The sequence below is a fragment of the Raphanus sativus genome, chromosome 5 (genome assembly GCF_000801105.2).
Source record: "Raphanus sativus cultivar WK10039 chromosome 5, ASM80110v3, whole genome shotgun sequence".
Lineage (NCBI taxonomy): Eukaryota > Viridiplantae > Streptophyta > Magnoliopsida > Brassicales > Brassicaceae > Raphanus > Raphanus sativus.
Window position 1 is genome coordinate 23,024,904 of NC_079515.1, and position 131,981 is coordinate 23,156,884.

Consider the following 131,981-nt stretch of genomic DNA (forward strand, 5'->3'; position numbering starts at 1 on the left):
TATTCTTTTACAGTTTTTAAGATTTTTGAAAAAGAAATTAGTATTACATAGTCTTTTACAATTCTATTTTGTCTAGGATGAAAACAAATAAATAAAATTACTATCAAATAATTAATATTAACTATTTTTAAAAGTTCACATTTTCAAGATTAGGCTTTTTCAATATCAGTAATATTTTTACAAATTTTCTTGTTAATTAAAAATCTTTAGTATCATATTTAACATTAATTTTTCAAAGTAAAAATTATTATTGAGTAAAATTTTACAATTCTCTCTGGTCATGATTTAAAAGAAAAATCTTATTTGGTAAAGTTTTAAAAAGAATTTTTTTTATAAATCTCTTTTATTTAATATTTTAGGAAAAAATATTTTCAAATTTAAAAATTTAACATTTAAGTTTACTATTTATAAAATTGTAATTATAATATATTAGACTTTTGCTTATACATAAATCTTCCAATAAAGTATATAAATGAAAGTTACAAATTATTAAACATGCAACTGATGTTCTCTCAGTAAATCTTATCCGAAATTTATGATCTGAGACTTTGTAAATTTTATTGCAATCTTGCATATTAAAATAGCTGATTTCAATAACGGCTCATTCGTGTAATCCATCTCCAAACTTTTCAATAAGAGAATGAAGCACACAACTTTGAATATTATTTTTCTACTACATCAATAAACTATATATTTAATAAAAAAAACTATTTTAGATTTTTTTAGAAAAATTAAAAAATTATTTACCTTTTCATCGAGTAAGAGAAAATTCATTCCCACTTTCTAGTGAGACGAACTACGGTATGACGATAATCACATTTTTTGTTTAACTAATATAGTATTAAATAACTTGCTGAAATCATCATCTATGTAATTAATGTAGGAAGCATGATAATATGAACACAACAAACCAAAATCAATTCTATGAAGAAAAGAAGATGCGGCAAAGAAGATATAGAACATCACCTTATATTTTTCTTGAATCAATATTTATGTTTGGTGATCAAATATGAGAGATTCTATATATATATGTGTGTGAATAATCATAGTTCCTCTTGGGCTATGTTTTTTTTAAAAAATTAGGACTTAAAAAAGGAAAATTAACATTAAACAATCTTTGACATTTTTTTTGTTTAAGTTGCCTTTTTATTTCAAAAGTTATCTTTCACGATTTTAGAAAAAGAAAATTAGTTTTAAATAAATTAGTTTTACAAAAATAAATTAGTTTTACAAATTTGTTTTGGTATAGGTTTTAGGAAAATTAATTTAAGTAAATTAGTTCAAAAAATAGTTTTACAAATTAGTTTTGGTATAGGTTTTGTTAATAATAAAATTACTATTAACTTTTTAATAAATCGTTTTATCATGTGAATTTTTTTAGGTTTATAAAAAAAATTAACATTAAATAGTCTTTGACATTTTTCCTGGTTTATATTTTTAAACGGATGATTACAATTTTTAATAAGACTAGGTAGATACCCGCGCTACGCTGCGGGTAGGGATGTCAAAATGGATCATGACCCATGGGTTGATCCAACCCAAACTGACCCATTAACCCAAATGAATTGTTTATTTTTGATCCAATGGGTTGATGGATTAACGAGTTAACGGGTTAACAGGTTAATGAGTTAACAAGTTAATGGGTTAACAAGTTAAATAGGTCTATTGGGTTGGGTCAACTCTAACCCATTTAGTTTTTTAATTAAAAATGGTCAAAATCACAAAAACACATTTTCCCACAAAAACCGGAAAAACATAATTTCTCGCCAAAACCGAAAATGTAATTTCCCACCAAAATCGTAAAAAAAAAACAATTTCCCGCTAAAACCGGAAAAACGTAATTTTTCCGTCAAATTCGTAAAACGTAATTTCCCGCCAAAACCGGAAAAACGCAATTTTCCGCCAAAACCGGAAAACGTAATTTTCCGCAAAAATGGAAAACAATATTTTCGCCGAAAACACAATTTCCCGCCAAAACCGGAAAACGCAATTTCCCGTCAAAATCGGAAAAATGCAATTTCCCGTCAAAACCGGAAAACGCAATTTCCCGCCAAAATTGGAAAAACGCAATTTCCGCCAAAACCGGAAAAATTTCCCGCCAAAACCAGAAAACGCAATTTCCCGGCAAAACCGGAAAAACGCAATTTCCCGCCAAAACCGGAAAATGCAATTTCCCATCAAAATCGGAAAAACGCAATTTCCCGCCAAAACCGGAAAAACGCAATTTCCCGCCAAAACCGGAAAAACGCAATTTCCCGCCAAATTGGAAAACGCAATTTCCCGCCAAACCGGAAAAATGCAATTTCCCGTTAAAACGAAAACCTAATTTTTTGCCAAAATTGGAAAAACGTAATTTTCTACCGAAACCGAAAAACGCAATTTTTCGCAAAAACCAGAAAAATAAAATTTTCAATTCGATCAACTTGGTCTTAATTTAATTTATGTCTCAATTCGATCAACTTGGTCTTAATTTAAAAATGGTTCATTATAAAGATGTTGGGTTCATGGATCAACCATTAATCCATCTGACCCATTTAATTTAATGGGTCATGGATCAACCCAACCTATTTAATAAATAGATTGGATTGACCTATGACCCATTAATAGTCAATCCATTTGGGTTATGGGTTGGATTGACCAATTTGACCCATTTTGACACCCCTAACTGCGGGTAATTGTTTTATAGATATATTTTTGTTTTACTGATATAATGTATACAATCATTAGTTTTAATTTAAGGAAATCATTATCTAAATAGATAATGAAATTTTTACTTCCAGTTGTAGGAGTTTTTTTGTGTGTTTTTCTAGTTCTAGGAGTTGTAAACTTGATAATAGGACTATTTTAGATAAAATAAACAAATTTGAAATAATTTAGAACTGCTGTAAACTTGTTCTCTATGTTGTATATTTAACTAATTCACTTTTTATGTGTTATATAACATAATTCTTATATTTTAAATTGTTCTGTTTAATTTATATAAAATTATTTTATAACAGTTTAAAAGACAAAGATTGATAAAAAAGAACACTTATTATTTTCTTCTGTATAGCACAAAACGGTTTTAGAAAGATAATGGATTCTGAATAAACCAAGGGCTGATGAACAAGATGAGATGTCACCTAAGTCTATTAGAGTCGTAAAACAAGCAGTAGTCTTAACCTGAACCTTAAAAAAAATAGAGAGGAATGAAAATCTGAGTATGCCGGTTCCAAGTTTCATTGGTATGCCCATAATCACACATTGTGTGACTTGCTCTATCTTTCCCGCTAATTGCAGCACTAAATAATGATCTGCAGTTCTCTCTCAAAAGAAGCCTGCATCAGCACACTTTTTTCCATCTTCTGTATCCCAAAACTTCAATAATTTCTCCTCAATTGAAATGTGATATCAATGCACAATCAGCTGCAACATACCCTTCCTATGAATTGATCAACAAATTGAATCTTTACAAGTTAAGAGCTTGTGCTTAAAACAGAGAGAATGATCTTTCACTAAACCACTGTTCAGCAGCAATATTTCATTCTTTATGCAAGGATGATAATCCTGAAACCAGGCCAAACCATGAACTAAGTTGTTCGATTGTTCTAATCTACAAGACCTTTGCTGTCACTTCAAGTGATTTATGGTAGGTTTCATTTTCTGGTTTCTGCAAAGATGCAACAAGTATTCAAAAACAAAATGCTAAAAATAAACAGTATTTTAACCATTGATTTCAAATGGAAAAGCAAATGACTTCATCCACAGCAAGTTTAAAGAAGCGAGAAACTAAGTCAAAGCTGTATTTAGATTCAGTCTCTTCAGGAGCCAAAAACGCAAGAGTGGTAATGGCCTATACGATTACGAACACTAAACACACATGTTATAACCAATCCATTAGATCACATCATATTTTTTCAAATCTTAAAAACTAACTCGTCTGAGACCAAAGTTAGAAACAGGTATTGATTAACTCGTCTAAGACCAAAGTTAGAAACATTTATTGATATAATCTTGAAACGCTGATCCTCTCTCTTAGCGGCACCAAGCTGAGCCGTATCTGCATCTTCTGTCTGTTTAGGATTAGACAGGTTGATCGCCATAGCTAACATGGCTTGATACTTCTCCTCCATCGTCAAATTGAAACCAACACCATCCACAGTCACCGCTAGATCACGTCCGTGTTACCAAAATCTGGGCTCTAGCTAGAGCTACGAATAGGGACGAGATCGATCATTGGTCTAGTCGTCTAACCTGTGATGGACTGATGGTCTCGGAATCCGCCACCGACGCCACTACTTCCTCCGATGTAGAGTTTAGAAAGGATGCTTCATCTTCGGAACTGATCTATCTCTCTCTCTCTAACAGTCTCTAGTTTATCTCTTCAGTTCGTGATAGAGAAATCAACGAAGAAGAAAACGTAAAGCATCAAGGCAATGACATGGAGAAACAAAATGTTTTGATTGGTTTGTATGTTTTTTTCAGTTATTGACATGTCTATTTCTAATGCTTTTAAAAATCTGATGTGTCAACACCAAGAAACACACTTGCTTCATTATTGTGTTGATTCAATGGGTGTAAAACAATGCATAGATTCAGTGGGTGTACCAAATCGTGGATTCATTCACTTCGTCTGTAACAATTTGACTGAGTTTAAATAGAGTTGTTTATGTTCGATTATTTTCACACAATCACAATTAAACTCGACAAAAAATAAATCGGCAATGAAAAAAAATAAGCAAGAAATGAGTTTAGTGGATTTACCCGATGATGCGCTAGGTGCTATCCTCGGTAAGGTAGGAGAATCGTCTTTCAAAGATTTCACCGGATGCTTAATCTCATGCAAAACCTTCCAAAGAATCTCCAAATATCCTGAAGTTTTGCAGAGGCTGGATCTCACACAAGTCTTCTCACCTCCTTGGGAAAGAATTCCTGAAAATTCTCAAATTATTTATGATTGTGCTGAGTCTGGAAATGTTCACGCTATATTCTTATGTGGTTTAATAGAATACTATTTTACTAAACCAAGAGTGACAGGAACGAATAATCTGAAGATGGCTGCAGATGTAGGACACTGCGAAGGCATGTATCTCTATGGTATGGCTTTGATCAACGACAATCAGCTCACTGAAGGATCTTACTATATCAAGAAACTGTGGACAGAGCAAGGGTTCGAAGCTATTTGGAAATGTCTACAAAACTGTAGTCGAGTTGTATTAGAGATGAGCATGAGAGATTACCGTGGTTATGAATTGCTGCTCTCTCAAATTGAAGCCGGAGACGAATCCGTTCTTGCACAGATTAACGAAGTATGCGATGGCTATTTCATCTACAAAGAAATATCATGTTTTATTGATCACATACATTTTGTCTAATACTTAAATTAATATACAGATATTTATTAAAAATTGTTTCAGACGAAGTGGATGAATCTGTATATTAATTTATGATATTAATTCATATCAGTAAACAATGGACTTCCAGAGAGGAGGCAAGAAAGGGTTTAGTCTCAGATGAAGGAGGTGTTCTCGCGGTGGTAGAAGTTCTCGAAAACGGGTCGCTACAAGCTAAGGAACACGCGGTTGGTGTGCTCTTAACATTGTGCCAAAGCGATAGGAGTAAATACAGAGAGCCGATTCTTAGAGAAGGTGTGATACCTGGACTCCTTGAGCTCACGGTTCAAGGGACCTCGAAGTCTCGTACCAAAGCTCAGAGACTCCTCTGTTTACTAAGGGACTCGGAAAGCTCAGAGACTCCTCTGTTTACTAAGGGACTCGGAAAGCCCGAGGTCAGAGGTTCAACCTGATACAATAGAGAACATAGTGTCGAGCTTAATCTCTCATATAGACGGTGATGATCAGTCTGGTAAGGCGAAGAAGATCTTAGCTGAGATGGTGCAAGTTAGCATGGAGAACGTGCTTCCACTCTTGTCCGTCCCTAAGACCTCATTTCTATGACATAATAAACCAAAGACTAATCGATAACATTAACCGAAGACTAATCGATAACATTAAACCAAAATCTAACTAACAAAACCAAATCTTAACCTAAACCTAACCCGCCGCTACCAGAGCCTCCGCCTCCGCCTCCGCCTCCAGCCTCCAGAGCATCCGCGTCAAACCTCGGTTCTCTTACTCCAGTCTCCACAACTCCTGTCGCACACCTCCTCTGGTTCTTCTTCACTCGTTCAATTATTCTACCTTCACCAGGATTAAAATCAACAGAAAAGAGGTGATGAGAAAGTAGTTCTTTGTAGATCTAAAAACAGAGAGGATTCATTAGAATCATTACCATTGACATGGAGATGGAGAGAGAGAGAGAAGATGGAGGCAGGAAGAACACGCTATTGTTGTTTAATGAATTGGTTCTCTTTGCTTATGTGTCGATAACAAAATCTACATGTATTAATAAAATGATTTGGTTGGATACTCAAGTTTTTTTCAGTTATTGACATGTCTATCTCTCATGTCTCTAAAAATCTGATGTGTCAACACCAGGAGAGAGTCTAGCTTCATTACTGTGTGGATTATATTTTCTTTATTGAGAGTAGGAAAATAGGAAAATTAGTGTTAAATATTGTATAAATTTAATTTAGTATATAAGATTTGTATAAAACAAAAGTTACTATTTTTAAAAACTCTTTACGAAATTTTCTTTATTATGAAAGTAAAAAAATAGAAAAATCAATGTTAAATATTTCACAAATTTATTTTGGTATATAGGTTTTGTAAAAAATGGATAATTACTAATTACAAAAACTCTTTTTAATTAATTTGGTTTCATATTTTAACACATGTTGCAATCTTAAAGTTATAATTACCATGTGTCGCGATCGTGTTAATTAGTAACTTTGAAGAACCAAGCTTATTATTTAGTATATAAGATTTGTATAAAACAAAAGTTACTATTTTTAAAAACTCTTTACGAAATTTTCTTTATTATGAAAGTAAAAAAATAGAAAAATCAATGTTAAATATTTCACAAATTTATTTTGGTATATAGGTTTTGTAAGAAATGGATAATTACTAATTACAAAAACTCTTTTTAATTAATTTGGTTTCATATTTTAACACATGTTGCAATCTTAAAGTTATAATTGCCATGTGTCGCGATCGTGTTAATTAGTAACTTTGAAGAACCAAGCTTTATATAATAAGATAGTATAGTAATATTTGTATAGTTTTGTATTTATAACTTTTTCCTGAAAACAAACTAAACTTAAATATAATATATATCTTAGAGAAAATATATTAGACGTCAATATCACTGAGCAATTATATAATAACTATTTTCAATCATTTAACTTCATAATATACAAAAAAAATCAAAACACAAGTTTATAGCAAATTCTACTGTGATAATAAAAAAAAACAATCCGCTTTTGCAAAAGAATAAAAAAATACCCGGTCTAAAAAATCAAAACACAAGTTTTATAGTAAAGTTTACGTGACAATAAAAAAAACACAATTCACATTTGTAAAAGAATAAAAACCCGCCGGGTCATGATCTAGTCTTTCACTCATACCAAAACGCCTTCTCTACTCCTCTTTTGAATACTATTACATGTGTTACCAAACACCCCCACTTAATAAAACGATGGCGTTTTCCAACTTGAATGATCACTGTTCATTTCAATCGCTCGCTCACAAAGGGTTTTAAGCCACACCACTGTATTGTCTCTCTCGCCTCGCCTTCGTCTACCTCTAAAGCCCTAAACCTCTTCTCCCATCCGCCATGTCTCTCCGTCACCTCCTTCGCCGCTCCTCCCTCTCGCAACGCCTCTCTTCCACCCGATTCCCTCTCCCGATCTCACACATCCAGCAACGCCTCTACAACATCTCAATCTCCCCGCAAAATGAAGATCCAGAGACGAACAATCAACCTCCTCCGATTCCGTATCCACAGTTCCCTCTCCGAACCACGGCCTTCTCATCCGCCGAGGAAGCCGCCACCGAGCGCCGCCGCCGCAAACGCCGTCTCCGAATCGAGCCCCCTCTCCACGCCCTCCGCCGCGACCCCTCCTCCCTCCCCCGAAACGCGACCCCAACGCTCCCCGCCTCCCGGACTCGACCTCCTCCCTCGTCGGCGCGCGTCTCAACCTCCACAACAGAGTCCAATCCCTAATCAGAGCCTCCGACCTCGACGCCGCGTCAAAACTCGCTCGCCAGTCCGTCTACTCCAGCACACGCCCCACCGTCTTCACCTGCAACGCCATCATCGCCGCCATGTACAGATCCAAGCGCTACGCCGATTCGATCTCCCTCTTCGAGTACTTCTTCAAGCAGTCCAACATCGTCCCCAACGTAGTCTCCTACAACCAGATCATCAACGCCCACTGCGACGAGGGACACGTGGAGGAGGCTCTGGAGGTGTACCGTTACATACTGGCCAACGCTCCTTTCGCTCCTTCGTCGGTTACGTATAGGCATCTCACGAAAGGTTTGGTTGGAGCCGGGAGGATCGGAGAGGCGGTTAGTTTGGTGAGGGAGATGTTGAGCAAAGGACAAGCTGCTGATTCGGTTGTGTACAGTAATATGATAAGAGGTTACTTGGACCTTGGGGATTTAGATAAGGCTAATGAGTTCTTTGATGAGTTGAAGAGTAGGTGTACTGTTTACGATGGGATTGTGCATGCGCCGTTTATGGAGTATTGGTTTGAGAAAGGGAATGATAAGGAAGCTATGGAGTCTTACAGGTCTTTGTTGGATAAGAAGTTTAGAATGCATCCGCATACCGGGAATATGCTTATTGAGGTTTTTCTCAAGTATGGTAAGAAGGATGAAGCTTGGGGGTTGTTTAATGAGATGTTGGATAATCACACTCCTCCTAATATTCTCTCTGTGAACTCGGAGACGATTAGTTTAATGGTTAATGAGTGTTTCAAGATGGGGGAGTTTAGTGAAGCTATTGAGACGTTTAAGAAAGTTGGGAGGAATCCGACCTCGAGGCCGTTTGTGATGGATTATGGAGGTTACAGTAACATAGTGACGAGGTTCTGTGAGCATGGGATGTTACCGGAGGCTGAAAGGTTCTTTGCGGAGAGTGTGAGTAAGGCTTTGCCTCCTGACGCTCCAAGCCACAGGGCTATGATTGATGCGTATCTCAAGGCGGAGAGGATTGATGATGCTGTCAAGATGTTGAACAGGATGGTGGATGTGAATCTTAGGGTGGTTGCTGTGTTTGGTACGAGGGTGTTTGGTGAGCTGATTAGGAATGGTAAGCTCGCGGAGTCTGCAGAGGTTTTGACTAAGATGGGAGAGAGGGAACCTAAACCAGATCCTTCGGTTTACGACGTGGTGGTTAGAGGTCTTTGTGATGGTGATGCACTTGACCAAGCCAAGGATATAATTGGTCAGATGGTTGGACATGGTGTTGGGGTTACTCCTGTGCTGAGGGAATTTATCATAGAGACTTTTGAGAAAGCAGGACGGCGTGAGGAGATTGAGAAAACCTTGAATACGGTTAACCGTCCGGTTAGAAATTCTGGGCAATCTGGTTACACTGCACCTAGGGTGCCGGCAGTGGTAGGAGTCACATCTGCAGCTCCTCAGCAACCTAGAGACAGGGCCCCATGGACGAGCAACGGGACAGGGGTTCCAAATTCAAGTGGGACCAATGGAGCTGCAGGTCAAGGTCAAACAGCAGGAGGAAATTACAAGGCTAATAATGGCGAGAATCCTTCTTGGTCCAACACTTCGGTTAACCAGCAGCAGCAACCATGGTCTAATCAGAGGGCAGTGCAACAGCCACCATCATGGTCGAGTCAAGCACCAGGATATCAACAGCAGCAATCTTGGTCTCAGCAACCGGGGTGGTCAAGCCCTTCAAATCATCAGCAAACATGGGCTAATCAGACGCCTGGCAAGCAGCAACATTGGGATTATCAGAACACTGATCATCAACAATCATGGACTAACCAGGCAACTGGCCAGCAGCAACAGTGGGCTAATCAGAACACTGGTCATCATCAGCAACCGTGGGCTAATCAGACGCCTGGCCAGCAGAAACCGTGGACTAATCAGAACACTGTTCATCAGCAACAGTGGGCTAATCAGACGCCTGGACAGCAGCAACAGTGGACTAATCAGACACCTGGCCAGCATTCAGCGTGGACAGGGCAGCAGCAACAACCGTGGTCTAATCAGACAGCTACCCCTCAGCAGTCCCAGTGGTCAAATCCCTCGGCAGGACAGGTGGCTAATCAAGCACCATGGTCAAACTCTGGAAATAGTCATCTTCCTCAACAACAGGAGACAGTGTCCTCCCACGGGTGGCAAGATGGAGAAGAGAAAAAGGTAGCTGAATCGAGCAACAACTAGTTCGACAACTTGGCTATTTCATTTTGGCCATGTTCCTTGTGACTTACTAGTTATAGTAATTTACCTTATATGCTTTGTGGGTCGCAATTTTTGCAAACTCTGGTATTTATTAAAGTTCAAAAGAATAATCTAATAAGTTTTCCTGATCCTTGACCTCGATCAAACTTGTATAATTTCATTTTTCTAAAAAGGATAGATGTTCAAAACTTGTATAACTGTAGATTAGCTAGCTCTGCAGGTCGGCAGAAGCAAAACTCTTACATACAAAATGCTCGACCTTTACATTTTATCTCTAGAAACAAAGGAAACTGCTAAAAGAAGTCCAATGTGTATACATCTCGTAGAAGAATCTCATCTCATCTAATCAGATGTTTTGTCAAAACCCCATGACCGTGGAGCTCACATTCATAAGAGGAGCTAATGCACTAGGAGCAAACTTCCTAGCAAAAAGGAAGCATAAAGAAGTTGGCTCTTCATTGTAAAGACAATCCGTCTCATTCTTCCCTATTGACTCTAGAAACCCATCAGTGATAATATCTGCAGCATATGTAGCTGGATGCAGACCGCCAACGGACCAATCAACCCACGTCACACTTCTGTTCGCGTTCACGGAACCGTGAAACATGTTCAAGAACGTTGGGATGTAATGCTCGTCAGGGTAACAAGCTGGTCTGCAGTATTGTTTGAACAATGAGTAGTATTTTGAGTCAGAGATGATGTAGATGGAGTTTACGGTTTACTTCCAACCACTGAGAGCCTTTACGCCACTGATGTAGTTTGATATCTGGGAGCATCTTGCGGCACGACCACGACCGTAACGTGTTGGCTCGTCGTAAGAGTCCACGAAACTGTAAGCAGAGTTGATTAGGTACGAGTAGACGGTTGTGAAGTTGTGGACGGGGACACAGCTTTTCTGAGAGAAGAACAGAACGCTCGTTTGAGAAGTCGAGTAATGCGTTGGCTAGTAGACGCTTCTCTGCATCGGTCAGTAGGTTGGGGATCCCCATGCAACTTTCTGTGTAGTCAAAGCATAGAAGACACATCAGAACCAAACATAGAATGACACAGACCATCCATGATCCCTCAAAAGATTGAAGAACCAAACAGTCTCACTGTCGTGAAAAAAAAAAAAGAAAGCCTTTGAGCAGTTACCAGTATAATTGCAACATATACAGAAAGTGAAAGAGATTAAAAAGAGTTTTTAAATCTACAAGAGAAGTTCAATATAGTGCTTTTTGTTTCCTGGTTCACAACTAAACAGTTTGCACTTTTACCCCTATGGATTAATCTGTTCCCATGAATATACTAAAACCAGCTATGTTCCACATTATACTCTAAAAGAATGTGTAACCACTAACCACTATAAGACACATATAGCCAACACAAAATAATGCGCAAGAGTAACCAATCTTCATCTATACACAACCTCAAAAAGTAGATGCAGTAACCAATCTTCTATTGGTTAAGCTTGAGATAACTTAGAGAATAAGTTGTCTATATCCTAACCCAGATATGGTTTAGGAATATATTTGGAGTTATCTAAAACATAAGATAGGAGTTATCTATAGCCTAAAATGTCGTTGTCAGTTTAACTATATAAGGGTTTGCAAGTGTGTTTGCTAAACCTAAGAGTTTGAAGAGGTTGTCTTGTGTTCTTGAGTTTTGAGTCATTTTCTCAAGGTTAATAAAGAGAGTTATTCTTTATACAATTCAATCCTTTTAGACTTTATCTTCATCTATACGCTCCAGCAATCTCGGAACTTGGGTTTCTCCGCCTTGCCGTCTCCTTTGCAGTCACTGTGGATGATCGTGCAGTTGGAGTAATCAGAGGACATCAAAGGAATCGTTTCTGATGTAGAGAATTGAAGTAGCGATCGATGTGGGAGCTAGCGGCGAGGCCGATGATGATTCCGGCCATTAATATGAGCAGAAACGACAGCGTTTGAGCTAGTTTTAGTAAACCATTGTGTTTTCCGGGTCCTTCCTCTTTCTCACCCACTCTTCCTCTCGCAATTGTTTTTCAGAGAAAACTCAAACACTACAGTGACGATCTGATCGTCTCAAATGAAAATCCATTTCCTTCCTCCAAAGCCTCGTTTTTTTGTGTGTAATAATAAATCTACAGGGAAGAGACCAGAGTTAGATTTTCGTGAAAGTTGGTCGGAAAAATAAGAAGAGAGAGAAAATGATCAGAAAATTGAACTAATCTGGTCTGCTTGAAATCCACGTTGGATTCTGATCTTATACTATAAAACGAAAACCGAAAGTTGATTTTATAATCTAGTTAGATTTGGTTCGGGACCTTCGGGTGTTTAAGGACCAGGTCCACGTCCAGAAAACATTAACGAATTCCAAACTCAGCAGACCAGATTATGATTGGGCCACGTGGACTGGCCCATGTTTGATTGTGACGTGGTTTCTCGTCAATTATTTTTGAATAAGCTAATGAGAGAGCTGGGGAATTAAGCTCTTATTATTAAATTGGAAAAGATCATCAGAGTTTTTGACGGGTAATGCAACTTCTAAAACACATAATAGTATCAAACTTGTCATCCAATTCAAAGAGTCTTTGTAATTTAGCTCTTATTATGACATAATAATAATCGTTCATATTAGTCTTTGGTGATTAGTTACCTTCAAACTAATTAATTAGTTCATCAGGATCTAACATGTTTACTATAATATGAGTGGATCTAACAAATAAAGAAAGAGGTAACTACTTCTGTGAATTGATAGAATTTTATATTTGCATCTCTCCCAAAAGAAAACATTTATACTTTTTCAGACATTATTTAACATTTTAGTGGGAATTTTCTAAAAAAAGGAAGGGTAGGACCAAAAAAAAGAAAGAAAGAAGCAACTTGAGTCGGATGAGAAAGAAAAGATAACACAAATCTAATTTGAATTTTGAATCTTTGTCCCCGTGTCTTTTTTGTGATTCTTACGTCCTCCTTCACCACGTCTTTCTTCATCTCTGCCTTCCTCTAACGGAGACGGACGAATCATCATCTTAGCTTAATACCGGGGGAAAAAAACCGCGCCGGTTTCGGTTTCTGTTCAGATCTAATCTAGTGACTCCCTTCTTCAAGATCTCGGGCTTTTGCAAGTTGTGATGGATGCGATCGATGAGTTATCTCAGCTCTCAGATTCGATGAAACAAGCGGCGTCTCTGCTCGCCGACGAAGATCCCGACGAGTCCTCTTCTTCTAAACGCCCCGCCACGTTCCTTAACGTCGTTGCCCTAGGAAATGTGGTGCGTTTCCCTTTGCTCCATTCGATTTCTGCTGTTTTTAATATTTGATTGGATCTCGATTAGGACACGCATTTGTAGTTTAGAGTTTGTTATGGTTCTGTGTTCAGACCTAAGCCATCTTTCTCTCTCTCTCTTTCTTTGCTTTACTTTGAACCAGGGAGCTGGAAAGTCTGCTGTTTTAAACAGTCTTATTGGACATCCTGTTCTGGTAAGCACTACTACATTGAGTGAGTCTGTGTGTGAGTTTCTTATACCTTCCCTCAAAAACAAGACTGAAGGTTTGTTGTGTGTTGCTGGACAGCCCACGGGGGAGAATGGTGCTACACGTGCTCCTATAATCATTGACTTGACCAGGGAGGCTTCTTTGAGTAGCAAGGCAATTCTCTTGCAGATTGACAATAAATCCCAACAAGTTTCAGCTAGTAAGTCTCCCTCCCTCTGTTATGCAACGCTATTTCAGGCTCTTTCTGCATGTATTATTAATATACGGCATTTGATCAAGCTTTCTCATAATGTTGTTTACCATAGGTGCTCTCAGACATTCTCTTCAAGATAGGCTTAGCAAAGGTGCCTCTGGGAAGAATCCTGATGAAATTTATCTAAAACTTCGTACCAGCACAGGTGAGTCCCTTTTTTTTAATTGTAGCATCATTACTGGCTTACCTAAGTTGGGTGAGTGAATGAATATATATATGTCAGTGAACTAGTTAGCTGTAATAAGTTGCTACCTCCCCATCCCATATAGTCTAGTTCACTGTTTAGGAGCCTCAAGCTTGTCAGTGATTGGTATCAAAATACTACATTTAGCTTTCAAATAAATAGTACTCTTTTGAACGTGAGTAAATGATATATATGACCTGCATTGACTTTGTGTTAGATTTTCTTTGTTCATCATAACTTATTACGTTTATCCTTAATATTTCAGCTCCACCACTGAAATTAGTTGACATGCCTGGACTGGACCAGCGAATTGTGGATGATTCAATGGTGAGCCTTGGACTTACTTGGTACCTTTTTTAGTGACAACCATGAAGCATAAGATTTCAACAATATTATTCGGATTTCCTGCTGAAAAGCTATCATAGATTCATTCATGTTTGCCATTAACTCCTTATTGAATCTCTTTGTTTGTTGGATCTCTGTGCAAGATTTCTCAATATACTCAGCACAATGATGCCATACTGCTGGTTATAGTTCCTGCTAGCCAGGCATCTGAAATTTCATCATCCCGAGCCCTGAAGATTGCAAAGGAGTATGATCCAGATAGTGAGTACATCAGTCTTTTCGATCTGGCTTTCTTATATTCATATTTATACTTACTAATAACTGTTGCTTTGCTAGCCAATAATCACTTACTTTACTTAAAATACTCATTAGCCACTATCACTCCTCCTTTCTTATAGGCACTAGGACAGTAGGCATTATTGGCAAGATTGACCAGGCTGCAGAAAACCCGAAGTCCCTTGCAGCTGTTCAGGCTCTTCTTTCAAATCAAGGACCGACAAAAACAACCGACATTCCATGGGTTGCTCTTATTGGCCAATCCGTTGCAATTGCGACAGCACAGTCTGGAAGTGCTGAGAACTCCTTAGAAACTGCATGGCGTGCTGAGAGTGAAAGTCTTAAGTCCATTCTGACTGGGGCTCCTCAGAGCAAGCTTGGCAGAATTGCTTTGGTGGACACTCTTGCTAGCCAAATTCGTAGCAGAATGAAGCTCAGGCTTCCAAATATCTTGTCTGGGTATATATCTTTACTTTCTTCGTTAATGTCATAATGTGAAAGTTAGACCAATCGTTTTACCTATTAATCGGTGAGGATAGTAATGGAGTTGCTTACCTATAGGCGTCAGACAGGCAAAATTGTTATTTCCCAAGCTACTTTCTTGTCTCTTTTATTAAGTTATTCATTGTTCGAATTCTTTGTAGATGGTCAGGTTTTTCATTATTCTATTTCTTTGTACAGGCTCCAGGGTAAGTCTCAAACAGTGCAGAATGAACTAGCGAGGCTTGGTGAACAGCTAGTTGACAGCGCTGAAGGTACAAGGGCTATAGCTTTGGAGCTTTGCCGTGAGTTCGAGGAAAAATTTCTTCTCCACTTGGTTGGTGGTGAAGTAAGTACTTTCCTACATATGTACACTGAACTTAAGCTGAAAAAGAGGAACTGTCTAAATATTAGCAATCAGCCAATTGAAAATTGATGCTAGTGTAGTCGAAAGTATCTTGCTAACATACGTTTAGTAAGATCACATTATACAGTACTGTGGGGAATCTCATCAATGAGATTTATGGTAGTTGAGTTGGATTACATGATTTGCAATTGTCTGTTTTAGTTCGTGCTGAAATCCATCTGGAGCTTGGTGAACGTTTTTGTCTAACCATCTTTTTTTGGCTCAGGGAAGTGGTTGGAAAGTTGTTGCAAGTTTTGAAGGAAATTTCCCCAACCGAATCAAGCAGCTTCCATTGGACAGACATTTTGACTTGAACAATGTTAAACGGGTGGGTGTCTGCTTTTTTTCCTATCAATTTCCCCACGGGACAAGTTTTAAGTTGACTTGGCGGTGAAATCTTTGAATTTATTAGGTTGTTTTGGAGGCAGATGGTTATCAACCTTATCTTATATCGCCAGAGAAAGGGTTGAGATCGTTGATAAAGATTGTTCTTGAGATGGCTAAAGATCCGGCGCGTCTTTGTGTTGATGAGGTGTGCCTATCTAATATTTTTGCTTTTAGCCTGATGCAGTAGTATTGAATTTCAGCAGTTCACTGCACTCGTCTCACTTTGACATTTTAATTCTTCTGACTGTTGCTGAGAGTTTTGTTAAGTTTTCTCTGGTTTTAGTGCTCTTATCTGGTTTCTTAAAGTCTTGATATATATTTCCTATAAAAATCATGCATCCAGATCTCTGTTTTGTCTTAAATTAATTCTCTGTTGAGCTAACATTGTCTTAACTTTTGAGTAGGTTCACCGTGTTCTTGTTGACATAGTTTCAGCCTCCGCAAATGCTACACCTGGACTCGGGAGATATCCTCCTTTCAAAAGAGAGGTACTAATTTTCGGTGATTCTTTATTCAGTAACATTTTATCTATTTCGATGATAGCTGTTCGTTTCTAACTAATGATCAACCAGGTTGTAGCTATAGCAAGTGCAGCACTTGATGGTTTCAAGAACGAAGCCAAGAAAATGGTGGTTGCGCTAGTTGATATGGAACGCGCTTTTGTACCACCTCAACATTTTATCCGCCTTGTGCAAAGGAGGTATAGTGTCTTACTTTCTTTACAATTTTATTTTGTATTCTTAATGGTTGTGTACTCAACTTACTGATCCCTCATTAAATTTTTTTCTTTTAATATTATGAATCGATTGTTGTTGAATCCCATAATTCTGTTTAAAAAAAAATTTCGCCTGTTTGTATCTAAGATTTTCATGCTTTCATTACTATAAAATTTTGTACCTCTCTGTAGAAGTATTTGCGTGGTACAACTTTGACGCTTATAGATTTAATCAACTTCTTATTCTTCTTGACAAGCCATCTTTTGTGATTTATCTTTTTATTTTTTTCCTCTGAGCTAATACCTATAAGCCTTTAACGGCAAAGCTTTCTGATGGTAGATTATATATAGTTGTTAGCCAGAGCCTGGTTGGCTGGGTGTTTCAGGTCACTTCAGTAAACGTCTTTCTTGGCTGCACTTTTGTATCGTGAAGTCTTTATACTTTTGAAGCTGCACATTTGTTGAGCAAGTCCAGATTTTTAAAAAAAAATTATATGCTCATTGTTTTCATGGTTCATGACTGAAAATCATTTCTCTCTTTCTGACATCGCTCTGCTTTGATTTCATCAGGATGGAAAGACAACGTCGCGAGGAAGAGCTGAAAGGACGGTCTTCTAAGAAGGGACAAGATGCAGAGCAGTCCCTTTTAAGCAGGGTGTGTCTTCATTCCAAATCAATTTAGATCCACGTAGTGGAAAATGCTTCTTATGGTTTTACAACTTACATGAAAGTACATGATTAGAAATTCTCGTACCTGCATGTATATCAGGCTTCTAGTCCTCAGCCAGATGGGCCATTAGCTGGTGGCAGCATGAAGTCAATGAAAGACAAACCTAGTCCACAAGATAAAGAGACGCCAGAGGTCTCTGGTCTGAAAACTGCTGGACCTGAGGGAGAGATAACAGCAGGTTGGTATCCTAATCTAAGTTTACCAGTCTAAAAAATTCATTCTTCCCCTATCCGTTTTCCTTCCGTTGCATGATTTAATTGCTGCAAAGCTTCTCTAGTCCAAGTGCACGATTTCTTTGTGTCTTTTTCGTCTTTCTCACTTAAGCGTTGATAAAAAAAACAATTACTCCATGTAGGGTACTTAATGAAGAAAAGTGGAAAAACAAATGGATGGGGAAGACGATGGTTTGTTCTGAATGAGAAAACTGGAAAGGTTAGTTTTTAGAGTTTATATCCTTCTGGCGTTAATCCAAATATCTGCAAAAGAGGAAGCACTGTAATAACTCACTGCATTAACCATTACCTTTGTTCTAGCTGGGCTATACCAAAAAGCAAGAAGAAAGAAACTTCCGCGGCACGGTAACTTTGGAGGTATCATTCTCTTCTAATGCTTTCTTTACTTCTGTCAATGATGAACTAGTTAGAGAAGATTACGTGAAGAAAGAATAAACTAGAGAAGACGAATAGTATGGTTTCATATGCACCTTGTTACTTTCCCCCACACTGGTTCTTTCATGGAGAATGACAATTACTTCTATATTGTGAGGCTCATGCTTCAAATTTTTATACCACTGTTATTATCGATGAGGAAGTGTGGATGCTCTATAAATAACATTTTTCTTTCCATGTCATCCTAATATTACTTTCTCATAAACTTTGTAAATCCTATCAGGAATGCACTATTGAAGAACTTCCCGAGGAAGAAGTAGAAAAGTCAAAGAGTTCGAAGGACAAGAAGGCAAACGGACCTGATTCAAAAGGACCAGGTCTTGTGTTTAAGTTAACCTGTAAGGTTCCCTATAAGACTGTACTTAAAGGTAAGTGCACCAATCATTACCCAAATTTAAACGTGTTAATCCTCTGTGCTCTTTTATGCTTCTTTTGCTCAAAACGATTATGTTGCAGCTCACAATGCCCTTGTGCTCAAGGCTGAGAGTGTAGTCGATAAGAACGAGTGGATTAATAAGTTGCAAAAGGTCATTCAGGCTCGAGGAGGCCAAGTGGTGAATGTTTCTATGAGACACAGTCTTTCAGAAGGTTCACTTGTGAGTTTTCTCGGCCAACTTTTATGCTTAGTCTCTTGTCTTTCGTATTTTCCTTCCTTCGAGTCTACGCTGGATATGTTCACTGGTCTTATACACCTCCAGATATCACTTTGGCGAACAAGGTTTCTGTGTGGCTTGAAAAAACTGAATGGAAGAACGTTAGAAACTTTACGTTGAACAGTTAAAACAAGAATTGTTGGAAGAGTAAAAAAGAATCAATGATGTCTTAGTGAACTTGGAAATGGTTGTCGAGTTGTTAATTGTTAAAACCTTTCGCTATATAAGGGTCAGAAATTTTACACTTGAGAGAATAGAAGTTACGTTTGTGGCATATCAAACATTATGCTTGATTCCCTGTTAGTGGTTACTTATGATTTTATCTTGTCGATATTTCAGGATAAGATGGCAAGGAAACCCGTCGATCCAGAAGAGGAACTCCGGTGGATGTCCCAAGAAGTGCGTGGTTACGTTGAAGCTGTCCTTAACAGTCTCGCAGCCAATGTTCCAAAGGTTAGCTCCAAACTTCCTTGTCCATCTCTTTTGCTTTAAACAAATATTCATCGGTTGTGATACTAAGCAACGTGAATTCAATATAGGCTGTTGTTCTTTGTCAAGTGGAGAAAGCAAAAGAAGACATGCTGAATCAACTATACAGTTCTATCAGGTTCAGTATCGTTTCTCCCTCCCCACCCCCTGTCCAATTTCAGTTGCGGTGTGCTTATCTGCGCTCTCTTGTATTTGATCTGTAGTGCAATAGGCAATGAGAGAATTGAGTCATTGATTCAAGAGGATCAGAACGTTAAAAGACAAAGAGAGCGTCACCAGAAACAATCCTCTCTTCTTTCTAAGCTCACGAGGCAGCTTAGCGTTCATGACAACCGAGCTGCCGCTGCTTCAAGTTGGTCTGACAACGGCGCCCCTGGTAAATTCATCCATCTTTTTCTTTAGAAAAGGTTTGTAGGATTTGTTCGAATATAAATATACTTCCGGTTTCGGACAGTGCAATGCTGGCAACTGTGGACTACGTTTCATGTGGCTACTGTGGGCTACGTTACATGTTTGATGATTCTTACTTAAAATTCGTTGCGGTATCTCTTAACTCGCAGAAAGTAGCCTAAGAACCAGTGCTGGAGGTTCTACAGGGGATGACTGGAGAAATGCCTTCAACAGCGCTGCTAATGGAGGGTCAGGTTCTCTTTCAAGGTATGGATCAGGTGGTCACAGCCGCCGCTTCAGCGATCCTGCTCAGAACGGAGAAGCAGAATCACCAGACTCTGGTAGCAACCGCCGAACCACCCCAAATCGGCTGCCACCAGCACCACCACAGGCTGGTTCATCTTACAGGTATTAGAACCTGAAAGACAAAAATGAACCCGGAGACAGATTCTTTTGCGGGGACTACCTGTTTTGTCTACTTGTAGATAATATTATAACGCATATGTGTTTTGCAGCTAGAGTTTTGAGTCATGAGTCGATTTTTGAATCTTTTGTTTTTATTCTGTTCGCATCTTTTGTTCTTATTATGTTTGCATCTTTTGTTGAGAGGGAAAGTGTGCACTATATTGTAGTTATAGAACGATTTTGTATTGAGACTGAAATACCAACTGTTATCTTCGCCTAAGAAAAAATCATCCCTTCTCACTCTCTCTCCAACTCAATTAAGACAAATAGTTAGAAAAAGAGGCCACGCAATATGTTCATTCATTTACCAATGAGAAACAAATTCATTTACCAACCAGAGACATTGACAAAATCTACAAATCATCTAACAAACCAAATCATTCAATTACCAATAACAAAGAGACAGTTTCATATTCACTTACACAATGAAACATATTCATTCAGTTACCAACACTAGAGAAACAAAGACAAATCTGAAGTGATTTATGAGTTTGGCCTTGTTTCTCAAAATTAATCTTAGTAGTTTCAAATCCTAAAAACATATACCAGTTTCTTTTCTTGATCACTTTTAGAATTGTCTCTTTGAGTATTGCAAAGCCAACAACCACTTTTACAAATAATTAAAAAAATTAGCAAAAATAGTACAAATATAAAAATTGACAAAAACTTGTGGAGGATGAAGACCAGAAGTAATTATTTACATTAGAACATGAAAGACTAAAGTGGACTCGGAGACAAATTCTTTTACTGGGACTGCTTGTTTTGTCTCCTTGTAGATAATATTATCACATATGTGTTTCATGAGTTGATGTCTGTTTGAATCTTTTTGGTTCTTATTCTCTTCTTTTGTTCGCATCTGTTGTTGAAGGGGAAAGTGTGCACTTTACTATAGTTATAGAACGATTTTCTATTGAGATTCGTATAAATCTGAAACACCAACTATTATCTACAAGAGTAATAAGTTGCTGCTTCAACATGAGGAAACTCAATTTCACGCAATCAAACTTGTCAACTCAATACGGCTAAGTAGTTTACAAATCACTCTAGACGTTACTATTCCCTCAGGTTATTAAGTTTCACGGGTCATGAATATATAACACAAAAACAATATTCGTTACACATAAGTAGCAACAAAAACAAACACAGCAGAGACAGTGATAAGGAAACAAAACACAAGAGTATTCAAAGTACCACATAACAAAAGATTTTAACTTTAAAAGAGTTTTAAATCCTAGAATCTACCAGTTTCTATCCTTCACGACCTTTAGCACTGTGTCTATCTATGGGCTAATAATACCAGTTTCTCTCCTTCATGAAATTCAGCAGTATGTCTATGGGTATTGCAAACCCAACACCCACCTCTCCGTCCTCAATTTCGCAGTTAACACCAATAACCTCGCCATCTAGGTTAACAAGCGGACCTCCAGAGTTACCCTACAAATAACAAAAAAAAAATCAGCAAAGTATTGCAAACAGGAACGCTAACATAGAATTTAAAAAACCATATTACCTCATTCAAAGCACAATCAGTTTGGAGATAGGATTGGAAATTGCCTTCTATGCCAATTTCCTTGTTTGTGCGTTTAACACAACTTGGAAAACAAAAGGAACATATATCAGAGAAATGAACAAACCGAGCTTCCAAAATAATGGGAAAAAGATAGTACATGATTATCCCTGCTAAGAAACTGTTTGCAAAACCAAGAGGATTGCCGATGGACATCACCATATCCCCAACAGAAACATCCTTGGAGACTCCAAACTTTGCAGGAGAGAATGAAGCATCCTGGATTTTGATCGGCCGGTTGCGCGGGATTATCTATATAAATAACTAATGTTTTTAAAACTAAAATTTAAGATTTTGTGATATTTGATAAACTTCGGTTCATGTCGAAATTGTATTTTTTCGGTTTGGTTCCGAATTGTTTATGGGTTTTGGTATTCGGTTCATTAAATATAGTAATAATGTAGTTTGGTTATTTATGAATTTGACTTTGGTTTGAGTTTTGTTATTTTGGTTTTGGTTTAGTTCAGATAACAATATTAGCAACCAATACATTTTAGGTTCAATTCAAAGGCATGGGTCTCGATATAGATATGCAATTTTATATCTTTATTCTGATTTAGATAGCTATATTTTTATTACACTTTCTGATTTTTTTTTGTTATTGAATAATTTAATAATTTAAATATGTTTAAAGAAATAGTATATCTCAAGGATTTTTCTTTTATTTAAAATTTAGAAAATAAACTCGCCCAACAAATTGAACCAACGAGATTTACTCAGTTATTTGGGCCATCGCTCAAGGCCCACCGTTCAAATATGAACACTATCATTATTTTACAAACATATTTAATACGAGCCTAATAATTTTATAACTATACAATCTCTAAACTCTTAAATATACAAAACGTAAAGTAGTTTAACATATGATTATACACATAATATAAATCTAACTAGAACAAAAACTAAAACAATTCAAGATATAGTTATATGTAAATATAATATGTTTCCCATTTATGAAGTATTTTTCAAGTTCACAATAGTTTTTTTTTTTGTTTTTACAGCATAGGTCACTCTTTAAGTTTTTATAATACTAAAAGGTCACTTTGTGCTCCTCAGGCAGTTTATAGAGTTAAAATGTCAAACATGTCCTCAGCTAATAATTTAACTGTTTCCAATTTTTTTTCAAGTCTCGTGAGAATAAAATAGTTTTGAAAATTCAGAAAGCATTTTAATTCTTCTAATCACAACCACACAAAGATATGGTTTATCTCAGTTTTTAAAGGTTATCTCTTTACCTTCGGTATTATCAACTCTGATGTTTTAGTTGACGGCCACAATGACTTCAACAAGCAAAAAATCCTTCTCTCATTCATCCTTTCATGCATATTTGAGATTCGACGAACCCACCACAGTTCTGTTCGCAGAATTTTAATCCGAGAGGTACTCAACCAATGTCACTATCACAAGTTTCTTTTTCTTTCTCGTCTCAGTCAACTCCACCTTGTCCTCCCTGAAAATCTCCGGTCGTCTTTTCCCCCTCACTTGCCACTGTTCTCCGACAGTATATGTTTGATTACCACTTTAAACTATATTTAACCCACACGTCCACCACTACTCTTCTTTTATTATCATCTCTGTCTCAGCCGTGTTGTCTCCACCAGTTCGTGTATGTATTAAAACCACTATCCTTATTTTGCTCCATCAATTTTGTCTCTACGGGTCTAACTCAAGTTATTTGCTAATTTTTATTGATTCCCAAGTGATTGAGTTTTTTTTTCAGTTAATGCTCCAGTGAAAGATAAAAATGAAGATTTTGGAGAGAGTTGAATAGAAACCTGTTTGTTAGGACACATGTAAAATAATAACGAAGTAAAAAACATGGGCAGTTCGTAGAAGAACCTCATCAGTGTACACATGGATAGTTCGTTGAAGAATTGAAGAATCGCATCAGTGTACACATGGATATGAGTGTACACATATATGGATATGTCTAGACAGCGTAAATGTGAACATGTTAAGATAGTGTACAACCTGCGTGTAGGTCTGTTGGGATTGGAAAGTCCCGGTGCTGTAGTTAACTCTTTTCTAAGGTTGTGGCTGTTGGGCTTTAGCTGAAGTTCAATATATTTTTAAGTAAACCAAAAAAGTAAAAACTCTCATGAAGTATGTACACCGATTTTTCTACTATCCATATATGTACACTGATTTTTCTGTCTGTATATAAAATTTCACAATATCCACATGGACACCTATGTTCATGTACATACGTGACTAGACAATAAGGAAAGAAGAATGATCCAAATGTACAAGAACTATAGTAAAATTAAAGAATACAGATAACAGGTTCCACCAACTTCATACACAAGTTGCTAATGCTATAATAACTCCAAGAAAATACTCATACATCAAACAAGAATTTAACTTTTTATGTTATTGCTGAATTTCCCAGCATTGCTATTTCAAGTTGCCAATCCACCACGAGCATGAGCTGAGGATCCAACATGTATTTAGTAATCGGAGTAACCTCTAGCTGATGAGCTGAGGCTGTGTCACCGTGTAATGCTTTTGTCACGTACTCTTACTTTACTTCTTTTTTCTCTTCTTTGTGTCTCTATCCTCTGTAATTTGGTGTTGAAGATGGAGAGATATCCAACCAGAGACTGCGAGCCTCGTTGCTTCAATCTTGTGCCAAAACAGAGTGTGAAAATAAGAATTCTGTGGTCGATGGCCGTAGTGCTTTCTCTGGCTCCACATCTCTTCCGTCGCCTATGTCTGTAACTAAATTTGATGTCTGCTTTCATTAAAGAAGAATAATGTCAAAATAAAAATATGTGGATGTAAATAAAAGCTGTGGACCACTAACTTTAGATTAAAATTTAAAACAAACCAACAAACTAAACAACTAGCAACTAAAAAATAGAAGCAGGTAATAAGTGGACAAGCATAATATAGTAATATGCTTCGGGACCAATTTTCTTTAGAAGAAGGAAAAAAAGCTTTGGAAGAAGAGAAACTACCTTAGGAATAGTAATCAACTACCTTAAGTGACCGAAAGTGTGATTATAAACATAGAAAGTGACTCTTAAACTTAATGTAATTTTTTCTTTTATTTAATATTGTTGTGATCTCCAATTATATACTGTGTATATTCCTAACTGTTTTAATAGTTTACGTAATCAGCTAAATCAAAAATACAAAATCAATACTATCATTTAGCTGAATATTTTTAAAATATTGCTTTTTCAAAATTGGTCGACAATCAATATCAATTAACAGAACGGAACATAGATTACTAGATACTCCTAAATATATGGCACTTTATTATTCTTAAATCTATTATTTAATTCTTGAAATTAGTGTTTAGGCAACAATCATCATCATCTAATGTATACAAAGTTGCCATATAAACATATTAAATAGTATTGTTTTCCAAATTATGGTTACCGAATATCTCCATTTTCACAAAATCTATCAAGTTTCAAATTTAGAATATTTCAGAATATGCCACCCAGTTATTTTCTACATGTTGAACTTAACATCAACACCTAAAATTCTTATTATTATATATATGGAGAATTGGAAAAAAGAGACACTTTAAATTTTTCTTTGTCGTTTTAGGACTTTTCATACTTTTGGCAATTTTGGACATGTTTTACCTTTCGTTCATGAGAAAAATAGTAAACTTAAATATAAAAATATACAAAAATATGAAAACTATTGGAAACATAAGTATGACAATTTTTATGTTTATTTAAAAAAAAAATTAGAATCATATTTTATTTTGTTTTCTAACCGAAGTTAGAATACACATTCTGGTAATCTACTTTATCTAGAAACCGAATTATAAGTTTTATACATCGGTATACCCAGAGTATATAACGTTATATAGACTTCCTTGCATATATATCTTAGGTAGATTTTGTAACCTTACAATCTATCAATATGTCTTCACTCTACCTAAGGATATATAACGACATATAGCCACAACTCTAAAATGTACCTTACGTACTTATTGTGAAATTAAGCTCATGTACATTTTACCTTATATGACGCCTTAGGAAGAATATGATTCCCACGTATTCTACTGTGCTCTGAGTTAGGTAGGATACGTTTTCTAGGCAAATCCAAAGAATATGGAAACTTCCATATTCGGTTATAGATGTTTCCTAAATCTATCCTAAACATCTTAGAGAATATTTTCTCCACGATTTTCTCTTCCTCCCATGATCCTTTCATCGACATATCTTCTCTTCTTCTTCATCGTCCAATTCTCTTCTCTTTTTTTTCATCAATACAACATAGTTCTAATCTATGTTAAATCTGGTGAATGTATGTCTAATTGCAGTGACGAGTGGAGTTTCATGGGAGACAAAAAAAGTGTGGTCGAATGATTACATTAGAAACTACTACTCTGTTGGAGGACCTCAAAATCATGGTGTATGAGGATTATGGCGTGGAACCTAATCGGTTAAAAATATTTTCCAAATCTATACTAAATCTACCCTAAATCTCTCATGATCATGTTCAAACTGATAATTCCTTCATGATATTCTTCCAAGCAACAATGTCTGCAGTTCAATACTTGCTACTGGGAATGAAAAACACAGAATCAGCTTATTTGTTTTCTTTGATTATAAAATAATGGAATCATATTTTATTGTTTCAATATTATTGATGCAGTTCCAATACAGTTGCAATAAAAACGGTTTCATCTGTTTTACTAGGCTAAGCAGCTGCATTTAGATGTCCATACTCTTAGCCTCGCTTTTTTGGTAGCTATAGTAGCTGCTTCACTTGCTCTTAATGTGCCTTGTGAAATGAGATCAGCTGCAAATTTACGAGTAATCTCTTCCTGAATCTTGGTCCTAGCATCACCAAGTGGGTCCTCTTTTATCTTCTCTTTACTAGCTGAAGGTTGAACAACCAGTAACACGTTTTTCAATATGAACTGAGGTTTTTGCATCTCTAGATTTGGAAGCTTTCTCAGTTTTAGAGTTATTCTCGTTGGGGTTGTTAAATGATTTTGGACTTTCCTCTTTCTCTTTGCTAAAAGCTCCAAAATCTTGTGGTTGAGGATTAAACTGTGGAGCGTTAGGAACGACACCGACTCTTAGAGTTGCTTCTAGGTTTTGAATCATATGCACTACAAATAAGGAGATAAAATTATAAGCCAAGTAAAAAAAACGTCAGGAGGTTGCTAAGTTATGAGATACTTACTTAGAAGATCACCCTAGGCCATGGGGCTGTTCATGATCTCCTCCAAGTATATCTCAACCAGAACTTTAGAATATATGATTCACCCGAATCTACGGTTTGTAATGGTGGAGTACAGTCAAGCTAGCTTGCCAAGCCTCTGCTTAGGTTTCAGATACAAATCAAATCCTAAAAATGAATCTATAGGATAAAACACATACCATGCGTGAAGAATCGAGTATTTTGATGAAATTGATGGTGGAGTACATAACTCAGCTGATGCAACGAAACTGACAAAGAACAAGTACGAGAAAAAAAGAGAACAAAAAATAAAAAACAGAGAACAGATGACATGATTTTAATATTGTGAGAAGAAGAATTGCCATGGAAGAGAATAGGAAGCTTTAGCGGAGAAGAGGAGAGTAGAAGCTATAAGTTAGGTTAAATGTGTTTTCCCTTTTTTATTTTACGTTCTTTTTAACTTATAAAATTTTATTAACAAATATTATATATTTTAATTAAATTTAAATTTGATTAACTGAAGGGTATAATTGTATTAACAATAATTTAAATCCTAATAGGACAAAAATATCACAAAAAATCCTATTGTAACAAACTAAAGTTTTAAATGTCCTTATTTTCCAATTATCTCTTATATATATGACACCTTCGCCACTCTTCTCAAACAAATACTTTATCAACCTTTTGACCTTAGGCTTCTTACTTTGTGGCTTCTACTATATAAATCGGAATGGTTTGTTCATGTAAAAGTGCTATATTCTTGGAAACAAAATACTATCTTATCAGGCTAAACCATGGAATGTAAGTGTTTTTACTGACAACATATATATATCTCAAAACGATCTTTATCAACTCATATATTATATGCCGGATTCATCTTGACAATCATAGCATGACTTTCGTATTGATATATCTAACATGTTTAGATCAAATAAATAAATATATGTAACATGTAAAAGGGTCACAAAATTCATGCCTCATGCAAAAAGATATAGGTGGTTTAACTATATCTTTTATATATTTAAATTCAGATTCAATGATAAGGAAAGAGCGATTAGATTGTTTGAAAGTAATGAAGAAAATCTTGAAAAAGATTGCAGTAAGCTTGAGCAATCATAGAATAGAAGTGAATTAAGAGTGATAAATGGTTACTCTTCCCCAGCAAGAACATTCAAGAAATGATTCAAACAACTCAGTTTTTTATAGTAAAAAAAATATTTGCAACATCTATATTATTAAAGTTGAAGTACAAAATGGAGATGTTTGGAAACAAGGATAGTAGAATAAATGAGATATGTTTAGTAATATGGATAGTAGAATAAATGAGATATGTTTGGCAACACGGATAGTAGAGATGTGTACTTTCTTTTATTTACATATTTAGCCATTGTATTTTCAGTAAATTAATAACAAATGAGAATTGATTGGAAACATGAATAACATAATTAATATTTCTTTTTATTTAAACATTTAACTATTGTTTTTATAATAAATTAAACAACCTTCTTTCTATATTTTTTTTATTTAAAATTATGTCACTATATTTACAATTCTTTATGGTGAAAATAAAAAACACAGACTGAAATATAAATAGTTTATTATGTAAAACAATTTTTAAAAACAGTATTATTACCTTATTTAGTTTTGTCAAATATAAAATTTCAAGAGTTCAATTTTCAAAAAAATATCATAAAATTAATAATAACTCATAGAAAACTAATGCAAAAAAATTTAAAACTTTGAAACATGGATAAAAGTATGTCAAGAAGAAAAAATAAGAAGAAAAAATAATGGCTTATGTTATTAATAAAAATTGGAAATCCATTATATCAGTTTTAAAAAATATACAAAATAGACTAATCTAATTACCTAAAAACATTGTTTTGACTAAAATAATCATAAAATAAAATTTAAATTTTATATACATATTTCAAATCAAAATAATAATTTAAAGTTGATTTATATAAAAAATTGTTTTAAAATATTCATATATTCAAAAATTATTTTACTAAAATATTATCCAATAACCATTATTAAAAAAATGTTTTCATTATATATAAGCAAATACAACAAAAAGATTAATTTTATATACCAACTTAAATTATGGTTTTTATATTTCACATTAAACTTTAAGAATATAATATATATGATTATTTATAAGATGATACATATAAAATATTATTACTTATATAATTATTTATATGATGGACCAATTTTTTTTTTTGACGTCGAAAGACTATTCTATTATTTATATGATGGACCAATGCAATTAATTGCATTTATATGCTGACATATACATGATACATAATAGTGACTAGGGCTGGACGTTAAGGTATCCATTCCGGTTTGTTTCGGATCTGTTTGAGTTTCAGATTTCTAGGGTCAAAGATTTCAGCCCCATTCATATATTTCTAAATTTCAGTTCGAATTATGACTAGGGCTGGGCGTTCAGGTATCCATTCGGGTTCGTTTCAGATCTGCTTGGGTTTTGGGTTTCGGAGGTCAAAGATTTCAGCTCCATTCAGATATTTCTAAATTTTATTTTGAATTATATTCGGATATTTGCGGGTTCACTTCGGGTTTGGATAACTCATTTAAATTAATTTTTAAAATTCATTATATATTTTGAATTTCTTAAAATCTATAAATAAAATAATATATTGTATATAAATCTGAATAACATATGTTAGAATACCTAAACTTAACATATAAATCGGTTTGAAATATACATCCGCATGGGCGTGCGGGTCAAAATTTAGTTTAAATTACAATGTAAATATTTAATTAATATAAAAATATGTCACATTGTTTAAACAAAATATCAATGTAAAAATATTGTATATTTACGTCCTAAAATCATTTATTTTTAACAACAAGTCAAATAAATATGTTGATTGGAGAGAGAATAAAACAAAGCCAGAGAAGCATATAGTTTACCAGAGACACTCTATGTGTCGAATTTATTATAAAGAAAATTTCACTATGATAAATACATTCAATAACTACAAACAAATAATATATTTCATAAAACTGAAAAATAATACCCGCGCTTTCGAAGCGCGGGTCAAAATCTAGTTTCATTTAATTGTATAGATATCCAATTTACTGATTATATTCTTTTCAATATTTCATTTAGTTCCGAAGATAGAATGATTGTTTTAAATTGATTTACAGATTTTCGTATTTGTCTAATATTTATGACAGAATAGAAAACTTTTCCATTCGTTTCATACTATATAATTTGCTTTCAGACACCATTCCTATCAATTATCGGTTCTATTACAAAGTATAACTAGATCTTGACCCGCGCTTTGGAAGCGCGGAATATTTTACGATAAAAAATTTCACTAACAACTTAACAAATATTTTGTAATTTTTAAAGAGTGTGTATTTAAAATATTTTTGCATTTAAATCAGTATTTTAAAATTCAACCCGATTGTTATTATACCGGTTAATCCGGAGATCTAACAATTCAATTTAGGTTTTTAAAATATTCATATTAAAAATTACTAAAACCCGAGACTAAACGATTGAACTGATAGATGACCGATATGTAATCAAATTTGATTTAAATTGTAATAGTTTCATAATTTGTAATCTTATAATCCAAATTTTAAAGTTTATTATTTTGCAATTTATGAAATTATGATGTTTCTACAAAATTTTAAAGAGAAAATGATGGATATAAAATAACTAAGATTGATTATTGTATTGTTTGGAAACATTGATAGTAGTATAAAGAAATAAGTATATTGTTTGGAAACATGGATATTAGTATAAAGAAAGGAATATTAATGATTTAATGTAGGTTTAACTATAAAGTATAAAGGTATATTTAATTTAAAAACTTACAAAATAAATGTTAGGTACAACATAATGTTTCTGTTTTAATAAGATAGATACTATTATAGTTCTGCTGTGAATGGTGCGTTACCTTTTGTTTTTCTTTTTTTCTTTTTGGAGAAATTTCATCAGTTTGCTTTTTTTCACATTTGGAAGCGGTGCAATACGGAGATGGGTCCTGTTAATGCCAAATAATATATCAGATTAAAGTCTAATACACTGAAAGTTTTTAACAGTTGTATCAACGAAATATCTTTTATATGGTGGTCGTATTGTTTCACTTTTAATTATTTTCTACCTTGCAGGCGAAGAATACAACCAACGTTCCTTATTCCTTCAATCACCTAAAACATGTAAATAAAAAAGTTACAGAATATTGTGCTCCTTGATCGCAAATACAAAAGCATCTTAACAAATGATAATTGGAGGTTTATAAGAATCATCAGGAGTACTAACCAATCTTGACTAAGAAAAAGTGTAATGTCGTACTTCTTATAATATTCTCTGTTCATCAATTTGTACCACCAATGACCTGAGTACACTTTTGTACTTATGGTTAAGTGACTTATAGAAAGATCAAAATTTAGTTATGAGAAGTGATTGAGAAGCTTTATTAACGGTCACTTTTGTTTGTTTCTTCAGATGTCTTAAAGTCTCTGATCTATGATACGGATGATGTTCGTCCGTTTCGGTCCCTTTCATAATATTTTAGATTTAAGAAACTCTTCATCCGCATGTTAGGATCTGTGGAAGAGAATCCTTTTTGTTAGGATCTGGGATTTCTTTTGTTGTCACTTTGGGAATTTTTTTTTATTTTTTATAACTAATCGAGCCAAAACAATTTAAAGGTGAGCAAACGATTTATACCTTACAATTCCTTCATTTTGCAGTCGTCTTTTTCGGATATACGTGGTAGACCTTTGATTTTCATCATCGATTTTCGATTTTGCAATTAAAAAATGTTCGTCGGTCAAGAGCTGTATGGTCTCTTTCTTTTCCTTCTGTTTTCTGTTTTTTTTTTTACTTAGATAAAGTACAGGGTCACTTATGACCGAAGGAGGTGAATTGTTGGACCGAGTCATCTAGGTGTTTTGCCCGCACCTGCGGACATAAATATCTTATAAATACTAATTAGTTTATGTCTTATTAATCTAAAACCAACATAATAAATTATTATTTATGTTTTTACATAGTTAAATCAAACATAAAAATATTTATATGTCAAATATTGTTTTTATCAAAATATATATTTATTATTGAGTTAAGTTTTCTTAAAACACTTATATCTTAGAAATAGTTTAGAAAAATATATTTATACTTTTTGGTTGACTAATATTTAATTATAAATTGTTTTGTATCTTAATTATTTTAAAAAATTTATAATAAAAATATTGTTTTCAGATAGGCACACAATACATATATATATATATATATTATCTTCTTCTTTTTTTTGATAATTCTATAATATTATTTTATAATCAATTATTTAATATAGCATATAACAGATAAACTTTATATCATTAAAACAAAATTCGTTTTTATTTATATATAAATTCAGCAAGAGTATTATTTAAATTAATAAATTAGTGAATAGTTAGAAACTAATAATAAATCAATAACCTATTAAAAGTCTAAAACCTAATAAAAATATGAAAAAATTAGAAAAGCTAATATAACATATAAATTTAATATTAATAAAATTTGTTTTTATTTATACACAAGATTCATCAAGGCTATTTTTAAAATTAATAAATTAGTGACTCAGGTAAAAACAAATAATAAATCAATGATAATTTAGCTTAAACTTAATAAAAACATGACAAATAAGCAAAATTAGTTAAAATCATGGAGAACATGATTTTGTTTTTGATAATTCTATAATATTATTTTGTAATCAATTATTTAATATAGCATATACCATATAAACTTTATATCATTAAAATAAAATTTGTTTATATATATATATATATTCAGTAAGGATATTTATTTAAATTAATAAATTAGTGAATAGTTAGTAACTAATAATAAATCAATAACCTATTTAAAAGTCTAAACCCTAATAAAAATATGACAAATAAGAAAAGCTAATATACCATATAAATTTAATATTGATAAAATAAAATTCGTTTTTATTATATAAAAGATTTATCAAGGCTCTTTTTAAATGCTTAAACTTAACAAATTAATAAAAACATGACAAACAAGCAAAGTTAGCTAAAATCATGGAGAATATGACAAGTAAGCAAAATCACTTCATAAATAGTAGTATAGACATGAATTTATAAATAAAATCACTTTATTTCCTTTACACTAAAAATAAACTGAATTTATTTGAAAAATATATACTAAACAATCAATGGCTTTTATTGATATTTAATGTAGAAAATTATTTTATAATTCATAAAAATTACATCTAATAGAGTTATTGTGTTAGATTTTTTTATTAATTTTGTTAACTAAATTTGTCTAATTGTATCTAAAAATGAAACCAAAAATTTATAAAACAAGATTTTTAATTGTCACAAAATAATAATATTTCATTGCTCTCAAAACTTCTTATTCTTAATATAATATCTTACTAACGACAATCCAAATTATAGAACAATTACTACACATATACACAAAAATACACATTGTCTATTTCATATAAAATATATATTATACTAAACCAAACTCAGTCTGATAAAGTAGTATCGAATCCGAACAGAAATTGATTAGATATCCGAATGAGTTCAAAATTTTGTTATTTAAAGAACCAAAACCGAATATGATCTGTACTGAAGTATTTCGGGTACCCGAATATATCCGAAGTAGATTTATATACCTAAATATATCAACTATTTTTAGATTTGATGTATATTAAAAACATTGAAAGTATATAAAATGCTTTTAATTTATCCAAAATATTTGAAAATATATCCAAATTGTTTAAGTAAATGTCTAAAATAACTAAAGTATACTCAAATTATCAAAAATACTTAAAATATCTATTGATTATCTATCCAAATATTCAAACCAAATCAATTTAAATGTTAAGTTTAGGTATTTTGACATATTTTATTCAAATTTTATGCAATTTATTATTATCCTTATAGATTTTGAGAAATTTGAAGTATATAATGAATTTTTAAAAATTTAAAATAACTTAAATGGTTTATTCCCAATCGCAAAGATCTGAAACAAACTCGAATTGAGATTTAAAAATACTTGAATGGATTGAAATCTTTGACCTCAAAAACCCGAATAGACCCGAACTGAGTCTGAATGGGTAGCCGAGCGTCCATTCCTAACTTTTAAATTGGAAAATTTAACCAAAATGTTATTCCGCACTATCAAAGCGCAGATCAAAATCTAGTATATCTTAAAACAAAACATAAAATGATAATATAAAAATATATTATTTACATATGTATAGTTTTAATAGTGAAGTAAAGAAATTAAAATGAAGACGTAAATTGCTTTTTTGAAATTTGTTTCCACCACTGTCGATTGAACTTTGTTTTACTATTAGTCAATCAATTGTAAACATAATCACAGAAAACAAACATGTACAAAAAAAATGCCTGTATCACTAGAAATATAATACAATTTAATTCATTAATGTAATTCTGTTTAAATATTAATATTTTTGAATTTATAAACTAAAGTGACACGACTGATAAGGATAAGAGTGCTCTAAGAGAATTTCCAAGAAGACACTGTATTTTAAATTTTGCAAAACTTTATATTTAAAGTTTTAAGCTAGTTTTCTCTGAAAAAAACCAAACTTCAAACCTAACCTCAAAAAAAATTATATTTTATGTTATGGTGTTTATATTTATGATACTTAATTTAAATTCATAAAAAAATTATAAATAAATAGCACATATATATAAATATTATAGATATATTAATTAACAAAATGATACAATAAAATATATATTTTACATAGAAATACATAAGTAAATATTAAATTAGAAGTAAATTACTACATTATTCTATAAAACTATTTTTCGTAATACTTTCATGTATGATCAATTAGTATATTTGTTAAGTTTCTTTTCTATTATTGTTGGTATCTAAATCTAGTTTTGAAAAAAAGAGCTTATTTTAATGTTTTTATTTAACTTTATTTGTAGAAATTAACATTATAAAAGTAAATTTGAAATATTTATGCTTTATAAAATTTTGAAGGATTAAAAAGATTAAAGGACAAAATATTTAAAAATTATAAATATAATATGTAAATGTAAGGACCAAAATACAATAAAAATGAAACTTCAAATTTGAAGTTTTGAATAGTGACACTATATATTGAAATTTTATATTTGAAATTATAGAATGTTTTTTGGAGATGCTCTAAGACAGTATCAATCGTAATGGCAAATCCAATCCCTGGAACTTCTCCGGCTACATTAATACCAACGACCTCACCATTTAAATTAACCAGAGGACCACCAGAATTTCCCTATAACGAGTAAAAGTCAAACTAAAGCCAATATATATGAATCACCTTAGCAGTCCCACAATCAGTGAAGGTAAATGTTGCCATGGGAACTTCTATCCATCAGTGCCTTGTGCTTGCGGTTATGGGAACTTGTAAGACAATAAAAAACAAATTAAGATATATTACACATACACAATTTAAAGCAACAGAAACCAAGAATATGCTAAATTACCTTATGATTCCCTTTGAGAAGCTAAAACGCCAACCTTTTGGAGAACCAGCAGACATAACCAAATCACCAGGATGAACTTCACTGGCATCACCAGCCTTAGCAGCAAACCAAATTGGGTTTGGGCTTTATTCTGATCAAGGCAATGTTATTATCAGTGTCGTATGAGAAAGTTACTCCGTTGTAGTTAGTGCCAACACTTAACGTTACTAGCATCTGATAACAAGATAAGATTGTTGAAAACTTAATTAACCAATATACCCTTGTCAATACAATTAGATTGTTGAAAACCTATGTAACACAATACTCTATGTACACATGTTTAAAAAAGTTGTTGAACATACATGTGTTTCCTAGTCAAAGCTAATCTTAGTAGTTTCAAATCCTAAAACATCTACCAGTTTATTTCCTTCATCACTTTTAGAAATGTGTCTTTGGGCACTGCAAAGCCAACAACCACTTTTACAAATAATAAAATTCAGCAAAAATAGTGCAACTATAGAAACAAACAAAATTGACAAAAACTTATGGAGGTTGACGACGATATGACCACAAGTGATTATTTTGCCTTCTTCCCCAAACAAAATCCCAGAGCCATAGTAAGCACAAACTAACCATTAGGTCCATCGAGATTGAGGACAGAAGGAGCGATGGTTTTAGCAGCCCTTCTGAAAGTGCTTTTTCCAACAAATGCAGAAGATTGATTTCCAGGACGGAGAACATACTTACTCATCATAAGACAACATTTTCAATCCATAAAGGAAAGGATCTACAAACCAAAACGAGCATTTAGTTAACAGTAAATTATCAGGTGGAAAAAAAAACTGACCTCTAAAGCCTTTTCTTCTCGACCTTGCTTTTCCAGCAGATTTGCCGAGCGAGTTAGATTGGCTGGATTTATCTGAAATCCTTGCTTCTCCATATCTCTCAGAACGTCGTCACATGGTTTTTCGGATGATTTGAGATTGGAAAAAAGTTTTTGTTTTAGAGCAGGAGATGGTTTTGATCATCCCCACAGAGGAGGAGATCTGAGGAGTTTTCAAGAAGTGTCGGAGAAACATTGAAGAGAATTCTGCACTAACCAAAACTCTAATTTTTCGACTAAGACAACTCACAGATCATTCATCAGTAATCAATAATCATACTATCTTTTACTTAATAGATGACTGCGCTTTTCCGCAGGGTAAATAGTTTAAAAATTTTATGTTATCAAAATTAAAATTTTGGTTTTAAAGATTGCTTGACCGAAACTGAAGTTCTAAATGAATTAGCAGCATTTGAAAAATTACCAACTTCTTAAGTTACCAAATTCCGAGGAATATGTATCAATTTATGCCTAATTTATCCGCATATATATAGTTTTCTATAGATAGGTTACTAGACCTTAAAATAATTAAAGAAAATTGTTCTTTTAGATAAAAAAATGATAACTATGTCCTATTAGGCTAATCTCTTTTTGTACCATTTTCTTCTAATATTCTTTAGTATTTTCTAAAATAAATCAAATTAATAGTTTTACAAACAAAAAAAACAAAAACAAAAATAGTAAATACTGATGAAATACCTATATCTACGTATTGATATTTTTCAGTTTTAAAAATGTTTAAATCATAATTTCATATTTTCTAGAAAAGTAGAATTGACATTCTACATAGTTAGAAAACGTAATCCACTTTTTCCATTGAATCTACAAATACGTGTTCTACGTAAATAATAGTAATCTAAAAATATTTGGAAAACATATTCTGCGTTTAACCTATCATTCTAAAATATGTAGAAATCTGAATCTACACATTGTAATAAATCTAAAACTTGTAGAAATCTGAATCTACACATTACTGTAAATTTAAAACTAGTAGAATTCGATCTCAAACATGTTTACTACATTCTACTCTCTACGGATAAGAATAATCGGTTTCAAAATATGGGAAGTGAATATTTGGAAATATTATGTTTCCTTAAATTTATTAATTAAATCAATTTTTTTTAAAAAAATGTTTTTAATAGAAAATCGATTTATCAGAAAATAGAAATCATTTTAAAAAAAATAGAAAATCGTTTCTTAATAAAAATGATTTATATAAAAAAGGAAAAATCCATTTATAAGTTCGTGATTTATAAAATCAATTTTTAAATTAATGAAATAAAATTATAAAATCAACTTTTAAGTTAAAATAAAAAAAAAATAAAGTTTAAAATTTTTGGGATTTTGATATTCTTTTAATTACTTCAGTTAAAAAGTATATTTTAATATTTAACAATATTTTTTAATTGTAATTTCAAAATTTTGATTGAAATTAGGGGCAGTATTGCCATTTTGAAACAAAATAGCCTAATACGACACAAAATATATGAGATTAGTCTATTAGAACATAGTTATCATTTTTGGTATAAAAAATAAATTCCCAAATAATTATTCAAAACCTACAATGGAACTTGATATCATTTTTTTTTTGGGAACTTGATATCATGGTACTTAGACTATAAAAGAATGCTAATATACTTCATGGAGCTCAACTTTGTGTGCACTTCATATTAGGTTGACTGATGAATTATGAATATTGATTAATTTATGAACGAACCATTACATTTGTTCATCGTAGATGTAAAATACTATGACAACGTTGAAGCTGTTTAAAATCGGACAACTGTTAATACTGAAAAAGGCGTATGGTGCTCATGAGGTTTCTGTCACCTTTTAATTTAGTCTCCAACGATCGTAAACTTGTTTTTGATGTTTTTCCAGCTGTTCGAGCACCATACTCCTTTCCTGGTCTTATTGGAACTAATCAAATCCTTGGCTCCTTTTCCCAAAGGCTTTCTGACACTTAATTAAATGAGGTAACATAACTGGCAATTTTAGGTCTGAGCATGTCAAAGTCTAAAACATGATTCAGTGGAAACTTAGGCTATCGACCGGGCATGGGTTATTCAGTCTATAAACATAACCATGCAAAAAGTCTGTTGTGGCCACGTGAGAATTATGTTATGTATATTCATTTACGTGGTTCACACGAAACAGAGCTAGGGTTATTAAGTTTCACCTTTTGGCTTTTGGCTTTTGGCTTTTGGCACTAATACTCTCTATTGAATATTTTATAGAAGAAGAAACCATCAATTCAGAAACCTACAAAACTGGAAACCTTCTCCACATTAGCTACTGTAATAGGTGAGAGCGGTTTCATCTAAATTTCTCAGAGTAGACGCCGAGACATTTGACTTCTTACTTCAGTTGAATTGAAGAAATATTAGATCAGCCGTCTTGGCTCTCAGTTAACGCAGCGTGCATCACTCACACTGCTCTTCATTGGGTTAGCTCTTTCCCCTGTTTTGTTGAATTGAACAGAGTAGTGCTGCTTCAGATGATTGGTCACTCTCTTATACACCAACATGATCACCTCATCTTAAGCTTTCTATAAGCGCTCAACGATGCATAACAGTTAGACAGGGTATCACTAGACTGTGTTTTGCAAGTCTTTTAACTCACATGTCTAGAAGTGTGCACTTTATAGAACGATTGGTATTGAGACTCCTATGAATCCGAAACACCAGTTGTTATCCACAATAGAAACAAGTAGCTTCTATATGAGGAAACTCATGTTCACACAATCAAACTCTGTTGACAGAGATCCCTTCTGCCAAGAAGCTAGTGATTATGTGAACCTAGTCAAGTATGGTGATTCTTTGTACCAGTGCAAGTACTCGAAAGTTTCTGCTCTCAGGTGTCTGTGTACTGTTAAGAAAAGAGTCGGTCATAGTTTGGCTTCCTTTGATCGACCCTAACACTGGAAAGTTTTGGTTTGTGTATGAAAATTCAGAGAAATAAAAGAGACCTTATAGTGAATAATCCATGATGATGTCGTGTAACAATCAATATGGTTTTTCCAGGTCAGACAAATTAGTTGAATTAAAGAGCTACGAATATACATAATATTTTCTTGATATTAGGTCGTCCTGGATACATTGAAATGGAAGATAAATTACATGTTCTAGCAAACCAGTTTCATACTTCCAATAACCGATACATTACATTGCTTTCATCTCCAACAATATATTTAAGAGGAGTTGACTTTGCCATCAAGCTTGCGGTTTGGGAAAGAGTTTCCTCGCGAATTCAGCTAGCTTTGTAGTCTCCGGCATGAGAGGCTTCACAGCAGGGTCATTACAGAACCGCTCTGCCCATTTGAACAGAGAAGGAGTCTTGGTCTCGTCAAGAAGTATATGGTTGGCGTCTAACTCCACGACTCTCCACCAACCCAAGAAGCTCCCTAGGGCAATGTCTAGGTAACCGATATGGTCACCGTTGAAGAATGGCTTCCCATTGCTGCAATCGATGAACGCTTTCTCCAAATGGTCAGTCCTTTCTTCGACTTCAGCTATGGCTGCTTTCTTCTCCTCTTCTCCTCGAGCGGTTAGGATACTTCTCAGAGCAATAAACCACTTCCCATTTATATCGAATTAAGACAGAACATCAAAGATACAAGATTAAGCTTATTTATCATCTGTACTATGAGAAAGGAGTTGGTTGAAACAGAACTGGTCCAACCATATACGGTTTAAACTCAGTTGATCGTATAAGTTACAGATTATTAACCGGATTAAACCAAAACCCGCTAGATCTTGAGGACATGCTATTATATCATTAACATGATTGTAACTGAACAAACACAATATCAGTTGAAGAGCTTAAACTAACCTTATCATCGACGTAGGCGGCCCAGAACCGAGCGATGGCTCTGTCATAGGGCTGAGAAGGGAGGATGGAGGGTCCATATGAGCTCCAAGCCTCGTCGATGTACTGAACGATGATGTTGGACTCACACACCGGTTTGTCAGCGTGAATCAGAACCGGCATCTTCTTGTGAACCGGGTTTGATTTAAGGAGCAATTCGCTCTTAGTGCCGTATGTCTCCTGGAGAAACTCGTAGCTAATAGATTTGAGGTTGAGAGCTATCCTCGCCCTCATGACGAACACACTCGCCCATGAGCCAATCAGCTTTACGTCGCCGGTCACCATTTTATCGCGAAAATTAAGAACCAAGAAGAACTCGATGTGTGTTTTTTTTTTGTGAGAGAATGTTATGGTTTAGAATTTGAGGTTGAGAGCTATCCTCGCCCTCATGACTAAGTGATGGAAACAAACGGAGAGAGTTACATAAAAAGATGGTGAAAATTGACGTGTGACATTATATCCATTGCGTGGCAGCAAATGAACCATTAAATCTTCTTGGAACCTTTTCCATGTGTTTATTGACTTCTAGGAAATAACGAGTTGTTCGTCCAAAAAAAAAAAAGGAAATAACGAGTTGAAAATGCAATAGATAAAAGCAAACAAAACATATCTAAAAGAATATATTAAACCCGAAAAAATGATGTAAATCAATTTTTAGTTTGAATTATAATCATATAAAACTTTAACTCATTTAGAACAAACGCTAACTTAACAAACTGATGTTACATATAAATTTGGTCTATCTAAGATAAAATAAATATAGTTATATACATATGGGATAATTCAAAAATTACTCTATTTATATTTTAAATTTTGAAAATGCACTTCTTTTACTTTTTTTTTGAGAATTCTTTTACTATCTTTTGATAACTACAATTTCTAATTTTTAAAAAAATTACATATTTCATTACGTAAAATACACATTTGAAAACAAAAACAAATCGTTTTCAAGAGAATCCCATCCCCATATAAATCAATTCACGTTCTTCATGCATCTACATTCTTTTTTGTTGTTGAAAAAGTGTAATGATGAGCAATTATATGAACAAAAGAAGAATGTTTTGAGGTTGAAAAAGTGTAATATGGAGCAATTACCTCATTTGAATAAAGTCTCAAAAAGCCTTAGGGAGAAGGAGGTGGTCAGTTATGGTCTTATTATAAGAAAACAACAAAAATTGTAAGAAAAGGAAACATACAACAAATGGAGTAGGGAACTATTTCTTACAGCACAGTTCCAACAGGATTAACACTGAGATGAATCCTTAAACTTGATGTCTTCATCGCCAAATCTTATAGGATCAAACGATATAAGCTCAGCTCCTTGTGCCTTAGCTTTCCGCTTAAGCATCATCCTATAAAATTTACTGAAAGAATTGTTACATTAAGAGTTATAAAAGATCTATAAATGAATTAGGGGGTAGTGAAACTAGGTACAGGAAATTATACCGCATTCTCATGGCTTCTCTTCATTTCTGGAGGAAGGCAGCTGTTCCGTTGTCTTCTGGCTGGAAGATGGCTTGTACAACGGTGGCTGCACCGTTTTCATCTGGCGTTGAGAGCTCTGGTCAGATCAAGGCAGGGAAGATGAAGGTATTTCAGAAGCTGAAGTCACTTACGGTTGAGACAATAGATCTCATCTTAAGGGAGGAAGAGAAGAAGGGCGTTTACGTCACTCAAACGGATCTTGTCAGATGGGCCAAACGTCTTGATAAGAGGAACAACACGCCTGAAAACTCTCTCGAGGTATATATATATGTCTGATGCAACAATTGAATTATTATTATTATGGATTTAAGTTTTTTTTTTTGAAAATGTTTACTTGTTGTGTGTAGATCTTTAGGTGGATGGATAAAAAGAAGATGGTGTTTTCTCCCTAGGAACTTGAGATTTATGTGGATCTTCTTGGCAAGGTTAAAGGAGATGCAGCGGCTTCAGCGTACTTCAACAAAGTAGAGCCAAATTTCGTTGAGATGGACGTTGATGCCAAAAACCGCCCTGCCTACTTGAAGGTCTTGCATTGGTTCCACGTTGCAGACCAGAGTCGGACTAAAGGGCCAAGACCATATGTTCTTAAGCTCCCTAAACTTGATGATCCTGAATGGGCTAAGAATGCTACTCCTATTACTCCTGCTCAAAAAAGAAATCTTTTTTCCAAGCTCAGATCCTCTGAAACCACCTGTGACGACCTTTTGAGAGAGATGGAGGACCAAGGATTCCGCATCACCAAAGCAGATCTAAACCGCTGGATGAAACTCCTCGAAAAACAAGGACAAACAGAGAAAGTTCTAGAGGTTTGTCTCTTTTATTTTTCCCATTGATTTTCTTATGTCCATTTGGTTTATTAGATGATCCTTTTGCTTGTAGATCCGTTGCTTTATGAACTGGAAACGCCTTGGCCTTTACTACTCTAGGATGAGAACGCCTCTTTGATACAGAAAGCTGAGGCACAGCCGCACAAGGAAGGATCTGAGTTTGTGTCGCTTGATCCTGTGAAAGGCGAGTGGAAGTTTCATGTCTATCATTTTAGTTCCTATAAACTTGACAATGAAGGGAAAATGAATTCTAGGGTCTCATCTCAGTGTTGGAATTGCTTTGTGTAGGGAATGTTGGAATTATGCAATAAGAAACAGAACTCTACTCCATTTGTTGTGTGTTTCGATACCTTTCTTACAGACTTTTTGCATGGCTATGTAAAGAACCTATTATTCTACGTACGTCGATTACTAGTGCTAGGATTTAGCAGAGGAAACAGAGGGGATAGTGATCAAGAGTGATATGTAACAGTATATTACATTTCTATGAAATGGATTCGTTAGAAGCAACATGAAAAATTACTAAATAATAATAATTGATGATATGTTGAGAACAAAATAAGTTGTTTGGTGTGTGTCGCACATACGTATGAAAAGTTTAGTTCTTAATCTTATTCATTCCAGCTTGATGTACTAACAAGGGTAATTAGTGGCTTTAAGTTGTTTGGTGTGTGTGCTTTTATTGAATAAAGCATATGTGCTTTTTTTTTTTTTTTTTGCGTATGTGCTTATTTGCCTTCCTATCTTTGCTCTGAAACATCATAGCTCGGGCCATTTGGATGATGATGAAACAGTTGCCGGAAGAAGAGTGATTTGCGGACATAGCTCAACCAGCGATAAAGATGTAACCTTTAAAAACCAATTTTTGGTGGCCACAGAGAGCGCGACGTGACATCACAATCCCCTCTGTTTCATCTGCTAAATCATAGCATCAGAATTTAACAAAGCTAATAATTCAACAATTAATCAACGTTTTTTTTTTATAAATGTCTTTTAAACTAAAATACTAAATGCATGTAAACTACAAAATTCAAGTATGTGGCTTTATGGTCACTGTTATTGTATAGTTCAAAAATATTTTGTAAGTTTGTAACCATGCTTTGTTTAAGGATTGCATTAGTCTTGTCTCAATACTACAACAATGGTGTGATCACACCGGTCAACAACGGATTCTCTTATATGGTGTCATACCATGCTGATGGCATTTTCTCAGTAAAGACCATAAAATTTTATATATTCACTTAAAAATCATCACCCTTTTTGTATTCTTGGAGTGTTCTAAAGGGATGTCATTAATAAGCTAAACAAAGGGGGGAGAAATTTTTTTTGTAAAGTCATAAGAGTTCTTGAGTCAATTGATGATAGTTCATGAAATCAATTCCATTTAGCTTGATGCAACACAGAATCTGCTCTGGTAGCTCCTCTGGTTTGTTCCCCTGTTCATACATACAAATACTCAACATAAGCAAAATTTATACATCCATAACAACTTTTTTTTTGTAAAAAAAAATTACCTGAATTGTGAGTCCAACATCAAGAACACAGATCTTGAGTCTGTCGATGAATGTTTCAAATCCTTTCCGTGATATATAACTGAATCTATGCATATCAATATCAATCTCAAAGTAATTTTCACCCTACAAAGAGTTAGAAAAAAATTCAAGTCCATTAGTTATTAAAGCATATTCCTGATCAAGGGGAATGATTAAAGAGTCTGGTCTCACCGAGTAGAACTCGTGCTGCGGACGCGAAAGAACAGGCTTCTCGTTGTAAGCCTGCATCAGCTTCTTCTCTGGACCACTCAAGTGCAGATCATCCACGTTGGCAACACGTCCCAGTATCTTCAGCCGTTCTCTGAAAGGCGCCGTTGCATCCATAGGGAAGCTTTTAACTTTCTCAACCTCGTCATTTATTAATCTCTGCGCCAAAACAAAGAGCATTACACAGAGCCATAAAGATGAAACTATAGGGATCAAACTTTAAATTTTACCTGAATGTTTTCTTGAAAATGAAGAGGGATTTCCTCTGAATAATTATCCGAAAGTTTGAAGTATAAAACAATATTCATTCCTTCTCCATCAGTTTCACCTTGAAAGATTGTAGTTGGATACAATGGAATCTGCTTACACCAAGAGAAAACAATCACTGGAAGTTCCAGAAACAGAGTAATCAGAAGAACTAGATCGTACCTGAACATTAACAACAAGGATAGATGGGAGTTTCGTGGACGGAGTCGTAACGGGAAGCTTGACATATTGTGCGATATGGTTTATTTTACGTTCTGATAAGTAAACATCAACGCCAAAAGGATTATACGCTGCATGGCTAGCTGCAAACTCTTTCTTCTTGTCCCTTTTAAAAAAAAAAGTCAACGGTTTAGCTTCTTGTTTAAGATTGTTAAACTAGTAATCATAAGTAATGGTTCACCTTAAATAGGTTTTGCCACGAACACGGAAGCTATTTGGCTCGATGGTTGTCCAACAATCTAGCATTTTCTTGTCGATTGGACAGAAAGGAACCTGAGAACCCGCTACTGGTCTCTTCAACTGCATTTTAGAAAGAACTGAAACAAGTTTCGAGACAAAGAAGTAAGTCCATGATTTTGTGATCAAGATGGTGAATCAAGTGGGATTCATATATATACTTACACAAGGCCCCTGAAGCATGACCTTCTCTCCATTTATAAGATAGTTTAAGAGACGCTTTTTTCCTTGAACTAGGAGGGCTAGAGCTAAGTGACCTTCCTTTTTCAACACAAGGAACAACAGTTATTGGATTCAGACAAGGCAAACAGTTACTAGGCAAGGCTCCTCCTCCTTCATCCGCAGATGATGATGAGTCTATGAAATCAGGCTGGTCAGTGTCGTTTATGCCACCGTCTGATTTCGACCGGGGCATGGATGCGTTTGAGTTTGAGTCAGAGTCTCCTGTTGATGATGTGGTTATAGTACTGGAGTCTGATGCACGCTCACCTCCGTTTAAAGACGAGGTATCTGAAAATGAAAAATAGAAGAAAAACTGTAAAACGAAGATCAATAAAAATGAGGAGAAAGAATGTTAAAATATACCATCATCATGGACGCTGTGGAAATCATCATCACAATCAGTTTCAAATGCTACATTGGATTCAAACCATGCTTCTTCCCCACTTGCTGTAGACCAAAACATAAGATCATCATCAGGTAACATGTTACTTGTCTCCAACATCATTCAAATCATAAGATCGCAAGACAGAAATTTTAAAAAAATTAACAAAGATTTCAACCTTTTTAAAAAAAATATTTAAAAAGAACTATTAACAGCCTTATTAATAAAAATCTATAATCAGAATCTAATCCAGCAGATACAGATACTAAATTGTACAATCAATGAAGCATTAGAGAAAACCAAAAAAAAACACAAAATCATGATCAAGATTCAAGACGAAAGAATTGAGGACCTCTGAAACTGGGAGTGGGCAAGTTGTTGGGAGGATGATCGAGATTATTGTCAAATGATCCGGCGGCTCCTCTCTTCCTTTGAAGCTTTCGTCTTTTACGACTCTTCCTTCGCTTAGACCTCAGCTTCGATCCCACACAGCTCTTCGGCGTCGACACGCAACCTCCCATCTCTCTCTCTCTCTCTCTCTCTCTAGATTACAATTAGCTAACAATCTTCCATAGACGTTTGTTTCTCTCTTCTCTCTCCGTATGATCAAATCTCTTTTATTTAGAATCTGTCATCATCGAATCCCACTATAAATGAAAAACACCCAACAAATTTAGAGGGAGAAAGGCACTTGGTTTCAGGTACGATTTGTGAAAGAGACAAATTATTTGGTGAAGAAACAAAACACAAAACCAAACAAAACAAAACAGAGGTCTTTTGTTGGGTTTTTGGAGATTCTAAAAGTCAAAAAATTTGGGGAAAGTATCTTACGTGGCAAGTAGTTTGATTTCTTTCGTAAATTGTCTTATTTTTCTTTTCTTTTCTTTTCTTTTCTTTTCTTTTCTTTTCTTTTCTTTTCATGTCAACCATTGAAGTAAACCGGCTTCTTAAACCGGATTTTATTTTATCGGTATTATGACAGGTCTGGTCTAAACTCTAAACACAACCTTCATCACATGGAATCTGATTATCTATTGCCTATTGGTTTGTTATTAATACTGGCTATAAATGTTGTCATTCCAATTCGGTTTGATTTTTCTTTTGGTCATTGGAGTTAAGAAATATAGTTGAACCTTGCAGAAAATTGTAAAACGTGTCATTTTAAAGCTAAAAATGAATTAATTTACCCATTTTATTTGATTTTTTTTGTTAAATTCTCTTGAGATGATATCAACCATAAGTATCACATAGCATTGAATCGCATTAAAATAATAATAGAATTTAGAAATTAATAAATTGAATAATATTTAATATTATCTATTAATAAGACTAGAATCATACGAGAATTTCTATTCATTAAAAACAACTAAAGTCTTTCTTTGTTGAAAAACACCAGAATCTATAAACACTTATATCCATTATAGTACAATTTCATTAATGCAGATTCATGTTTTCATATATAAAGAGAAACAAAAAGAATTACTGGAATAGAAATGGATGGAATATATAGAAAATTTGAATACATTTCATTCCATTTATTCATGATCAAAATTGTAAGACAATAATTACTTTTAAATGTTGTTTATTTTTTGTGAAACTGATAGAATGAGCATTCCATATCATTCATTATAATTTATAAAAATATTATGGAATGAATAGTGTATAACATTTCACATTATTCTACTCTAAAATTTGACAATCCAGTTATAGTCGTAATGTGAAATTTTCTAATTATTAGGACTTAGGAAAAAGACATAAATAAAAAGAGTAAAATAGTGAAAATGTGAAGTCAATCTTTTCAATGTGTGTTTAATTAGTGCAGTTCTATCTTTTCTTTATAGAAAAAATAGTAAAATGTTGGAGTGACTAAAAAGTATATAAGCATTGAAGTTGAATACAATTGGCATGTCCTTGTATACGCTTTATATGGTGTTTCCATAAATTGGATAATCAAAGTATTTGTTAGATGTGTACTTTTCTGCATTAGCATCAAAATCAATTACCATTAAATTATTTGCATAGCCCCAAAGGATAGTTTGGTAAAAGATATGACCATTACTGCATACTAATTAATTAGCTATTGGAAATGTTGTATGCAAGCATGAACATTTCTCCATTATAAATGTTTTCCGCCTTTAATATCAAACATTAATGGTTTCAAGATATTTCATTTCTGTTTTTTTTATCATGGGTTGTCGTTTTATTGACAAAACTTTAATTTCTGTCTAAGAACTTCTACCATTTTTAACAAAAATGCTCTCTCTTTCAGCTTATTCTTTCATCAATTATTTAATATGTAAATGACTTTGAACATATTTGATTATATAAACTTTGAATTTAAGTATTATTCATTAGTTATGTTTTGATGTTACAATCTTAAACTTAGCCAAACAAATTAGTCATTCAAGAGATGCGGTTTATGTATGAGCTACTTATCATCGTTTTATAAATAGTTGAACTGTTAAGCGACTACATCGAGACAGATGTTTTTAAATCATATATTAAGATACAAAATATTACTTTTACTGTTTTACAATACATGAAGTTTTGATTAGTGCACAAAAATTTTTAAAAATTGCTTTTTAAGAAAAAGTATTTAAAAACTATAATTTAAAAAATCATTTAAACAATCATATACAAGACTATAAAATCTAATTGGTTACCTACATAGTTTCCAGTAAAATTAAAGTTTATACTAAAATATCAAAACATCATCTATTATTATGAAATAGAGAGATTACTTTTTAGTTGGTTTCCTATCTAACAATATGCATTGGTAAAAAGCAGTTTCATGCATAAGGTTGTGTAGGAATAAATTGTCAACATATTAGACTTAAATTACCAAAACTGATTGTAGTGTTGATAAAGAAAATAAAAAAGTAAGTAAGATACATGTGGTTTAGTAAATGAAGAAAAATCATAAAGTTATATGGTTTCATATTGGGTTATATGAAACTTTAAAATTTCAGTATTATAAACGAAGTCTAAATTTCAAAATAGAATATCAAGAAATTTACACAAGAAAAAGAGGGTTGGTTGGTCCACCTATTTCATTTGACCTGACAATCTTACAAAGTTACAATCTCATCTCCATGGACCCTCATGACTCCATCTACATATTATTTTCTTTCCCTTCAGACTTTCTCTAATATATATTATATTATTAAACAAGTGGCAGTATAATTTGATTATAAATATATAGCTTCTAAATTACCAGACTTTCCTGTTTCTCCACCGTATATTTCTTCAATTTATAACAACCATACAAATGATATGTAATCCTGAAACACGGTTTGTCCATTGTTTAATGAAAGAAACATATTCTTGTTTCTTTTTCTTTCTTTTATGCCGACTGAGATATATTCTTTAAACATATACATCTTTTTCACTCAATTTAAAAAATTTATTTAAACAATAATCACAATATAATTGGCTTGTCGTGTTGCTGTAATAAAAACAAAAGGAACAGTAGATATATATGATGAACCAGCACACGTGTGATTGTTCTTTGATGGCAGAATCTCTTTGATCATTTCGATTCGTTCAGAACTGACGCTTTCATGTTCCACACACGCCTTGCAGACATCTAGTCAGTCCTTCAGATTATTTATAAATAAATAAATATATAAACGAATAAATGTCAATAAGTATAATGTTTACATCTTATTATACTTTGAAGTTGGATAACTACTACTAGTGTTAAATTAAATTAGTAGCGTCAAACAATCTTAACCGTGTATGCATAACGTGTAAACAGTTATACACATAAATATTAGGTTAGACCATCTCCAAATAGTTTATTCTATTTTTATTTTAAGATAGAGTAATTCTATAATAAAGTTAGAGTTTATTCCAATGATATATTCTATTTTAGAATATAAAATAGAGTGATGAACAAAAGATAAATAAATTATTTTATATTTGAAGTAAACATATTTTTTACTATAGAATGAGAAATATAGTACAATTGGAACATTTTTACTCTAAAATCTATTTTAAAGTGAAAATAGAGTGAGTTGGAGATGTCTTTAAGATTAAAAATATATTTTGCTATATGAAAAGTCATGAGCAAATAATGATGCACAACGTGTTAGTCTCAAGCATCATAGAGACGAGGGGCCATATTGTGAATTGTGATGAGCTTTCTCTTGCTTATCACAAGTGTATATATACATGCGTCCAACCGGGCCACCATTATCTTGTGCTTATGTACAAACCAATTAATAAATTTTTAATAGTTAAAGCAGATATAAGTATAGAATATCGACAACGAAATTTGCTGCAAATATATTGCAAATGTTGCGGACTGAATGTAGCACGTATCAAAAGTTAAACGTTGCAAAATCACTAACTTCTTTGTAGTGAGAGCTTGTGGTTATCTTTGGTTGTATGTAGCTTCATACCATTTGAAACGTTCTACTGCATTAACGAACGTTTTACCCAGCGCCTCGTCCTTCGTTGAGCAATCACTGCGTTATGACTGTAAATTGATATGACTCCAACGCTCGAAACATACGAACGCAGTGGTTGTATATAACTATTTTTAGTTGTATATAAATATAATTGATTAAAGCAGTTTAACTAGCTTCGAAAATGGGTTTAGTAGTAGCATAGGAGAAGATATGGAGCATTAAATCAAAGAAGTGGAAACATAACAACTTTCCCAACAACAGCCACCAATTTCACCAGCTTCACCCTCTAAACTACTAGACCTAGGTACAAGCTGTTCATTTTTTTTTACTATCGCGTATTCATATAAAAATCAACGCTCAACGTTTTTTGGTTAGTTTTCAATAAAAACGAGGGACAATTTCCAATCTCTATGAAAATGTAAAGAAAAAATACTTTTAGCCTACGCCTAGTTCATTCCGTGTGGGAAAGTATAAAGCTCGTGTTCTCGTCGCTTATATGACCGATCCCCACCAAACTAAATTTCTTCAAGCTTACTTACTGATTGATATATTTACATAGGTGGTCGATATTTTTCTTTGAAAGATGATACGTGGTCAATATTCCACTGCCAAATAGCCGCGGAATCAAAAGCTATATTCATCTGATTCAATCTCTTATAAATATCTTGGGCAAAAGTTGACGTCCGATAAATAAACACTTTTCTTCGTACGTGCAGGTCACACTTGTCTGTTCAGTGACTGAAGCTGGAATTTAACTTTTTGACAACTTGAGCAACTCCATTTTGGTCGTTATTTTCTAGGTATCATTCATTGTATCAACGAGAGAATTAGACCACCGTAATTCTCAAACCAAATAAACGTACTTGTCAGAGAAGTTAGTCTGTTAAATACTTATACATGGGTCTAATCCAAAATGGGCTCTAAAGACTACAATGTTCAGTTTTCCTGATTTCTAAGTTTCTATTTTATATGTTTGACGTAAAGAGGGAGGTCGACTCGACCGGCGAGGATGATTTCCTCTGTTGCTTCAGAAAGTGTTAGTAAATTTGTTTAGCTTTTCACATGCGTTCTATGTTATGCTTTGTTGTAATCCTTCTATGGATGGAAAAATTGGGTTGTCTAAAGCTGCGAGACAGAAGCTGAGAATGAAAAACAAAGGTTAGAGCAACATTATCGATCAGTTTCTTTCAATAAGGTTTTAAAAATCAAAATAATAATTAAATCAAATGATTAAGTCTTAAAAGTCGTCTCGGGGATTAATATGCATTGAAAACATGATATGTGAAGTTAAACGGTTCTTAAAATTTTCATTTTAGAATTTATTGGATCCGAATATAACGCAGAGAAAAAGTAGAACAAAAGTAGGAGGAATGATATACAGTCCAATCTGCACTTAGTACCCATTCATTATTTTAGATGCAAAACAAGAAAAACTAATAAAATAAATATTAATATACAAGAAAAACTAATAAAATAAATATTAATATAAGTCCTGCATATACAAGGGAGAAATAAGCGGTGGTGATGCCGATGACCAATCCCTGCTTTGACTTTTGTTTTTCATTCTTTTTAATTAGTTAAATACTTCTTTTGTCCACTATTACTTAATTACTTTTATATTTTTCTCAAACTAAATATTCTCAAAATATGATTTAGTAATTTATCTTTTCACTTTGTAAATATACATTATATACTATAATATGTTCACATACAATTAATTATATTCTCATTACATATTCACAATTTTTATATAATAACTATTTATGCTGTTATTTTGTATAATAGAAAAATATAAAACTTCACTAAATAACCATATATAATATTTTTAAAAATATAAAATATAAAACATATATTTATATTATATAATTTATTTTTATTTTATTTTTGATGATTAATAAATTAATTAATTAAATTATAAAACTAAATCAGTTAATGAATTCATGCATGTTAATGATAATTCATATACTGATTACATATATTGGAAGATTTGTAACAACCAAAACTAGACTAGAAATTTAATGAATGCATGCACATGAAATAAATCAAACATAGTTTTTGCTCTTACGTATTATTTTTGTTCCATAAAGATATTTCTCTTTAGTATTTTTTTACACATACTTAGAAAACCCATTAATTCAATAAAATAAATCTGATTAAAAAATAATATATATTTATTTTGTATATTAGTAATTTTCTTATAATTTAGTTTCAGCATGTTATACATGTTATTTTGTATCCTTTCAAAATATATGATCAGTAAAAATCATGTATTATATTTTCAAAAAGCATTTAATATTTTCATATTTTATAATTCGTATTATAACTGCATATAATTATAAATGTTAAAGGTTGTTTATAATTACTTAATTTCAATTAAATATCAAACATATTTTTTGTTCTTACATATATATTTATGAAATTTTGAAATTTTAAATAAAGATTTTGTTGATACAATAACATATATAAAATTTGATAATGTTAGTTCTATAGTTGAACCAAATGGTAAATAAAAATCGAAAATCGAATAAAGATACAAAAATAAGAGTAAAAAAATATTATTTATTTTTTTCTAATTGTTATGAATTTTCATATAATTTTACTTTTACTATATTTATTAAAATGATGATATTTATTGTTATTTTTGTCAACATATTATTTATTACTTATATATATATTAAGTAGTATTTTGTTTAAATATTTAATTTTCATTTAAAAATTAACATTTATTTAAATAATATAATTTATTAAACTAACGTGATCTGCATTTATTTTACTTGATCTGCATTTGTTCTTTTTTATCTGCATTTTTTATATGCTTTATCCATTCAAATTCGAAGCCATTGGTTCTCTTTTTTCATTTTCATTTCTTTTTCTCTTTTTCTTTAAATCTTAGATACTTCTTCCAATTCTATGTTGGAGCTGCTTTTAGGGCATTTCCAATGGTACACAAAAATCTACTCTATATTTCACTCTAGAATAATTCTATTATAGAGTTGGATTTGCTCAAATGATTCACTTTATAATAGAGTTACTCTATAAATAGAATGAATTATAAAGTAATGTTGCTTTCTCACTCTATATTTAGTGTGAAAATCAACATTACTCTATAATTCAATATATTTATAGAGTCTCTATTATAAAGTGAACTATTGGAGCAAATCTAACTCTATAATAGAGTTTTTAGAGTAAATTATATAGTAAATTTTTGTGTTCGATTGGAGATTGTCTTAGCTCTTGCGAAATAAATGTTTTTTTGCTAAAAATCCTTTTCAAATACGACTCTTAACATTCTTACCAAAAATAAAAAGATAAAAATCTCTTATACGATTCCACAGGGCCCCACACGTTTGGGTGATTTTGAAAACATCTATTCTATTAATTCTTCAACATGACCAATTGATAGTAAGTTATGTCCATCTTTTAATTTTTATAACTGCACCTAAATAACCATAATCACTTTATAAATATTGTTTAGTGGTGTAATAATTATTTGTTAACTGCATCTAAGTGACCATGTCATGTCCCCGTTCCTGGAAATGATCGTTAGAATCAACCATGGTGCAAGGAGACGCACCAGTCAGGTCATGTGACCTAAACACAAGGGTATCATGGCCTGGAAGTAAGATTAAAGGCATCAGGAAGCTAAGATATAGCTAAACCAAGAAGGAGACAAGTATAAAGGAGCTGTACAAAGTGTATGGCAGCTGGGTGATGCAGTGAGCAAGCTCGACCAGCTAGATGAAGTGTAGTGCAGCTCAGTGTAGCTCACTGAAGTGTGTGTCAGCTCCCTGAGCTGGATGAACTAGCTCACTCAGCTGGGTCAGCTGGGGATCAGCTCAACTCAGCTAGACTGAGTGTTCAAGTCTTGGGCAGTTGGGCCAGGTCCGGAGAGTGGTCGGACCATGTGGACCACCCGGGTGTGCCGGTGAGCTGGTGGGCACTTGTGGTTGAACCAGGGGCTTGGGCAACCAGCCTAGGCTTGTGTGTGACATGTCTAGGAGCAGTTAGGCATGTCATGGACGTCAGGTAACTGCCATGGGCGAACAGGTGCAATCTGTACCATTGATTAAATCAATGGACATAATTAATACCGAAAGGGTGCAACCTTTGGAAAGGTGACCATTCCTTTTCTATAAATACAAGGGCAAGTCCGTGCCTTTGCAGGCACGTCAGGGCTTCATTCTTCTTCCTGAAACACAAAGAAAAACCAGAGAAAACAGAGAGAAAGTCGGATGGCAACATCCAACCCCAAGAGTGGGATGAAGGCAGCAAAGAGGCAGTTTTGATGGCAATCAAGAGGGGAGTTGTGAACGACCCTCTGGTGTGTTTTGATTGATGTTTGCCATGCCATGGGATTCCTCTACATCCATACTACACATTCAAATAGCCAGGAGAGAAGATGGAGGGCCGGAATGCACTTCCAATGGTGGAGACAGCCTTAAGGGCAGTGGTGTGTAGAAAGGCAGTTTCATGGGCACTGAAGTGAGAAGTGATGGACGACCCTTGGGTGGTGTTTGATCATGGATGAACACACCCTAGGCTTCCTCTGTGTCTTAGGGACACACGCCAATGGCCAGAAGAGAATGGAGAAAGCCGGACTCCACTCCCAAAGGCATGTACAGCCTTGAAGGTGGATGCAGTGCAGAAACTGGTTTCATGGAAGTTCCATGAAAGGGATGATGGGTGCGACCCATGGTTGAATCTTATCAATACTGGAAGTATATGATAAGACTTGATAGAGGCGTGCAATGAAGGAGCATGGCCAGACATGATACAGGAAGCACAAGATCTAGTAAGATCAAGTCTAAGGTAACGTGTACAAATGATTACTTTGTGGTTTATGTTGGTGTCTCTTGAGGTGCATATGAGGCCAAGTATGGCACGCCCTTGGAGACCATATATTGTGATGTATTGTAGGGATACAGGACCCTGGAGAAAAGGGCGGATCATAGTTGAACTAATTCATCCATATGGGATGGTAATTAGATGCTATACAGCAACTAGTGATTCATGGTGGTTCATGAGTGAACCTGATCTATGGTTTTGCATTACCAATGGCTTCAGGCCGTGGCAATGAGGTAATGGAATCATATGGTATGATAGGTATCAACCTTGGGTTGGTACAGGATTGGCTGAGAGCCATGAAGAAGAGCAAGACTAACCAGGTTCATTGGGACATGGTTCCATGGCCGGTTAGGTATGTGTGAAGACTCATCAGTTCTGAGTCATGTGGGGTGGTTGGTTGATTGACTCAGGAATTATCATGAATTTTAATTAGTTTTTGGAGCATGTTTGCTTGTGGTTGGTTTTGCAGCTGAAGACTTCCCAAAAGTACTTGGTTTGTGGGGATGGTTGGTTGAATGACTAAGTACCTAAGGGAAGAGTTTATACAGGTATAAGGGAGTTGGACGAGTGGTTGGGGAGCTGGGCAAAGCTACCTCACAGCTCGATCAGCTGGAAGAGAGTTGGGAACCTCAAGTGAAGTGGTTCAGTTCAGCTAGTTGAATGAGCTAGCTAGACAGCTAAGGCAGCTGAGACAAAGAGTTATCAAGCTCCGTGGATGTGGCAAAGGTATGATCTAGCAATATTTCATAGATCTAGATAGAATAGTTAGGGGAATGGAACCTCAGTTATTGTATGACTTGGATTAGGTTCAGGATCAACCTTGGAGCTGGTAGTAGTTGTGTCTACTGATCATGGCTAAGGTGATTCGACCTGACGAGTGTTAAATTGGTTTTAGACCAATGGTTGATAGATAATATTACGCTGTGCATAAGTTGAAAGGATCTAAGCTAGGGAATGACTAAGGTAGTCTTAAGCTAAGGTCCAAGATAGACTTTCGCCTTTAGGCGAAAGTACAGATAAAGATCGAAAAATTGAGTGGTTCGGTTAGGGTATGGACCGAGCGACGTGAGGCATCGACCGCGGCCTAGCCGGCCGGGTTCGGGTCTTACAAGTTGGTATCAGAGCATGCTTGATTCTAGGATCGTTGGGTTGTGGTTGTCCACCCATGCATCCGGACAAGTGGATGCTGATGTGATTAATCCACCAGTTTTATTGTTGACTCAGCTGGAGGAAGTTAACAATGAAGCTGGAGTGACTGTAAGTCAGCTCAACCCTACTGAGGTTCTAGTGGGGGAGAGCTGAGCTGCAGCTGGAAGGGGAAGTTGAATCCTCTTGTGATGTAAACCGGGCTGATCCAAACAATTGTTGCAAACAATGAGAGGACTAACCGGTTGATTGGGCAGCTGTTTTGGCAGCTAATGATCAAGCTGGACCAGTAGCTGAGGTGGTCTAGATTGATCCACCAGCTAGGGCAGCTTGGTTAGTGGACTACCTGAGTGTGCTGGAGCACATAGCTCAGATGAGAACTAAGTATTTCTCAGGTAGTTGGATCCTTTTGAGGCAGATGAGTGGAGGTTCTGATTGGGTTGTAACTTCAGCTCAACTCACTGCTCAAAGGTATTGTGTTCCAAACCGAAATTATTTCTGGAAACTGAGATGACCATGGAACCTTACTAAGTGAGCCAAGAGGGAGTTGAGGCAAGAAAGGGTATCATGCTTGTGAACGGGAAAGTTCCAAGGTGAACCGGCTTGGCCAAGATGCACTCCCCAAGGGCAAGATCCTGAAACAGAAGGTTGGTTGATCTAGTTATCTGGAAATAATAGACGGGTTGGACGGATCGATGCAATGCAAGATCATTGATGGACGACTGGACCAGGGAAGCAACATGAACCTGAGAGTGGCTTAGGTTGAAAGAAACGTGCAGCACTCTTTGGGGGTAAGTGTATCCTTGGTGGCCGTTCAAAAAAAGTGAGCATTTGCAAGGTTCAAGTTGGTTTAAGGGAGACACTACAGGGCTAGTATACGAGTGGCTTGGGATCAGATGGATCAGCTGGGACTCGGTATAAGCCAAGGTAGGATTCCTTAGATCAATTTGAATGGATTGGGAATACGATGTTAAGTGGCTTAGTATGATGGGGATTGAGGTATATTATAAACACTTTTGTGAATGGTATGGGACATTCACAGAAGTGTGACACTTTGGAGAATGGTATGGGACGTTTTCCAAATGTGTGATCAAACCGATATCTTACTCATCTAGGTACTTAATGATCAGGGTGTGGAAACAACATACCTTTCGATACTGGAGCTACACACCGTTTGTGAGTCCAGATATGATCGGAAAGGGGTTGTTTGTATTGGTATAGGGGATGATCCCGGGATAGTGAGTGCGGCCGGAGGCCAAAGGATGCATTCACTAGGCCTTGTTAGGGACATCCCAGTGATGATCCAGGAAAGGGCGATGCCTGTGGATCTGATTGTGGTTAGCCTTAAGAATCATGAAGTGATCTTAGGGATGGATTGGTCTTGGAAAGAATCGGGCCACCTTAGACTGTCACCGGGGAAAAGTGCAGTTTGAGAGTGGGTGTGGACCCCCGATCAGATTCCAAGGATCCGACCAACCTCTGGATGCTTAGTGATCTCAGCGGTCCGGGTGGAAAATATGTTGAGAGGTGGTCATGAGGCCTGGTTGGCGACCATTAACACTAAGGAGGTTGTAGGGGGTGGTAGCCCGGACGAGGATTCGGTTGGTTCAAGAGTTCAAGGATGTGTTTCGGGCGCTGCAGGGTGTGCCTCTTGCAGGGACTGACCCGAGCATGATCGAACTAGAACCGAGAACGGTCCCAATGTCCAAAAGTCCGTATCGTTTGGCACCAGCCGAGATGGCTGAGATGAGGTCGACTAAGTCCAGTGAGGGACGAGGGTCACAACACAACCAAGTTGGAGATTCACCTATGGTTGGATTTAGACGGTGGGGTCCCGGAGTGGACAGGACCAGAATGTGATCGAGTTCTTTAAGACTTGACTGATACATTGAGTAGCTTGGAGATTGGGTAATCTACTAAGACTCGAGTATGCAGTATGTTCTTAAGGACTGAAACTGATCTAGTCATCGACTAGGATCAAAGTATGACTATGTCTGGTGATGGACAGAAGTCAAGTATGAGGCGGTTTAGTCTCGTAGACACTAAGATCGCAATAGGGCCAAGCTGGGATAAGCTGTGGTCAGTTAAGGAATGATTCAGTAAGTTGGGATTGGGGTCATGAACCTTAACGGATGTGCAGGATGCAAAGAGTTCAGTTGGAACCTTTGTCATGATATGGGATGTAAGCCCCACTGGATTCGAGGACGAATCCATTCTAAGTGTGGGAGACTTGTCATGTCCCCGTTCCTGGAAATGATCGTTAGAATCAACCATGGTGCAAGGAGACGCACCAGTCAGGTCATGTGACCTAAACACAAGGGTATCATGGCCTGGAAGTAAGATTAAAGGCATCAGGAAGCTAAGATATAGCTAAACCAAGAAGGAGACAAGTATAAAGGAGCTGTACAAAGTGTATGGCAGCTGGGTGATGCAGTGAGCAAGCTCGACCAGCTAGATGAAGTGTAGTGCAGCTCAGTGTAGCTCACTGAAGTGTGTGTCAGCTCCCTGAGCTGGATGAACTAGCTCACTCAGCTGGGTCAGCTGGGGATCAGCTCAACTCAGCTAGACTGAGTGTTCAAGTCTTGGGCAGTTGGGCCAGGTCCGGAGAGTGGTCGGACCATGTGGACCACCCGGGTGTGCCGGTGAGCCGGTGGGCACTTGTGGTTGAACCAGGGGCTTGGGCAACCAGCCCAGGCTTGTGTGTGACATGTCTAGGAGCAGTTAGGCATGTCATGGACGTCAGGTAACTGCCATGGGCGAACAGGTGCAATCTGTACCATTGATTAAATCAATGGACATAATTAATACCGAAAGGGTGCAACCTTTGGAAAGGTGACCATTCCTTTTCTATAAATACAAGGGCAAGTCCGTGCCTTTGCAGGCACGTCAGGGCTTCATTCTTCTTCCTGAAACACAAAGAAAAACCAGAGAAAACAGAGAGAAAGTCGGATGGCAACATCCAACCCCAAGAGTGGGATGAAGGCAGCAAAGAGGCAGTTTTGATGGCAATCAAGAGGGGAGTTGTGAACGACCCTCTGGTGTGTTTTGATTGATGTTTGCCATGCCATGGGCTTCCTCTACATCCATACTACACATTCAAATAGCCAGGAGAGAAGATGGAGGGCCGGAATGCACTTCCAATGGTGGAGACAGCCTTAAGGGCAGTGGTGTGTAGAAAGGCAGTTTCATGGGCACTGAAGTGAGAAGTGATGGACGACCCTTGGGTGGTGTTTGATCATGGATGAACACACCCTAGGCTTCCTCTGTGTCTTAGGAACACACGCCAATGGCCAGAAGAGAATGGAGAAGGCCGGACTCCACTCCCAAAGGCATGTACAGCCTTGAAAGTGGATGCAGTGCAGAAACTTGTTTCATGGAAGTTCCATGAAAGGGATGATGGGTGCGACCCATGGTTGAATCTTATCAATACTGGAAGTATATGATAAGACTTGATAGAGGCGTGCAATGAAGGAGCATGGCCAGACATGATACATGAAGCACAAGATCTAGTAAGATCAAGTCTAAGGTAACATGTACATATGATTACTTTGTGGTTTATGTTGGTGTCTCTTGAGGTGCATATGAGGCCAAGTATGGCACGCCCTTGGAGACCATATATTGTGATGTATTGTAGGGATACAGGACCCTGGAGAAAGGGGCGGATCATAGTTGAACTAATTCATCCATATGGGATGGTAATTAGATGCTATACAGCAACTAGTGATTCATGGTGGTTCATGAGTGAACCTGATCTATGGTTTTGCATTACCAATGGCTTCAGGCCGTGGCAATGAGGTAATGGAATCATATGGTATGATAGGTATCAACCTTGGGTTGGTACAGGATTGGCTGAGAGCCATGAAGAAGAGCAAGACTGACCAGGTTCATTGGGACATGGTTCCATGGCCGGTTAGGTATGTGTGAAGACTCATCAGTTCTGAGTCATGTGGGGTGGTTGGTTGATTGACTCAGGAACTGGTGGGAATTATTAATCCTATTCTATGTTGATCAGACATGGAGGTACTGAACCATGGAGTGGCCGGTTCAGAGAAATCTCTCTATGGCCTTGGTTGGGCAGGTAAGTGGAGATCTGATAGTTCCTGAAGGAATTGTTAAGATCCGACTTCAAATATCTCTTAATGGGTATTTATCATGAATTATCATTGTGAAAGATTAGTTTTATCTGATTGATTTAGAGGTGGTCAATTATGGCCATATGGGCTGTTCATGGGCGAGATCAGTATGATCGAGGCCAGTTCTGAGAAATCTGACTTGACCATTCTCTTAGTTATGAATTATCATGAATTTTAATTAGTTTTTGGAGCATGTTTGCTTGTGGTTGGTTTTGCAGCTGAAGACTTCCCAAAAGTACTTGGTTTGTGGGGATGGTTGGTTGAATGACTAAGTACCTAAGGGAAGAGTTTATACAGGTATAAGGGAGTTGGACGAGTGGTTGGGGAGCTGGGCAAAGCTACCTCACAGCTCGATCAGCTGGAAGAGAGTTGGGAACCTCAAGTGAAGTGGTTCAGTTCAGCTAGCTGAATAAGCTAGCTAGACAGCTAAGGCAGCTAAGACAAAGAGTTATTAAGCTCCGTGGATGTGGCAAAGGTATGATCTAGCAATATTGCATAGATCTAGATAGAATGGTTAGGGGAATGGAACCTCAGTTATTGTATGACTTGGATTAGGTTCAGGATCAACCTTGGAGCTGGTAGTAGTTGTGTCTACTGATCATGGCTAAGGTGATTCGACCTGACGAGTGTTAGATTGGTTTTAGACCAATGGTTGATAGATAATATTCCGCTGTGCATAAGTTGAAAGGATCTAAGCTAGGGAATGACTAAGGTAGTCTTAAGCTAAGGTCCAAGATAGACTTCGCCTTTAGGCGAAAGTACAGATAAAGATCGAAAAATTGAGTGGTTCGGTTAGGGTATGGACCGAGCGACGTGAGGCATCGACCGCGGCCTAGCCGGCCGGGTTCGGGTCTTACAGACCACCTCTTAAATACTACGTAGAATCATCAAATTGCATTTAAATATAAACGTGATGTATTTCTTTACTCCATAATTGTAGGACCTTCAATGCTTATCCCCAAAAATAATATAACGTATATGTTTTTCTTTATTCAAAAGGGTTAATATATTTTATTTTACTCCTATTTGTTACCTAATAATAAGACTCATATCTAATTTAAATTCTGAGTATTTATATAACAAACAATAACATTTCAGGAATCAAATATATATATATATAAACTCATTTAGTTTAATGGGTCTTATATTATAACAAAATTAATAGAACAAATACTTATGTAAAAAATAATTAATTTATTTATCCAAATTCAGGATAATTAAATTTATCCAAAAATAATTAAAAAAATACATTTCAGGAATCAAATAATTAATTTATCTAAATTCAGTTACTGCTTCTTATCAATATATTGCAACGATCTCTTCCTATTTATTTAACTGCCTCTCTTCCTATTTTAATGATTTTTCAATATATCAATATATTTTTGCTAAAACGCAAAACGCTGACCATATCAAAACGCTGACCATATTATAATTTTTTCTACCAAAATCAGTTATCACGTTTTTTAAGGCGGTATTTATGATTAATACCTTTAAAATAGGATCGTTCCCTCTTGATAATAGTTCCAATTTAAAAAATATATATATATAACTGATAAAAGAGTTTGAGTAATATTATAAAGTAAATGGTTAAGAATGATAACTGCTAAACATAAATTCGAGGGGAAGCTATAACTACACTCGCCCTTATTTAAATCATGTATAATTTTTTTATTATAAATATATTTTTTATAAAAATTAAATTAAATAATGATTTAAAAATATATATAACCCCCGGATAACCTTAAAATTAAGCAGAACGAATGCGGGTACAAAATTATTTGTTTGCAGGTTGTGCGGTTCATATTTTATAGCCAAAACAAAATTAAAAACCCGCGGGTTAGCGGATCAGCGGACGAGTTCAATCCGTAATCCAGCCTTAATCGTGCGATACTGAATCAATTTTTAAATTGGTATTGTTTAATAAAATATATTTTGACTAAAATTTATACAAAAATATTATTACCAAAAAAAATATAATCAGAAAGAAAAAAATATCAAAAATTAAATTAAAACAAAAAATAAGATGTGATGTTTTCTTCTTTCTATTTATTTATTTTTGTTAGAAGCGGACTCGAAATGTTATTGGTCAATGATGAGAGAATAATAACCACAGAAAAGGATAAAATAACAAAGAAAAAAAGGGGGAAAATAAAATAAAAGAAAAAGAAAAAGAAAAAGGGAGAGAGGGAAGGAAATAAGCGAAGAGGCCGAAGCTTCGGATTGAAATCGGGATGGCTAGCTCCGGAGGTGGTGGTGGATTAAGCATTGAGTCGTCGTCGTCGTCACCGTCTCTCCATCGTGCACCCTCTAGAACCGTCACGCTTGGACGTATACAGCCTCAGGCTCCCACTTACCGTACCGTCTTCTGCAATGATCGTGATGCTAATCTCCCCGTCCGTTTCAAGGTTCGTACGACGCCGTTTTCGGATAATGTGTGATCTTCTTTTTGGAATATTGTTTTTTTTTTTTAAATGTTGGGTGAAATGTGGGCAGGGTAATTCAATTTCTACGACAAAGTATAATGTTTTCACCTTTCTCCCCAAAGGTCTCTTTGAACAAGTAAGTTTTTTTTTAGTTCTTGTTAAATAACTTGAGATTGTTCACTTGCCTTGCATCTATTAATACTAAATTAGTGATTTTAATAATAATAAGAATAATAATAAAATGATTACGTTAAGTGGTCCTGGCTTTCAACTGCAGAATCCTTGTAAAAGGTGCCTATTGACTTTCATGTAGCCTCTGATATATTTGGATCATTAAAATCTTTATGGTTCTTTGACGTTTCTTGGCTGATGTGAGAAGTAACTTGCTTTCTGACAGTTTAGACGCATAGCAAACATCTACTTTCTTGGAATCTCATGTCTCTCAATGACACCAATAAGGTATGGTTCAGTTGACTCATTTTTTTTGCCACTGACTTGTGCTTGTTTTGTAAACTGGTAATACTTGGCCATAAAGCAGCCAAAACATGTGTTTGTATTCCCATTGAGGTTTATGTGGATAAAGTCATTTCGCATGCCTGGACAAGTTTACTAGCGTGTTTATCATCATTTTCTCTATTTTGTGCAATCAGTAAAGTACAAATGTAACTAGATAAACTGTTTTTTTTTCCTTTCCTGCAGCCCTGTAAATCCAATTACTAATGTGGCTCCTCTGTCGATGGTGCTTCTTGTCTCTCTCATTAAAGAGGCTTTCGAAGACTGGGTGAGGGCCTGACGTCTAGTTCTTCATGTTTTTAAATGTGATGAAACGGAATTCTTTAGTTGATATCTGCATTAGGTTTTAGTTAGTCCATGCTTAATTGCAGGACTTATCTGCTGTTCAACTTTTAAATCCTTCTGCAAATAACATGTTGCAGAAACGCTTTCAAAATGATATGTCCATAAATAATAGTACAGTGGAGATTCTGCAAGATCAACAATGGGTGTCTATTCCCTGGCGAAAGGTGCAGGTCGGAGATATTATCAAGGTATATTTTCTAACAGAGGTGATGATTTGATTTACTATGTTATTGAACAAGGTTGTACTGAAAACTCAAGAATTTATTGATAACTTGTTTATTTGATTACTTGACCCGAATTATAGAGTTATCACAGTAAATCTCAGTTAACTCGGGTGGCGTTTGTGGAGGGGTCCAGAACTTGTAACTATCTTTAAACTTCAAATCTATAATCTTGGTAAATATTCTTTGTTGATATTTGCAGATACATAAAGATGGATATTTTCCAGCTGATATTCTTTTCCTGTCCAGCACAAATCCTGATGGTATCTGCTATGTCGAGGTGCTTGTCTGCTTTTAGCTATGTATATTCACTTTATCTGTGAATATACATGTTAACTCTAGTCTTGTTGTGCATATTCTTTGTAACTGCAGACTGCAAACTTAGATGGAGAAACAAATTTAAAAATTAGAAAGGCCCTTGAAAGGACATGGGATTACTTGACATCAGAGAAAGCTTCTGAATTTAAAGGTTAGCCTTTGGAGTTGATTATTATCTTGCAGAAATTTACTTAGCTGAATCTGTTTATCCAATGTTCTCTCTTTTACTATGCAGGTGAGATTCAGTGCGAGCAGCCTAATAATTCCCTGTACACTTTCACTGGGAATCTTATAGTAGAAAAGCAGACTCTACCACTCTCTCCGGACCAGCTCTTATTGCGTGTATGATCAACTGTTTCTGCTTTTAGCTGTGTGTTCCTTTTCTGGCTTGTGAATTGTCTACAGGATTTCATTATGCCAGAACTTGGTTATGTAAATCTTCTGCCTTCTTATTTTCAGGGATGCAGTCTTAGGAACACAGAATACATTGTCGGGGCTGTGGTTTTCACTGGTCATGAGACTAAGGTAAGCTGCCGTGAAGCTTGTTTGATAACAAACACTAACTTTGAAAAAATTTATTGGTATGGCAAGCATTCAGGATTATCTCCTTTTACTGACACTCTCATGATTCTCCATCCATATATAGTTTCATATATATAATCTGATTTACATGGTGGTGAATGCAATGCATGCAGGTGATGATGAATGCCATGAACATTCCCTCCAAAAGAAGTACACTGGAAAAGAAACTCGACAAACTCATTATTACTATCTTCTGTGTTCTTTTCATGATGTGCCTGATTGGAGCTACTGGCTGGTATAACTCCGTATCAATCTCTGTGGTTTATCCAAAACTATGTTGATTTGTAATAATCTGTTAAATTTTGCAGTGCAATTGTGACCGATCGTGACCATGAATATTTGGGTCTGCATAAACTAGACTGGGAATACCGTAACCGAATGACGGTAATAACTAATAACCTTGCATAATTGAATTGATTTTATTTATATATAGTTTGCTGGTGCTTATAGTAACTTCGGTGCCACAGATAGCATTTTTCACCTTCTTCACTCTGATCACTCTTTTCTCAACAATTATACCGATCTCCTTATATGTTTCTATCGAGGTATGTCTTTCCAATTTTTTCTTTCTTTTAATTTGAATTGTTTGCGGTACAAGCAATTTTGAATGCTTCCTCTTTTTCCTCACACAGATGATCAAGTTTATTCAGTCAACTCAGTTTATCAACCGAGATCTTCATATGTACCATGTTGAGACAGATACTCCTGCCTCCGCCAGGACTTCGAATTTAAATGAGGAGCTTGGACAAGTAAGATACTAATCAACATCAATTTCCATATGTTTGATATAAACTTTGTATTATTATTGGCATCTTTCAGGTTGAATACATCTTTTCTGATAAAACCGGAACTCTGACAAGAAACTTGATGGAGTTTTTTAAATGTTCAATTGGAGGAATAAGTTATGGATGCGGTATTACTGAGATAGAAAGAGGCATTGCTCAGCGTGATGGCTTAAAAATTCAAGAGGTATGATTTTTCCTTGTGTGAGGATGTTGTGTCACGCATTGTGGAACATTTGATCTTATTGTCTCATGCCATAATTTTCTCAGGAACAAAGGTCGGCTGGTGCTATAAGAGAAAAGGGATTTAACTTCGATGATCCAAGGCTTATGCGAGGAGGTTGGAGAAACGAACCCAATCCCGACCTTTGCAAGGTGTCTTTCATATCCTGTAGATTTTACTAATCGAAATAGCTAGTGAGGCGTGATTTGACTAGTTTAGAAATAATTTTTCCTTTTTCCATGTGTGAAGCTTGAGTACATGGTTTCTGGGAGAACTGAGACATCTACTTTTTATGCTATCATCTAGGTGTTATTTCCATTTCAGATGGTTTATGATTTCACTGACGTCTATGCATACGTTCTGTTAATGCTATGGAAATTATATTTAGTCTTGAGTTCCCTTCTCCTGTGACCAGAGGCCAGGACAATGGATGATATCCCTTTTCTTTCATTGATTAGGAGTTAGTTTATTAAATCTTCTCATAAAACGTTTTTAAGTCGGTATTTTGGCTTTGGCCAAGACCTGAGCTTAGGCCTCTGTTCTGGAAGCCTTGAATACGAAAAAAGCCTACATAAATATCATTAAAACCCTTCCATTTACAGGATTTGGTTGACCTTGGGGTTTCATTTTGCCTTCTCTGTTATTGGACATGTGCATGACTCTTAACTTAAATGTTTTGTATTATAATCTCTGTAGGAATTTTTTAGATGCCTAGCCATATGCCACACAGTCCTTCCTGAAGGTGATGAGTCTCCGGAGAAGATCTTTTACCAAGCTGCATCTCCAGATGAAGCTGCTCTAGTTACAGCCGCTAAGAATTTTGGTTTCTTCTTTTACAGGTTATTCTCACTTAAATTTCATTTTCCAATGGACAAGTTGAAAATGCAAGAATTCTGACAAGAACAAATTTTCAATTACTTAGCTAGACCCGTAATCACGTGTTTTAATGAATTTTATATATTTCTTCCATTGTGGTCTGAGAAAAGGTGCTTTGTTTTCTCAATTCTTGAGTTTCTTTGAGACAACTTTCATTTATTTTCAGGCGTACTCCTACTATGGTGTATGTTCGTGAGTCTCACACGGAGCAGATGGGAAAGATCCAAGATGTGTCATATGAGATTCTTAATGTTCTCGAGTTCAACAGGTGTATAAGACTTCAGAGTGTTATCTTGTTATCTCTTTGCCATGGTTAAGCATACTAATGAAATATCACACCATGCATTAACAGTACAAGGAAGCGCCAGTCTGTTGTGTGTCGTTTTCCAGATGGGAGACTCGTACTCTACTGTAAGGTAAACGGTTTTCTTGGTAGTTGGATGACTCTGTGTACTTTGATATCAAATTTGACCACTGCTTGGTTATAATGTCTACAGGGTGCAGATACTGTAATTTTCGAGAGATTGGCTGACGCTGTGGATGATGTTAGAAAAGTAACAAGGGAGCACTTGGAACACTTTGGATCGTCTGGGTTGCGTACCCTTTGCCTGGCGTATAAAGATTTAAACCCTGAAGCCTATGATAGTTGGAATGAAAAATTCGTCCAGGCTAAGTCTGCTTTACGAGATCGTGAGAAGAAATTAGATGAGGTAGACTGCTATTTCGTAAATTTTTTTTTGCTTACAACGTACATTGCAAAGATAGAAAGTGGCAATAAGAACTTGTTAAACTGGTATTCATCAGGCAATATCCTCTTTTAACTTATAACTAGAAAAATATCATAATCTTGGTCCGTGCAGGTTGCAGAACTCATTGAGAAGGATCTTATCCTGATTGGATCAACTGCAATAGAAGACAAGCTTCAGGAAGGGGTCCCAACCTGCATAGAGACCTTATCAAGAGCTGGGATTAAGATCTGGGTGCTAACAGGTGACAAGATGGAAACTGCAATTAATATCGCATACGGTAAGTGTTTGAAACTTTTTTTCTTTTGCCTCTTCTTTTTCCTTCCTCCATGTTAAACTTTATGCTCATTGATTCTTCTAATGTTTCAGCTTGCAATTTGATCAACAATGATATGAAGCAGTTCATTATCAGCTCTGAAACTGATGCGATCAGAGAAGCTGAAGAAAGGGTAAGTCATACAGATTCCCTTTAATATTTGTTTGTATGATTATCATTTACTACAGTCCTAATGGTTGAAATATATATAAAACTAGGGAAACCAAGTTGAAATTGCTCGTGTTATTAAGGAAGAAGTAAATAAGGAGCTGAAGAAGAGCCTTGAAGAAGCTCAGCAGTATCTGCAAACTGTAGCTGGACCAAAATTGGCTCTCGTTATCGATGGGAAGTGTTTGATGTATGCATTAGACCCGACTTTACGTGTTACACTGCTCAGCTTGAGCTTGAACTGTACTTCAGTCGTGTGCTGTCGTGTTTCTCCTTTACAGAAAGCGCAGGTAAATTTCAGATGACTTGTTTTTGATTAATACTTACATGGTGGTCTGACATGACACGTTAATATGAATTTCAGGTTACAAGGTTGGTGAGAAAAGGGGCGAAAAAGATAACACTTAGCATCGGTGATGGAGCTAACGATGTTAGCATGATTCAAGCAGCTCATGTTGGTGTAGGAATTAGTGGGATGGAAGGAATGCAAGCTGTGATGGCTAGTGATTTTGCCATCGCTCAGTTTAGATTTCTCACGGATTTGCTTCTTGTCCATGGACGGTGGTCATATCTTAGAATCTGCAAGGTTGATTTTTCTCTCTCGCCTCCTACTTTTTTATACAATAGTTTGATGTTACTAATGGTGTTTTGTTTTTGCAGGTGGTCATGTATTTCTTTTACAAAAATCTTACCTTCACTCTGACTCAGTTTTGGTTCACATTTAGAACTGGATTTTCTGGTCAAAGGTTCTATGATGATTGGTTCCAGTCACTGTACAATGTTTTCTTCACAGCTCTTCCTGTGATTGTTCTTGGGCTGTTTGAGAAGGTACAACGTTTTCTTTACAGCTCATCATATTTTGGATTTGATTATTCAGAAATGAATTGTGCTTTTGCCAGGATGTGAGCGCATCCCTTTCAAAGAGATACCCTGAGCTGTACAGAGAGGGCATACGCAATTCCTTTTTCAAATGGAGAGTTGTGGCAGTTTGGGCTTCATCTGCCGTGTATCAATCTTTGGTATGCTATCTCTTCGTAACTGCCTCAGCTTTCGACGGCAAAAATTCATCAGGCAAAATGTTGGGTCTTTGGGACGTGAGCACAATGGTCTTCACCTGTCTGGTCATAGCCGTGAACCTGCGGATTCTTCTGATGAGCAACTCGATTACCAGATGGCATCATATCACAGTTCTTGGAAGCATTTTGGCATGGCTCGTTTTCGCTTTTGTCTACTGCGGGATCATGACGCCACGTGATAGAAATGTAAGCTTCACTTCCTTCCTCCACTGGGTAGTTACATCTTCTGGTATCTCAATTTGTTTTTTTTTAACTCTTTTGTCTGCTTCTGTGTATGCAGGAGAATATCTACTTTGTCATATACGTTCTTATGAGTACATTTTACTTCTACTTCACATTGCTACTTGTTCCTGTTGTTGCTCTTCTTGCAGACTTCATCTACCAAGGGTAAGTAAAAAACTTGGATCTAACACTAGAGCAAATATGCTTTATATCTCAAAAAGATTGCTGATTTGAACATTTGGGGATATGCAGGGTGGAGAGGTGGTTTTACCCATACGATTATCAGATAGTTCAAGAGATTCACAGACACGAGCCGGATAGCAGCAATGCAGATCAACTGGAGATAGCGAACGAGCTGTCACCAGAGGAGGCGAGAAGCTATGCTATATCCCAACTGCCTAGGGAATTATCAAAGCACACTGGTTTTGCCTTTGATTCACCTGGTTATGAGTCGTTCTTCGCGTCTCAGTTCGGTGTATACACGCCGCAGAAGGCTTGGGACGTGGCTAGGAGAGCTAGCATGAGGTCACGACCCAAAGCACCAAAAAAGAAGAAATGAAAACAGGAAGCCAAAAATGGATATATCTAAGAGTTGTGTTGTATATTTAGGCTGACACTACTTTTTACAGTTCACAATATTAGATGGTATAAAAATATAAATAGAAACCTTCGCTTAGGCGTTTTTGTAATGCTTTTAGTTTCCGACATTGCTATTGTAGCCATTAGGGAGCCATTATGACACAAAGATTTATTCGGTTAATAGCAATGCTTATTATAAACGAATCTTAAATGAAAGTTGATGAACTCATTCCACTATGTACTAAAGTAAATGAAAAGACACTACAGTAATAGATAAGGAAAAAGATAGACAGGAATTTTGAAAAATTATAAATGGTTGGAACCAAGCAAGAAAAAAAAAATACAAATAAATCACAAAAAATAATCAGGGGTCTTGCGGGTAGTATCTGGTTCGACTTGACGAGGAGCTGGATCAAACTGAAGGAAGTTCTGGTCCATGTTCTCTCCTATCTCTAGAATAGCTGCCATGTTTCCACATCGGTAGCAATAGTTTGGTGCACTAAACACCGTCACTACATTCTTGTCCTGTTACAGAAGAAGAGACAAGGACCAATCCATGCGTTAGAACCTTACATAATTGAAGATGACCATTGACCACCACATGAACATATACACATACCTGACACCAGTTAAAACCTTCCATGACAAGCTGATGCGCTCTTGATATGAGACTGAGTCCGTTGTTGTGATTGAACTGAGTAGCGATATCTTGTCCAAATGTATAACCAGCACCCCGTGGAGATATTCCCCACCCACATCGATCATCGGGATCAGACCAAAGTAAATCGCACATTGGTCCTTCGTGTGGAACCTACAGATCATCACACCATACATAAGAGTCAAATAGATAACCAGTAAGATCTTTTGCTCTTTCAGAAAACAAAACAATACTAGTTTGAGTTGTATTTTAAGAGAACTTGATCTAAACAGAGAGAAGAATGGTAATATACCTCCTGTATCCGATCCAAGCTTCGGATATTGTCAAGGGTATCCAGAGAAGGTGAAAGCCCTCCATGCAAACAGAAAACCTGTAATTGATATTTAAAAAAAAAAAAGAGTGATTCAAGTCAAAAGGTGTAGTTAAAGAATATGTGCCAAACATCAACGACTGGGAAGAAGAGCTTAAACCTGGCTCTCAATGAGGGCAGTAAGAGGAAGATAATCGAAAAGGTCAGTGAAATGCTTCCAGACATTTGCATTTCCGTACTTCCTCAAACATTCATCATAAAAACCATAGCTGAAGAAACAGAGAAGCAAAAACACATCAAACATGATAATGCTGTTTTGAATAGTCAGAAGTGAGCTTGTTACAAAACAGAAGCTTACACTTGAGTAATCTGCCGACTCTCATGATTCCCTCGCAGGATTGTAATCCTATCCCTGTATCGCACTTTCAGTGCCACCAATAGAGAAACTGTTTCTACTGAATAGTAGCCACGGTCTGCAAACAAAATAGTCATTGTTAATAAACCATATGATAACAGCATAGCAAAATAATAATAACCAAGGCACAGAAAGACTAAAAGGCCATTATGGAAAAAATCTATATCAATGTAACGAAATGAATAGCAGAAACCATAATCTCTTCTTCAACTCCCTCTGACGAGACTAAACTGTTAAAAAAAAAAAGATTTTCTTTCCGATTACAGAACACAAAAACCAACTCACTTTAGACAACTAAAAGCTGCTAACTTTACATAAGATTCACCGATTAGGATCCGTAATCCGTACTTCAACTCCTTTCTAACGACACCAAACTGTTCAAAAGTATTCATTCTCATTACACAACATACATAAAGCAACTTACTTTAGACATTTAAAAGATGCAAACTTTTACATAAGATTCACAAACTAGAATCCGTAATCTGTACTTCAACTCCCTCTAACGTAACCAAACTGTTCAAAAAAAATGTTCTTTCCCATTACATAAACGTAGATCTAAAAAAAAGAAAAAGTAAATAGAGGAGAAAGAGGACAGACCTACATAGTCACCCATGAAGAGGTAATTGGTATCGGGAGGATTCCCACCGATTCGAAAGAGCTCGATAAGGTCATAGAACTGTCCGTGAATATCTCCGCAGACGGTGACGGGACATTTCACGGGCTGAACGTTCCACTCCTCGACGAGGATGGCTCGAGCTTGATCGCAGAGCGTCTTCACATCTGCCTCTGATAACGGTTTACACTCCATCAGCTGGGAGATCTGACGGTCTAGATCTCCGTTCGGCGGCATCGGAAAAGACCACCGATCTTTTTTTTAACTTATACGGCGGATGGTGGATGGATGGAGAGGATTATGAAAGGGCCAGAGATATCAAATCTCTGGTCTTTTAGGCTGAGAGATGGAAAAATGGATTTTTCTTTTTTTGGAGTTTTGAGACGGAAAGAAAATGAAAATGAAAATGAAAGAGGAAACACTTGCTGCGAGCGAGACGGAACTAAACAGATGTAATAACCCGGTTTAGTTTTTAATTTTGATTTTGAGAGTAAAATATAAACGTACAGGTTTGGTTTGGTTTGGTTTGTTCTATTTGTTGGTTTTAGGTTTGGTCTACTAAGTTGGTGAAATGAGAACTTGTCAACAAAAAACACAGATAATTGGTCTCTACTAAGTTGCTACAAGCGAGACAAAAAACAAACAGATGTTATGACCCGGTTAAGTTTCGGGTTAGGTTTTTTATTTTAATTTGGAGAGCAAATATAAACGTACAATTGTTTGGTTTGGTTGCTTCGATTTTTTGGTTTTAGGTTTGGTCTATTATGTTAGTGAAATGAGAACTTGTCAAATAAAAACAAAGAGGATTGGTCTGCAAGGCCGTCAAATATTTTCATGATATGGGTTTTTGTGGATAGTGGAAATGTCATGGGCCTGGAGAAGCTCGAAGGAAGTTGGAGCTAAAACTAAAATCGGAAAAGGGGGCATTCGGAGAATTGAACTCCGGACCTCTCGCACCCTAAGCGAGAATCATACCACTAGACCAAATGCCCATTTGTTATTCACTAAATCGATGAAACTCTAATGAAAGTTAAGATTGCTCCAGGATTTATTCTGTAACCTTTGTTATATTCATTGCTTATGGTCAAAAATTAAGATGATAATCTTTGAATCTACATAAAAAAACTCATTGGTTAGCTTAGGATTCGTATGTATAGCAGTGCAATGATTTCTGAGTCTGTATCTTAACTAAAGCCAAATAGCCATAGACAGAAGTTCAATTATATCCATTCTCTCTGTTTTATATTTCCTGATCATTGGGATGGTTTGGATATACATTGTGTTTGTCTTATTGACTTAAAAAAATTTATAATTCTTGTTACAAGTGTAAGTGTTGACGTTCTTCCTGCCTTCCTGGTAAAGGCTCTCTGGCTCTTATAGAGACTATGCTAAGGCTTGTTGGTAGAGTGGGATCATCTTATGGCTCATGATTAGCTAAGCCACTTTTTGTGTGTTTGCGTTTGGAGCAGCCAGTTTTGGCCCTTGTGTGCATTGTTTTATTAATAATGTATAGGGAAGTTGCCAACCAACATCGAGGAGTTGTAGTTTCTTCCTTCAACAACTTTTCTTTTAATGATTTAAAGATTATTGACTCAAAATCCGTACATCTCCTATGACAAAGCTCAACCCATGCTAAATTAACTTTATTTAGGAGAGATGAACACGCCTAACGGAAATCAAACTTATAGCATTTAGATTCATATTAGGTGATCCAAGAGTTTTAGACATTATGCTAACGAAGTTCAACAAATATATCATCTCATGTTTATTATTCCCCGTATGAAGATTATATTAGTTGTGATTCCACATAAATATATATACATGTAGATTTGGTCATAGTTACACGTAGTTTAGCAATTAGTTAAAAACTTAAACACACTTTTTCTCAACAAGATATAAAATTTATATTGTACCATTGGAGTTTTTAAACGCAATCATCAGCCTCCAAGATGTTTGCGGATGCTAGCAACATCCTTCCTGGTCATTGATATGGTAAAGCCTCTTTAAAACGTCTTGTGGAATCGGAAGCTCTGAAGCGAAAGAGACCAAAGACACAAACTGCGTCCCAGGATTCTGACTAGTCAGCCCAGAGACAGCTAAAGCCGAGCTCACTGTATCTATGTTGTATAGAAAATGTATCAACCCTTTGGGAAACACGAACGTCTCACCCGGATGAAGCTCCTGTGTAAAGACCCGACCCGACGTATCCACGAACCCAACCAGAAGCACACCATCTAGGCAGACCGTTACTTCGGAGGCGCGTGGGTGTACGTGCGGTGAGACGACGCCAGAGGCGCCAAAGTCGATCCTGCCCATCGTTAGGCCCATTGTGTTGAGACCCGGGAGATTGGTGGTTGTAGTGAGAGTGACGTTGATCATAAACGGATTGGCCCGGATGTTTCCGGGTTTGGATAATGCGGACGTTGTGAAGTCGGAGACGGTGACTTTTGTGGGATCTTTGCAAAGATCGCCGTTAAGGAAGATATGTTGGTCAGGTGAATGAGGAGGAGAAACGCAGTAGTCTTGGAGTGAGTCTGGGTCGGTTCTAACCTGACCCATTAGAAGTATGAACGCTAATAGTAATTTTAGAAGCATGGGATTAGTTCCTATTGTTGGGTTTTACATTTGGAGATATGAATTGAAGGGGGGTGAGTAAGTGGGTGTATAAATGATCAACTTGAGAAAATGATGTCTAATAACATGCCGTTGAATTATATTCTTCATTTTTATGTCTGATTTTTAAAATTCTTGACATATGATATTTGTTATGTTTTTTTAATTTTTATTATAGAAGAAGCAAAAAAAAATGTGAGGTCAATTTCATAGTGGTGCAAATTTTTTGTCTAAGCAAAGGCTGTTGGTGAAGTTTTGTTAAGCCGTTAAGCAAAGAAAACGAAAACTTTCCTTCATCCAATGAATCTTATCACCATCAACCTTGTTCAACCAAAATGCTACTGGTGAAGTATTTGCGTAATTATGTATCAGTTCATATACAAACTGAATATTTACAACCTCAAATCATATGACAACTAAACTAGGATTGATAGCACTTATTGTGGAACGCAAATCGATTTTTTTTCTTCCTAAAGCGTAGCACTTTCAACTTAGCTATACTAGATTCGATCTCCGCGCTACGCGCGGATAAATGTTGAAATTGTTAAGTTTTAGATCATTATTTTTGAATTTTGTCTGGGATTGGAATATTCTATTTCACACAATTATTTGAAATTTGGTAGTTATTAAGTGCATGTAACAAAAAAAAAGAGTAAAAGGTTTGCATATAGTAACGTAAATAATGTAAGAAAAAATTAAATATTCTGAAAAATAAAGTCTGTGATGTGATCTATAGTAAAAAAATTATTATACGCCCGAGTTTATTTCATAAATTTTTAATTCATTTTAAAATATTATTTATATTTAAATATGTAATATATATATTGGAAACTCTGGAAAATATAAATTATTAAAAAGAAGTTTCACATCTTAGAATTTAAAACGTAAATAATAATAAAAGTGCATATTACATTATTTGAAATATTATTACAGTAAATTTAGTTAAAACTCCAATAATTTAAAATTTTGATTTCTTAACTATTTTGTTCAACTCTATCTGATTCGTATTGTATAATTAGTGAGTAAGAGTTAAGTTCTTCCCAACAAAATCAATCTCTCTAGAAATACACATGAAAAATAAAATTGTTGAATTTTCTTACAATTTCAAAAGTGTTAGATCTAATAATTTTATCATCTTGATAAAAGGTAAACAATTGATTTATTGAACATTTTCAGAAATTTCATAAATGTTGTTAGAGGTAACTGGTAAGTGCTCTGAGTATTTTTACTGTTCTTTTATTTTTACAAACATTTTGATTTATCAATTACTTTTTTAAGAAAATAATTTTAAACTACAGCCCAAAAGTTAAATTAGGAAATATATTGGTTTTGGAAATCATTTTTAAAATATATATACATATAGTATTTTCAAAATAATTAATATAAATTTACCTCAATCTAATCTAAAGTCACAAAAAAAACTTACAACATACATTCTAAATTAAAACAACTAAAGTCACATCCTCTACCAATCCGACATAGATGTTACTCTACTTAGAAGATTCCGGTAAAACGGAACCGAAATAGAAAAAATGATTTGAATTTGGTAATACCTAATAAACCGAATGAATGTTAATTTAAGAAATAATGGTATCTGAATATGGTTCAGCATAAAACCGATAAAACCTAATAAATCAAAGAAACCAATTAAATAAAATATGTTAGTATACTACTATACTTATATACGAAATTTATAATAAATTAATAATATATACATGCAAACACTGATTTTATCAATTCTTTTATTTGTTCTAAGTTTAAAAATTCTCATTTTCATTAAATTAAATAAAATATATTTTCATTGGTACATATTTATGCTAAAATATAGTTATTTAATACTATTATGATATTAATAGTTTTCTTATTTATATTTTTAATAGTAAAAATGAAAAAAATATAAAAACGAATAAACCAAAAATCGTTAGTATATAAACCAAACTAAACCGAATTAGATATGATATTAATATGGTAGCTTATTTTTATAAACCGAAATGCCAAAAACCAAAAAGAAAACGAACTGACATGTGGATTGAACACCGTTACTCTATCTAAATGAATGTAAGCCGTGTTTGTGAATTTTTCTTTTGTTGTGGTCATTGATTTCGAAGATTTGCATTGTAGAAAGATGACGAACTTTGCTTTAGAAACCAATCACAATTAATAGGAAAAACATCAAAAGATTGACTAATCGCCAAAAGCTAAAGTGAGACAAACGTGGGTGGCCTAAATGGCCAACACCTTAATTACATAGCATAAAGTTAAAGAAATGATATTAACTAAATGAAAGGTTTGAATCTTTCACATAAACATTTGAAAATGGAGTAAGAAACTCTGAACTTTTACCACTGATTTGATTCATAACAAATCAGATAAAGTGAATACAAAATATTCAAAATTTAAGGTTTTTAGTTCTCCGGAATAACCCTTAAAAATGATGATGGAGGTGGTTCCGCTCTGAGCTGGGTATTTTTGACCTTTGAGAAACAACCCACTACTTGTAAGGGACTGATGTCTCCAGCCACACACCTTTGAAGGAAAATTAATTTTGAATGACGTCACACCTGAGTGTTTGCCAAATACAATTATAAATTACCTTAAACCCATTCACAATGACATGTATATGCTGTGTGGATATTATGTTGAAAAGGAAAAAAAAAGTTGTTGATAAGAAGAGATTGACCTTCATTCTAGATAGATGTTTCTTCACTTTGCTTCACAGCCTCTACATGGACAGTGAAGACACGCTAAGAACAACCACCTGTTTTTCCAATACAAACACACAACAAAGTCTACTTCACATTATCTACTTTTCCAGCATTTTAAACATATAATAATTTAAAATTTTAGGTTGTTGACCATCTTCTCTCAATCACAACTTGAGAAAAAAAAAACTCATCAGTTTCATTACTTCTAGCCCTTATCTCTTCCTCTGATAAAAACCCATCACCTCCTCTGTTGCCAGCATTTGACCAATCATTAAAAGGCTGAACCAAGTGTTGGTTTTACAAAAGTCTTATCTAATGTCTCAGTATCTAAGCCAAAGCCAAATGTTTTTCATCTTTCAATCTTTTTGTTCCAGTAAAATTAAATCTTTCAATCTTCTTATCTAATGTCTCAGTATCTAAGCCAAAGAGTAAATGTAACCTACCTCCCTGTACCTCGCAAGGTACAGCTTTAAGGGTTCCAAGTAATTCTCGAAATCTAATGTTGACATTGCCCACAACAAATCCCCACCATTCACAGTTTTCCATTTCTCTTTCTGGCACTTGTCACTGGCTCTGAATTAATCAGAAATTTAAAACTTGAAAATCAGATAAAAAAGTAAAGACTTTCTAAGCTACAAATTAACCTACTAATCTAAATTCAAAAGAAAAAAAAAATATGTGTTACAGAAGCAATTAAAGAGAAGAAACAACATGCTCCCTGGTAATGAAGCTGATGAACTCAGAGACGCATTCCTGGACTGGAACTTAGATTATTAACTATGTTTATAAAAAAAATTGTAACAGATCAAACACGACCACTGAGTAAAAATTCATGCTTTCACAATTTTGTTCTTTAGTTCACAAGCAGAAGAGACCAAACAGTCCAATGAAAGTGTAAACGATTAATACTTTACCTGTGACATCAAAGATTTAGTCGCATGTATGGTATTTGGCGTCTCTGTTTCTCCATCCTCTTGTTGCGGCCTAGATCCGCCATTGTTGATGGTATGCTTCCTACGTCAGCATCACGAGCCTGAGATCAAAGCAAACATGTGAAATAGAGTGGCGGCTGTTGAATATATGACAGAAGAGCCAACGATAAATCAAGGCACGTACTCTGTACTGACAAAAACAAAAGAAACAGTCTTTAGTATCAATCTCACCTTAACTGTCTCTCTCTCTTCAGTTTCTCTCTCCTTTGTCCTTCAGCAGCTTCAAGCGACAGAGAGTGAATGAAATTACAGTCGTTAGCCAACAGGGAAAAAGCGACATGTGTTTACAAAAGGTTTCCATGGCATGCTCTGCCTCTCCAAGCTCTCTGTCTCTTCTCTCTTCTCTCATCCTCTGATTCACTTCATATTCTGGCATACGCGGCGATGCTATGGCATCTATCTTCTCTTCATTTCCTTATCTGGAACGGTATTCACTCACACTCGAGGTTTAGAATGTCTATCTCCTGCTCTGCCTCTCCAAGCTCTTTGTCTCTTCTCTCATCCACCGATTCTCTTTAGATACATGATGAATTTGGTGGGGCACACAAATCTGGAGAAGTCTTCATCTCTCTTTATATAAAAAATGGACAAAAAAAGTTGTGCTAAGAGATAATTAACGTGGCCATCTGAGACAGAACTTTGAATTTAGATTGTAATACAGCCCTGCTGATTACTTAGCACTCTATCTAACACTAAATGAAAAGAGATATGAAAGGTAAATGAGTGAAGAAAATATGTTTAGGCAATGTCTGGCACATGATTGCATAAGTATTATATTATATAATAAGATAGTACGTGAAAACATACCTACTATATCAGCTTCCTTAGTGTCTCATATTCATCCAAAGAGTTATAGTTCGTCAGAAATAAATAGACAGCTAGACATAAGCACTTCTATTGTACATAGCACAATCAGAATTGAGAACAGCCTGTGACAAACACATAATCATCCTTGCACGACAAATGGAAAACTGAGTTGAAAAAATTAGAATTGCTATTCTCTGTTGACACAATGGGTTTTGAATGGAGTTTCTCTTATGGTTTTCCTTTATTCATGGGAAGCTCGTTCCTATTTCCGCAAAGGAGAACCATCATTAGAAGTCTTCCATCCCTCTCATTCAGTAGAGCATCGATCTTGTAACTGCTAAGAAAAAACAACTAAGGTGAAAATTCACAGCAACAAAAAAGATTAAAATCCAAAAAAGAAAAGCTTACTTGTACAATGTGTTTCAGAGACAAAGAAAGCTTTAGATGCCGAATGTGTAAATATCAATCAAAGAATCTGCCAGCTAAGTCATTTCCAATTGAGTGTCTTCAGAACTGAAGCCCTTGTTAGACACAGCGATTTGAGAATCAATAATTGATTTTTATTGTTTATTTTAAATGAAATGCAAGCCATATGAATTATGATACAAACACGAAGATGAACAGATATCACCGACAAACAATTTCCGTGACTTGTGAAAACAGTATAGGGTTATATGTTAATCAGTAAAAGATCATACCTGCTTGTTGCAGAGCAGCAGTTCCAAGCCAACCATGATGCCCCCTGTTTCTTGACTCCCAGAAGTGGATTAAACTGATGCGTAACTCCGTGTCGGAGAGGCCTGGTGTGATGGTGTTGAAAAATAGAGCCGCCGGAGACTTGGCTAGAGATTTTGTATTTCATTTGGAAGATTCATATGTTGAGATTCAGGGGACTTCCCATTTGATCTCATCGCCATGGATTGAGGTTATAGCAGTTCTAGGGTTTTGATTTGTACACAGAAAGAAGATCAATATATAAAGAAGGGAGAAAAGGGAGATGAAACGAAATCATAAAGAAGAAATTGATTGATCAAATTAAAGAGGAGTTTTGATTGTGTAGAAATAGATCGATCAAAACTCAGTCGGAGAAGACGAAAAGGTAGAGGAATAGATCCTCGTGACTTCCGTCGTCGCGTTGCCTTTTTTAGAATTCATAAGAAGCCCACACCTAAGCCTAAATATTGAAATCATCTGATGTGGCAAAACTAAACCCTCTGATTGGATGATTTAAATGTCTTACGTGGACACCTTCGCAAGGCTTGTTATTCTCCTTTTAATAGTGTTTGATTCTATAACACTAAGTGATTATCAAATAAAGGTTCAGTCTCACCTTATATAGAGTTCAATTTTATTATGAGTTAATATTTTTATATATTAAGATACTAATGAGGATGCTTGTAAATGTTTTAAAATAATCAAATGATATGGTTATTTTTGATTAACGTGCATTTTTAAAATCCTGCTATTCAAATTAGTATAAATCAAAATGGAGTTGACTCATTTATAATTCTTTAAACGAGTAGCTTATTAATAGAAATGCCTTTTTAGTCCATACAAAAAAAAAACAAACACACAAGTAAATATCTTTTTGATGGTCTTGTAATATTTATCTTTTTGATGGTCTTGTAATATTTAACACAAAAATAAACTAATCCGAGATAGTAACACAAGTAACGTAATGGTTGGACACCCAAATAATATGAATACTCAAGATCACGAGTTTGAACAACATGGGAACTTTTTTAATAGCACCGTAGAGGAAACTTTATTGAAAGAAAGCAGGGCGGGCTTAAAATATAGAGGACCCTTGGGCAAAACAAATTTTTTAGGCACCTATATTAATTTATTTGAATTTTCTCATCAAAATTTTATTAAAAATATATATAACAACTTATTATTGTATAAAACTGAAAATGCAAAACAAAAAATAGGCCACTGATATCAAAAAAGAAAAAAAAAACAGGACCCTTCATATTACCAATTTTTTTTTCTGACTTTAGGCGAGCTCTGGGCGGATGCACTGCTCCACTTAAGCCGGCACTGAAAGAAAGAAAAAACGCATTAGGAGAAAGGAGACTAGTTAAACGAGATATGATCTCCTGTCCTAATAAAATTTTAAATTAAGGTTCAATTTTTTTTTAGAGAAATTACTTAGAATGACTCTAATTGATTCAATAATTACTAGAATGATTCATATTAAGTTTTAATTACTAGACTAAATTGAGATATAAGCAAATTTACTAAAAGCCCATATCTATTTTGATTAACCACAAGTTTGCCATTGAAAAGAAAAAAAAATAATAGAAAGTTTTGTTTGTCCGGAGTCTCTCTTTTCTCTTACGCCGTCAACAAAATCAGAGTTCTCCTATCGACAGTTGCTGTCGTCCCTACCCCACTCCCACAACAACTCCTCCATCACAGCCACCTTTGATTTTGTCCCCTCCTCGTCAAGTCGCCATCGTCCCCGTCGTTCAAGATGAACCCTAGCTCCGATTTGTGTAGGTTTTTAAATCGATGAAATTGACACTGTAAGAGCTAAATAGATCCAATCCAAGTTGTTATAACACGTTTTCATATATTTTCTTTGATTGAATGCTTTCGAAAACCCTAAATCCCAATTTAGGGTTCCTTGGACTTTGAAATCGAAAGACTTTTTTTTTAAGTTTGGTTATAACACAATTTTATTGATCGTGAAAGTTTGTAGATTTCTTTAGCATCAGCTCAGATTAAACTAGAGTTTCAGTTGAAATTTTGTTCTGTTTTTCTTCATTACTTTAATTTCCATTTTCTTTAGAACCACCATCGTTTAATTCTGTGTCTGTTTTAGGCCAAAATTTTGTTTTTTTTTGCTTTGTAGAGAAGAAAATAATTTGTGAATTGTTTTACTTTCCAGGTATGGCTTTTTACATATTTGGCATTTCAAGCATCAGGTCTTGCTGATTACTTTTTACCAGGTCTTGCCTCGACAGTAATTGTCCTGATGAACAATGAAATAAAGGCCATTAGGCGCTTATCCATGATCTCAAGCTTTCGATGAAGTCTTTACAACGGCTATAGAACATCTGAAGAAGTCACTCGAGTTGCTAACAAATCCATCTGACGGTCACTGAAGTTCATATCTAGGTTTGTGAAACTTGGGGGTTTGATGTGTGTGAATATATGTACGAGCTCACAGTCAGTCACACATACAAATAAGAAACTATTGCAAGAAGTCTTCCGATTGTTTGAACTAATGTTGTTTAATCTGCAATCTCCACTCCCTGCGTGGTTATCTTAATACAGTAATGATTTCAAACAATACAATCAAACTTAATCTCATACAAAACTTAAAACGTAAATTCAGTTAATAGAGCTCCAACTTGACCACATTACGCTTTGGCAAAAGGTACGTTAGCTCCAACTCGTGTTCTGTGAAATCAACTCCGTATGATCTTTACAAAATCTTCATATCTAGTTTCCTAGTTAGCTGCAAGTAATTTACTATCTTAATCACATTATCCACATCAAATAACCACATTTTTATTTTAAATTTCCACTTTTCGCAGACGAGAATGATATGATACATGTCTCTTCAAGCAATAAGAATTGCCACAAGTGATTAAACTACCATAAAAAAGACAATTTGAAAGAAAAAAAAGAGCGACGAAAAGATGATGACAACTTAAATTTTTTTCCTAATTCTGAGTTTAATTAACCTGAAAAATAAACTAGATTCGAAATTATTAGTAAACCGGGTCAAAATTAAAATTAGTTTACATAAACCAAGATTTCCGTCAATAAATCTGTCACAATATAAATTAAAAAGTCTGTCACTACATAAACAAAAAATCTTCTACCATATAAATAAAAAGTCTGTCAACAATTTTAAAACGGATAAATAAATCTGCCGTAAAAAATAAGTCGAACATAAAAAAATAAATCGGTCCAGAAGAAAATAAGTTGATCACATAAATCTACCATTTATAACAAATCTGCTACCTTATTCGATAGACATATTCTTAAAAATCTGTTGTCTAATCAAATCAGACAATTAACTCTGCCGTGTGAATAAATCTGGCATTTTTTAAAAAGTCTGCCACCACTTTAATGGTAGATTTCTTTTTCTACACAGATTTTTTAATAGACTTATTACTCGACAGATTTATTTTTTGAAAACAAATCTGTACTCGATCAAATAATAATGGCATTTTAGTAATATTTTTTTTGTTATAACTATGTATAAGGGTAATTTCGACCAGAAAAATATTATAATAATTTTTTAAAAATATGAGTCATTCTAGTAATTACACAACTAATTTGAGTCAGTTTAGTAAACTTCCCCTTTTTATAACAAAATTTGTATAGAACATTTAAATGTAGCAAACTAGCTTAGCCATCGGACAAAAGGTAAAATCTACATGTCAAGGGTAAAGCATAAAACGTGTAAAGACATATCCGGCTGCGATCGGGACACTACGGTAGCCAAAGATGACAAAAGAGAAAATATAGAGATCCATTCCCCACATGAAGGGACAAAACGCAAAACCAATAAATATTTTTTGTTAATTTATTGCAATTTTTTAAGTATGCCAAACGTGAGGAGTATCCTTTGGGTATGATTTTGTTGTCGACAATAATTGTTTATCTTGTTGGTAAATACATTGCATCCACAAGTTTTAAAATGAGACTTTGTCCTTCCAATGTGGCTGGATGTGTCAGTAACAGTACATTAAGATAAGAGTTTATACTAATATGATCATTTATTTAAAATTTGAAAATAACACTTCTAGTCAGTAATATTCAACTGTGAATTAACGACTAATCACAATAACTTGGGGGGAAAATAAGGAATATGTTTTTGTTCATTGGTTGATTTGAAGAAAAAGAGCTCTCATACACTGTAAATTAAATTAAAAAATACGTCAACCTTAGGGGGTGTTATTGGTTTACATACTTTTATGGATTTGAAAATACAAATCAAATCAAGTGTTATTGGTTTTGTGATTTTATAATCCATATTCAAATTCATTGTTATTGGTTCTATGATTTTAAAATCTATATTAAAATCCATTGTTATTGGTTTTATGATTTCAAAATAGATTTTAAAATCAAGTGTTATTCAATAATAATGATTTGTTTAAGGATTTGATTTAAAATTGGATTAGAATGGATTTGTGAGTGATTTTAAGTTAAAAATACAAAGGAGCAAATATTGCATTGAACCTTGTTATTTTGACAAGTTCGTATATGTATTGCATATGTTAATTATAAAAGGCAGTAACAAAAAGGTACGAGACTTTTGTTAAATGGTAGTCCTTGAAAGTTTTCATTTATAAAAATGTCAAGCACTCGCATTTTTGTCAGTTTTCTAATTTTCCAATCATTCAATTTTTTAACATTTTCCTATAAATAATAGTTTTCTATTTTCTATCGTAATGGTCCATCATCATTATATATAATCTCTATTAGACATTGGAAAATTAACAGAAGAAACAAACACTTTAAAACCCTAAAGAGCATCAATGGAAGAATCACAACAAGAACCACAAGAACGTGGAAAAGGTTCTTATGTTCAATGGAGTCCTCAAGAAAATAAAACTTTGATAAATCTACTTTTAGATTGTGTTGCTGCAGGATTACGTGATAGTAATGGTTTATTCAGCAAATTCACAGTGGAGAGAAGAATCTTACCTACTCTCAATCAAATGCATGGGAGCACCAAAACTTTTCAACACTACTCAAACAGAATGAAGATTTTGAAAACAAAGTATTTAAATGCTGCTGAACTTCTTCGATTTAGTTCTGGGTTTGGATGGGATTCAACCACAAAACGGTTTACGGCTCCAGATGAAGTGTGGGCTGAATATATAAAGGTAAAAAGTTACCCAAGATTATATTGTTATATATTTTTCTTTGTATTAATTTTTTTTTAAAAAAAATTTTAGGCACATCCAAATTACAAAAAATTTCGTGATGAAACCTTCGAAGAATTTGATGATCTCAAAATTATATTCGAAAGGAATTTAGCAACTGGCAGAAACGCGATTGGATTAGGTGATACCACTGATGCTCGAACAACTGGAATTGCGGAAACAGAAAAGGAACGTCCAAATTATGGTGAAGAATTTCCTTTTAATGCTCCAGAAAATTATGAATCACAATCATCTTTTTTTGGCAGTCCTTCAAATGATACTGTGGAAAAACTCCCAGTAAGAAAGAGGCAGAGAACTAATTTTCTCTACAAAGCTGATGATCCATCCATTCAAAAAGAAGGTGTAGAAGAAGCTAGCACAGGAATTAACGCCTTGACAACGATCACTCAGAAACTCTTCAACTTGATAGAAGAAAGAGAATCAAGACAAAAACAAGAAGCTGAACAAAGAGAAGCAGAAAAGAAAAAGAATAATCTATGGGAAGCTATCAAAGAAGTTTCTGATTTGGAAGACCATGTACGTCATGATACGGTTAAAATGATTCATCAACTAGGAATGAAAGATGTATTCATTAGTATGTCCATTGATGAACACTATGGTTGGATTAAACATAATGTCATAGGGTTTTGAATTCGTTATTATTTCATACGTTGGGTTTTATTTATTTTTATCATCTGATGTTGGCTTTAATTATCTCTAGGGTTTTTTGCTATGATTATAGTATGGGCTTTTGCATTGTATTACGATATTTTTATAATGAAATTACTTTTTATCATTTTTTCCCTGTGTTGTAAGTTTTTGAGCATGTCCAAAACATGCATAATGCACGTGGCTCATATGCAATCATATTGTTTAGTGCATACAAACAAAATTCTAATTAATTAAAGAAAGGTGAAAAAAAAGAAACGTAAATGTTGTTCTTATGTCAAATATGAGCTTGACAAGATTTGGTCTATTGCATGTCAATGTGGTTTTTATCCCGTAGATATTTTTTTTACTTTTTGTTTTTTTTGTCAAGATTACTTTTTGTTAATTTAAAAATTTACTTACTTTTATTTCTTTATTTAAATATAAATTTACATACTTTTTTGTTAAATTTACGTAATCTTAGTTTCTTATTTAAATGTAAAATTTACATTCTTTTTTGTCAAAGGTAAATTTAGATATGTATAATTAACATTATTTTATAAGTTAGTTGCTTATTTACTTATAAAGAAAAGAAGCACCATCAAATAAATAAGTAAGATCATCTCGTCAAACACTAGTTCTTAACTTCTTCTTCTTTTTTTTTTTATCATAGCACATTACTAAGCATGAATCCAGAAATTTTTGGGCAACAAGAAACTTCTGATGAAAACGAGAGATACATGTCACATGAAGATGAGGAGTTAGATGTTCATATTGCCTTATTGGTGATCTTAATTTTTCGTCAGATGATATGGTTGAAGAAACGACAACGAGAACTTCAGTTGCAAATTGAACGTCCCATTCGACGTGTAACCACAAGAGCTGGTCAAGATTATATAGAAAATGTGCTGAAAGAAGATCCTCTTCACTTTAGAGAGTTATATCGAATGTATCCAGATATTTTCTTGAAGTTATGCAATCTCATCCGAGAGAAGACAGGGTTAACTGATACAAGATATATTAGCCTTGAAGAAATGGTTGCATCTTTTCTCTTGGTAGTTGGCCAAAATGCAAGGTATTGCTATACACGAGATACTTTTAAAAGATCCAAATTTGCTATAAGTGAGAACTTTCACAAAGTTTTGCAAGCTTTAAACCAAATTTCACCAAGTTTCATGGCTACCGCTGGACCTGGAATACCTCAAAAGATTAGGGAAAATACAAGATTTTATCCTTATTTTAAGGTACTTATATATATATATAATTTTTATCTATGTTCTTATCATTATTATTTTGATCATATATTTGTTATATTTTTAGGATTGTGTAGGAGCTATCGATGGTACACATATATTTGCAATGGTACAAAAAAAAGAAGCATCTGCTTTCCGAAACCGAAAAGGAGATATATCACAAAATGTATTGGCTGCATGTAATTTTGATCTTGAGTTCATATACGTACTCAGTGGATGGGAAGGTTCAGCTCATGATTCAAAAATATTAAATGATGCTTTAACAAGGAACACAAATCGACTACCAGTTCCAGAAGGTACATATAAATATGTATAATATATATTGTAATCCTTGATAATATTTCCATAAATAATTATTTATTTTTAAATATCAGGAAAATTTTATCTGGTTGATTGCGGTTTCGCAAATCGTCGCAACTTTTTGGCTCCATATCGTGGTGTTCGATATCATCTACAAGAGTTTTCTGGTCAAGATTCTACTCCACAAAATGACAAAGAGTTGTTCAATCATCGTCATGCTTCTCTGAGGAATGTTATCGAGAGAATTTTCGGTATATTCAAATCTCGATTTCTAATATTTAAGTCTGCACCTCCTTTTCCTTATAAGACACAAACAGAAATAGTACTTGCGTGTGCTGGTCTACATAACTTTCTTCGAAAGTTCTGTCGAACAGATATTTTTCCTGAAGAAAAAGATTCTGATGACGTGCAAAAACTTCGAGAAGTTAATAACAACGATGAAGAAATTTTTGCAACTCAAGATCAACAAAGAGAACAAGCCAATCAAATGAGAGCGACAATAGCTACAGAAATGTGGACAGATTTTATGTTATCATAATATACAAAATGCTAAACACATATTATAGTTTTTATATTTATTTTATTACAGAACTGAAATTATTTATTATTATTATTTTGATTACTCCTTCATATACGAAGCAGTTATGTTACTACTGTTTTTTTGGTTCTGACGTTCTGTCCTTGTATATTGTACTTTTGACTTTTGTACAAGTAGTTCTCATTATTTAAGTTGTAGTTCTCATGAGGTGACGAGCAAAAGCATTGAAAATAAATTTAGTTCACTTTCAAATGGTATCTTCGTAAGATACAAATTGTATCATGTCAATTCTATACATTATAATTTGACTGATTTAAGATAATCTAGTTATTTTGATTCTGAAATCTATACCATTGATTCTGAAATCTATATATTTGATTTTAAAATCAATGGATTTATCAAAATTTCTAAATCCAAAAAAAATTCCTGAATTCATCAAAATACTACAACCAATAACCCCCACTTAGATGTACGGTGCTGCGGCGGGCTTCGTCACTCACACCTTCTATGTCAACCTTAGTTTGGCATGTAATCCCAATACTCAATAGATCGAGTAGGGGCCATTAGACAGTACATTTAGAGTTACAAATGCACTATACAACATCCACGTCAAGATCTCGGATTTCTATGGTGTTGTAAAAACACATTCTACCGTCAAAAAAGCACTAAAATGAGTGCCAGAGACAACGGATCTATAAAGACTATTTATGGAGATATATGCCCTATGGAAAGGGAACAAGAGTTGCCCATTTCCAGCTTTACAAATCTCTTTTTCTGTATTTTCTAGGAGTATATATCTCTTGCTTGCTCTGTACACGACTACACATGCATGAGACTATCAATGATGCGTCCACCTCTTTCTAGTAAAATTAATACCGTGGATTGTTTTTTGAGTTAAGAATATGACTATGTTAGTAAATCAATACGTGACAATCTATCTTATTAAATCAGAAACATTACAACTTCTTCTAGGTGGATTTTAAAAAGTGGACCTCATATATTTAAATTAAATGTCTCATTCTTTATATATAATACATACCATAATCTAACTTTACATTGATGTATTTCCTTAAATGCAATTCCTCTCTTTGTCCATATTCTATATATGGCTTTCACTTTTATTACATGTCGATTTAAATAAGATAGATACTAAGAATACTAAAAAATTAATCATACTAGAGTTACTCTATAAAATTCATTTTAAATTGATCAGTATACTTTCATTGGCCATATTGATTTTATTTGCACGGATAACATTAGGTAGATAAGTCATAGACACATAAATAAAAATATGACAATTTTTTAACTATATTAGGTCTAATCTACTTTTTAAAACAAATAACACATAGCTTTATATATTGTATAGAATATAATAATATTGTATAGTATTATACTTATACAATAATATTAAAAAAAAACCAAACTGAAATATAATATATATCAAAAATGCTTTGAATCATTACAAACAAAATATATTAGATCTCAGAGATAAAATTCACTTTGAAATTATGTAATAATTATTTTTAAAAACTAAACTTCGTAATGTAAAAAAAAACATAAGTTTTATATCAAATTTTGTGTTACAATAAAAAGACACAATTCGCGCTTGCAAAGTGTTATTTTTACATACGAAAAACAGTTTTGATATTGTTTTTTTAAACACAAAATTGAATTATACAAACTCGATACTACATAAAACTAAACAATATAGAATACATTTTAAAAATAAAACCCGTGCGGGTGCGCATGGTCTTTGCGATAATCGTAGATATGTTTATATAATATATAAATATATTATGTTACAAATATTTTCATATAAATAATACCCCAATGTAAGTTTTATATGATAAATGTTGAAAATACAAAATATATAGCACTATATATTTTAAATAATATATTAAAAATCTACTTTACGTTATCATAAAGTTTAAAAATCAAATTTAATAATTAAACACATTGCTTATTTAAACACATTAGTACACACTGTTATTTATTAAAAGTTTATATTAATACACATTACAATCATGAATCATGTATAACATTTAGTACAAACAAAAATAATAAAAAAATTGATTCCCGCTCGGTCGAGCGGGTCATGATCTAGTTATAGGATTATTTCGAGAAAATACGACCATGTATATATATTTATTCATGTATATATATTAATTCATGTGTATATATATTCATTGTTTTACAAAAAAAAAATATATATATATATTCATTCATGTGTAGGATGCTTACATAATGTACTTTATGTATTTAAAAGAAAAATGTTAGCTCTCTTGAATTTCGTACATATTGAAGGGTTTTTTCTCTCTTTTTTTTTCCGTCAAGTTATTATTATAAAAGTAGACCAAGCTTAAAAACTGGCCGAAACCCAGAACACTACAACAAAGATGAAATTCAAATCGCCCAGCGGGCTACAACCAAACCACAAAATAGCCCATCGACACAAACCAATTCAAATTCAAACTCGACGACTATGAACGATCCACCCGTTAAGGAAGTTGGACACATGGACGAATCTCCACCGTCAGCACGCGAATCTTATCTTTGCTTTAACTTGAACGTCGTCGCCACGATACGGCGCCGGAGCACCAGAACCGACACACCCAAACCGGTAGAGTTCAGAAACCTGTGAGCCTCCACCGACATCCACCTCTACACTTCACCGCATCGTCTTCACGTCGGAGGTATCCAGCAAAACAACGCGATTTCCTCTAACTTTGAACCACATCAAACTCTAGACGAACGGATGAAGAACTAGAACTCTCTTTTTTTGGAAGACACAAGCCTCCACCTCCCGCGACCACCGAAGACGATGAAGCTAGCTTAGCCTCCATCTCCCGGACCAGAGTAACAGCTGAACATGCAAGCTGCTCCCTCTACATCGACGACCTCCCCAAAACCGTATCGTTACTCCAACGGCTAAGCCACTGACAGAAATGGTAGCGATATCAGAAATCAGACAAAACGGTCAAAGGTAGGACAGCGTAGAGGAAACAGAGAGAAATAACAAGGACGGAAGAAGCTGTGCATCCGATGGTGGCACGGACGCACACGCGCCGGCCAACCGTCGAACCCTGATCTAGATCTACTTTTCTCTCTCTACTCTCTCTCTCTCTCCTTAACGGGAAAAATCAGGGACTTTTTCTCTCTTTTCTTTTGTCAAGGTTTTTTTTTCTCTACCATTTCCTTTAAAATCATTATAGGAAAATTCGAAAAGCTTTTAGAAACAGAAAAGCCCACGTGGGGCTAGATTAAAGGAGATCTACAAATTGACGGCGTCAAGTCAACGTGCAACTAAAAGTACCGTCAAAGGTTTAAAAAAGTTAACGGAGATAAATATTACACGATTAAGTAAAAAACAAGCGTTATTAATCTAACAATCCGGGACTTCCCATCTTCTGCCGTCGTACCGGCGATTCCTCCGGCGTCGGCGAAGACTCCGGCGACGATGGCAGCACATCGTCATCTTCATCGTCTATTGGAGATGAGAGTGGCGAGGAAAATATCTCCACGGGAGATAACGGCGGAGAAGAATCCGAAGATTCAGGTGAGTTAGTCAACGGCCGAGAAGAGTCCGACGAATCAGGCGACGATGGAGGAGGAAGCGAGGTTTGAATGGGAACAGAATGTTCCAGAAGCTTCCGTTTGTTTGCGTTGGAAAGTTTAACGTCTCTGGTTAAATAGCTTCTCAGGCGCTTCACGTCGGCGAGTTTCACCGGTTTTAATAAGAAGTCCTCCGCACCTTCCTCAAGACATCTGCCATGATCAGTTTTTGGATCAATCGACAGTTTCTCAAAAACCCAAGAAAAAAAAGTTTTCGGCTTTATTACAAAACCCACCTGTCTATTCTGGTTAAGACATTCTCTGACGACATAATTACAACCGGAACTTGTCGGAAACTGGACGATTCCTGTTTCAGATTACCGGCAATCTCAACATTGGTCCGAAAGGATTCAAAATAAATTGTAAAAATAGTGAGAAAGTTCAGACCTTTATCTTTTTGAGGAGCTCGTAGCCAGTCATTCCAGGCATACAGTAATCAGTGATGATCAAATCAACTTTCAATCTCTGATAATCGGTAATTAAAATAAAAATTAAAATCCAAAAATCAAAATCATGATCACTAATCCTATAAAAATAAATATCTTCAAGTTCCAGGACTTACATCTAGTTCTGCAGATGCTTTCTCGTTGTCTAGTCCTAGAAACTCCAGAGCACGCCATCCGCTATCTACCGCCGTGACTGAAACAGAACCGCCGAATAAATATTTCATTTTTTTTATAAATTAAGAATTAGGAAGACAGACCTTTGCAGGAAGTAATACGAAGCAATCTCTCGATGACAATCCGATCAACGAGGCTGTCATCAACGGCCAGGACATGAACTTCATCTAACTCCAACGGCGGAGATTCCATTTTTCCGATACCGACGCTCATCATCTCTGAACTCCGTAGGCAAGAAACGCCACCGTCTCTGGCCATAGATGAGTAATAGTACTAGTAACTGAGAGGAGAAGATCAAAATAGCACAGAGAGAGAGAGAGAGAGGAACAAGAGCTCTCACGCCTGGGTTTCTTTTCCTCTTCTCCTCATCCAGACAGTTTTTATATTCCCAACTTTTTTTTTCTCTCTCACTCTCAAAAATTATAATCAAACTTTTAGTGTGTCTTTTTATATATTTTTATATGTTTTTTTCTTATCCAGCGATGAAAAATCCAACAAAATCTTTGGTTCACATTCATGTGAAAATATAATGTTTATTTATGTGTGCCGTGCTTATAGGGTTGAAAATCGAACTTTAATTTTGTAAAAATAGTACAATTAAATATCTGAGAATCCGCTGGGGGCCTATGCGAATATCATTGAGAAAAATATTCCTAAGAACATCTCCAACCCATTGCTATATTCACCTCCAAATGCTATAATAGAGTAAAAAATGCTCTAATCTATTGCTATATCTACCTCTATAATAGCTATAATAGAATAATGCTATTTTTCCTCTATAAATAGAGAAAAAATAGCATTCCTCTATTATAGAGACATATTTTTTTATTTTAAAACAGTCCTTTAATTTTTAAATTTTTATAATTATATAAAAAAAATATTTTTATAAGAAAATACAGTTTTTATAAACATAAAATGACACTTTTTATTTACCTAACAATCTTTTTAGTGAAACTTTTGTTTAAACAAAGTTAAAACTGTATGAAAATCTTATATAATTAAAATTGAATAGGGTTGATTTGCAACTTTCAAAAATAAAAGGTAATTATTGTAAAATAAAAATAATTTTTTTTGAGAATATTCCTCTTTAGAGGTAGAAATAGAGCAATACGTTGGAGAGAAGCACATCTCTATTTTAGAAATCCTCTATTTTAGAGATAGAAATAGGGAAATACATTGGAGATGGTCTAAATGGAATAAGTAATAGAGGAGAAATCCGTACAAATAGTCACCCCTTAGGAGAGAGAGAAAGAGAGAGAAAGAGAGAGAAAGAGAGTTTTGCTCCGGCCGGCGGAGAGGCTCCTTTAGCCACCGCCGGTCCGGTTCTTCCAGTCAAGTGCAGTTCAACCGTGGCTCTAGTCAACAAGGAAAAAAGAGAGAGTTGTTATCGTGGTAGTAGCTCTTCCAGGAGGGGGAGGCTTGGGAAGCTCCGCCGCCGCCGGTTATTGTTCCCGGGGGATGGAGGCTCTCTTAGATCCATCTTGCCGTTTATGTGGTCTTTGATGCTGAAGACGTTTGGTGTTTCTTTTGGCTCGGGGGGAGTCGGTTTCTGTCGGTTCGGACTCTCCGTGTGTCGGAGATGGTGGTTCTAGGGTTTTCGTGAGATGGAGGAGTGGTTGGATGAGCTTTCGATGAGTTCGAGGTTGCTATCCGACGGATCGTAGATGATTTTTAAGTGGAGTAGCTTCGGGGCTTCAAAGATGTGGGATTAGATCTCGATCTCCTTAGATCGATCGACGCTATCCCCGAGGAGAAGAAGCTATGGTGGTGAAGTGGTGAATGGCGTAGGTAGACGCGCTTGGTGTGACTGGTGAGACGCGGGCTCTGCAACGTTGTCGTCTTCCTTGGCGGAAGCTTTCCCGGCGGCGGCGTCTCAGACTAGTCTTGGAACAGGGGTCAGCGTAGAGGTCGACTGTCGGTGGTGTTTTTGAAATGGGCCGTGGGCCTTATTTCCTTTTGTTTATTGCCAAAGTTGGTTTTAGGCTTTGGGTTTGTTAAAATATGTTCGGGCTTCGGCCCTGTATTTGTATTTGCCTTTGGGCTTTACTATAATCTCAATTTGTGACAAAAAAAAAAAGAAATCCATACAAATGAATAGAAAAAAATGTCATGAGATATTGACCAATAATATTTGGCCTTCAGTGTATGTGAAAAACTGAAAATGGATTAAGTAGCTGAACATGAGAAGTGGTAACCATTCCAATTCACAGAAGCTGTTTAAGCAAAGGAGTAACCATAAACCATTCCAATTCACAGAAGCGGTTTAACTGTTTAAGTAATCCGGTTCAATCAGCACTCCGGCTCGGTTAAAATTGTTCTTACGAGTTTTTACTTCTTAGAGCATCTCTAACCCTCTCATGTATTTACCTCTATAATAGCACTTATAACGAAAACTACTCTAATTCTATTCTTTTTCTAAAATATAAATTGCTATATTTTCCTCTATTTATAGAAGAAAAAATAGCATTGCTCTGTATTTTGTTTTATATTTGATGATTTCTATTTTGAAAAAATATATTGGAACAAATAACATTTCTATTATAGAATTTTTCTATTACAGAAACAAAAATAGCAAAATACATTGGAGATGATTTATCGAAAACTTCTCTCTCTTCAACACTCCAACTTCTTTCTAGACTAAACAAAAACTGAGTTTGTCTCCGGGGCCGGTGAGAAATACGCCACCGGTCGCCACCCCTTTTGCTTTTTGTTATCTTGTGTTATATTATAGTTACCTTTCTCGATCTATATATCGATAGTATTTTCGCTAGGCGATTTTCCGTTAGCGGATTATCTATTCGCGATGGCGACGTTTGATCTTTTTTTTTCTCTTTCGCTGAGCTAAAGAATATCCCGTCAAAGCTTGGGCTTGAATCTTGTATTCTCTGTTAGTTGAGCACATACTCCTTTTCTATGAGACTTTTTATCTCTTAATTATAAGAGTTTATAAGTCAACAATAGTGGAGTTTCTCAAATGGAAAAGGACGATAGTGATATTGGAAACGTTCGATTGAGTTAAGAGAGATTCAGAAAAATTGGCATCTTCTATGAAGTTGGTCCAATAAAGGGTCTCTTTCTTGATTCAATTAGAGTTTCCCTGTTCTTGAATCACTGGCAATTGTATGGGTTTCAAGCTTCTAGCGATGGTTTTAAGCGAAAGTTTAAATATGAAGAGTACAATATCAAGGTGAATCAAAGTTTGAAGATGGGAACATGAAGTTATCTCATCGGAAGTGATCGAGATTTTGCCGGCGGCGAAAAGAAAAATCTAGATCTGTTTGTCCCACTTGTGCCACGTAGATGTTAGATACCTTGCTAACCTACACGTGTATTTGTCATATTAGTAAATGTGTAGAGTTATGAAAAGGGGAATTGGGCTCTATAGCCATGAAAAAAAGATAATTAGCAGACTAGCGTTTTTACCTAACAGAAGGATATACGCCGTTATAAATATATAATATTACAATGATATCCTCTTAAACTTACCGGCTGACCTGATAGGAAAAATAATAAAAAAGAAAATTAATTTTTATAGCGAAGTAACTCGTGTCCTTCCCCATTCCACACAAACTCTCTCATCTTTCATCCTCTCCCGTTTCTCCCTCTCGATAATCCCCACGCAATTCCCCTTTCGATAATCCCCATTCCGTTCGCCGGTGCATGTAATCAGAGACTACGCTATCTCCATCGTTCTCTCTTCCAAGTGGTGTGGTGGTTCTTTTGGGTTTAGGTCTCGGCAGAGAGAGTAAAACCACCGGTGATTGTCTATTCCGTTCTAATTGCTTCCTGCCGCTTAGCTCTCACATTTCTGTAAGTTATTGCCGTTGTCTCCTTCTCCTCTGTTAAAGTTATTGCTGTTGTCTCCTTATGCTCTGTTTGTTGGATTGCAATTTTCCGATCTGCTCAAAATTAAGGTTTGCCGTTGTCTCAAAATATGACTCCCCAAATAGAATTAGGGTTTGCGTGTTCCCGGGTTGTTTGAGGGCTTTTTGGATTTGATTTGTTTCATGTCGATGCTGTAAAATATGTGGGATAGTAAGTCATACGAAATCTTTGTAGAATTTTTTAACTTTGAAATGGTATGTGACTACACATAGTATGAATTTTAAGTTCTAGTTTCTACTTCAAATGAAATAGTATTCGTAAACCTATCAACCATGTGATATAGTATGGAAACATTTTTACAAGTATGCTTCCTAGAACTGGTGGATGTGTGTCATTTTCTTATTAGGGTTTTAAACAATGGTTACTATTTTAACTACGGTTTGATTTTCTTTTTTTGAAATGATATGTGACTACACATAGTATGAATTTTAAGTTCTGGTTTCTACTTCACATGAAATAGTATTCGTAAACCTATCAACCATGTGATATAGTATGGAAACAATAAAGGGTGCATTGGAGGATGAGGACCTTGCGTTGTTGAGTGCGTCACAGTTTGGCCAAGTACTGAGGATGGGGTCCCATATCTTCTCTGTTATGTTTCTTCATTACATTCTTTCACGCCAGTTGGTAACGGAGAAGGACTTCGAACTTTGGTGGCTTTTCGTTGGGAAGCCAATACGTTATGCTATTCAAGACTTTGCACTTGTGACCGGGCTCAATTGTGGACCAATAGTGGATGTCCACCTTAAGTCGAAGGGTAAAGGACAGCGGGGGAAGGGAAGTTCTAACTCCAAGTCCTCGGCCTCATCACCGTCAATATGGGATGTTTTGTTTGGAAAGGAGGATAAGCCCACCACCAGCTGGATAATTGACCACCTTGTCAAGAGGAAATAATACAAGGATTTGTAACCCATCTGCGATTGTCCTTGTTGGTGCTTGTGGAAGGTATTTTATGGAGAAATATCGGATTATCGTCTTACTATCGTGCACATTATCGTCCAGGTGACCCGAGAATTATGGAGATGTTTTGTATCTACATTTCTATACCATTTAATATATATGAAATGGAAATTGTACTATACTTTATTATGTATGCTTGACTAATTATGTATGCTTTAATATGAGAAGTTTTCGTACGTGTTTGGAATTATATTTAGTACACACAATTTAATAACATACTACCCTTGTTTATCTTTGGATTTGGGTTGATATTTCCAGATTAGGGTATAATATTAAAAATCACCAAAACTAACCATTTGTTATATTGTTGATCTTTGGGATTTGGGTTGACATTTTCTGCTTAGGGTTTAGTTTTGATAATTGAGTTCGGGTATGTCAGATACTATACTTGATTATGCTATGCTTGACTAACATACACTATTTTCATACTATTCTATGTGTAAAATATAGTATGGAAATCATGTTAACTTTAAAAGAGTAAATTTCCTATGAAACCAGGTTTATTAGAATATTCGCACAAGAACTTACCTCCTTTTTGCTTCAAACCAGTGAATCTTTGACTTCTTTCACTTTGTTACTTATGAGTATCTTCACATAGATTACAGTGATTATTATATGGAATACACCATTTATGGTTTGCTTTCACTTCATCATTTAAGATTAGCGGTGTTAATTTCCACCACTCATTTACCCCTCTACAGTAAAAATATCATCAGTAAATCTATTTTTCTACGTGGCTTTTCCCTCCTCTTTAATCTGCAAGAGCTGTAACCTTTAATTACAAATTTATTGCACTAACTACATCATCGCCTCTTCCCAACCGCACATTTCACCATCTATGTTCGTGATTATATTAGTAAATTATAAACAATAAAGCTATTCTATTTTTGTCATGTAAAATGGAATCTATTCTCATATAAAATAGATCCTTCATAACATGCTGTTTCATTCTATATGTTGCTTACAGTTGTCATATACGCTTCGTATAATTAAGTCCCAAAAAAAAAACCACGTCTCTTACTTTTGTAAATGTAACTGGCAACTTGTTAAGTAAAAAGGATAACCGGCTTGATTGAAACCAAAAAACTAAACACTAAATTATGTCAAAATCATGTCTATTTTTTTAATTTCTCTCTAAAATATGGCTATTACGTCAATAAGCCCTTATGACAATTGTATTTTTTTATATTTAATAAAATTCGAAGTTGATAAAAAAAAAAACATCGGAGATGATTTTACGGTAAAAAAAAAAAAAACAAAGCGGAAGGTGGATAAATAATAATGCATTTGACGTCCACACTAAAATTAGGATACGCGGGGTCCACGAAAATCTGAAAAATGGGCCCATCAATATTCGTTCGAACATTTCTTTTTAAGGCATTGGACTTTTCCTCTTTTTCTGTAAACATATTTTGCTGTTTCACTCTTTTAGACACCACAGCGTATCATATCTAGAGATTGCTTTTGCTTTGTCTTTCCCACTCAAAAAATAAATAAATTATTTATAAAATGTTACTGTTTTTCTTTCTCGCAAAATTAAATAGTTTCTTATTAATTTCTTTTGTCAGCTTAAACTTTTCTTTTTTTTGGTAAAATTGTCAACTTAATATTCTTAAAAGGTTTAGTTCAAAGAAATTTTGGTTTAAAAACACTCTTTTACAAGTAGAAAGAAAAATTCCTAATGACGTGTGAAATCAGATTTTACAATGGACATATGCTCATTTTTCTTTTAAAAAACAAACTGCGAATTTCTAAAATTGATTTGTGAATTAGTTTTTCAAACGATATGGGCCAACGAATGATAGATCAAATCTTCATGATGTCAACTAGAAATCGAGGGTTTAACCAAAAGAAATCCATAATAGTAATGATCAATGTCGCATATACATTCAAAGTTAAGATATTTTCTAGGAACTTTGTAGTTTGTACATCAACCGAAAACTGAAGCATTGACATTTATCCTTTAAATTTATTTTGGTACTTGATTACGGTTTTGGAGAAACTTTTAAAGTACTGTTGCAGTCTTATTTAAATCATCTTGCACCAAAGATATTATATGCTAAATAAAATACACTTCTCATAGGTTCTTTTTGTCAACACTCCATATAGTATTCCAAACACTGAAAGTGACTAATTAACACGAAAGTCTCGATTGGTAACACGGATAATAAAGTAAAAATAATAACTTGTGGAGACAATATTGATGCTAGGAGTTTTCAAAGCTCCCTATCAAATGTTGTAGTGTAAGAGATTGTCGAACCAATCCTAAGTGATTCTAATGCAAATGGAATGCAAATTTATGCTTAATTTAAGTATAACCAATTGAGTGAAGTGAAGTGAACTAAAACTAGACTAGAAATGCAATAAAAAGTGAACTTTCTTTCTCAATAGGAAGCAAGTGGACTCATAGAGTGATGTAGATCCAATCTAAAGGTGACAAGTTATCAATCAAGTATTTTCCTTATGCCTAGACATAATACTAAACAAGCTCTATCCCTAGATGAATGTTCATTTGCTAAAGCAACTCAAGCATCAAATTTCTCTTTGGTTGAATGTTACTAAAGCAATCATGGAGAACAAGTCTACTAGCAATCTTAACACCTTTAACAACAGATCTTTTTGGCAAAGTGCATTAAAAGCATTGAAGAGTTGGTTCAGGTATTTCATCATACACCTTTCGGGCAGAAAATGCCTAAGGATCTATTTTAATATGATCAAGACCAAAATAGCATTGAGAACCCTCATCAAGCAAGGAAAGAAGTAGATTTAACACTACACACCCTAGATCTTTACTAATCACCCTTAATCACCAGTCCATGAATCTTAGATAGATCTACTCACTAATAGACATGATTAACCCAAAAACCAAAGATGATTCAAGGTTAAACATGCTTAGTGAACAAGATAATCCAACAAACACAAAGAAAATATGATGAAAAAAGATCAAAGATCCAAGCTTTCTTCAAGGTTTACAAATGTGTTTTTTGAGAGAAAAATAGTTAATCCCCACTTTGGGAACTCAGAAGTATTTATATAATCATTTCCAACCCTAATAGGTGATATTAAAAAGTCTAAAAAGCTCTTAAAAACATTAAAAATCGCCTAAGATGAAAACATGCAGCGACCCTCCGTATCCGGGTCTCCGTACCCGGGTCACAACCCCCCTCCAGCCGTTTTTCCTCCATTTCTGTGTAAACCCGAGTGGGGTATGTGACGCCGCTCTGTCTGTCCACTCTGGATACACAGCGTGGTTGCGACCCCGCTCCGTAACCCCGCTCCAGGCGTACTGTGGTCGGGTATTGATATGCCTCCATTAGATTGATCATAACTCCTCCAATATAACTCCAAATGACTTGAAACCACTTCCATTAGAAAGCTATCTCAATTTCCCATGTCCTCCCAAACTATGAGCATCAAAAGATATCTTCAAGACCTTCATCCATGTTCATCTTTCACTTTTTTGACTCAAAACCCTTCAAATGCCTCCAAACTCACCACCAAGTATTTCCAAGACCTGATATAGACATATGCAATGCAATGCAACCTAAATATGCCTAAATGGAGATATAGATGATCAAAATATACAAAAATGAATGGATAAAATCATGTAAATATGCAAAATATCAAGTATGCTACATAAACTGTATGTATTCATTAATTTTTTTAATAAATTGATTGGTAAAGCAGTAGTAATATAATATTTTAAATTATCATAAAAATTAGAAACATATTTATTTTAAAATAATATATATGAAACTATAATATATATTATACTTGTTATTAAAAATAATTAATTTTATTTAATTATAGAAATTAAACTAAATTTTAAATGTGAAATATTTTGATATTATTAAATAAAATATATTAATTATATATAGCAGTGTTTATTTCTAAATATTATAGGTATATTTATTTTATATTATCAGTATTTATTTATTGATATAGCTGTATATGATTCATATATAATATTATCATAAAAATTGATATATGATATATAATTTATTTATTTCTAAATAATATAGATATGTTTATTTTATAATATATTATATAAATATATTGTTATGTTTAGTATTAAAATTAATGAATGATATGTGTAATTATAAAAACTATATTATATTTTAAATGTGAAATATTATTCTTTTAAAAAGTTAAAATATATAATTTCAACTTTTATTTTTAGAAACAATTTTTTTTATTATAAACGTAATTTTATATTATTAAATAAAAATAAATAAATTATATACTTATTTTAAAAATATATATATTTTAAACGTAAATACTCTACTAAAATCTCCAGCATTGAACATATAACACTTGGAGAACATTCGTTTTCTATTTTTTTTAAATGCTTATGTGATCAATGTTAAACGAGTATAATGTTTATAGTAACGTTCTGCCAATCACGCCCAAAGTAAAAGTAGTATTGCAATTCCAAAACTACAAGTTAAAGCATGCTGACATTTGGGTGTCTTCGTAATTTGTTGTATTTTTGTATTAGCCCACGGAGAGTGGACCTTCTTTGTTTCGCAGGCCGGACTAATATTCTATATAAGCCCCAAAATGAAAATTTTAGTGAAGGCCTAATATTGTCTGTGTCCGACCCATATGTTCTTACTTCTAAATGGTCACCACTGATTTAATTTTCTTTCTTGTTCTTGAAATTGTTCATTTTGAACGTTTGATCTCTAATTTTTATTAATAAACAATTAAGAAATGTTTGTATCCATATTTTGTAACATATGAAAAAATAAATTTAAAATTTAAGTAACAATTGTTTCTTTGAATTTAGTCAATATTAATATCTACACATTGTAGACTAACTACCTCTCAAAAATGGTTTTTGTATTGATGTTAAGTTGCTCGATAGCAATAAAAAGACATATAGTAATTAAGAAGGTCAGGTGGAAATAATTTGTAGATATATATCATATATATTATTTTTATTAGATGTTATTAAAACCAACCCACCCATCTAGTAGCCACCACAATTAAAATTTAGAGAAAAAAACCTAGTAGGTTTAGATTCCACATTTTATTGGAATATATATAGATGATTGTTGGTAGCATACTTATGTGGAATTCTTATTTCACTGAGTTGATAGAGTAGTACACTTTTAATAATTAAAAACAAAATAAAATACATGAGATAAGAAATTGCATGCGACACCAATTGGCACCAATAAAGTCCACCAATCAAGGATTGTAGGTTGTAAGAGTTAACATATTTACAACACCTAATGTTTCAGCTAATTTTCTTGATCTATTTGATCTTTTTTTTTCTGTGGACAGATCTATTTGATCTATCTTTTAAGTTAAAGAGCAGTGGGTCTTCATGGAACAACTGTCCGAACCAAATTGCATTTCATTAGAATTGTTTTTATTAAATATAAGATTATCTCATGACTTGATTCACCTGAGAAATAGAATAAGCTACACCATTTTTAATACTAATTTATTCCTATTTAAAATAATGTCTTCTCATGCTTTATGAAGATTTGCCCAAGATCTTGTTTTGAAGATTAGACTTGGGAATAATTTTTTATTTGTTGTATAGTATACATGCTTGCATCATTGCCCACTTCTTGTATTCCCTGATTTGGAACTAGCAATTCTCCCTGATTGAATTAATAATTTGATTAGCATTCATTAAACATGGTCAACATAGGCTTTTTCTTTCTTTTATCACTAGACAAATAAGAATGGGTATAGGTGGAAGACATTGCGATAACTTACAAAGAAGCTTAAGTCCATCCTCCATTATCAGATCTTAGAGATCTGTATGCGAGCAACTTTCAATTGATGGGAATTTTCTAAACCTTTTTTTTTTGAACGACTGAATTTTCTAAACCTATACATGACTAATATAAGAGTTATTTTTAGGTTCACCCCCTAGGGTGAACCTTTAGGTTCACCAACCAATAAGATTCAAGTATTTCATATTTAATATATTTTTAAAAAGGAAACAAAATATTGTTAAATTATATTATGTTTTCAAATAAATAGCTAAAAATAAATAAAAACATTTGTAGTTGCAAAATATTTTTTTAATAAAAACTCTGAACCCAAAATACTAAACCCTAAACCCTAAATACTAAATCCTAAACCCTTGGGAAATCCGGAACCCTTGAGTAAACTCTAAACCGTTTGGATGAATCATAGTTTTAAAATTTTTTAAAAAAAATTTCAATTACTACTATTTTTATTTATTTTTAGTTATTTATTTTAAAAACATAATATAATTTAACAAGATTTTGTTTTCTTTTTAAAAAATATTAAATAAAAAATACTTAATTTCTATTGGTTGGTGAACCTTTAGGTTCACCCTAAGGAGTGAACCCAAGAATAAGTCCTAATATAATATCTAAGAGTATATTTAATAATTAGTTTTTTTTTGTTGGTTCAGAACATCGGATGACAATTCATTTGTATTTGTTTTTGAGTGAAAGTTTTAATAGAAAAACTGTCATTTAGTCGCTTAGAAATGAGGCTGGATGTAAAATAAATGATGATATGGGTGCCAAGTATCGTACCGAATTTTAATATTACTTTGGGATTCAAGTAGTATAGTATTATCCTTCCCCTTGCAGTTTGGTTATATATTTTGGGTTATACTGATGAGCTTTATTTCTTCCTATCCTTCATTGACTTTGATTTTATTTTTAATGTGATAACAACATTTAAACTTCTCTTTAAGCTTAGGATATAACTTTTGTATTAATTGTCACAAGTGGTGTGATCGCTGCATGCCTTTTCATATACACTTAATTTATCAAATCCCAACTGAATCTAACTATTTTATTCACGCACTAAACAGAAAGTATTTTTCCACACCATTTTAAAGCCAAGTTTATAAATCTTAAGCAAATATTATGCTTTATATGCATACGACAAACGATAAAACAAGTTGACAAGTTAAGTCTTTATATAGTCTAAAAATATATATATATATATATATATTATTTGTCCCGTTCTATGGTATATCGTCCTATAATGTAGGCGCATGGTAATCCATATATTTTCCTCGGTTAGTGTAGTGTATATTAATACATATCAAGATTTATTTTCCAGAGATCATTTCTCGTCACCCCTCAGATTCAAACAACTAATTTTATTATAAACCCTAAAAAATAAAGTCGATGCTGTTCATGGCATATTAAATTCCTCCACGATATATTAAAGTACAGATGCAATGCATCACTAGTTACAAATTATTAAACTAAACATGCTCCATCTCAAACTTTGCTATATAAAGATGATCATTTACGTACACAACTCCTATAAATTAATTAAACCCACCAGAATATATACATTCCGACAATGTCTCGTACAGGCGAAAGCTCCTCAGGCACGTCCTCCGATAAGACTATAAAACTGTTCGGTTTCGAACTCATCAGCGGTAATCGTTCGCCTGAACTCACGACAGCGGATAGCGTAAGCTCTTCAACGAACAACACGGCGCCGTTCAAAGCGAAAAGACTCGAGTGCCAATACTGTGGCAAAGAGTTTGCAAATTCTCAAGCCTTGGGCGGTCACCAGAACGCTCACAAGAAGGAGAGGCTGAAGAAGAAGAGGCTTCAGCTTCAAGCTCGACGAGCTAGCATCGGTTATTATCTAACCACCCACCAACAACCAATAACGAAGTCGTTTGAGAGACAATGTAAAACGCCGTCGTATTGCACGTTCTCTTCCATGCATTTGAATAGTCAGATGGGTGTGTTCAACGAGGAGTGGGCGTCTATGTCGTCGCAAATTAGCTTCGGTAATAAGGATACGTGTCAAGATCTAAATGAGCAAAATGGTGAGATGGTTAAGATGTATGGTGTGAGGCAAAACATGATTCAGTTCCAGAGAGATCTGACTTCTCGTTCTGACTCGAAGAGAAGCATTAAGTCATTGGATCTTCATCTGGGGTTTGCCGGAGATACGGACTAACAAAGAGAGAGATATATGATTAAAGAATGTTTATAGTGATGTATTTTAAGTATGTTGATTGGAAATGATGAAAGAAAACAAGACATAGTATTCTTGATGAAATTTGAGTTTCTTTTTAATTAGGTTATGTATGATTTATTTTTAAATTAATTTCAGCAATCATGTTGTAGAGTCGCAAAACAAACCAAAAATAAACAAATCTCAAACAGATTACTTATATAGAAAATTTCCAAACACTGTCATCCAATAAAGGAAATCAAAGTAGATTGGATCAAGACTTCAAGTATTGATTACAATATCATTTTATTGTTGCTTAGTTTGTTATCCAAATATTAGTTGAGAAAGTTTTTATCATTAGTTATTATTTGTTGTGTTATAAATGGTGCATTGCTTAATTGATGGAAAAAACAAGTTGAAACATTTGTTTTTTTCTAACTAAACTTGAAACATTCATTTTAAGCTAAAATTTACTTTCTTGTTGCTTAGTTAATTTATGGTCATTACGTACTTCTTTATTAGTGTTTAGATAATATTATAATGTACATACATACTTCCAGGCTGTACGTATATATCTCCGTTACAAGTAGTGGACTTAGGTCTGGGCACGGATCGGATATTCGGGGTTTTGAAGATATTTGTGATTTGCTTCGAATATCACGGATATCTAATTTTTCGATTTGATTTGCTTCGGAAAAATACGGATATTCGAAAAAACGGATATCCGAAAAATAGATAGATGCTTACGTATACTTACGGATATCTCATTTGTTCTGATTAATACAAATAATCTTATAATTTCGATACAAATTTGTTTTGTGAAATAATTTTTGTGCATGATATAAAAGATAAAAATTAAAAAAAGTAATGAACCTACATATTTTGTAAATTTTTAAACTCAGTTAACAATTATAATATCACAAATATTAAGAAAGAAATTAGAATTGTCATAAATATTTTATATTCCTTTTATGTAATACTTTTATATAAGTAATAATGTGAATAGAATCTGTCAAATCACATGTTAGAATAATAATTATATATTTTTATACATTTAAAACTTTAAATATAATCAAAATATACACGTATTTATATATTGATGGATCGGATCGGATATTCGCTTCCCAAAATTTTAATATTTGTGATTTGCTTCGATTCTAACGGATATTGAATTTTAGTATTTGCTTTGCCTCGAAAGCTTACGGATATCCGGAATTTCCGGATCGAATAGTAATGGATAACGAATCGAATCAAATTTAACGGATAAAATGCCCAGCCCTGGTAGTGGTTATACGTCAGTGCCGTGCTTAGAACAATCGGGACTTAAGGCAAAAATAATTTCTCTTATTTTCAATATATAATAATAACAATAATAATGTTGTTAAAAGATAATATAGTAATATTAGTATAATAATAAAATTTTAGTTTAAGTTGACAAATAAAAAAACTGGGTTTTTGTTATTTCAAATTTTGAAATTATACTATGAAACATTATAAAAACTTTTAGTGGAAATCATTATATGTTTTGTTATTAATAAAAATAAATTCTACACTGAAAAAGTTATCAACATTATTAATTAAAAACGGAAGTTAAAGCTCATAACAAGAAATGGGAATATTGGAGGTTTGGTTATTAAAACCCTGTTCGTTTCGTCACCGCAGAAAACAGCGGTAGCATCAAAAAACTAAAGCTTTAATGACAACAACACACAACACAGATGAAGCACGGTTGACTGATTTTGCAGTCATTGCGGCAACAAACGGAAGATAAAACGGACTCGGAAAATTATTAACGGCATCGGCTTTTTATTACTTGTGTCTTTGGAAGTCCATCAGCGATTGCCGCTGCGTCTGTTATTTTTGTCTCGTTCACCGTACATTTGTTTGCCGCTGCTGCTGAATGTGGCGTCTATGAAACGAACAAGGTTTAAAAAAACATATTTGTAGATGATTATTATCATTTTGTTTATGTCATTAATCGTAAATTTGGGGCCCCAAAATTAACTGATATGAAAAGGGATCTGAGGCCAATGCCTCAAAATTTAAAGGGTAGGCACGCCTCTCTGTATACGTGCAGCGTTACTGCGTACACGTCTAGTTTAATTTTTTTTTTTTTTTTTGAACAACTGCATATATTTAAACTTAAGAGAAAAAAGCAAAGAGATGTTTGAAGCCCACAGGAGAGCTAGCCCAGAGTCGAAAATGAAGATAGATGGACCTTAAGGGCCATTTTATCTAACGAATCAGCATCCTTGTTCTGAGAACGAGGAATGTAATGGAATGAGATAGAAACAAAGTTAGAAGAGAGACTGTCGATATCCTTGAGGATGCCATAGATCTCTTTGATCTGACTTTTGGTGCTGATGGCTCTGGTGAACGTTTTGCAATCGGAGAGGAAGCTGATCGAGGGGAGGCCTAGATCGATCGCCTTTCTAATCCCGTGATAGAACGCTAGGGCTTCTGCAACAAGAGGGGAGTCAATGTTTTCGATGATTTCCGAACCTGAGAGGTTTTGATGCGCCTCTGTGCTGATGATCTTCCACGCAAAGAAGTACGTCTAGTTTAATTTATTGTTAAATTTCAAACATTTTGGTAGAATTTTACATGTCATATATTTTAAAATCATATGTGTAATATTTAAGAAGCGTGAATTAATACATTACAAGGCTTATGAACTCTAACAGCATTCATATAACTCGTGACAAACTTGAAAATAACTAGCTCTCCCATAATTTCGTTATTTCCTTAAATCTATGAAAGACGTGCTAAAACTACCTTAACATTGTAATATGGATTTCACGTGGGATGGTTAGGTGGAATTTGTAATTACTATTTTGAACTTAAAATATTAACTTATTGCGTATATATAACTTCCAAGTCTTCCAGTATCTAGTTATTGAATTTTTCATATCCGGACCAAAATAATATATATATAAATACTAATTACCTGCTTACTTCAACTGATTAATTGATGCTACTACGATTTAAACATATCCATAAATTAAAACGAGTATTTTGATGAACTGATTTATGTTTTCTGTAAGGGAAAGAAGTCCGTCAACTGTGAATACTTCTACTGAGAAACGAATAAGTGAAATTAGTGGTGACATTTCTCGAGTTAGATTTTATTCTTCCAAATAGATTTGGTCTAAGATCGATTCGAAATTTCCCATTAAGTCTCTGATAAACATGTTCATCAATTCGTAATTTTCTGTTATAATATACTAATAGATCTAGTCGGCAGGTTATATGTTTAATCAATTGCATGCGTATGTAAGCTTAAGATTCAACATCCAATGTTGGAGGGAGGCCCCTTTAATTGGGTAACACATGTCACTTCCGACACCAACGGAACTTATGTGCGTATTAGATGCTTATCCCATTTATTTATACTTTCAGTATATATTTCTTTAAGAATGGTTTTCCTTTATTGTCCATTTCGAATGTTTCCTAGTTTTGGTAATATGTTTTTGTTAACTTCGGAACATGGCTATGTGAGGAAAGGACAAGAATCACTCCCTATCGTGAATCTTTAAATTCACCACACCGTTTATGACCAATAAAAATGACATATAGATAAAAGAAATATTTGGGTTCACCCCTATAGTGAACCTTTAGATTCACTCAACCAATAGGATTTCGTTATTTTATATTCAGTATCTTTTAAAAAAGGAAACAAAATACTATCAAATTTTATTATGTTTTTAAAATAAAAATAAATAGAAAATAATAGTGGTCGCAAAAAAAGATTTTATATTTAAAATACCGCCAGCAAAACACTAAACCCTAAATCATAAACTTTAAATCCATGGTAAACCCTTAGATAAATCTTAAATTTTTGGACTTTTTTAAAAAATATTTTTAACACAATCAGCAAAACACTAAACCCTAAACCTTAAATACTAAACCCTAAACCCTTGGATAAATCATAAATACTAAATCCTAAACCCTTAGATAAACCCTAATCCCTAAACCCTAAATCTTAAATTTTAAACCCTTGGATAAAGCCTAAATCTTTGGGTAAACCGTAAACCCTTTGGTAAATCATAAATACTAAATCCTAAACCCTTGGGTAAATCATAAACCCAAGGGTTGATGAATTACCCAAGGGTTTAGGGTTTACCCAGGGGTTTAGGGTTTACTCACAGATTTAGGGTTTAAGATTTAGGATTTAGAGTTTAGTGTTTGGCTGACGGTATTAAAAATATATTTTTCTAAAACGTATTTTTGTTTGCAATTAATATTAATTTTTATTAGTTTTATTTTTTAGTTTGAAAATATTAATATAATTTGACAATATTTTGTTTCATTTTTTAAAAGATACTGAATATGAAATAACGAAATCCTATTGGTTTGGTGAACCTAAAGGTTCACTCTAGGGGTGAACCCAAGAATTTCTCTGTAGATAATTAACTAAAACATATTAAATTTATTTTAAAATAGTTAAAAAAGAATAATGTCAATTCTAAACCACAAATCTTAATTTTTAAATCCTAAATATTAATTTCTAAATCCAAACTCTATATCCTAAACTAAAATCCTATATCCTAAACCCAAATCTTAGATCCTAAACCCAAACCATAAACCTTAAATCTAAGTCTAATACCCTAAATCCAAATCCTAGACCCTAAACCCAAATCCTATACCCTAGATCCAAACCGTATACCCTAAACCCAAATCCTAAATCTTAAACCCAAACCGTAAACCCTAAATTTAAATTTAAATTTTAGGGTTTACGGTTTGGATTTAAGATCTAGGATTTGGGTTTATGATATACGGTTTGGGTTTAGGATTTACGATTTGGGTTTAGGGTATAGAATTTGGGTTTAGGGTATAAGGTTTGGGTTTAGGATCTACGATTTGGGTTTATGGTATTAGGTTTAGGTTTAAGATTTATGGTTTGGGTTTAGGGTCTAGAATTTGGGTTTAGGGTATAGGGTTTGGATTTAGAAATTAATATTTAGGGTTTAAAATTAAGATTTGTTGTTTACAATTGTCATATTCTTTTTTAACTATTTTAAAATAAATTTAATATGTTTTTTCTAATTATTTACAGGTTATTTTTATTGGTTATAAATGATATGGTTCACCACAGGAAGAGAAACTATATACTCCCTCTGTTTTTAAAAGATGTATGTTCTAGAAAATTTTTTTGTTTCAAAAAGATATATTTTTCATATTTTCAATGTAATTTTTGTCAACTAATTATGAATAATTGTGAATCTCAAAAACATTAATTGCATTTTTTGAAATCTTATTGGTTTAGAAATATAGGAAATATAAAATAACAAAAAACTATGCAGTAATAAGTAAGTTTTAATATGTTTTATTAAAAAGTGTGAAAATCTCAAAACATCTATTATTTAAAAACAGAGGGAGTATGAGTTACGTTAGAGTTGGGATTTAATTACAAGGCTAAAACAGTTATCAGTTACATTATACTATATTTTATTTTATTTTATTTTCTCGAAAACTCTAGCCAGTGTTTGGGATATATGATTTTTCTTTTTCACTTTTGATCTTATTATTCTTTTTTCTTGTAGCAGAATATATCCTAAACTAATCATCAATACCAATAGAAATGCCATATATATACATGCTATATATAACATCGACGGCAAACCAATCATGAAAAACCGGAAATCCAAACCCTAGCATAACTCATCAAAAGAATCTTCAACAAGTATATCACCATGGCACCATGTCAGTGAGATTAATATTCGTGTTTGTCTCAAAAGTATTTTTATTGTTTTAACTATTTCTATTGACAATATAAGTGAAATATATTTCATTGATCTTGAAAAACTTTCTAGTATATTATTCTCAGAAGTTCACACCATGCAACATGTTATCGTAGCATATGAAATGTAATCATAACTGGATCTTTATTTAAATAATATAGCTCATTTTAAAATTAAATTTAAATGGTTTAAAAAAAAGAAGAGATAATGTTATCTATTGTCATGAGAGACAAAGATAGATCCAAGCCAGGTAAGGTTAGCTTGCTGGTCTAAATTGATTAAACACTTGTTCAACAAGACTTCGCCTTGTGTACCACCGATCCTTCTTTCAATTATGGATTATAACTTAGTAAATGGCATATCCACACATTATAAAATTTACTATTTTTTTTTTTGTAAACGGAAAATTTACTATTATTGCTTTCTTAAAAGCAAGTCTATTTTAAAAAACACTACTACCTGTTGCATTTGACCATCAAGAAAACTAGTATATTGCAATATCTATATTTTTAATTCGTTATATTTTAATTATGACTCAGGTGTAATTGTTTGAAAGACTCGTTACGTGTGTACTTACGAAGTTATCATATTTTAAAAGGAAAATATTTGTTCGGTTCGTCAAAGAAGGACAAAAACTATCGGTTACTTTATTGGTTTGAATTATTCTCGATCCAATAATTAAAGTACTACCGCTAAGATGTAACTATAAAAATTGATTCAAAATGAATCACTTGATGTAAAATAGTATGGTATTGGTAGAGCATCCATCGATCAGATATTTTTTTCGAAGAAGCTCTCATTGCTGAAGACGTGTACTAAGTGACAAGTAAAACTAATTTATCTTATTTAATACATAGTTGGCCATTTTAGTGCACCATTAGTTGCTAAGTAGTAAATATTCGATTTTCACGTCGTGTGCAGACATCACATACCATAATGTATATTGTTTTCTATGCAAAAGGACCTTATCACTATAGTTCAGTGCTCAATCAGTGAAATAAGATTGATCAGCGAACAACTACAAAATGTAAAGGTTTACAAATCCTTTAGACTCCTCTTTTCTCTCATATCTATCTTTTCTCTCTCGACAAAAACAAAAAGCAGATCTCAGCAGCTCCGGCTCTTCGGTGGCGCGTGAGCGTCCGTCCGACCCCCCTCTTCTCCTTTAACTTCTCATTTTCCTCTTTGCTCCTCTCCTTTTACCTTCACTTGCTTTGCTTTGCTTGCTGTTCTGTTCCAAGGGTTTCGCCAGAGACGTCTTCGCACGTGAGGACCTCCGTCTCCGGTGTAGATTGCGAGGGTTGGAGCGATGGTGCGGAATCTGTGTGTTCTCAGGCTGAGGAGTCGGCTTTTTGGGCTGTACAAGGGGTCTTTTAACCCTTGGAGGGCCAGTAGCGCGTGGAGGCGGGTTGGAGTCTCGTCGTCGGATCTGTTTTGGTCTCGATAGGCGATGGTCGTGTGGTGTCGGTTCTCCGTTCTTTCCTGGGCGTCTAGGTCAGGCGGGATCTGTAGTACTTGCGATTTGAGAGCTTTGGAGGTCCGTTTACTCGAAGACGTTTGTAGCTCGTGTTGTCGGCGTGTGTCGGAGCACGCGGTGGTCTTGCGTGAAGTGCTGCTCCTGAGCGGTGTTGGAGGCGTCGTCCATGGCGTTTCCAAGGCGATGTTGCGGCCTTCTTTTCAATCTTCCTCCTTTTTCCTGTCTATTCGGTGTCGACAAGCGGAGCGTGTCGACTTGCTCATGCTTGGTCTCACTCCTGTTTTGTATTTGTTCAAGCTTCATTCTTGCCACAGGTTGCTGCTTTAAGCGTCAAGAACTTACCTCTACCCGGTTCTCGGAAGAGGCGACCTTCGAGGGTTTCGAGCGTCTCTGTTTGTCAGCGGAGTCTACTCATTTTTCGGTGGCTTGGTCGGTGGAGGCGGCAAATCCCGACATCGTGAGTTTGTTGAGCTCATGGTGGTGTTGCTTCACTAACGTTTTTGCAGGTTTGGAGTGTCTTCGGCTTCGTCTAGTTTCGACTGGACCGAGTCCGTCTTTTGATTCCGCTTGGTCTAGAGACTATCTTTGATGTCTTGTCCCGGTGGTTGGCGTTCTAGAAGTCTGCACAGCGAATTAGGAGCGTTTTTCACTTGATATGGCTTCTAATTCCTACTTCTAGTTTCGTTTGTGCGCGTTCATTGACGGTGAAAGTTATAAGCCCAAGGAGATCCCCGAGAGCTAGCTACTTTGAGAATGTCATGGAAGTTCCCGGCATCTTAGGCAACTAGGAGAACCTCACGGTTCCGTGGTCATCATTTTCAGTGAGAACAGCAATTGGGTCCTAGGAATTTTAAAATCGGGCTACAGGATTGCGCCGGGTTTAGTGGGTGGGCGAAAGTAGCTTTGTAATACATTGACTTAGGAGCTTTTGTTCAATTTGGGCTTGTAACCGATCTAAAATTCCCGTTTTCGGGTTGAAATAAATATATATATATATTAAAAAAAAAAAACTACAAAATGTAGTATTAAGTGTGGGTAGATCCGACAAAAACTTCATTGCGACATAAGTCAAATATTCCCCATTTCTGTCTTCATTTGTTAAGGGGGACTCGTATACCTAAAATTTGTAAATCTGTTTATAATTGGCAAAATCATACATAAGTTTAATAAGTTCATGCTTATTTTTATGCAAACCAGCTTCCCTAGAAACTTTAAATGCAAACTTTCCGCTGAAACTTTCATTTTTTCTTCTCATGATCATCAAGAACTGTATATTAAACGACAAATAATCTAGAAGCGAGGACAACCAAACTCGACACACATCTCTGTGAAATATCAAATTAAGTCTCACATTAAAAATTAGACAAAGGAAAGTAATATATAAAAATATGTCTAACTGTGTTTCAAAAAAAAAAAATGTCTAACTCTATTTAGTACTAGACTTTTTAAGAATAAGTTCTAAAGTAAATCAATGTGAACTTGTCTCTAAAGCTCAAGTGGACAATATCGTCCTAATCAGATAAAATATAGTTGGACACATGATTTAACAATCCCAATAATTGGTATCAAAACGGTTTAACGAAGATCTATAAGAAAACAAAAATACCTTTAAAAAAAGAATATGAACCTTCAAATTAAAAAAGAAGGTCTGTGGCAGAACTAGAAAAAAGATTATGGAGTCTATGATGTTGTGAGAGAATATTTTTTAAAGGAATGAGATGTTATGGAAGACACATTCTCAAACGAAACCGCTGAAGTAAAAACACACGAGTGAATATAGTCTTTAATTTAAAGGAAAGAATGTGAGATATCAAATTAAATCCCACATTGGAAAGAAGCCCAAAAATAAATCAATACGAACTTGCTTCTAAAGCTCAAAATAAACAATATCGTACTAATCAAATAAAATAGAATTGGATATAGGATTTAACAATCCCAACCTATTAGTTTTTTACCTTATCGTCTCCCAACACAACGTTAAGTATATACTGAAATCGGTTAGAAGAAGAGATGCATACATCACTGGCCATTCATAGTAATTAGTACTTAATCCATCGTATCTGCTTTTGAAGCAACAATAGAGGCTCGTTATGCCACTTCCAAACATCTGAATTAGATCTCTCAATCGGTCAGGTTCAAAGGCTCTGAAGCTGAGACACTGGCTTCATGCGACCGGATGTGTGATATTCCTAGTCTCAAACTCGTTGTTGCCAAGAGACAAGAAATGAACACTAAAAAAAAAAGAAAACAAAAATGAACACTATCCGGAACATGTGCCTTTACGATCATATTATTATTTGATAATATATAATGTGCCTTTACGATCACATTATTATTTGATAACAGTTATCAACGAAAATGATTTGTGGCTTTGGTACAAGTAACGGCTACATGATTACAATCAACTAGAATGGTGCCTAATTTCTTTTGCGTAAAATATCATTAAAATTTAATATGCTGAAGTATTAAAAATAATCAATTTTGTTTAAATAAGCTTAAATAAAAGGTTACAAACTCTATGATTAATTTATAAATATAAACCACTGCATACAGATATAATCCTTTAATTTATAAAAGACTTCTGTTTACATTGTGAAATAAACTTTAATAAATTATAAAATAAATAATAATATACAAATAAAATCATAATATTTCATAACATTAGTAACAATTCAACTATAAATGTACATATTGTTTATATCATTAAAAAAGTAAATAAATTAGTATAAAAATAGGTCATTACATATTAACAATGTTGAACCACCCTTTTTCAAAAAAAAGTACCAGAATTGAATTGACAAAAAATTCACAATTTTTTTTAAAAAAACCGGACAGATTTGATTCAATTAAGAAATGAAACAATTAGAACCGAACCAAATTTTGTTTGTCGGCCAAACCAGATCCCTTTAATAAAAAAAAAAAAATTCCGGTTTGTTTGCTTAGAAGCAAAGCTCATCTTATTTTCGGGTTTAGGCAGGGGAAGACGAAACAACCCTAGAGAAAGATGGCGGCAATGCGGAGTGTACGATCCTCTGTTGCCAACGTTATTGAAACGAACGACGATACTTCCAATTCCCGTTTCGAGTTTTTGTATTGATTGATTTTGATTCGATGATTTTTGTTTTGCAGTTGAAGGGTAGGATTGGTCAATTCATGAAACGTGTGTGGGTAGAAGGGGTCGAGCAGAAACCAGGCCAAGCTTTCCTAGTAGTAGCCGGTACAATGGGGTACGCTTTCCATGACCAGTGTAAGTGTTGATTTGAAATTTTTCAATATTTCTGAGAAAGTTTTAAGTAAAAAAATTCTGATTTTTTTGATGAAAAGTTGAGAAGGTGCGCAAGATAAGAAAGAAACTTCTTGAACAAGAAGCGGAATGTGAGATCATGAGGAAACGGGTTCTTGAGAGAAATGCAGATTTTAATGCTAAAAAGGATGATTTGGTGAGTTTTTTTTTTTTTTTTTGAATTGTAGCATAGATTTGAATGGGGCATATAGTGTGTAGAGGACAAAGGAAGAATAAATAACTTTTTTTTTTGTGTGTTTTAATGAATTCATCATGTCTTGGCTTCAGTTGATGCAGATGGCTGTCGACTTTTTCTGGATAAAGAAGAAGTGAGGTTGCGGACAAGTCAAGTAATCAAAACAATCATATATGCTCTGGCTTATGTAATAATACTTGTGGCAAACACCTATTTCAGAAGTGGATTTATTTATGTGTGGAAAAGATGATCCTTGAACATAACAAAGACCAGGCTTATTTTTGGCCATTTTGCCCTCATCAGACAACTGGTAGGGAGATAAAGCAGCTCCCAGGCTAAGAGCGATGTTGGCACTGCTCAGGGTGGGAGAGTGCAAGCTTGGAAACTGACATGAAAAAGTGTCTGCTTCCAGAACAAATAGCAAGCTCTTTTGCACTCAGAAACAAAGCATATAAGGAAATTTGGTTGTAGCCTTCAGACAGAGAGAGATAATCGTCCCATGTAACACACAACAACTCAACGGAGGGGATGTTCTGGGACAAGCATTCAGGCTAGTAACAAAATAATAACATTTTTGACACATGCCCGAGGAATGGTCATTATTCAAATGAAAAGTCTTTTAGCAAATAGCAACAACAAGCTAGTTGGTTCCAAGGTTAATCATAACACACCCACAATCAAGTTTGGAATTTGAATACTACAAGGGCTAGTTTTTTGAAGCTCTACTCCAATACTCCATCCTCTTCTTATAATTCTCCTCCAATTGCACTAGCTCTTCTTCACCCTTATCCACAAACCTTAAAAGTTCTTCATGCTTTTTTATGACCCCCTCCAATTTATGCAACATGACTTCATATCGTCCTAGCGTAGAGGATTGGGAGAAAATCATGGTACCTAAGGAAAACGAAGGATTCACTGTTAAAAACTACTTAAAGCTGAGAGAGAGAGAGAAACCGCAACATACCAAGCCCGTATCCAAAGCAGCCTATCATCCCTTTCGAAACAATTTCCTGCGCAATCAGACCAGCCCGCTCCTTGGTAGTCGCTTCAACAACACAAACAAACAAACAATCCTGTCAGTAATCGCAAGCAACAACTAATAAAGAGAGGAAAAGGAGTTCATACCCACCACGGAAGACCAGTTTGGATACCCCGTCCCCGATAACTGCAAAAATGTTTTTGTATCGTTAGTTTTGGGACGAAATACAAAATCAGATGTAACGAATGGATATCGGAAAATAAAAACAGAAATCAGATAAACGATCTGTTCCTATTCGCCAACCTTAGCAAAGATGGATCGCCTCGTCATCTTTGCTACGACTTCAGATTGGGAATTAGGATTGCTCGCTTGCAAGGCAAGAAAAAGGTTTCCTAGAGAAAGGTTAGAGGTCAGAATATGATCTCTGTGTCGCCGGGCCGGGCCGGGTCTATTAGGCCCATTCACTTATTGTAGTCGTCGGTTGTTAGTGATGTAATCAGAAGATAGAACTGGCATTGTAGAACTTATTAATTTTGCAAGCTTAGGTATTGTTTTAAGCTCTGTTCTTATAATAATGTCTTTTTGTAGTATCGTGTATGGTTGAATAGATTCTTCCAATACACCAAATAATAACCGTTAAGTACTAGAGATATGTTAGCTTTTCGTTGATGTTTCAAGATTACTATGTTGTGAAGACAGTTATTGTTTGTCCGAACGACTGGAAACAACAAAGAAAGATAGTAAAAGATATCTTATTTGTTCATAGTTTTACAAGCTCTGTTTCTTCTGAATCGAGTTTACATCAACAGAAACCACACGTTGGTCTGGTCTGGTCTTGCAAACTTCGATTGATCTCTCCATCTGCGAAAATATGTACATTGAAGATGGAGAAAAAAAAGAAGAAAGAAAGCTTTGTTCTTCGTGCCTTTCTTGAGCTTTTCTTTGTAATAGGGAAGATATCCACTACTCTTATCTCTTCATATCTTAATCTTGACTTCTTCCTCTGCTATAAGGACCAGAAAATTAAAAAAAAAAGGAATAGATCCAGAGTTTATTCAGTAACCAAGTAACTGTTTCTTGTCCCTCGAACAAGAACCAAAACACTCAGCTTGTAGCTTCAGAGATGCTCTGAAGAGAGGGCTTCCATGTTTTAGACTTTAAGAAAGAAGCTGAACTCTGCTTCCCCTGTTTCTTCTCCTGCCAACAAATCACAAAACCCATTAACTCTGTTAAACCCATGTTCTTCCAAAACAAATCAGTTTTGAAAAAAAAAAATCAGTTATGAAGAATCTACCGGAACATTCTTCTCCAACAACTTCTTCACCGTAGTCATCGCCTCGGTGTGGTGCTTCTTCGTCTTCGCGCATTTCTTCTCCCTTAAGACCTTCATCACTTCTGTTAAATATCACCAAAATTCATCATAAACTCCAAATCACACGGTTGTAAAAAACAGAGGAAAACAGAACAAAAGTCAACGGAAAAAAAACAGAGGAAACAGAACATAAGGGCGAACCTTGGGAAGTAATGAGACGGTAAGCATGACCAAGCACGAGACTCTCCTTAGGCCTGAGAAGATGAACACGTGTAAACCTCACGCCCTTCTTGTGTTTCTTATCGTCTCTCTTCACAGTCGTTGGAACGTTCTTCTCTTCCTCTTCCGTCAAAGGAATGATGAGACACACGTAGTGGCCAGGATACATACTCATGATCTCGTTGACGGAGATAGAGTTATAGTACCTGTCTATTTTGCCGCCGGGATGCTGTAGAACCAGCGCCGCCGCGTTTATCGTCTGACAATTTCCCATTTTTCTAAGAAATAAAAAACAGAGAAAACTCTGTGAAAAAAAAAACGAAATAGGAGCAGAGTAAAGAAAGTGTTCTTTAGGCGAGTGTAGGTCCACACTCTCGCTTTAGCTTTACTTATACACTAGATTTTGACCCGCGCTTTTGAAGCGCGGGATATTTTACGATGAAAAATTTCACTAATAATTTAACAAATATTTTGGTTATTTTTAAAGAGTGTGTATTTAAAATATTTTTGCATTTAAATCAGTATTTTTAAATTCAACCCAATTGTGATTATACCGGTTAATCCGGAGATCTGACAATTCAATTTATGTTTTTAAAATATTCATATTAAAAAAATCACTAAAACCCGAGACTAACCGATTGAACTGATGGATGGCCGATATGTAATCTAATTGGATTTAAATTGTAATAGTTTCATAATTTGTAATCTTATAATCGAAATTTTAAAGTTCACTATTTTACAATTTATGAAATTATGACGTTTCTACCAAATTTTAAAGAAAAAATGATAGATATAAAATAACTAAGATTAATTATTGTATTATTTGGAAACATTGATAGTAATATAAAAATATACTGTTTGGAAACATTGATAGTAGTATAAAGAAATAAGTATATTGTTTGGAAACATGGATAGTAGTATAAAGAAAGGAACATTAGTGACTTAATGTATGTTTAACTATAAAGTATAAATGTGTATTTAATTTAAAAACTTACAGAATAAATGTTAGGTCCAACAGAATGTTTTTGTTTTAATAAGATAGATTCTTAGTATATAAATCGACATGTAATAATGGTACGTATTAAATCCATATGTAATAATATATGAAAACCGTATATGGTATGTATTATAAATAAGGGATGATGTTTAATTTAAATATAAGAGGTCCACCTTTAAAATCCACCTAGAAGAAGTTGTAATGTTTCTGTTTTAATAAGATAGATGTGAAATCCGAATATTATATTATGGTTAATATTGTTATTGTTATGAAAAAAAAAAAATTGTTATGACTTGAGAGTGCAGTTATCTAATTTTATATTTGAGCTTCTGTCATTATCGGATTGTACTTTTATTATTGTGGTTTATGTAGATTTGACCGTGAATCAGAGTGTGTGAGACTGAGTGCCATCCACACCGGTAAATTTCTTAAATCTTTCATTTTTTGAGAATAGAATCAGCCAATTAGAAAACAGGATGGTCGGTTAGCATGGACAGGTGCCGGGCACCTGAGATAAGAGACATGACTTAGATATCAACACTTTTGGTTTGTGAAAATTTTACTTTACATCTACTAGATATTTGATCATGTTCTACTAAAAATAAGTATATATTGTTTGCACCAAACTAATCTGACGTTTATGAATAAATGGTTTCGCATAATAAGCAATTCTCTTCAGAAATTTTCGATAAATTTCATGTATATTCTGAAAAGAAAAAGAAAAGTTAGAGATTGAAAGGGTGATAATTATTAGGGACCTTTTTCCATAATAATAATGACATAAATGTTGTTAAAAACAGAGACAGTCATGTATCTCACATATCAATTTAACTGGTGTTTAAGAATTTTAATTTTGTTTCAAAATAAATAGTGTTCTCACAATTCTATATGAAATTTAATGTCATTTGAAATTTTTAACCAATTACAAAATAATGTACAAAATAAAATTAATTTAACCAATAAAAATGTAGATTATTTTTATTTTGTAATTGGTCAAAATTTCAATTTATTTTGCATAAAATTTTATTTTCTTAATTTTTGTGCAAAAACTTTAAACACCTTTTAAAATGATACTGATGGAGTAATGAATAGTAAAACACTAATTTTTTTTTGGTCAATGTAAAACACTATTCTTTACTAAAGTGTTATTGATATAGAAATAAAAAGTAGTTAAATATTTAGTGTTATTGATATAGAAATAAAAAGTAGTTAAATGTTTTCTTATCCAGATTTTTCCTTGTAAGGTTTAATTGTTTTAACTTTCAAGTTTTGAATAGTTTTGTATTGTTTACAATACTCGACAATTTCCATTGTTTCTTTTGTTAACAGTTACTTGTGATAGGGCAAAGGCAGAGGTTTTAAAATAATAAAATAAACGTAATAGAGACTTTTGTTTTCTCTTTTGCAGGATCCGATGCATTTCCACTGAGGATCAATTGTTTTCTATTATATCTCCCTTGATTGATGTATAATTCCTACCCAAACATAAGGAAAACCATTAAAACCCTATACTTTTACTATCAAATTTTATTTATTTGCTTATTTTGGCGAATATTATCTTGTTTTTTTCTCTTGTTCTACACTGACATCATACATTTATCTTCGATGGAAAATACTATAGCAACACTTTAATCACCTAATCTTCGCCTGAGGTAAGATAGTAAAGTTTTTTCTTTTCTTTTTTGAAACTTAGATAGTAAAGTTTGTAGGCGTGACAAAACTGAAGTTCAAGAAATTATTACTAGTAGTATGTAATAGTTATATTAGCTATAGTAATTATATACTCCCTCCGTTTCTAAATATAAGATGTTTTGGGTAAAACACGTTTATTAAAAAAGTTATTTTTATTTAAAAAATATTATTAAAATTATAAATTAAAAACTATCTGACCAACTACAAAATAGAACTATTAAATTTGATAGGTTATACAGTTTTTGATAAAGTTAAAATTACCTAAAAATATGAAGACATCTTACATATTGGAACAAAAAAATTATTCTAAACATCTTATATTTAGAAATAGAGGGAGTACTATATACTAATGATCTTTGACCCCCGAATTAAAATAAATATATTAATGATCATGTTTTTACTTATTTACCAACGTGCAAACATAAAGTATATATAGTAGTGTGATTTTAGTCAAAAACTATTCAGTCGATACACAAATAGAATGAAAAAACGTTGTACACAACTTTAGATAAATGTTCTTCGCGATATTAATTTTGTCATGTTGTTATTGTTTGTGGATAAATGTTCTTCATGATATTAATTTTGTCAACTTTAGATAAACTCATATTATAGCATTGTGTTATTACTGTAGAAACCAAATCACGTTATGCGGCAACCAACACGTAAAAAATCAAGATTTAAGATTGTGAATTATATATGTCCCTTCGTTTTCTATTAGGGTCGTCATTGTTCTTTTCATAATGGTCAACAACTTCGTACACTTAAATTCTCCAGCTTTTCGTTAAACACAAACAAAACCAGCTAGTAATTAATCCTTAAGAGTTACTCCCTCCGTTTTACTTTATTTGTCGTTTTAGACTTATGCACACATATTAATAAAACATTTGATTTTATACATTTCCAAGATAATTAAAAACTCAATTACCTATACATCTAACCATATTTCAGCCAATAAAAAAATTAACTGGGGAATCTTATTAATAAATTTTGCATTGAAATTCTAAAACGACACTTATTTTGAAACGAAAAATTTCCCCTAGAACAACATTTAATCTGAAACGGAGGGAGTACTTATTAATAGAATATGTAACGGTTCAAATCCTATATACTTAAATTTATAGTAACAAGTACTATTGACATGAAACTTTGTTCACATGCATGAACGTGAATCCAATAAAAAGCGAGATGGTGTATGCTTTCGACGAAGTTAATATTGTTAAATTTAATGCACATCATTATCAGAATTTAAGCAATAGATGATTATTGTAAATTGCAATACCTCGAAAAATATGCTTGTGTTGGTTGCAATATTTAAATATCTAAAGAGACCAATCAGATCTTTAACATATTTTTGTTTTCAGATTATATTAAGTGATTTTATGCAACTAATCAAACATACACATTCTCTTGCGGAATAGTTCAATGAGTTTGTTCCAACTTCCAACTTCTGATCGTCAAAGCGAAGGCTTCATTGGATTAGATTCTATGTTTGATTAGTTGCATAAAATCACTTAATATAATCTGAAAACAAAAATATGTTAAAGATCTGATTGGTCTCTTTAGATATTTAAATATTGCAACCAACACAAGCCTAAACTCTTTTCTTCAGATTATCACACACCAGTCTTAATAAGTTTTCTTTTTCAAAGGCTTCAATGTATCAATCACACTTAAAAACCCACTACAGTAAACACGACGGCACAAAATAGAAGCACACAACACATAAAACCACATATTTCTACAGAAACAAACCACTCTGATCACCAAATACTTTGCTTCAAAAAATTAACTACTTTGCTTCATTGTTCTTCAAGTAAGTGATTTTATTAATTCTGGTGGTCAGCATCACCATATACAAACATAGCATATATAGATCAGCAAGGAGGGGATTTGTCGCTGAAGAACCGAGCAAGAACTAGTCGTGCCTGTTAGTTCAATAGTTCATCCGTTTCAAAAATATAACATTTCTAAATCTTTTTCTTGTTTTACAGATATATATATATCTCTATTTTAAATAGAATATTTGAAAATGAAAATTGAAAATTGAAAATGAAAATTGAAAACGACAATACACAATGTCTTAAAATGCCATCAGCCTCTACCACCTCCATGACTAGTCTACTTACGGTCATCGGCCTTGCTCTTTATCTGTCGGTATTTTCAGCTTACGCCTTGAGACACTATTGCTATTCAGCATTATTACCACTTGTGGCTTACATGGAAAATGTACGTAACGGAGGGGCAACAGGCAACTCTAACGGAGAAAACATCATTTGTGCTGCAAAGGAGAGCCTCTCATTATCATCACCGCTTTCATATCCTTTCAGTTGGGTACTTCAACGTCAACGTTCTTTCGAATAACAGTTTTTTTTTTTATAAACTCTATCGGCTGATTCGGTCGGCCTCGGGAGGAACGCACTTAGTGCTACAGAGTGGACTGGCTACCACACTGCCTAACCCGAGTTTGGAATACCTTCCGACTAATGCCAGAAGGTGAACCGATCATCTGTTACGATCCACCATAAAAACCACTTGAACCAAAACCCAAACCCAGACTGACCAAATGATGATAATTTAGTTCACAGGGAGAATCGAACCCATGACTGATGTGGGAACACACCAAACCCCAAGAGATTGCCACTAGGCTACCACCACCTGGTTACAGTTTTAAGGTTTAGAGTGAAGTTCTTCTATGAGTTTCTTCTTCTCTTTAACACTTCTATCATTTTTGTTGTAGTGTTCTTCGTTATTTGTCTTTCCGTCGAGTTTAATCTTCGAATCTTTTTGGATATTATTTAGTTTAGTATAATCAGTTGCTGTTAAAAAAAGAAAAAAATAATGCTTCACATATCATTGACGGAAATAAAAGTAGTGTTTATTTCAAATGCGAAGCAAATCCAAAAGGATGTAGACCAAGATACTTAAGCCAACACAAGGAAAGCACACAATACACAAACAACAAATTTCTCCAGAAAGAAACCATTCTCACCAGATAACTACGTTACTTCATTATTCTTCAAGTAGGCAATCTAATTGTTTTTGGTGGCTATCATCACCAAATAGATCATATCTGGATCAGAGAAGAGGCGATCTGTCGCTGAAGAACCTAGCAAGTACCTTATCTTCAAGAACCTTTAAAGCCTCAGCAGAGTTTATGCACATTGGTGTCTTGTATTGAGTTATAGAAGCACCTCGGGATACAAAAAACTCCATGAGAGAATCAAACGTTCCTTGTTGCACAATCCTTACCTCTAGAGGTCCGATCGGTCCATCTTTTACCCTAAGTTTCCTATAAAGACTACTCAATGATTCCTCCATGGCACAACAATACTCCACCAACACCTTGTTATCAAGTTGTAGAACGTTGGTGCCATCGTTGACTTTTGCTATGAGTTCCAAGTAAAAGACGTAGTGGCCCGGAACAACGGAGATGTCACCATAGCATGTGAAGCCTGTCATAATCAAATCCGAAGATTCAAGAACGACTGTTGCACTAGCCAACGCCTTTAAAATATCTTCTTCAGTGGTTGGCTCTTCATAGACGCATAAAACCGTATTTTTTCTACGTACGAATCTTAGTTGTGGTGTGTTATTGTAAAACCCAGTGACCTGTAAAACATCTCCCACTTTACATCTGTGTAAACCTAAAAAAACAAACAAAATATTATAACAACGTTAGCTAAAAAAAAATAATATCGATGTAGGTAATGATAAATATAATTAAATTAAAGGGGCATTACCGGAAAAGTTTGTGAGCAAGGGCTCATAGTAGGAACCTAACTTCACATTCACAAGATCAACAATCTCACCGGTGGTTCCTCCATCGTCATCAACTTCTATGAACTCAAAATATGACATGTTGGGTAGGAATGTGAAGGATATATCTTGTGGTTTGCTTAGAGGATTCACATTTATCCCGAAAAATGCTTCAGAGGATGCATAAACTTTGGAAACTAGAGGCACTTTATTTGAGTAGTAATCCAATGCTGGGATGTATTGAGACATAGTTCCTGTAACAATAGTTTCAATGCATTTGGTTTTGGGCCAAAGTCTTGTAATTATACCTTGCCAAGATTTCTGTCCGCTGCACTCGTATTCAATTAGATCTGCCAATTCTGCATTTGGTTCTCCAAGAATGGTAGAGAGGGAGTCTCTACAACTAAGGTCGGTGATCCAGTCGCTGACATTACCAGACCTGATATCACTAGACAACTCTTTCCAGTAATTTTCAAGAAATTGAACTATTTGAAGCAAGACAGAGGGGAACGTAGCACCGACACTTACAACCTCGTCTCTCTGGACAAGACCACATAGAAGTTGACAGTACATACTCTGTTTGGGATCCGGACACAGTGCAATCTCGTACGGGCTTGTACTAGTTTTGGCCACGCACGAATAATATTTGCTCTTTGTGAAGCTTGTTAGCGCGGGAGCAATAGGCAAACCACAAGGAGTTATGGTTGTCCGTATTGAAACACAAGGATCAAATAAGTATAACTCTCTTATTATAAACCTGAGAAACTGACTCAAAACTCAAGTTTAATCCCCTAGCTCCGTTAAGGTATGTCACAACTTTGACACATACTTATATAGGGCTTATGCTTATCCTAATCTTAATAGATATAACAATATTAGATAACTCCTAAATATATATGTGTATATCTCCATAACTCGGTAGATTAGGATAACTCCTTGCATCTCAATCTTCTTTTCTTTTCAAGCTTAATCTAACAGTCTCCCCCTTAAGCTTGAAACACTCTCTCTTCACTTCTTGCATCCCAATCAAGTCTCGCATTTCCTTGTGTTTGATTCTTCCAAGTGCCTTTGTCAGGATGTCGGCCTTCTGTTGATCTCCTGAGACATGCTCTACGGTAACCTGTCCCCTCTCGACACACTCGCGTATAAAATGGAATCGTGCATGGATGTGTTTGCTTCTCCCGTGGAAAACAGGGTTTCGCGTGAGTGCGATAGCAGACTGGTTGTCGATCCTGATCACCACCTTTTGCACAAACTCCTTGGTGATTTCACTTAGCAGTTCCTGTAACCATATGGCTTGCTTAGCAGCCTCTGTTCCTGCCATGAACTCTGCCTCACAGCTTGAAAGTGCAACCGTCTCTTGTTTGGCTGAGCTCCACGTGATCACATTCTCACCTAGATAGAATATATGGCCTGCAGTGCTTCTCCCGTCGTCTGGATCAATGTTATGACTACTGTCACTGTATCCAATAAGTCGTGGGACCACAGAGTTTGATCGGGTGAAAACCAGACCGAGTGCTGTAGTTCCTTGAAGATACCTGAGACAATGCTTCATTGCAGCTCCATGTGATGTCTTAGGACATTGCATATATCGGCTCAAGACTCCCACTGTATACGCCATATCCGGTCTAGTGTGAAGTAAGTACCTCAAGCAGCCAACGTTTCTTCGATAACTTGTAGCCTCTATATCTGCTTCTTCAATCGACTTCTCGAGCTTCAAACCTTGTTCCATGGGCACATGTGACATATTGCACTTTATCATTCCACTCTCCTCCAAGATCTTAGTTGCATATCTCCTCTGATTCAATGTTATACGGCCCTCTTCCTGACTTACTTCAATGCCTAGGTAGTAACTCAACATACCCAAATCACTCATATCAAAGTTAGACGCCATCTCCTTCTTGAACTCACTGATTATCTTTGGGCTCGCTCCTGTCACAAAGAGATCATCCACATATACGGCAACTACAAGTATATTTGTATTCACCGTTTTCCTGTAGACAGAGGGTTCTTTTGTGCATCTTGAGAATCCGAGTTCAAGTAGTATACCGTTGAGTTTGTTGTTCCACGCTCTTGGAGCCTGTTTTAACCCATACAATGCCTTGTGAAGTTTGTAAACCTTCCTCTCGCTTCCCTTTACTTCGAAGCCTTCTGGTTGTAGCACATAGACAGTCTCTTTTAATTCTCCATGTAGGAAAGCTGTTTTGACATCAAGATGATGCACTTCCCATCCTCTGGCTGCTGCTATACTTACTAATAGTCTGATAGTTTCCAGTCGAGCAACAGGCGCAAACACCTCTTCATAATCGATCCCATACTGTTGTACATATCCCTTGGCCATTAGTCGCGACTTGTACTTCTTTATGGACCCATCTGAATTAAATTTTATCTTGAACAGCCACCATAGTCCTATTGGTTTCACACCTTCTGGGAGATCAACTAGGCTCCATACTTTGTTCTTCTCGATTGACTGAAGTTCATCTAGACACGCCTCTATCCATTCCTTCAACTGACTTGCTTCTGCAAAGTTCCTTGGCTCTTCATTAAGACACAACAGAAGCATCTCTCCTTCTTCCTCTGCTAGTAAGACGTAATCATCAAGGTATTTAGGCTTTGATGTTTGTCTTTCACTTCGTCTAGGAACTTCTTTCTCGTGATCTCCTGCATTATCTTCTTCATTCTTCACAGAACCTTCCTCAATGGTAACAACAGGGTCACCCTTGTCGTTGCTGTCTGGCTCCAATGTACGTTGTTGATCATGGTGAACCTCACAAGTGTTCTTTTATATTCCATGATTTCCAAATTCTCCCAATGTCACGTTGAACTCCTCATAGTTTCTCAACTCTCCATCGACCCTCTTCCAGTTCCAACCTTTCGTTTCATCGAACACGACATCACGACTTACGACTATTTTCCTTTTCTCTGGATCAAGTAACCGATAGGCCTTAGTGCCAGGCTCTGTTCCTAGGTGGACAAGCATCTGAGACCGGTCATCTAGCTTCTTTAGGTGCTGCTTATCAATCTTTGCGTAACACACACAACCAAAGATGCGTAGATGACTTATATTTGGTCGTTTTCCTCGCAATGCCTCGTATGGTGTTTTGTCCTGCAGTGACCTGGTTGCGATACGATTAATCAAGTAGCTAGCATGCCTCACCGACTCACCCCAGAGGTAACTTGGCATATGCATGTGCTTTAGGATGCTCCGTGCCATTCCCATAAGCGTCCTGTTTCGTCTCTCCACCACTCCGTTCTGTTGTGGAGAGTACGGAGCAGTGAGATGGCGTTTGATGCCTGCTTCCTCACAGTATTGATTAAACTTATGGGAGGTGAATTCTCCACCACGATCTGTTCTGAATGTTGCTATGCTTTCACCAGTTTCTTTTTCAATCATTCCTCTGAGTTTCTTGAACCTTTCAAACACCTCGCTTTTCTCTTTCAATAGACTTATCCACATATATCGTGTGTGATCATCAATGACCACGAAGATGTATCTGTTTCCTCCCATAGTACTCGGCGTTATTGGACCACATAGGTCACCGTGGAGTAATTCCATAGGTCTGGTTGCTCTATAGGTCGTTGCTTGAGGAAACATCTTTCTTGCTTGCTTTCCAAGCAAACATGATGGGCATACCTCATTAGTAACATTGACATTGGTGACTCCACTGACTAGCTCCTTCTGCATCATAAGCTTCATAGTTGCAGTGTTGACATGCCCAAGTCTAGCGTGCCATCGGTTTGACTCACTTATCTTGCTCAAGTGTAAGTGAGCAGAGTCTCTGATGCCCATTCGTACTTTATAGAGACGGTTCTTGGACCTATTTGCTCTCACCAAAAGCTTGCCGTGCTGATCTCGCATAGTTAAATGCTCTCCTTTCAATCGTATATCACAGCCAGACTCCGTTGCTTGTCCGAGGCTGATGATATTGCTTTTCAGTTCAGGGATAAAGTACACATCATTCATCTTTCTGGCTTCTCCATTCACATCTATGAAAGATATAGTGCCTTTTCCTTTGATGTCAATCCTTGAGTCATCACCAAATCTGACCTTTCCAGAGACAGTTTTGTCTATTGTCGAAAAATATCTTTGATCCCCAGTCATATGGTTGCTGGCTCCATTGTCCAAATACCATATATCTTCCGCATCAGTGCTGGTTTCATATTTTTCAGGCAAGCAATTCTTCTCGTTGAGATATACGACTTCATTCATCATGAGCTCGTCTGCCTCCAGAGTGTCACTGTCAGTGTCGTTAAGATGTACGACTTCATTCATCATAAGTTCATCTGCCTCCAGAGTGTCATTGTTGGAGTTTTCTAAGGCTTCCTGCAGCTTGAGGAGTCGATCTGGGCAATCAGAGGCATAATGTCCCTGTTTGTCGCATCGGTAACACATAATCCTCGATGTGTCTCTGCCTCTTCCTCTGCCTCGTCCTCTGTAATTTGATCTTCCTCCTCTGCCACGGCTTCTGTTATCTCTGTTATAGTCTCGTTGGTCTTTATAGCCATCTCGATATTGTGTAGCTTGTGATTCCTTCGAGTCATCGTTTGAGTACATCAGCTTTGCTTGATCATCTGTGGGTTCTTCTTCTTCACTGATTCTCTCCTCATATGCTTTTAACCGACCCATTATGTCTTCAAAGCTTGTTTTATTTAGATCTAAGACCTGTTCCAGAGATGCAACAATGTGTATGTATTTTCTTCTTGGAAGGCTGGATAAGAACTTCTTAACCAACTTCGGTTCTTCCATACTTACTCCTAGAGCAGCAGATTTTGAGGCTATCTCCGCTAACTTGCCTCCAAAGTCATCGATTTTGTCTGTCTCAGACATCTTTAACCGATCAAACTCGCTCATCAAAGTCTGCAGTCTAGCTTCCTTAACTCTTTCTGCTCCTACATGTCTGGTCTTTATTGCCTCCCACACTTTCTTTGCCGACTTAAGCTCTCCGACTTGCAGGACTAGTACTTCTGGTATGGATTGAAACAGGAGACCCATCGCCATATCATTCTTCTCGCCTTCTAGGGTTTCCTCTTCAACCACCTCCCAAACTTTATGTATCTTCAGGACGTTCTTCATCCTTATTGCCCACACAGTATAATTTGTTGCAGTGAGCATGGGGCATCGGATGGACGAACTCCCTTCTTCCTTAGATTTCATATTAGCAGCAACGATTTCGGTACTCATCTCCCTCAGGCTCTGATACCAAATATTGAAACACAAGGATCAAATAAGTATAACTCTCTTATTATAAACCTGAGAAACTGACTCAAAACTCAAGTTTAATCCCCTAGCTCCGTTAAGGTATGTCACAACTTTGACACATACTTATATAGGGCTTATGCTTATCCTAATCTTAATAGATATAACAATATTAGATAACTCCTAAATATATATGTGTATATCTCCATAACTCGGTAGATTAGGATAACTCCTTGCATCTCAATCTTCTTTTCTTTTCAAGCTTAATCCAACAGTCCGGTGAATGAACCTAAACATCATCACCTTTCCTTGCTTATAACCATCGAAATGCCTTAAATATCAACCAAAAAGATATCAATCCATCTTCGGCGTCAAATAATTACTTGGCAGCACACAAAAAAAAGCATGTAAATATTTATTACTTGGACATAAGGACAGAGCATAGTGAATAGCCGATTTGCAGATTTTCAAAGTAGATGTGGTTCGCAGGATATATCTTTTGATTCCCGCTTGAAGTTCCAGAGCTAAACAACCATTAATTACAACAATTTTATAACTCTTTGATTCAGCAAAATCTTTCATAAGTAAATAAGAAACTCTAGTTTTATTCTTTTGGAACAAGGAAACTCTAGTTATTCAAATGATAAGATAGTGTGTAGTGTATACCTTCGGTTAAACGTAGTAATGGGTTCGCTCGAAATAATGTCCGAGGGTTCTCCGTTTGCCACACGATCGATGTAAGGCTTAAGATCTTCATAGCTCACCACTGGTACGTTCTTCTTGAATAGCTCTTTGTCAGAGCTCCCTTCGAGAAAACGGTGGAGATACTCTGTGTTTGCGTTAGCTTTGAGTATCTTGTCCAATACATCATCTTGTATTTGCTTGGCATTTGAAGTTAGCTCTTCCAGAAAAGAGAGATCACAGCCTACACTCATATTTATTCTTTTAGATGTCTGTAACACCAACCATATCAGTGATTCCTTTATATCGATGCAAGTGCTTTTAATAATGTCAAGCCTGGGAAACCGTTTATATTGTTTATACAAGCCAGACTGGACTACGCGTTTGTCGATGAAAATGGACTAGTAGTGCGAGCTAGTTTAATAATCCCTCAGTTTTTTATGTAAGTAATCTTGAATGCATAAAGATTAAGAAATATATTATTTATTTTAAAAATTGCATTTGATATATAAATTATGTATAGTTAAACAAATCTATATATATATATAAAGTAGAATCTTTTTCTTTTTATGACATGTGGAAGAAGGATATGCGAATCTTTGTAACGATTCAGAAGTTGATTCACTACTTTTTTATCATAAGTTGAAACTATTAGCCACTAGCCAGAGTATAAAACTCTATATTTGCTATATTAACAAGAACCGTTATGCATCTGTTGAACAAAAGAAGGCAGGTATCATGGCAAGAAAACAAATAAAAGAAGGTTACTTATCAGTACTTAATCAAGCCGTCCCAACCACAAGTCGCGACTTTACTCTGCTCCAGAGGAGGCAACTCGGCTCCAATGCATACCCCACTGTGACATTTAAGAGTCCTGAAGACGTTGCAGCTCTCAGCATAATGCTCTCCTTTAGCTTCTGCTTGTTGTCCCTTCTTCTTTGTCTGATCCTCTGCATATTTCTTCTGCTCCTCAGTCAACTCTCCCTGAACAACCTCCTTCCTCAAGTATTAGAGTTGATCAAATTGTGTAATTGGTTTAGTCTAAACCGTGTACTTAACCGATTCTTGTAAAGCCTCTGTATAAATATAAACAAGAGTAACAACTCTGTAACAAAATAAGTAATAACTGTAACAGAATAACAGAACGTTTTCATTTTGCATTTTATCTTCTTCAACATCTCTAACATGGTATCAGAGCAATGAGCTCAAACTCAGCTTTCGAATCGAAGCCACGTTTCAGTCGTCGGATTCTCAGCATCCGTCTCAAGCTCCACCCATTCCTTTTCCCCCGTCTCTTGTCTCAACTTTCCTCCGCTTCTGCTCGCTCTGTTTAATATTGTAAACCGAAACGCCGGTCGTTGTACTTCCACGTAGCTCAGAGCAGGTAGGATTTAAAACGACATGTTTTGGGTTGGATTGATCGGGTTTGATTTCGGTCGGTTTTGAGATACAAGGCGGTTAACATTCCGGCGAAGAGGAAACGGCTTCTCCGTCGTAGGATTGAATCAGATCCATCTCGCGCGCGATTGCAATTTGTGTGAAACTTGAAAGATTAACCCGAACTTTTGTTTTATCCTTTTTCACATTTACCCCATTAGTTTTTGTTTTGACACTTACACCCCATTGACTTACACGATAGTCAAACCGAGTAAAACCAAAAGGAACCGAAAGCCAAAATTAAGGTTTCTTATGCTGAGCTGACGGTGGCGATATGTAACACATGTCTAATATTCGGAGACGTATTTATTCAATACTCTCTCCGTTTCTTAAAGAGTGTCGTTGTGACATTTTTCACACAGATTAAGAAAGTTGTTGAAATATATGTAAATTGTAATTAATTATACCTCTTTGACCAATAATATTTTAGATAAATAAAATTATTTATAAAATCAATGCAGTTTGCAATTAATTTTCAGCTGAAAGTTAGTATAATTTACATTGGAATTGTAAAGTGACACTCTTTGTGTAACAAGAAAATGAGTTTAGAGTGACACTTATTATGAAACAGATGGAGTAATTGTTAATCTAGAAAAATCTGAAAATATTTCTACAGAAATGTAAACGTAATTCAGTTTATGTGGTCTGGTTATGTATTCATCATTACATCCAAACATTGCATCTTTGTCAACACATTCAAATAAACTACACGTTTTTCTGGAGTACAAATAGTTATAAAATTACGAAATAAAAAGGAATAAATACACTAAAGA

The 131,981-nt window shown here is 34.6% G+C and overlaps 15 protein-coding genes, 5 long non-coding RNA genes, 1 other non-coding gene and 1 pseudogene across 29 annotated transcripts; 9 read left to right on the forward strand and 13 right to left on the reverse strand.

Annotated features, from left to right (window-relative positions):
- Positions 1 to 3,062: 3,062 nt before the first annotated feature.
- LOC108839010 (uncharacterized) lies at positions 3,063 to 6,509 on the reverse strand. Of its 4 annotated transcripts, none has more exons than XR_008945979.1 (4): positions 5,637 to 6,509; positions 5,220 to 5,308; positions 4,744 to 4,911; positions 3,063 to 3,421 (listed from the first exon to the last, which is right to left on the reverse strand). It is a non-coding gene; the product is annotated as an uncharacterized LOC108839010 (long non-coding RNA). The 4 variants fall into 4 exon arrangements; XR_008945980.1 differs by lacking the exon at positions 3,063 to 3,421 and having other exon boundaries at positions 4,581 to 4,911; positions 5,637 to 6,179; positions 6,271 to 6,509; XR_008945981.1 differs by lacking the exon at positions 3,063 to 3,421 and having other exon boundaries at positions 4,581 to 4,911; positions 5,637 to 5,930; positions 6,027 to 6,509.
- Positions 6,510 to 7,601: 1,092 nt separating this feature from the next.
- On the forward strand, positions 7,602 to 10,446 carry LOC108862746 (pentatricopeptide repeat-containing protein At1g10270). Its single transcript, XM_018636981.2, is given in 2 exon segments — positions 7,602 to 7,999; positions 8,002 to 10,446. Coding segments are annotated over 2 exon segments (2,583 nt in total). The 5' UTR covers positions 7,602 to 7,713; the 3' UTR covers positions 10,299 to 10,446.
- A 7-nt stretch (positions 10,447 to 10,453) lies between these two features.
- Positions 10,454 to 12,500, reverse strand: LOC108858410 (glycosyltransferase BC10-like; annotated as a pseudogene).
- Positions 12,501 to 13,097: 597 nt separating this feature from the next.
- Positions 13,098 to 20,457, forward strand: LOC108863415 (dynamin-2A). The gene is made up of 22 exons (XM_018637836.2): positions 13,098 to 13,551; positions 13,709 to 13,759; positions 13,853 to 13,973; positions 14,080 to 14,172; positions 14,477 to 14,538; positions 14,700 to 14,817; positions 14,955 to 15,291; positions 15,514 to 15,661; positions 15,945 to 16,046; positions 16,131 to 16,250; positions 16,510 to 16,593; positions 16,678 to 16,805; positions 17,391 to 17,475; positions 17,590 to 17,728; positions 17,906 to 17,982; positions 18,084 to 18,140; positions 18,442 to 18,586; positions 18,675 to 18,814; positions 19,211 to 19,324; positions 19,411 to 19,478; positions 19,564 to 19,736; positions 19,921 to 20,457. The coding sequence occupies exons 1-22, from the start codon at positions 13,411 to 13,413 to the stop codon at positions 20,163 to 20,165; spliced, it is 2,748 nt and encodes a 915-aa protein (XP_018493338.2). The 5' UTR covers positions 13,098 to 13,410; the 3' UTR covers positions 20,166 to 20,457.
- A 2,493-nt stretch (positions 20,458 to 22,950) lies between these two features.
- Positions 22,951 to 23,958, forward strand: LOC108860244 (uncharacterized). Its single transcript, XR_001950623.2, has 2 exons — positions 22,951 to 23,388; positions 23,503 to 23,958. It is a non-coding gene; the product is annotated as an uncharacterized LOC108860244 (long non-coding RNA).
- A 2,515-nt stretch (positions 23,959 to 26,473) lies between these two features.
- LOC130512870 (uncharacterized) lies at positions 26,474 to 27,278 on the reverse strand. Its single transcript, XR_008946479.1, has 3 exons — positions 27,137 to 27,278; positions 26,940 to 27,028; positions 26,474 to 26,865 (listed from the first exon to the last, which is right to left on the reverse strand). It is a non-coding gene; the product is annotated as an uncharacterized LOC130512870 (long non-coding RNA).
- Positions 27,279 to 39,359: 12,081 nt separating this feature from the next.
- Positions 39,360 to 40,576, reverse strand: LOC108857139 (glutathione S-transferase U18). The gene is made up of 2 exons (XM_018631074.2): positions 40,132 to 40,576; positions 39,360 to 39,875 (listed from the first exon to the last, which is right to left on the reverse strand). The coding sequence occupies exons 1-2, from the start codon at positions 40,450 to 40,452 to the stop codon at positions 39,513 to 39,515; spliced, it is 684 nt and encodes a 227-aa protein (XP_018486576.1). The 5' UTR covers positions 40,453 to 40,576; the 3' UTR covers positions 39,360 to 39,512.
- A 1,192-nt stretch (positions 40,577 to 41,768) lies between these two features.
- Positions 41,769 to 43,045, forward strand: LOC130512320 (uncharacterized). 2 transcript variants are annotated; one of them, XR_008945829.1, is made up of 3 exons: positions 41,769 to 41,910; positions 42,000 to 42,458; positions 42,532 to 43,044. XR_008945829.1 is itself a non-coding variant. In XM_057010157.1 (2 exons), exons 1-2 carry the CDS (start codon positions 42,138 to 42,140, stop codon positions 42,595 to 42,597), a joined length of 387 nt encoding a protein of 128 aa, XP_056866137.1. In that variant the 5' UTR covers positions 41,993 to 42,137; the 3' UTR covers positions 42,598 to 43,045. The 2 variants fall into 2 exon arrangements, 1 of the variants encoding a protein (XP_056866137.1); XM_057010157.1 differs by lacking the exon at positions 41,769 to 41,910 and having other exon boundaries at positions 41,993 to 42,458; positions 42,532 to 43,045.
- A 647-nt stretch (positions 43,046 to 43,692) lies between these two features.
- On the reverse strand, positions 43,693 to 46,297 carry LOC108859071 (uncharacterized). The gene is made up of 9 exons (XM_018632918.2): positions 45,919 to 46,297; positions 45,548 to 45,631; positions 45,128 to 45,472; positions 44,907 to 45,042; positions 44,669 to 44,831; positions 44,470 to 44,598; positions 44,204 to 44,398; positions 43,994 to 44,116; positions 43,693 to 43,915 (listed from the first exon to the last, which is right to left on the reverse strand). The coding sequence occupies exons 1-9, from the start codon at positions 46,085 to 46,087 to the stop codon at positions 43,814 to 43,816; spliced, it is 1,446 nt and encodes a 481-aa protein (XP_018488420.1). The 5' UTR covers positions 46,088 to 46,297; the 3' UTR covers positions 43,693 to 43,813.
- A 15,954-nt stretch (positions 46,298 to 62,251) lies between these two features.
- On the forward strand, positions 62,252 to 69,673 carry LOC108862171 (phospholipid-transporting ATPase 3). Its single transcript, XM_018636219.2, has 27 exons — positions 62,252 to 62,507; positions 62,596 to 62,661; positions 62,923 to 62,984; positions 63,225 to 63,306; positions 63,461 to 63,571; positions 63,807 to 63,884; positions 63,977 to 64,073; positions 64,158 to 64,264; positions 64,382 to 64,447; positions 64,618 to 64,739; positions 64,813 to 64,888; positions 64,972 to 65,049; positions 65,137 to 65,253; positions 65,324 to 65,473; positions 65,557 to 65,661; positions 66,206 to 66,348; positions 66,552 to 66,653; positions 66,738 to 66,801; positions 66,883 to 67,095; positions 67,246 to 67,411; positions 67,501 to 67,580; positions 67,666 to 67,905; positions 67,980 to 68,201; positions 68,276 to 68,443; positions 68,515 to 68,877; positions 68,972 to 69,078; positions 69,166 to 69,673. The coding sequence occupies exons 1-27, from the start codon at positions 62,334 to 62,336 to the stop codon at positions 69,470 to 69,472; spliced, it is 3,666 nt and encodes a 1,221-aa protein (XP_018491721.1). The 5' UTR covers positions 62,252 to 62,333; the 3' UTR covers positions 69,473 to 69,673.
- Positions 69,674 to 69,703: 30 nt separating this feature from the next.
- On the reverse strand, positions 69,704 to 71,911 carry LOC108862172 (serine/threonine-protein phosphatase PP2A-2 catalytic subunit). Its single transcript, XM_018636220.2, has 6 exons — positions 71,473 to 71,911; positions 70,819 to 70,933; positions 70,621 to 70,729; positions 70,443 to 70,520; positions 70,112 to 70,303; positions 69,704 to 70,017 (listed from the first exon to the last, which is right to left on the reverse strand). The coding sequence occupies exons 1-6, from the start codon at positions 71,723 to 71,725 to the stop codon at positions 69,844 to 69,846; spliced, it is 921 nt and encodes a 306-aa protein (XP_018491722.1). The 5' UTR covers positions 71,726 to 71,911; the 3' UTR covers positions 69,704 to 69,843.
- A 497-nt stretch (positions 71,912 to 72,408) lies between these two features.
- Positions 72,409 to 72,480, reverse strand: TRNAP-AGG (transfer RNA proline (anticodon AGG)). The gene has a single exon. It is a non-coding gene; the product is annotated as a tRNA-Pro (tRNA).
- Positions 72,481 to 73,250: 770 nt separating this feature from the next.
- On the reverse strand, positions 73,251 to 74,166 carry LOC108859554 (germin-like protein subfamily 1 member 1). The gene has a single exon (XM_018633462.2). It carries the CDS (start codon positions 74,081 to 74,083, stop codon positions 73,451 to 73,453), a length of 633 nt encoding a protein of 210 aa, XP_018488964.1. The 5' UTR covers positions 74,084 to 74,166; the 3' UTR covers positions 73,251 to 73,450.
- A 2,081-nt stretch (positions 74,167 to 76,247) lies between these two features.
- Positions 76,248 to 79,765, reverse strand: LOC130512526 (uncharacterized). 3 transcript variants are annotated; one of them, XR_008946084.1, is made up of 5 exons: positions 77,970 to 79,765; positions 77,721 to 77,839; positions 77,250 to 77,379; positions 76,782 to 76,859; positions 76,249 to 76,662 (listed from the first exon to the last, which is right to left on the reverse strand). It is a non-coding gene; the product is annotated as an uncharacterized LOC130512526 (long non-coding RNA). The 3 variants fall into 3 exon arrangements; XR_008946083.1 differs by having other exon boundaries at positions 76,782 to 76,890; XR_008946082.1 differs by having other exon boundaries at positions 76,248 to 76,662; positions 76,782 to 77,379.
- Positions 79,766 to 80,881: 1,116 nt separating this feature from the next.
- Positions 80,882 to 81,884, forward strand: LOC108836913 (uncharacterized). Of its 2 annotated transcripts, none has more exons than XR_008945839.1 (2): positions 80,882 to 81,133; positions 81,499 to 81,884. It is a non-coding gene; the product is annotated as an uncharacterized LOC108836913 (long non-coding RNA). The 2 variants fall into 2 exon arrangements; XR_001947219.2 differs by having other exon boundaries at positions 80,882 to 81,103.
- Positions 81,885 to 83,517: 1,633 nt separating this feature from the next.
- Positions 83,518 to 85,239, forward strand: LOC130495237 (uncharacterized protein At2g29880-like). The gene is made up of 2 exons (XM_056986653.1): positions 83,518 to 84,457; positions 84,530 to 85,239. Exons 1-2 carry the CDS (start codon positions 84,107 to 84,109, stop codon positions 85,145 to 85,147), a joined length of 969 nt encoding a protein of 322 aa, XP_056842633.1. The 5' UTR covers positions 83,518 to 84,106; the 3' UTR covers positions 85,148 to 85,239.
- A 5,223-nt stretch (positions 85,240 to 90,462) lies between these two features.
- On the reverse strand, positions 90,463 to 91,893 carry LOC108856579 (two-component response regulator ARR4). The gene is made up of 5 exons (XM_018630417.2): positions 91,551 to 91,893; positions 91,410 to 91,486; positions 91,235 to 91,312; positions 91,084 to 91,154; positions 90,463 to 91,000 (listed from the first exon to the last, which is right to left on the reverse strand). Exons 1-5 carry the CDS (start codon positions 91,723 to 91,725, stop codon positions 90,613 to 90,615), a joined length of 789 nt encoding a protein of 262 aa, XP_018485919.1. The 5' UTR covers positions 91,726 to 91,893; the 3' UTR covers positions 90,463 to 90,612.
- An 11,705-nt stretch (positions 91,894 to 103,598) lies between these two features.
- LOC108860450 (zinc finger protein 5) lies at positions 103,599 to 104,406 on the forward strand. Its single transcript, XM_018634329.2, has one exon. The coding sequence runs from the start codon at positions 103,630 to 103,632 to the stop codon at positions 104,242 to 104,244; it is 615 nt and encodes a 204-aa protein (XP_018489831.1). The 5' UTR covers positions 103,599 to 103,629; the 3' UTR covers positions 104,245 to 104,406.
- A 9,939-nt stretch (positions 104,407 to 114,345) lies between these two features.
- On the forward strand, positions 114,346 to 115,183 carry LOC108859634 (uncharacterized). Of its 2 annotated transcripts, none has more exons than XM_018633546.2 (4): positions 114,346 to 114,481; positions 114,589 to 114,706; positions 114,784 to 114,899; positions 115,031 to 115,183. In XM_018633546.2, exons 1-4 carry the CDS (start codon positions 114,464 to 114,466, stop codon positions 115,073 to 115,075), a joined length of 297 nt encoding a protein of 98 aa, XP_018489048.1. In that variant the 5' UTR covers positions 114,346 to 114,463; the 3' UTR covers positions 115,076 to 115,183. The 2 variants fall into 2 exon arrangements, with proteins under 2 accessions (XP_018489048.1, XP_018489047.1); XM_018633545.2 differs by having other exon boundaries at positions 114,355 to 114,502.
- A 244-nt stretch (positions 115,184 to 115,427) lies between these two features.
- Positions 115,428 to 116,387, reverse strand: LOC108859633 (uncharacterized). The gene is made up of 4 exons (XM_018633543.2): positions 116,221 to 116,387; positions 116,064 to 116,103; positions 115,903 to 115,983; positions 115,428 to 115,832 (listed from the first exon to the last, which is right to left on the reverse strand). Exons 1-4 carry the CDS (start codon positions 116,245 to 116,247, stop codon positions 115,645 to 115,647), a joined length of 336 nt encoding a protein of 111 aa, XP_018489045.1. The 5' UTR covers positions 116,248 to 116,387; the 3' UTR covers positions 115,428 to 115,644.
- Positions 116,388 to 116,632: 245 nt separating this feature from the next.
- LOC108860289 (uncharacterized) lies at positions 116,633 to 117,790 on the reverse strand. The gene is made up of 3 exons (XM_018634188.2): positions 117,431 to 117,790; positions 117,212 to 117,312; positions 116,633 to 117,114 (listed from the first exon to the last, which is right to left on the reverse strand). Exons 1-3 carry the CDS (start codon positions 117,720 to 117,722, stop codon positions 117,022 to 117,024), a joined length of 486 nt encoding a protein of 161 aa, XP_018489690.1. The 5' UTR covers positions 117,723 to 117,790; the 3' UTR covers positions 116,633 to 117,021.
- Positions 117,791 to 129,088: 11,298 nt separating this feature from the next.
- Positions 129,089 to 130,065, reverse strand: LOC130494606 (4-substituted benzoates-glutamate ligase GH3.12). The gene is made up of 2 exons (XM_057010483.1): positions 129,757 to 130,065; positions 129,089 to 129,614 (listed from the first exon to the last, which is right to left on the reverse strand). Exons 1-2 carry the CDS (start codon positions 130,023 to 130,025, stop codon positions 129,509 to 129,511), a joined length of 375 nt encoding a protein of 124 aa, XP_056866463.1. The 5' UTR covers positions 130,026 to 130,065; the 3' UTR covers positions 129,089 to 129,508.
- Between the last annotated feature and the right edge of the window lie 1,916 nt (positions 130,066 to 131,981).

Bases quoted from the DNA above. Each gene is read 5' to 3' on its own strand.
- LOC130494606 (XM_057010483.1), bottom strand. From the start codon at position 130,025: ATGAGTGTAGGCTGTGATCTCTCTTTTCTGGAAGAGCTAACTTCAAAT. The intron at 129,615-129,756 runs GTATACACTACA...ATGGTTGTTTAG, and splicing joins ATTACTACGTTTAACCGAAG to CTCTGGAACTTCAAGCGGGA.
- LOC108860450 (XM_018634329.2), top strand. From the start codon at position 103,630: ATGTCTCGTACAGGCGAAAGCTCCTCAGGCACGTCCTCCGATAAGACT.
- LOC108859633 (XM_018633543.2), bottom strand. From the start codon at position 116,247: ATGACGAGGCGATCCATCTTTGCTAAG. The intron at 116,104-116,220 runs GTTGGCGAATAG...ACATTTTTGCAG, and splicing joins GGCGATCCATCTTTGCTAAG to TTATCGGGGACGGGGTATCC. The intron at 115,833-115,902 runs GTATGTTGCGGT...CGTTTTCCTTAG, and splicing joins CTGCTTTGGATACGGGCTTG to GTACCATGATTTTCTCCCAA.
- LOC130512320 (XM_057010157.1), top strand. From the start codon at position 42,138: ATGGACGTTGATGCCAAAAACCGCCCTGCCTACTTGAAGGTCTTGCAT. The intron at 42,459-42,531 runs GTTTGTCTCTTT...TTTTGCTTGTAG, and splicing joins AAACAGAGAAAGTTCTAGAG to ATCCGTTGCTTTATGAACTG.
- LOC108859071 (XM_018632918.2), bottom strand. From the start codon at position 46,087: ATGGGAGGTTGCGTGTCGACGCCGAAGAGCTGTGTGGGATCGAAGCTG. The intron at 45,043-45,127 runs GTAAGTATATAT...AACTTGTTTCAG, and splicing joins TCATGCTTCAGGGGCCTTGT to TTCTTTCTAAAATGCAGTTG. The intron at 44,599-44,668 runs GTACGATCTAGT...TGGTGTAAGCAG, and splicing joins TCCTTGTTGTTAATGTTCAG to ATTCCATTGTATCCAACTAC.
- LOC130495237 (XM_056986653.1), top strand. From the start codon at position 84,107: ATGGAAGAATCACAACAAGAACCACAAGAACGTGGAAAAGGTTCTTAT. The intron at 84,458-84,529 runs GTAAAAAGTTAC...AAAAAATTTTAG, and splicing joins TGTGGGCTGAATATATAAAG to GCACATCCAAATTACAAAAA.
- LOC108857139 (XM_018631074.2), bottom strand. From the start codon at position 40,452: ATGGTGACCGGCGACGTAAAGCTGATTGGCTCATGGGCGAGTGTGTTC. The intron at 39,876-40,131 runs GTTAGTTTAAGC...ATAAATGGGAAG, and splicing joins CCGCCTACGTCGATGATAAG to TGGTTTATTGCTCTGAGAAG.
- LOC108860289 (XM_018634188.2), bottom strand. From the start codon at position 117,722: ATGGGAAATTGTCAGACGATAAACGCGGCGGCGCTGGTTCTACAGCAT. The intron at 117,313-117,430 runs GTTCGCCCTTAT...GATATTTAACAG, and splicing joins CCGTCTCATTACTTCCCAAG to AAGTGATGAAGGTCTTAAGG. The intron at 117,115-117,211 runs GTAGATTCTTCA...ATTTGTTGGCAG, and splicing joins TGTTGGAGAAGAATGTTCCG to GAGAAGAAACAGGGGAAGCA.
- LOC108859634 (XM_018633545.2), top strand. From the start codon at position 114,464: ATGGCGGCAATGCGGAGTGTACGATCCTCTGTTGCCAAC. The intron at 114,503-114,588 runs GTTATTGAAACG...TTTGTTTTGCAG, and splicing joins TACGATCCTCTGTTGCCAAC to TTGAAGGGTAGGATTGGTCA. The intron at 114,900-115,030 runs GTGAGTTTTTTT...TCTTGGCTTCAG, and splicing joins ATGCTAAAAAGGATGATTTG to TTGATGCAGATGGCTGTCGA.
- LOC108856579 (XM_018630417.2), bottom strand. From the start codon at position 91,725: ATGGCCAGAGACGGTGGCGTTTCTTGCCTACGGAGTTCAGAGATGATG. The intron at 91,313-91,409 runs GTAAGTCCTGGA...ACCGATTATCAG, and splicing joins AAGCATCTGCAGAACTAGAT to AGATTGAAAGTTGATTTGAT. The intron at 91,155-91,234 runs GTCTGAACTTTC...AATCTGAAACAG, and splicing joins AGCTCCTCAAAAAGATAAAG to GAATCGTCCAGTTTCCGACA.
- LOC108862171 (XM_018636219.2), top strand. From the start codon at position 62,334: ATGGCTAGCTCCGGAGGTGGTGGTGGATTAAGCATTGAGTCGTCGTCG. The intron at 64,740-64,812 runs GTATAACTCCGT...TAAATTTTGCAG, and splicing joins CTGATTGGAGCTACTGGCTG to TGCAATTGTGACCGATCGTG. The intron at 64,889-64,971 runs GTAATAACTAAT...TCGGTGCCACAG, and splicing joins AATACCGTAACCGAATGACG to ATAGCATTTTTCACCTTCTT.
- LOC108859554 (XM_018633462.2), bottom strand. From the start codon at position 74,083: ATGCTTCTAAAATTACTATTAGCGTTCATACTTCTAATGGGTCAGGTT.
- LOC108863415 (XM_018637836.2), top strand. From the start codon at position 13,411: ATGGATGCGATCGATGAGTTATCTCAGCTCTCAGATTCGATGAAACAA. The intron at 15,292-15,513 runs GTATATATCTTT...TTCTTTGTACAG, and splicing joins CTTCCAAATATCTTGTCTGG to GCTCCAGGGTAAGTCTCAAA. The intron at 17,729-17,905 runs GTTGGTATCCTA...TACTCCATGTAG, and splicing joins TGAGGGAGAGATAACAGCAG to GGTACTTAATGAAGAAAAGT.
- LOC108862172 (XM_018636220.2), bottom strand. From the start codon at position 71,725: ATGCCGCCGAACGGAGATCTAGACCGTCAGATCTCCCAGCTGATGGAG. The intron at 70,521-70,620 runs GTTTAAGCTCTT...TATCAATTACAG, and splicing joins CTGCCCTCATTGAGAGCCAG to GTTTTCTGTTTGCATGGAGG. The intron at 70,018-70,111 runs GTATGTGTATAT...CTTCTGTAACAG, and splicing joins AAGGTTTTAACTGGTGTCAG to GACAAGAATGTAGTGACGGT.